General features: G+C 31.0%; 3 protein-coding genes across 4 annotated transcripts in view; 1 reads left to right on the top strand and 2 right to left on the bottom strand.

The window, feature by feature from the left end:
* Window positions 1–1,784, bottom strand: part of LOC125069742 (basic juvenile hormone-suppressible protein 2-like) — a 3,125-nt gene extending 1,341 nt beyond the window's left edge. The window contains exons 1-4 of the mRNA XM_047679308.1: window positions 1,698–1,784; window positions 1,061–1,194; window positions 138–974; window positions 1–53 (exon numbers count right to left, since the gene is read on the bottom strand). The exon at window positions 1–53 is cut by the window's left edge and continues 120 nt beyond it. Coding sequence (XP_047535264.1) covers window positions 1–53; window positions 138–974; window positions 1,061–1,194; window positions 1,698–1,776 — 1,103 coding nt within the window. The 5' untranslated portion in view covers window positions 1,777–1,784. The remainder of the gene's footprint in view (window positions 54–137; window positions 975–1,060; window positions 1,195–1,697) is intronic.
* Window positions 1,785–8,241: 6,457 nt separating this feature from the next.
* On the bottom strand, window positions 8,242–11,068 carry LOC125069729 (basic juvenile hormone-suppressible protein 2-like). The gene is made up of 5 exons (XM_047679289.1): window positions 10,971–11,068; window positions 10,738–10,871; window positions 9,742–10,578; window positions 9,485–9,657; window positions 8,242–9,342 (listed from the first exon to the last, which is right to left on the bottom strand). The coding sequence occupies exons 1-5, from the start codon at window positions 11,050–11,052 to the stop codon at window positions 8,316–8,318; spliced, it is 2,253 nt and encodes a 750-aa protein (XP_047535245.1). The 5' UTR covers window positions 11,053–11,068; the 3' UTR covers window positions 8,242–8,315.
* A 36,925-nt stretch (window positions 11,069–47,993) lies between these two features.
* Window positions 47,994–123,789, top strand: LOC125069915 (synaptotagmin-15-like). 2 transcript variants are annotated; one of them, XM_047679531.1, is made up of 12 exons: window positions 47,994–48,054; window positions 64,722–64,877; window positions 66,703–66,897; window positions 74,059–74,221; window positions 78,769–78,905; window positions 101,686–101,774; window positions 104,718–104,842; window positions 109,128–109,221; window positions 111,917–112,084; window positions 112,693–112,800; window positions 113,115–113,331; window positions 123,447–123,789. In XM_047679531.1, the coding sequence occupies exons 2-12, from the start codon at window positions 64,742–64,744 to the stop codon at window positions 123,572–123,574; spliced, it is 1,560 nt and encodes a 519-aa protein (XP_047535487.1). In that variant the 5' UTR covers window positions 47,994–48,054; window positions 64,722–64,741; the 3' UTR covers window positions 123,575–123,789. The 2 variants fall into 2 exon arrangements, with proteins under 2 accessions (XP_047535487.1, XP_047535486.1); XM_047679530.1 differs by having other exon boundaries at window positions 48,001–48,151.
* Window positions 123,790–144,179: the final 20,390 nt, after the last annotated feature.

Below are 144,179 nucleotides of genomic sequence, written 5' to 3'. Positions count from 1 at the left end.
CCTAACATTTCTATATCTTCAGTCTTAGTTAGCTCTAATCTTAGTCCATTGATCTAAAAAAAACCACATTAAATGGAAATTAGCATAATTTGAAGCGATTTATCGAACTTAATATAAATATTGCAATTTATACGTACTTCAATATAACCTTTAATTATAGCTTCGTTTATAATCTTTTCGTAATTTTGTACAAGGTTCAATATTCCGATGTTCTTATTGTCTGTCATTACATAGTTGTTCAACCTGACTGGTAACTGAACGCCGTTATGAAGCATCAACCAGGGCCAGTAACCCTTACGAATAGTTTTGTGCCACGAAAGTGTAGGAATATCACCAAGGTCATTGGACAAACGCTCTAAGTAGTATCTAGCAAGAATTTGTTGGTACATATAAAGCGTTAATTCCCAGCGTCTGAACATAAGCTTGTTTGTCATAACATCATCTTTCATCCAGAATGGATAGTCGATGTGGAAATAGTAGTAGTATGTGTTAAGATCAATATCTTCAGTAAAGTATCTGAGCCTGTCTTCATCGTTCAAGTAGAAACGACGATCATATACGTTTTCGTCTATAATGTAGATGTCTTTGTCAGTTTTTTTGATTCCGTAAAAGTCGCACAGCTTGGTGTCAAGAAGACCTTTCTTCATCTTAAGAAGGTAAGCCTTTTGAATGACGTCAGCACGGACGAAGTAGTAAGGATAGATTTCATAAGGTGGTGGGAGAATGATACCCTTGCAGTCCTCACGATGTCTGACAGCTACAGTCAGAGCATAAACGAACATGCCTTCGTTAAGGTACAGACGCATCCAGCACGCGGTCTTAATGAAGGTAGCGAAGTCCTTGGCGTAGTACAACATGTGGAACATGGTGACGACCTCTTTAAGTTGACGGTCAACGTGAATAGTGAATATTTCACCACGAGGCAGAAAACCGAATTTCAGGTTGTTGAGGAATACTTTGACAACATCTTGTCTCTGTAAGAAATAAAAATAGAAACAGGAATAAAATATAAAATAACTCTAGCAAATATGATTATTAATATTCGGATTCGTTTGCTTACCGTGTATAGATCAACGTTAGTTTCTATTTTGAAGTCTTTACCGATGTCTTCTATTTCCTTGTATACGACTGGTTCCATAACATGGTTCAACAGCTTCAAAATGAACATTTGACGTTCCTTTATATCCAGGTTAACTGAAATGTAATAAGTCCCATATAACGATCAGTAAAAAAAAATCACTTAAAAATAACAGTCAATAAAAGCCTCATTGCGAGCCTAAAGCCTCGTCTAATATAGAGGGATTGAATCTTATTCAACCACGATGCTACATGGGTAAGTGAGAGATACAGATTATGAATTAAAGAGCAATCAGTATTGTTGTGAAGTTTGAAGGGCGAGTCAACCAGTGTAACAATACACAGGGGACATAAAATTTTAGTTGCTAAGGCCGGCGGCGCATTGGCAATGTAAGGAACGGACAATAAGAGTTACAGGGCGATCTCTATTTTTAAAAATAATATGAAAATTTAGTAGAAATTCTCTCCCCGACAAAGTGTAGGAGGTTGGATGGTGGTGGACGCGAGATGCATATTGTTAAGCACATGGAATTTAAGTATCTTTTGTTAAGATATACGAAAAAAAAAGTTCAATTGTAATTAGTACCATACTTTATATCAGAATAATTATTTTATCTTACCGATCGTCTGATCGTTGTAAACCACATGACCAGCGGCCATAGCCGCTAGGCCAAAGACTAAGCACACAATCGCCTTCATGGCTGGTATTCAGACACCAACTGACGATTGCACAGAATGCATCACTATTTATATTAAAATATTATTGATATCATTGACCTCTATGTTGCATTGTTTGCTGCAATTGTAACATTTGTTTTTAATTTTGTAATTATTATAGGTGAAAAGCTATCGCGTTTTGTAAAGAAAGTTGAGAACGCTTGGAAGATAAAATATAACGTTTATTTATAAAAAAAAATACCATTTTATGTATTCTATTCATTCTAATATTTGATCAATTCAGATGGTAAGTGGTCTTTCTAATGATAAGTGGTCATATCCACATATAGACATCGAAGCTAAGAGGGATTGCGGATCGAAACATTGGATGATCTCAGGTGTATAATTGTTTACAATGGGTCACTCAACTTTCAAACCGAAAAATATAATTATAGAATATTATTAAGCGTTGGTAAGTGGGTGGTACGATTTCTATGGTAATAAGTTGTTATGTTTCTCTTTTTTATAATAAAGCTACTCGTAATAATGCATTGTACTTCTAATGTCCTCTTCAAGCGTGGGAGTTAATCTGAATTTCAGTAACAAGTGTTTAACTTTAAAGGTTACGGTATTTGTGTGTTTTGAAGGTAATGTATATGTATGTTAAGTTAGTAGTTAAATGTGCGCGTGTATAATTTATTTTAATATAATAAATGCTGTTCTAGAATGTGTGTTGTGACAAGAATTAGTTAATTTCTTAAAAACATATTTTTTATATACATTTATGTATGCGTACTCTTAATATTTCGTCTATACATTCGTAACAATAATGTAATTATTAATTATGTTGTTGATACCAATATTTAGACGATATATTTTCTCTACTACTTCTACATTAATAGTCTTAGCCGATTAAAATATTTGTACAATGTTTATAAGATTATGGATGTCCATGAAAAAAAAAATAGTTCGTAATATTTTTTTCAGTTAGCATGACAAATCAGTTTTAATATAAAATGACCACGAACACTGCAAAGTGCTCGAAACGTCGGGATGTTAAAATAAAATAATTAATATACGCGATTAAATCCGTTAAAAACTAGTTTTATTTCAATGTGTAATAATTGCGAAAATCTAAGACAACATTATTCTTTTTTATAAGTTATTATTTTTTAAAAAAAAAAAATCAACTATATGTTTGATTTTAAATAAAGCAAATAAATATAAATAAGAGATATCTTCATTGTTTTGAAAATCATTTAAGACTAACCACTAAACTACTTTCAAATAAATTAAGACAAGATTATGTTAAAAAAAAAATGTTTCATGATGTTCTTATATTAAAACATGCCTCATAAGAAACAAAAATTTTAACAAAAAAAACCGACTTCAAAAAAACATTATTCCATAACAAATTAAATTCACTAAAAAGTAAATAAATAATTGCGTATTCTTCTACAATTTAATAATCAATTTACTTTTTACCATGCAAGAACTACCCTAGGTAACTACCCTCTTTAAATCTAACTAAACAGATACTTATAAATAACAAATAATGAACAAAATTTTTTTTGGAGGTCTCCCTAAATTAAATGAAATAAAAAATATTAGACTACTTAAAAGTCGATTTACGATTCTATAATGTAGTTACAATTATTGTTAGTTTTGGAATCGGTGTCAATGTGTATGAATATATGATACATCATTATTTATTAAGTATATGTATATGTTTGTAAAAATACAAAATACTTTTGTAGAAATTATGACGTAGACTACGTACTAATAATACGTACATACGAATGTTACCCGACTAAACAGGGATATTAAAATTATCCCAGAATACGTTCAAAATGATTCAATCATGATTAAAAAAAAATCGTTAAGTAACGATTATAAAAGGTTATTTTAATATTAATAAATTCTTAGATGGTAATACGCTTTGGGAATTAAACAATCGCTTACGGGGTGTGTCAAATAGAAACATGAATAATTGCTTTGCAAATACTATCGTTCAAAGAAAAAAATATTAAAATAAGGGAAAGTTCCGCTGAGTTTCTTTCGCTTCTCACTGAGTCTTTTTCGCTTGGTTGGAGGTATTTATTTCCAAACCAGCGTTAGTAAGTCATTGTGATATAGTTCTGAAGTCTATGTCAACGATGATTTGTCGGGAAGAAAGATTTTATACGTTCTGTAAGGTATTGAATTGCTACTTTATTTAATTCCCATATGTACCTACTTGTCGATATAATGTATGTACTTAAATTAAATACCTAATAGTGGCAACTGATAAAATATATTAAAAATTTAAACTGATGTCTAAGATCCAATATCTTTTAAAAAATAAATTAATTGAATGGAAAGCCAAGCGTCTTCCAATAAAATCTCATCTTATAGGATAATGTGGAATGTAAGCTTTCCCTATTCACGCTTAAGAAATCAGAAGCAATTTCGTCCAAAGTTGAAACTGAGCCTTGGGGCTTTATATATAAATAATGTATTTTTATTTATGCTAGAACAATGAGCGTTCGAAATTCGATTATCGATATTCGCGTGTCTGTAGCATTCTTTCTAATAAAATTTCTAATAAAATTCGCTTTGTTATTTTGATGAAATAAATATTTAAAAAAGAGTCAGTTTACGATGCTCATAAATGTACAAATTAAAGTATCGTTTAAGAATCTTTTACTCTAATTTCTTAGTGTAATTTTCTATCGCAAAGACCAAGGTATAGGAGTAAAATTTCAATTACACAGTCGAGCTAGTTTTCATTTGTAAGTTAATGAAAGTCATATTTTTCTTATCAAAGTTGTATATAATTTAACAAAGCTAAAAAAATAAATAGAAAATATTTATTTTTATTAGAATATTTTATTTCAAGCTAGTTACACTAACTGGTTGCTCAATTAATCTGCTTGTGCAGTTATTGTTATCTTATTTATTAACAAAAACAACAAACCAAAATGTATTGTAGGTAGTTCAATTTTCAATGCAATATTAAGCCTTTAACGTCAAAACGTATCTTTGGTTTTACACAAAAACTTAATTGTTTTTTATCATCAAACTATAAATTAGTTAATATCTAATAAGAAGACCAGTTACAAATACATACGTTTGAATACATAACAATACATTGTTCAGAGGATAGCTGTTGTTCTATGACACTTAGCTTAAATTTTCGCTTAATGCAATAATGTAATTTTACATAGCAATGTTACAGCTAGCTAACAAGTATTGTTGTCTAAACAATCCTTTGCATGAGTTGTCAATTTTTTTTTACTTACTGCAGCGTCTTTACTTACATATAATGATAAATGTTCTGACCTCATCCAAATTATTTATTAAATCATAATCGATGCATTGACCTCACTTTTTACATTGTATCGGTGTATATTTAAATGTTGTAGGTGGAAAAGTTATCAGAGTAAGTACATTTTTTTATCTGTTTTGATATAAATATATACACGAAATAATGTAAATATCATATTCTAACTCGGTAAAATATTATAAATAACTAAAACCACCTGGTTGTAGTTTAATTTTCTAGCTGAACCTGCGTCTTTGCCTGAGCGAAATTTATAAAACACGAACTTCCAATCCACGTTTTACCCCATTAGGGGTGGCTTTTCGTAAAATTCGTTCTTAACGGATATCTACACCCAATAAGGAACCTACCTGCCAAATTTCAAATTTGGAGGAGTTATAGTTTCTAAGTGAATCATTGAGTGGTATTTCGCTTTTATATATATATAAAAGAGGTAATGAGTATGACGATTTAAAAGTGGTTGTCTGTTAAAAAATGATTTCAAGGTTCAAAATATTTGGATTTGATTTTACATAAGAATAGATTCAAGGCTACGGTATTTCGTAGCCGTAGTAAATCTTACTAGTAGTGGTAGTAGCTTACTACTTTCTTTTTAATTATCATAAATTACGGAATTAATATTTGAAAAAACCTTAGAAATATTCTGAAGGTAAGAAGTTGATGATGACTCTTGTGCACCAGAAAGCTCGTACAGCCGCCGATTATGCTTATCGAATCATGAGCATGCGACAAAATAGAGCAGCTCTATTTACACAATACTAATGAATCAGAATCACCATAAACGAAAATACGTAATCAAATAGACAATCCTTTTGTCCTGACCCTTCAAGTATAGCTGAAACAATTCAATTGCATTTGCATTCATGAAATAAAATAGGTGGACCCGGCTATTTATTTATACAATAATAACGAGTGTGTCTACTCTGTAACCATGAATAAAAATAAATTGTCTTTGTTTGAACACGTTAATCTCAGGATAAACCTGAGGAGCAATTTTATTATAACTATTATATATATGACACCGTTATAAATTTTATCATACGTTCCCGATTCTATTCTGATCCTACTATTCCTATTCCTCACAAAAATAAATAAGCCTCAGTTTAATCGTAATTGATATGAATAAGTGAATTGATTTCTTATTCATATAGATAATGATCTAATTTCATACATATTTTTTTTTTTTTAGGTATTACATAATATACTATTTTTCATATATATATATATATATATCGTATATCGTCCGAGCTCTCGTTTAAACATTTGAAATTGTAACCGGTAGTTGGTACCCGCAAGACAGGCTTCCCTAGTGCGGGACCACAGGATGTTTTGTGACTATGTTAACTTTTTATGTCAATAAATTTATTTTTATTTTTATTTCTTTTTTATATTAATATCAAACTTCGACCGAACCGCAAATGGATTGTTGTGTTGTTAGAATAGGAAAACGGCTTTAAAAAATGCATAATCCATTTTTTAGGAAAGGTATACACTATATAAACCATGCTACGATCCAGGTGAGCTGTAACATATAATGTGAGGTGAAGTGGAGCAGCTAGTAAAATTTACTCAACACATTTTGAAATGACAGACTTTGTTGGTCTAACAAAATTAAATTTTGCAGAGGAATTCTGCATAGCGTCTAGGTAGCACTAAAAATACAACTTCTACGGGATTCAAAATAGGGGGATGAAAGATTGTAGGGAAATTCGTGATTTCTGATGTGAATATGAAATTTGTTTCGTTATTTTGGTTTCTGGTAATGATATGAAGGTAGTTGTTACACGCTTTCTGAAAAATATTTTTGATATCCATTGGTCTTATTTGAGACAGTAAAATTGTATAAAAAGTTTTTTTTTTGTGACTCACTAATGTAGTGGACTCTTTTAAATTAATATCTAACGTGAAATATAAAGGTCTGTGACCTCTATCTTTGATAACATAGAGAATTAATTAAATAGAGAATTACCATCTAATGTACGTTAGTCTAGTACTAGGACCTTATAAGCACTTTTGAATCATTTATTTTACAAGTTTAATATTTAATATTATATCAAGCTGAAACTAGTTCAGAATTTGGATTATACCGAGAATAACACAGTAGTTATTATTTTTGATTAATTGGTTATATGTTCCCCATCCTAATAAAAATAAATTAACAGTTGTTAATTTATTTTTATTAGGATGGATATTCTTTTTCTTTATTATACATTAAGCTAGATTTTATTTTTATTAGTAATTATACTAAAATAGATTACACGCATAAATTACATATAGATTTATTATATTTATGTATATTATATCAATTTATTTGAGTATAAAAAAAACTAAAATTTATTTTAGTTACGATCAATTTCCTAAAAAAAGGTTTTAAGCATTTGTAAAAAAAAAAAAGAAAATAGCCAATGTAAAAAACTTCTGCTGCTTAAAATAGAATTTGGTATTAAGGCTTACGTTAAGGAGTTTAAAAAAAAATTACACGACACAAGTGTTTTTTTGAAAATTTATCATCTTTGGAGAAACATTTATGCAGTCATTCTAAATAATTGCATTAATATGAGAATATAATCCTTGATACAGGGATCATTGATTAAGCTGCGTCTTTATACGCTATGAAACAATATACATACATTAAGATGTTTCTAATAGTTAAGTAACAACCTGTAAATATCCTACGACTGGCTACGCAAGAAAGTTTGAGCTTATTTCACACTGCTGCTAAGCTACGTGTACACTTATGGCGAAATTTCATATAGGCACATATACAGGTCTCCTCGAAATTTTTCTCTTCCTCTGGATTAGATGAATTATAAATTATGTATGCAAATTAATGCACATACTTGTCCAGATTTGAACGGTTTTTAAATTCACGTTTGCTATCTCGGCTATATGATGAAGTTGTTTCTTAAATACTTAATTCGATTTAATTACTAAAGACTGATAGTGATGGTTGCAATTTTTTTTTTGTATGATCATTTGTGTATAGTTAAATTAGGCCTTAACAACTGACATGTTTACTATAAAATAGTAGAAAAAGTAAAAGTAGAAAATATAATGATGTGAGTCGTTATGTAAGATGGAAAAGACTTCAAACGAGATTGCAATTAATATATAAATTAGAAGTTTTACTGTGTTTTTTTTTTATAAAGGCTTAATAAAATATCAAACATAATAAATAATTCATTTTATTTATAATATTACATACATTGCATTTAAATTATAAAGAGTATCGTTGTATTTTTGGCAGTTTCCTTTAGATTTACATATCGAAGACGTTGACGTCTCTGTCAACTTTAGTGTTGATATCAACATCAGTGTAGTAGTCGTTCACCAATGGAGTCATGCCAACTAAGTCGTAGTTTCTCAGTACATAACGATCCCAACGGGTCTTCATATCGCAAACCTGTGGCTTGTGGAAGATTATGACATCTAAGAATTTCATGTTTGCTGTGAAGAATTTAGTAAAATCGATCTGGCGGTCGAATGGGAAACCGAGTGGCATTTTGTCTAGAAGTACAGTGGATCTAAAGTCGACGAATAAATCTTTACGGGTGGTATCGAGGATAGACATATCGATGTTGTCAACTAACTTCAAAGGAGTTACAATGACGTATAACATCATTTTTAAACCACCAATGCGACCTTTAGGCAAAAGAAGCCTTGTGGGGAAACCGGTGTGGTAATTCCTGAGATCCTTGATCAAAAGGTCTCTCATGTCAGTAATAGTATCCATCTTCTTCCAGAGATCACGGGTCATGATGCGGTCACGGACAAGGTTGTGCATATCAATAGAGTTCCTTACAATTGTGTTCTTTCCAGTGTTGAGTTTGTACATGAAAGAGTCGAGCTCAACGAAGTTAACGCGGTTAATGTTAAGATCGATCAAACGGCCAAGGTAGTCTTCCTTAGGTCCCAAGAATAACCTTACTACACAATCGACTGTCTTGTCGGATAAGATGTCAAGGGTGACTTTGAATGGCTGGTGATTAAGGCGGCGTTTGCGCACAAAGAATACCATATCAGATGTGGTCTTTTTGAGTTCCTCGTCGTTGTAAGTAACTGCATTGGTCATGTCCATTAAGTAGTCATCGAAGTACGTAACAAGCTTGTCAACCACTACATTGTCTACTTTAACGCCAGGGAAGTACAGTTCTTCGTAGGTGTAGCTAGGTAGGCGTCTCTTGAAGAGAATCAACAAGTTGCAAAGACGTTTCTGCAGTTGGTAGAATACTGGGTCGCGGAGCGCGGTTTGGTAATTGTCTAAGACAGAAGGTACGACAAAGTATCTGAAAAAATAATGGTCAATTAAAGCAAACAAATATGTATATAATAAAGATACTTCCTATATAAACTTTAATACCTCAAGTATAATACATTACATTAACAATATTGAGAAATTCAATTCGTTTTTTACTATTTTAAACTTACTGGTCATTAGTCCAGGTGTTAAGGCCAATCACTGCCTTTATTAAGATGAGAAGGTAGCGGTAGGAATCCACCTGAAGTTTAGTTAAGTCAGTCTTCTCAATTGTACCATAAATGAGCTTGCCAAGTACTTCTACATCTTCGGGTTTAGTCAGATCAAGCCTGATGCCATTAATCTGTAATAATATTGTTTTTATATATTTGGATATATTTAATAACTATATAAAAGATATATACTATGTCCTTGAAACATAAATTACCTCAATGTATCCCTTGATGATTGCTTCGGTAATGATTCTTTCGTAATCCTCCAAAAGTTTTGTAACGCCGATATCTTTGTCACCAACAATCATTTGGTTGTTAAACCTAACAGGCATCTGCACACCATTGTGAAGAAGCATCCAAGGCCAGTATCCCTTTCTGATTGGCTTGTACCAAGACAGATTCAAGATATCACCAAGACCATTAGAAAGACGTTCCAAATAGTATCTAGCAAGAATTTGCTGGTAGACATACATAGTGAGCTCCCAACGTCTCATCATGAATTTGTTCGTGATAAAATCATCCTTCATCCAGAAAGGATAGTCAACATGGAAGTAGTAGTAGTAGGTGTTAAGATCGATATCTTCAGTGAAGTATCTGAGCCTGTCTTCGTCATTCAGATAGACGCGAGAGTCATACACATTTTCATCAATAATGTAAATATCTTTGTCAGTTTTCTTGATTCCGTAGAAATCGCAGAGTTTGTTATCGAGAAGACCCTTTTTCATTTTAAGCATATAAGCTTTCTGAATAACGTCGGCACGGACGAAGAAGTATGGGTAGATCTCGTAAGGTGGGGGAAGGATAATGCCTCTGCAGTCTTCACGATGCCTGACAGCTACAGTGAGGGCATACACAAACATGCCTTCGTTCAGGTAGAGACGCATCCAGCATGCGGTCTTAATGAAGGTGGTAAAATCTTTAGCGTAGTACAGCATGTGGAACATAGTGACCACCTCCTTGAGTTGACGGTCAACGTGGAGAGTGAAAATTTCACCACGGGGTAAGAAACCGATATTCCAGTTGTTGAGGAATGTCTTGACTACATTTTGTTTCTGAAAGTAAAAATAAAATACTCTTAATAATGTGCCAAGAAGAAGAAGAAGAAGAAAAAAACTGTATAATGTTATTAAATAGCTAAAAATTTAAAAATGTACAGATTAAACGGACTCTTAATTAAATATCATTTAAAAATTTAATCCTTTAAAACTTACAGTGTACATGTCCATGTTGTCTTCGATTTTGAAGTTCTTGCCGATGTCCTCAATGTCCTTGTACATAACGGGTCCCATAACATTGTTCAGCAGTTTCAGGATGAAGAACTGCTTTTGTTTAATGTCCATGGTAACTGCAATTAGAATATCATGGTTATTCTTTTACCGAATAACAGATATTTTATTCTGAATAGTGTTTATTTTTTATTGTTTTTATAATTAGTAAATCTTACCCAAAGTTTGGTCACCGACAACATCGGGACGGGCTGCGGCAAGCGCCGCGAGACCTAGCACGAAGCACGCTACCACCTTCATGGTTGTGCCGACTGACTGTGCTGATTGCTCGGTGTAGCACTATTTTATACTGGTGCTGTATCGTAAGTAACTGACCTATACACTATTATTTTTGATAACTTTTAAGTCGTCATTATAATTATTCCGTTGGAGTGTCGATAGCTTATCACCTAGGAGAAAATAATTTCATTCTGCAGATAAACACTATTATTGACTTTTACCGTAGAAACAAATAATGTTATGTTAAAATGTTTATATATTAATAAGAAACATGTTATAATTAATAATACAATATAAACATGATTTTTTATTTCAAAACCTCGCTTAATTACTGCAGGTAAATATTAAAAAAAAAACTTATTAAGAAAACTTGTCAACATCATGGTATTGTAATTTTTAAATGTACGAAAATAAAAAGGTTTTTGTTATACATCTAAACTTATACGTATTTACTGAAAAATAATTATTCGTTACTAACATAAGTTTAATTCTTGTAAAATAATGTTAAAGACATTTTAATAACAATATTTTAGCGATTTCTTTAAAAGGATATGCGAGGAACATACTGTAAATGTTCCACTGATGGTTGAAGTCTTCCTTACCGCTTACTCCATCACATTGCTCTAATGAGGGTTAGTGGATTAACATGTAGCAGAATCACCCGACCCGTGCATGTTTCCTGACGATGTTTTCCTTAACATTAATAATAAACACAAATTAAGATAATTAAGTTCGGGGCCGTCTGTTAAGACATTCACGCCCTGCCAGACACAGACCTCTTTGTTAGTACTTAGACTTTTGAAGCTCGATGTATTGATTCCATTAATGGAAGTTTTTAACATTAACATTTCCCTTAGATTCCTTTATTTTTTTACGACAGCCGTATAATACAATATACATAATGTATATTGTATTTTGCTGGAAACAACACTGCAATAATGAAATATTATATAATAAAATTATGTTATTGTACCAAGTTAAAGTTGGTTAATGGATGAAAGTTATACATCACAAATCAAACGTTTTAAGGAATATAGCTTTTCTTATTATGTATATAACAACTAAAATGCCACTTTTAAGTTTATATGTAGACTTAAAACGACTTAATTGAAAGAAAAAAATAAGTTAAGTTAAGAGAAAATAATGGATTTTTTTGGTTTTTTTTAGTCGGTCGGCCAAATAAGCCACCTGAAGTGAATCATTACATAGAAACGAATGTTTCGTTTCTATGTAATGATTTCTAAAATATATACAAATCGAAATTAACTATGTAGAATACTGGCATCATTTATCCGTTGTATTTTTTATAATAAAATAAATATGAAAAAAATATATATCTCAAGCAATTCAGGAAAGATTGACTCGACGAATAAAAAAATAACATTAATATTTTTATGTAAAACAATACTGATGGATATTATCTTGCAACAAAGTAAGCTATTTGTTCGTCGTATATTTTTATAACAATAATGATTTGATAACGAGAGAAAGTTTTTCTGCAAAACAAATAAATTATAATAAAATAAAAATGTAATGTCAATATAAAAGCGAGATGGCTGAGCAGTTAGAACTCGTGCATCTTGACCGATGATTGCGGGTTCAACCCCAGACACCACTGAATTTTCATGCGCTTAATATCTGTTTACAGTTTATCTCGTGCTCGGCAGTGAAGGAAAACATCGTGAGAAAACGTGCATGTGTCTAATTTCCATGAAATTCTGCCAAATAAGCATTCACAACTCCGTATTGGACCAGCGTTGTGGAATAAGCTCCAAATATTCTCTTCGAGGGGGGTTGTAGCCCAGCACATTTACAGGCTGTTATTTACTAGTATAAAAAGTATATTACATTACAATGACCTAGAAAAATGTTTTAAGATCAAAAAAATAGTAGTTAACCACACATATAGTTTCTAAATTGTTTTTTTTAATTTATAAAGCTTTATTAACAAAAAAAGAATTATAATATGAAACTTAACCCTGAATTCAATTAAAATAAATAAATATTTGTATTTTAGACATTACTGTTCTACTCTAAATGTTTACGAGACTTTTTGTTTTAAATAAAGCATTAAATACATAATGATATAAACCAACGAAATACTATAAAAAGATTTAAGTTGCTTGGTAATATACGTTCTATTTCTTAATCAATATTGTGAGAAAGAAATATTTGACACTATTTCATTTAATCTAACAATATAAATGACACGGTGGATTGATAGTAACACATTAATGTATTTTTATACAATAAAGTTTTCAATAAAGAAACTAGTTCGACTAATGAACCGTTGTATACATAAAATGATATTACTTAAATTCCAAATATTGTGTGGTATTCAATTTGTAAAAGGTGTATCTTTTGATAGTATTTCTGAATGTTCTGCAAATGAAACGTTTATTGATAGAAACCTTCTATTTAAGTATGCTATTTCAAGTAAAAAGGTATTTAAGTTAATATTTGGTCGTTTTATTGTGTAGCATTTCATGTTTGACTTTATTTACTTAAGAACTTACTTAAGAACGTAATCCCTGCTATTACCAGGGTCTGCCTTCCGACTAAGCCTACTCCACTTTGCACGGTCTTTAGCGTCATTCTGTGTAAGTTCATTGGCTCCCGTGTCATGATTCACGACATCCAGCCACCACTTCCTTTGGTGCCCAGGCCTAGTTCTAGGTACAAATATTTCAAGGCACTTTTTTCCGACATAGTCCTGCAACACCTACCAGATACAATGACGGGGCACAATGTCAAAAGCCTTCTGTAGGTCTAAGAATGCCATATGTAGAGATCTCTTTATTTCCCTGTAAGCCTCGACCAAAGTTCTAAGGGAAAAAATGGCGTCTATGATGCCCGATCCCGGCTGGAATCCATGCTGACACCCAGAGACAGTACACTCTCGGCGGAGCCTGAGGTCGATCACGCACTCGAAGAGCTTAATGGTGTGCCACATGATCTTGATCGTTCTATAACTACCGCAATCCTGTGTTATTGGGGCAACAAGTCCGAGGTTAATTGGTGGTTCGGGTGGCTGACTATATGAGTGCTAATTATTCAGAAGTTCCTTGAAGTAACCTCTCCATCTCTCCTTCACAGATGCATGGTGTCCTGGGAGTCCTTGACACAAACAAATTTTGTGATATCTTATAGATAAGATTGAAAGCCATGGTAAGTCACGTTGTATAGTGGAAAATTAATTAATTAAATTCTATATTGCCTCAGTGTTGCCAGCTCGACTAAGTATATATCACTTCTCTTTTATTCTGCCACTAAATTGCATTATCTAGTATTGTTTTGTTCCGGTTTGAAGGTTTCAGAGTGAAGCAGTGTAATTGCAGACGCAAGGGACATAACTTAGTACCAAAGCTTGGTGGCGCATTGGTGAGTACAAGAAGTTGTCGATAATTCCATTGTATAGCTATTATATTATGCATTTTAAAGCTCGCCAATGGGTGCCATTATAAATATATTTTAATAATATTTTCTATAGTTAAAGTAAATAATTAATTAAACTCATTTAAGTTATTTGGACAAAGCTACTCGGATTCACTCGACTCGGATGTTTAAAAGTACGACTGGTCCACATAGGAAATAAGTATCTCCTTTGTAATAAGCTCATTGTAATGTATTACTAATAATAATGGAATAAATAATAAATATATACCTAATTATATTTTCACTTTCTTTGTTTTATTTTTGTCCTGTAATACTCACGTAATACTTAGTAAACATTCCCAATACGAAGCTTGGATAAAATATAATATTCACATTGCTTTTACTGTTCGATCCTATGATCATATTTTATGTGTAGCGACAGAGATATTATCTTGAAGATTATCTTAAATGTTATTATATTATAAAGCATTGCTTTTATTTCGATTTAAAATACAAAAATAAGCTTTACGTTGTATTTTATTATATACCATAATAGAAAAAAAACATATACGTTGCACTAAACGCCTACAATATATTCTTAATGACAATTTTGTACAACGAAAAGAAGAAGGATCGGCAAAGTCTCTGAGAGTGCTAAAATAATGAATTCATTTGTCAAAAAATAATGAAGTTGGTAACAATCTCAATGACGATTGAAATATGTTTATCTATACTAATATCATAAATGATGAGATGATGACTGTCTGTTGCGCTTTCACGGTCAAACAGCGAAACTGAATTTGACGAAATATGCTTTAGTTTTTAACACCTAAAACCTACCCTGGCTGATTTTTTTACCGGGCGAATTTAATATGTCTATCAATTCACGACAATTTAGAATTACATTCTACACTTTGAAGTAAGGAATATATGTAGGTTCTCTAATGTATCTGTTACAAATGAAACATAAGGACATTTTATTGTCTGAGTCAATAAAACCTTTTATTGAGCAGTAATGTTTATGACATACTTAATAGAATTGAGTAGGATACATTTTTCTTACAACATTGTTTTCAAATAAAAGTAGTAAAAATTATTTCTTTTCTATTTTGGATCTGAATACACTCATTAGCATTTAGCATTTTTAGCATTAGCAGCCTGTAAAATTTCCCACTGCTGGGCCTGAGGCTGGGCTGGAGGTTTGGCGGAATACACATGTGGCAGAATTTCGTTGAAATTAGACACATGCAGGTTTCCTCACGATGTTTTCCTTCACCGCCGAGCACGAGATGAATTATAAACACAAATTAAGCACATGAAATTTCAGTGGTGCCTGCCTGGGTTTGAACCCGAAAGCATCGGTCAAGATACACGCGGTTCTAGCCACTGGGCCATCTCGGCTCTTAATTTATAGTAATTAATTTACATTTCCGATTTTCGTTGATTATTTATATTGAACACGGAAGATATTCCGTAATTACTCAAATTAAAGATTGGAAAAATAAATCTTAGAGTTTTTACCGACTCCATAAAGACCTTATATGTCAGATTTTTCTTATCGTAAGACTTTCTGTAAGTCTAGATACCTAGGGAGTACTAACCTTATTTTCCTGGCTTTTGAGCTCAGATCGCTCTAGTGTAATATGTTCGTGTCATTACAGACGTTCTAAGTAATGGTTAATACTTCATACATTTCTAGCTTCTTATCATAAATATGACCTATTCATCGTAATTAGTTTACGAAACTCAATAATTCCATATTCAAAGATACTATTAAAGTACGGCATTGAAGGTCATTGACATTTAGTCAAACTTATTACTACTACTATAGCTAGCAATAATAGTCCATATTAAATTTAATTATTGAGTATGATTTTAAGATTTAAAAATAGAATGGGAGCGTTGTACACTATGCCTCGAATAACACTATATTTTATAGCCGGCAAAAATATCCTACTAAATAATAATATATTAAAATTAATTAGAAATATACCTTTAAGTCATGTTTTGTCGATTTGATACCACGTTGTGGTTTTTTAAGCTCTAATGATATTTTTAAGCTCTTTCATATTATATATGTTACCGTTAAGAAACACATTCGCTTGATGGCTATAGCCATTAATATCCTTTAAGATTTTTTGAAATGAAATGAGTAGTTTCTCCAACTAAATTTACAGTTTGTAGCGCTGATAAATGAAGCTGAAGTCGGAATTTAATGTGCAAGGTTACTCATATAGAATATAAATTATATCTAGAACCACATTTCTGAATATTACCTCGCCGAATATGAGTTCAAGTGTAAAATATGTTGATGTCATAGACGTGTTAGTTTAGATTGTACTCTAAGAGCTTATTCGTGTAAAATTACCTGAAAACGCTACTCCCATTTGCCTTATATGACAAGTTTTACTTCGTAAATTTCACATCACAGATTGTTGCTTGTCATATATCTGTCCGAATAAATAAAATTAATGTGTCTGCGTGTGATTTAATAACTGCCTTTAAAGTTACTTTGCGATTTACCAGAACAATATTTAAATTTATTTTTGGCAGTTATTAATTATGAAGGGTAAGTAAGCCAGTGTAACTAAAGACACAAAAATACGATGATACGTTCTCGATGTTGGCGGCGCATTAGAGATGTAAGGGGTGGTTTATATTTCTTACAATGCTAATATTTATGGGCGGTGGTGACCACTTAACATCAGGTGGCCTATTAAGCACGGCCTACCTTTTATATTATGTACCTTTACAAATATAAGTTAATTAACAACAAACTCTTCAATAATATATATTCGTTCTAAAATGTATAAAAATATTATAGATTATTAAATAAACAATTTTATTAATATAGGTATAAGGAACAAACTGTATGTACATATAAATTATCGAAATTGAAATCAGTTGAACTAAAATCAAAATTATTAAGAATTCGTATTTCGCTTTCGTGACTTAGGAAATACATCCTAACGTATAATACCTACGTTAATGGTATATTGCAATTCCCGCAAATAACAGAACATAAATTGTTTTCTTGTCAGATAAAGAAAAGTCTCGAGAGTATGAAGCAATAAAAACGTGCTGGAATACAAAACATCTTGACTGATTTTTTTCTTATTCTTTATTTTGTATTGCGTCATTAAAAGAATTCGAAATTAGAAAATTAAAGAAGATCAACCATTGTTCAGGAATAGACACAAATATTTATCGATTAATTTACTTGCATTCGGATGATAATACGACAGATTTGTAGGTGATTAAGGTTACATAGTGATTCCGTTCATTACTCTCTTCACAAAGTCATCGATTCGTCCGACGGTATCAGTGCGGGTCAAAGGTCAATGCGCTACACCTTACTCCCAATTATGATTAACAAAATAACAAATGAATGTCGTATTATCAGGTAATAAATATTTTTAGAATTATCAACTTTTAAATATATAATTTTTAAGTACGTTTAAGATTAGTGTGATCTACGATATCCGAATTGTGTTTAAATGTCATATTAATTAAAAGGAGTAATTATATTTGCATTTCTTATTGGATTTGTTTCATACATTGATGCTATTACGTAATCAATGAAAAATAATTACATAGTTTATTAAATATTAAATAATAAACTATGTAATTATTTTAAAAAATCATTTCAAGTTTTTAATTTATGGTGAAGTTCGTTTGTTTATATTAACAATTATTTTGTTATTTGTGAATATGAATATTAAAACTAATGTCATCAGAATATAGCCTATTGTTTTTGGATTGGTGTCATTATCAATACAGATGCCAAAAATACAATTTTTATTAATATTTATCGTTAATAAAAAAAAAAAAGTTTATAATATACAAAAAAAACAACACGGCTTGGGCACGACGCCGACGGCATAAGAATTGATCTTACCTCCAAAGTACGGCAATAGACTTTTCTCATCAAAAACTGGATAATTCTCGTCCACAAACAAGATTACACAGTTTGTGTTTAATACTACATACTGTATTAATTCATTCATATATAATAAGAGTTCAACCCATAATATTGTAACATTTAATAATAAAGTACCAAATTACAATAATACGTACTGTTTTTATCTATGTCTGTATAGTGACTAAAATATATTAAAAAGAATGTTATTAATCCTCTAGTGGTAGAACTATGTGGAAGTCTGTCTGAGTAGGTACCATCCACATATCATATATTCTACCACCAAGTAGCAATCGTGTTTCGACGTGAGAGATGAGTGGGCCAGTGTAATCACACACACACGGGGTATATCATACGATTCAAATCGCTTCTGATTTAGTCATATGAACGCGGATTGTCTAAAAATAGCGCTCAACTGACATAAACATTGACACTATTCGGAAAACAAATATGCTAGTGACGCTGCCAAAACACATTATATAACGAATTTGTTTCGAGGAGTTATTTATAAAATTTTCTTAAAATAATTAATTACAGAGAAAGAATTAAACTATCAAATACAATTGTTTGTCCTCGTGTTTATAAAAAATCAAAAACTCTACCAGCAGAGTACAATTTTGTTAATCCCGAGATATTTTAGATTTTTTTCAAAAAAAGTACTTTGAACAAATTGGAATATTTTTATATTATTTTACAAGCTGTCACTGCTACATACATATATCTGACTTCTGTCTGTCACAGAAAATCAGCGTTCAGTTAAATCCTTAACATCGAGCTCAGTGACAAGTCAATTTGTTGCGTCACATTGCGATGCGATGTTAAGCCGTACCAATAAATAGTACTTTTTTATTTTTCATGTTTTAAGATGTTTATAATTATTTTTTATATATTTTCTTGATATAGTTTAAATTGACGGTTTTTTTTAATAGTTTCAATGTGACGTTCAACAATCATTGTGTCATTGGCTAGTTTTAATATTAATAATGATAAATTTAGTTTAAGTTACTATTTTTTATCATGACAACTAGGTATACATTGAATAAGTGTTTATAAAATTAATCTTCATGAATATCAAAAATGTCTATTGATATTCGTTGTATTTATGTCGTTATTATATCAGCAAGAGGTACTCACTAAGCTTGAAAGGTGCACTTAGTTACTTGGTTATATATATTCTTGTATTTTTTTCTTCTTAAATGTATTTTTGTTATAACCAGATATTTATAATTTACAAATTATTTTTTTATAAACTAAAACAATTTTTCTATCAATGAATTTTTATAACCACAATGTTGTAAATACTATGTAATAATAATAAACAATATTTAACTTAAAGTTTTATTTTTTTATTCTTTTGTTTGTCTCGTGTTCTGTGTTTTTTATTATAAATATTTGCAAAAACACAGACATAAATTTGCCTGTACACATTTTTTTTAACTTATCCCTCGAAAGAAAGATGCAGATATATTTAATAGTATTAGTAAAATTCATCCAAATTTAAAAGGATTAATAAAATCCATTAAATATAATATAAAAACAGTTTCTGTTCGATTTTGAATATTGGTCTAGTCATATCATGAGAGGCAAGTCCTGCAATTTATAATGTGATTAAAAATAGAGACACTATATTCAATCAAATAGGTCAGGTCACGACCAGCTCTCACTTTGAAGTACGAAACCCAATTAATCGAGAAAATGATGAACGATAGTGTATAATTTTGCGTATATACGGTACGACGAATTTTAGTTAGCGAAAATAGTCTCTATTGCCCAAATTATATTCAAAGCATGTGTTATAATTTAATCAGAAATATTCTTATTATATTAATTGATTATAAAAATGATTTATTAATAGTTATAAAAATTTAATTTATTTTAGTGTGGCGAGTGAGTACGATAAATCTAAATCGTTTAAATATGTTTAATTTTATTCATAATTGTTTTGCCTTAGTATATTTTTATTGATCGCATTAATTGCATAATGTTACCTATTTGATTTTATGTATGTTAGTCTTTTTTTTTAAATTTATTAACTGTATAATTAGTAACAGTGGAAACTTAGCTGATGTATGTAATATTGTATATTTTTTATGCCAAAAGTGTCATATCATTGCTTGCATCCCTAAAATAAAAAAAAAAATAAAAAAAAATCTTATAAGGCTAATTCGTCGCTTATCACGGAAACTCATATTTTGTATCTGTGTCCATATAAAATATGAGTATATAATTTCGCTCGCTCGCTCAACTATCAACGTTGTAATGTATCTTTACCGTTTCGCGGCAGTATAATTAATTAGCGTAGGTGCCACCCACACAAGCCGGTTTGCATAAAGCTCTATCACCAGTATAAAAAGACAATTATTTTTTATAAAACTTCCACCCTGATTCACTGGAAAAATTTAATAACTATATTTGGTCTCTTACACTCGGCCTATTATTATTATTTAAGCAAGATTTGAGCCGAGATGGCCCAGTGGTTAGAACGCGTGCATCTTAACCGATGATTTCGAGTTCAAACCCAGGCAGGCACCACTGAAATTTCATGTGCTTAATTTGTGTTTATAATTCATCTCGTGCTCGGCGGTGAAGGAAAACATCGTGAGGAAACCTGCATGTGTCTAATTTCAACGAAATTCTGCCACATGTGTATTCCGCCAACCCGCATTGGAGCAGCGTGGTGGAATATGCTCCAAAACCTTCTCCTCAAAGGGAGAGGAGGCCTTTATCCCAGCAGTGGGACATTTACGGGCTGCTAATGCTAAAGCAAGATTTATAGTCTCTTTTGCTATATTTACTTTGGAAGTTACAATTAAACAATTTTTACGATTACAAACTAATTTAATGCTATGATTTTATTTATGCGACTTTATGATTAATGATAATTTTATAACAAGTATTTATATCTTAAACTCGAAAAGTATGAAAAAAATATAATGAGATTATATATGATGTGATCAAATATTGTTAACAAGTTTAAAGTTAAAGTCCTTAATTAATCATCCATATTTTATAAAAATGGACTAAAGTAATCATACGTAAATTGGTCAAGAGTAATGCATTTTTAGATAAAGACTTTAAACTGACTTTTTTATGTATGACATGTGTTTAGCGGACGAGCAAACAAGCCACCTGATGGTGAGTGGTCAAAACCGCCAATAGGCATTGGCGCTGTACGAAATAATTAACCATTCCTTTTACTACACCAAATCGCCACCAACCTTGGTAGATCAGATGTTGATGTCACTTGAGCCTGTAGTTATACTGACTGACCAACCAGAAAACAAGTAACAAAGTTTTGTTGCTAGGCGGTAAAGTTTGTGATGCCGGATTGGTACCTACTCAGACAGACTTGCAAAAACCCCAACATGAAGCAGCTCGGTAAGTGATAGATTAATTTGCATAATATAAACTGTACGTATAACGAAAGATACCATTTATATGCTTGAGAATCCGTTTATCCGTGAAGACGTTCAAGAATTTACTAAAATTGTACACAAACCAACATTAACTCCAAAGGCTAAATCAGACATTTCCTTTTAGAATCGGTCGAGTGACTAGTAATGGTTTAACTATTCAAATAACGACTCTATCATATATTTTATTCAAGTGGATTTTCTTATAAGCACAGAATTACTTTAATAGCGGCAACCACGAATTCGCCCGCATAGCATTAATCTTGAGACGAAAATCCTCCTAAATCTACCATTGAGTTTTTTTAAAGTTTTTAATATTATTATATTAATAAAAATGCATATTTAAATTATCAAGAAGCAGCAAAGTTCTAGTGTTTAGACTGTTAGACTGGAATGCAAAAGTTCAGACCCACGCACTTTTGACTTTTAAAGTCATATCCCAATTGATTAGTGATTTTTCGATATCTGTAACTCATATTTGATGTAAAATCCGTCATTATGGCTTGGTCATTATAAGACAAGTATGTTCCGCCATTTTTATAGATCTACTAAAGACAATAAATTAAATCAAAATATACAAGCACTTTTGTGTCGTCATTTAACAAACTATATTAAGTGAAGCTACAACCGGTAAGAAACTGAGTAGTTACTCTTTTTCAACATCTAAAAATACTGACTGTATTCTGTATGTTAGTTTATACCATACCATACAATGGACCATTTAATCAGCGCATAAATCAGATCGATCTTTTTCTTCTGACTTGTGTCTCAGATACCATTATTTCAGGCTTAAATCTTAATATCACTGAAAAATAGCCGGTCTTAGTGCTGGATAAATTATCTTAATTTGGATAAAATTAATGATGGTGAAAGAATTATTAAAATATGTTCAGTTGTTTTAAACTGACCAATCACAAATAAACAAATCTTCCCATTTTATGAATCCATAGAAACTAAGCATTTTCCGTGATAAAAAGTAGCCTGTCTAATACTCTGACCTTTAAACTATCACGATGTTATAAATCATGTCCGAACCCTTGCTCTGTGAAAAAACATAAACGAATCTATCTCACGGGAATCGTAAATTTGTCGTGATAAAAGCTTACGTGCTATTCCAGACAACAAAACTCTGTACCAAATTTCATTCAGTTATGTTCAGCCACTCTGACGTAATTGAGCAACAAAACTCCATCCATACTTTCGAAATTATAATATTAGTTACATTTGGACGCAATCTAGTATGGAGACCGGAGTCTAACAATTTATTTCTAAAACTTTCTTCGTACCAAATTTTATCAAAATTGGTTTAGTGGTTGAGTCATGAAAACTTTACAGGCAAACATACGCATTTATAATATAGAAAAATAAATATATTTAAAGCAAATAACAATTAGTATGATACGAGTAGATTGAAAAACTTGCAGTACTGAGTACTACTTATCCGATAGAAAAATTAAAAAATTATGATAATTAAATACAATTAAAATGTTGCATATATGTCTTAACTGAAAATCATCAAATACTATTAAGCTACATTTTATGCAACGTAGTCTTAAAATGAGCAACGAAGCCGCAAGACAGCTTAACCTGTTAGAGTAAAACTTTAAGCTTTTAAGAAACTTTAAGATTTCTTGAGATGTTATTTTATTCAAAGTAAGTTTCTGCTTACCTAACGAATAATGAAATAAAACTGGAATTGAAAATGAAACCTACTATAATAATAATACTTGATTTATCTTTGTTATTACTCTACTAGATGATACCCCGGCTTTGCTCGGGTAAACTAAATAAATTCGGCCTTTATTTTTCATATAACACACCCGAAATATCTCGATTATACGAATTTTGCAGATATTAAAAAAACATTATTTTTTAATGATCTAGTATGTATAGGTTTTAATGGGGTATATTGTAGACCTGATCGAAATTATTAATATAGATTAAGCTATATATAGGCTTGTAAGTTCGTTTTTTAGATTAAGGAAGAGCCCATTTCATCATAAAGCTTAAACATAGAAAGATTTAAAAGTAGCAGTATTTTGGGTATAATTGTTCTTTAAATATAAAAAATTAAGCCAACGTGGAATTATAAGTAATTAATTAAGAAAGTTTAATGGTTTTTGGCCGGAATTGAACCCATAATAATCGGTGTAGATTCGTGTCATTAATCCACTCATCCATCACCGTCTCACCGGTTATTGTACTGCCTGTGTATAATTCTTTATAACTTGCTGTGTCCCTATTGTATTGTAAGCCCCTTTGGGTGGTAAACCAGAATTATTAAGCCAATATGTTTTGTTCAACTCAGATCCGTTAGATGGTGCTTAACTTTTCATGGAGTGGTTTATATGTATAGTAGACCAGTTACCATCAAGTATATGATCTGAGAAATCTGTTCACTCACGGAGGTGTACGCCTCCACGTTAAATTATCGGCTTTCATAAACAAATATGTATTCTATTCCAACCATAACAGGAAGAAAAACCAAATAAACAACATTTGACAGCAAATTGACGCGATATTATCGGTCGAGAGCTTGATTAATGTATAACATCCACTATGGATTTGCGAAAAAATGGCGATTTCGTCGATGAAACTGATATCGGAATTTTAGAAGTAAAATTAAAGTGGAAAAAACTGGTTAAATAATATTGTTGTATTATATATATATAAATATTAATCATAAACTCTTAATAGTGCAAAATATAGCTGAGTTATTAGCAAATCGTATGAAATACGGAAATCTAAAGTTTGCTAATTTTTTTTTTTCTACTTCCATTGGAATATGGTATATGTAATATCTAATTTCTTCACACCACATTTTGTAAGCATGAGTGTCACACATCTAACGTATTATTTGGTGGAGGAACTTTTTGCAAGCTCGTCGTATTCAGTATTTTTTTTTTATGTTATATGGGCAAACGATCAAGAGGCTCACCTAATGGAAAGTGATTACCATCACCCTAAGACATCTGCAACACCGGAGCGCTTGCAGGTGCGTTGCCGGCCTTTAAGTGATGAGTACGCTCTTTTATTTAAGGTTCCCAATTCGTATTGGTTCGGATAAGCCGCCGGCGAAAGCTCGTTTTATAGAGTGGTTGTACGAGGCAGAAAATGTCTTAAAAATTGCGCTGTTGTAGATTTTCGGACATCCAGGTGGTGCGGTGTGGTAATATCTGATGACTATCCTGTGTGTTTGTGTGTTTGTATAAGTACCATACCATACTCTGCAGTGAGTATGGTATTGTACTTATCCTGAAGTGAGCTGTGAGCATCAATATAACAAGTACAAGGGTTATAACATCTCAGGCTCCATGCGAGTATTGGCGATGTGAGGCATTGTTAATATTTTTTACACCGTGGTATATGGGCGGTGGAGACTACCATCAGATGGCTCATTCGCCTTCCTCATTTATGTTCCTCTGCCTACCTGTATTATAAAAAAAATATCCCACTTGTATGTTTGCCTTCCATCCAATAAAAGCAAATAGAAAATGAAGTCTTGACTGAGGTTTCTTTACAATACACTATTCGTACCTTCGCAGAGATTAATTGCTAAGTAAATTGTATCCTCGCTTATTAAGTGATACTGTACGGAACCTGCATACTTTAATTAAATTAGAGTAGTCTATTAACTAAGTCATATTAATACAACTGTATGGTACACAATTTATATTTATCGAAATTAGATTTATTATTGGTAATAATGCTATTTCTTTCTCCACATATTTTAAACAATTTTAACTTAATATGTGGGGTATCACCACCCACTAATTAGATATTCAGTGGCCAAACGGTAATACTTAGTATTGTTGTATTTCAGCTTAAAGGGTAAGTAAGCCAGTGTAACTACTGTTACAGGGGACATAAAATAATATCTCACAAGGTTGATAACGCATTGGATTTGCAAGGAATAGTTAATATTTCTTACAGGACCGATTTTCATCGCCAATATCTATGAACGGTATTGACCACTTACCATTAGGTGGCCATATTTTACTCTAGTTTTAGGTATTGTTCTTTATGTATATGTATAATGTATATATATATATATATATATTTGGACTTTGCCGAAAAAACACAAAACTTTCTTTGATCACCCTTTGTACGTAACGTACAAAGAAATACATCAGCATTCACTCGAAAAACGGAAAATGACACAGATGATACAGATGTCAAATAAATTCAATTTTTCAGTATGTTTTGTTACAGATTCACTATTTATTATTACAGGGTCTTATTTAAACTCTTTTTTTGTTAAAATATCTTTATTGTACACAACATCATTGAGAATGTAGGTTTATTTTACGTTGTTCCTCGTATACATTTTCGATAAAGCGAAACGACGCATCTTTTTGTTTGTACCACGAAATAGCAGCCACTTTAATTGTTAATTATTATTGGAGTAGTAGTCCAAAAACCTCCATTAAAACTATAACACATCTCCTTATTGCCTCCACTCTTGAGAGGAGGGCTGTTTCATTTTTTGCAAAGAGCGTCGGAATTGCGATTCAACGGGGAAAAGATGTTAATCTTGTCACTATTCCACTAGTTCATTATTTGTTCAGAAACTATTTTTAATTTTAATTTAAAAAATATGTTGAAGGCTGTAATTTTATAATTATTATGAAAATAACGGAATATTATTTTCGTATTAACAAATTATTAATAACTACACTGCTAGGAATTTGCATTCGTCTTTGAAGTCGTATGACTCTATACATACATAATTAACACCTAGTCCATGCAAACTCGAATAAAATTATTGTATGTTGTAAAATTTTTGTGTTCACTTACCCGTATATTTTTCCACGCGAAATTTCAGAATTTATTGATATAAAACCCTGCAGGGAATAATATGATTACCTTATGGAAATATAACATTTTCATGATTATTCTTATATACCAATGTTTTACTTTTTAGATAATCATTCTCTTAGAATCGGTTTATAAAGCTGTTAGCTGTAAGTGTGGTCTGTAATGTTTGGTATTTTCCACTTATTTCTATCCCTTTAATAATATGGAATACTAGCGATCATCGCTTGGGGTTCAGCCCGTGTTCGGAGTGTAAAAGTCGTACCAATGGTTTGTTGGAATAATTATTTTGCACGCAAGACAAAGTAAAAAACTACTATTCCACTGATTTATACTAATGAATATGCTTTTATCATGGGTTATCTTTTAATTTATTATTATATGCAATGAATGTTATACTAAATGTAACAACAAATATTATATGAGTAAAAAATATAGAATTTTATTAATTACCATTGACCATACTATTTCATAGACTGACAACATTCAAGTTTGTCCAAATGTCAAAAATCTAGCTAAAATCAAATGATTACCTTTTACGTACAATATTTATGCACACATGGATTTTTTGAAATAATTATACGGTAACTTTTTAATATTATTAACCTTTTGATCATTGTTGCCGCAATATACATTTAACCCGTAGAGATTGAACAGCTTATTGGAAGTCTATTTAAAATTTAAATTTTAAAATCGATACGATTATGTGAAAAAAGACATTTCTAATATAAATAACTCTGTTCGGAATTTTGTTAGCGATTATAATATAAATAAAATTATTCATTTATATGAGCCGAGATGGCCCAGTGGTTAGAACGCGTAAATCTTAGCCGATGATGGCGGGTTCAAACCCAGACAAGCACCACTGAATTTTCAGGTGCTTAATTTGACTTTATAATTCATCTCGTACTCGGCGAAAAACCTGCATGTACCTAATTTCAACGAAATTCTGCCATATGTGAATTTATCAAACCGCATTGGAGCAGCGTGGTGGAATACGCCCTAACCCTCTCCTCAAAGGTAGAGGAGTCCTTAGTCCAGCAATGTGGGAAATTTAGAGGCTGCACATGTTTATTCATTTATAGTTTCAGTAAAGTACCTCTGTCAATTTAAAATTTAAATTCAATTTATTTATAAAAAACAACCGAAACTTTTTAGTTAAAATATTATACTAATAATCTCTCAACAGTACACGCTTATCATGTTAGTGTTCAAAATATTAAAACTAATTTTAAGTTAGCCTCTTGGGTTTTGGCCTTACCTTGAATTTATAAACTTCACACCTTGAAGTAGCTTATTACATTAGTTTATATACAGAGTTACTAGAAGTAATATATTATTTGCTGTAGTATTATTATGTCTGTTTTATTTTACTTTGAATTTAATTCTAATTCCTACAATTTTGTTAAAACTAGTCCGTTTGAATAATACTCAGATGTTTTGCAGAAATTTTAATTGTTGTTTATTTATAATCCAAGTAAAGGTCAGAATTCAAATTATTAATAATAGTGCTCATACAAAACTATTACGAGAATTCAAATAGTGGTCGCAACTTTTGTATGCTGAATAAACGTTATAATATATAAGCGGTTTTTATACAAATTATTATTATAAAAATTGCTTCCGATATTTATCCCTTTCTTTCTTATTTACTATCGTTTCGGAAACACGATAGTAAATTGCGATTGCCGCGATTTATATGGGAAGTATAATTATTAAAAAAGTACATTTTTAATGTTAGCAATACATAACAGTTACAGACTAATAGTACAGTAGCTATGCTCAGATACAAAAACTAAACAGGAAATTATCGAGATATTATGTTAAGAGGCGCCGCATCCTTTACAATTTGTCCTTTTAGTCCCACGCAAACGCGCCTGTAAGTCCCAAAATAATACTGGAAGGATAAAAGTATAAAATGTCAAGGTTACAAGCAAAAGTAATAGTTTTAGAATGAATTTCGAAGATGGAAATAGAGGTTGACGGATATAAGAGGGAAGCTTATTCCAATCACAATCGTTTTAGTCTTTGCCATAAATATTATGAAAATGAGAAAGATAGCTACACTCGTATTTCGTTTATTATCACTTTGAGAATAGAAATTTGAAAACTTGGACACAAAGTTCTGTTATTTTTTTACGACACCAAAAGGGTTTATGGAAAAGAGTAAAGAAGTGAATAGAAAAAAAACACGACCGATGCGACGATAAGCCGATTTGGCACAACATCGTCGAAATTCCTCAGATCTATATATGATCTCACTTGATCGGCTTTCAGATCACAAAAAAATTGCAATTCCATTATCTTCACAGTTCCAGTTTTCTCAGCACTACACACAACACACAACAGAGAATTGATTTAATGAACTTTTCTGTATTAATTTTCAAAAGTTTCCAAGCCAATCGGATGTAATCACTTTTTAAATCACATTATTTTGGAAAAATAAAATATACCTAACTATATATTTATTATATTTTGATAAGTACAAATCGATTTATTTTTATTTGGAACAGGTTTGCGTACTAATGAATGAGCCAACCAATATTACACACGACGCATAGAAATTGACGCTGTGATAAATATTATACCTTATACCTATAGATATAATTACACTGGCTTACTCAGCCTTCAACCTAAAACACAACAATACTAAGTAGTGCTGTTTAGCGGTAGAATATGTAATGATTATTATTTCCTGCTCAAACAAGATTGACGTACCACGAAGTAAATTATATATGGCCTCGTTGTGCTTAAGAACAACAAACGAATATCCAGACACTACAGTTTAGTAATAGTAATTATATGTCTAATACTGAAATGTAGTACATTTAAGGTACATATATACTATAAGTACACTAATTCATGTCACCTGTCCTAATTTTATTAATTATGTAGAAGGTTTGTCTATGGGAGTTTTTTTTTAATAATATTAATGCTAGGTATAATATTTTTTTATTAACACGATGTATACGAATGAACAATTCTTGTCAAAAACAAAATTCTATTGTAATTTTATTTTATAAAAATGTGGGCATGCATACTCTTACAGATTTATGGATCTTTTTTTATAAATCTCTAAAGGACTAACATACAGTAACAATGATATAAAACTTCTGCCGCAATTGCAACATAAGACGAAGAACAAGAGCGGCTTTAAAAGTTGGTGAGATAAAGTGTACTCTTACAATGCTATTTTATTTTTGTACGTTCATTTTTAAGAGAAGTAAACATTTTGTGTAACGTTTTAAATACGGAAAAACAGGATCCCAACATGAAGATTTATTACCTAACAAAATTGCATAATATTTAAATAAATCTACATTTATATATAAAGCTGAACAATTTGTTTTATTATTAGTTTTTTTGAACGCGCTATTCTAGAAAGATTTAAAAAATAAAATAATGTCTATGATAATGTTTATTAAAAACGATTATAATAGACAAGTTAAAGAAAAAGACGGAGCAGTAACGTTTATTGTAGAACGGTGCGGAATATCTAGTATTACATATGAGTATGATATAAACATCTCACACGCGCTGTAAGAATAGAGAAATGAAATTTGTTAGGTATGTTCATAGGGATTGCTTGAGCAGTAATTTTACTAACCAAGAAATGGGCTTAATAAATTACATCCGCACCTGAAATGACTCAGAAAGTTGGAACGTATTGGGCACCATAGAATGTGATGCCATTAAATCAAACAAGAAGCTTATAAACTCTTCGTTATATTAAGCCCTATAGATTTGAAATTTGGCAGGCGTGACCAGTTTTTTGATCACTAAAAATAGATTGAAACTTTAGTAAAATTACTTTGTAGTTGATAAAATACAGGAAATGTTGATTTTCAAAACACTTTTGTGTTATATATTTCAAAACAGTAAATATTTTACTTATGGATTAACGTTGTTACAGTTAACATCATACTATGTAATTAGTTTATATATTATACAAACATAAACATATTTTCGCTCAGTGTTATAATATTTGAAAAGTTTGTAAAATATTTTTGATATCCTACTATCACTGTGCTCACGAATGTTTTTGAATCAAACTTTTCACCAAACTGGCTGAAATAAATCACGCTATAAAATAAGCACCTCGTACCACATTATTAAAAAACCTTAGCATGTTAAATAACGTATTATTTAAATACGTAACTTCTATTATTTACTTTAGCTTAAATGGTAAGATCATAACTTATTAAGATCATAATTTATAAATTCTACGTAAATATTCATTTTAATCGCTTTAGCGATATACATAGCAATTAATGACGTCAGCTCCATTCTACTTTCTACTTATAATAGTTACGTAAAGCGGCAAACGTACGATTAAATTTAACATTATTGTTTTCTCGTAATTTCAAAATAATTGTAAGTTCACTTAGTATTTTGCGGTGTACAAGATTTTTTGATGCATAACTAGACTTGACGTGCGAAGCCATGATTAGCGTCATGGCTTCGCACGGGTATAAAAACGGTCGAAATAAAACGTTTATATTAAAGAACAAACATAAAAAGTAAATGTTTTTCTCGGCAACAATCCTTCCTTTTGGGCCCGCCTACACAGAATATCTCACCAAATTTTCGCTAAAATCAGATATTTTTTTAGGTTTACGAAGGTTTACAAAGAAGAGAAAAAACAAACATTCCATTTTTATTTATATAAATAAACTCCTAGCATGCATGTTACTAAATCTTTAAAAATAACAAAAACTAGCTATTAATTTTATAAAGGTAAAGTAAATTTATTTATTACGATTTCCGATCATCATGAAATTTTTCATACACGTCGTCAGGGTTACAGAAAACGACATTGGCACACCTGCCCCCTCACCCTCCACATGCAGCCGCGAACGGAAATAGTTTTACCATAAATAACTATTTGTTACAATATAGGTATTAAAAGTTAACCTATTTTAGTAAGCGAAACGCGTATGATATTTGTTTGTAACTTTGCTAATATTTCATTATTGATAAAACGTTTATTAACAATGACATTATATGATAAAATCTTACTCCAATATTTGTCATTACAATTACTCTGGACGTTTATGATTGCTATCCGATCAGAGTATTTGAGTGAGAGTATACAGTACACCTGCTATTTGTATACGTTTGTGCTGTATAATATGTATTGTGCAAATCGCACTTGAGAATGACCAATTATAATCTAGTTATTACTCTGTAAAGGTATGTATTATTGAAATTTTAAATAGTAAACTTTCAGAATTATTTCCCCGTAAAGTTACCTTTTCTGATTATACACACAAAGCTGTTCTGTAAAAGATACAAACCAGATCCTTTCCAAATTTAATTCCGAAATGCCGTCGATTTGATGCCCCAAAAATATGGTCATAATTTATTTTTATTTCAGACTGTGTTTTTTATAGATTTCTCCGACTTCACCTTCAAGTATTCATTCAGTAATTCTAAATTAAATATAAATGAATTATAATTAAAGCTAGCTATTGCTGTAATAATATAAACAGTAAAGTTAATATATAAAATAGAAGAAGAACTATCCTGATTATTTATGTAACCACAATCTGTTATAACGTTCACTTATTCCGCTTAGCTTTTTAAAATAATATACATCAATCCTTTCTTCGACGTTTTATTTTATATATCAAGACCGTAAATGTTGAGAGTCATGAAACATTGTTATATTAGGCTAAGTTTGAAAGGGCGAAATGGGCCAACCGTGAGAACGCTTTATTATTAACTAACGATTGTAGGTTTAATACCAGGCAAGGTTCACTGAAAATGTGTTTACTTAATTTGTATTTATAATAAATCTCGTACTCAATGGTGAAGAAAACATCGTGAACTATCATGTTTATGATAAAAATCTTCCCCTTGTGTATCTACCAACAAAATTGGAGCAGCGTAAAAATAAGCTCCATATTAATTTCTCAAAATTTATTTTATCGTTTAAATTAAAGCTGTTGTATTTCAAATACCCCCTAAATGTTTCTTATTTATAAGATCAAATACCTTTTTAATATTTAAATGCAAATTCCTTGTTACGTTGCATCCAACCCATTATACTACGATATTGAAACAGGCAGTTTAATAACAGACAAATTATTTCACACGGAATAGCCTGAGGTCGAGGCAAGAGCCTACAATCTTCATTGTATGACCTGCATACTACGAGCATATTGAAGGGTAAATACGTTATAAGCTGTTCAGCTTGTGTTCAGCTTATGTCCTAGTTAAATTTCTAATCTACATAGATAGTACACCTTTTATTAATTAATTAAAGTATGAACTATATTTTATTTGTAAAAATTTAAATAATATTTGTGAAAAAAATAAATTACGTACGTATGTAGATGTTGCGCATGTGTTTGATTTTATTTCAAAATCATTAAACAAGGTTTCAGAATCAGATAATATTAGGCACTTCTCAATTTCATCTAATGCTAATGAAACTTCTCAAATGTATGTGTATGTCATAATGTGTAATTTACATTATAAAATATAAACATTAAAATGATAATTAACAATATATAATTATTATTTTATATTATTAATATTTTAAACCATTGCCGATAAATGGCGACTTGCGTACATACAAATGTATGAATATTATATATCGTCTTTTGGAAACTTACAAACGTTCTTTCTTCTTTCGTTTTTTCTTTGGTAAAAAAGAACAATAATATTTTAGTATCAAACCAGACTTTTGCATATTATATTTGTATATTATAAATAAAAAAAATATTTCTAGCATTATTTCTTATCAAATGTTACCATGTATTTTGTAACATTAAAAATATTTTTACAACTTTATTTTTTTAATAATTATTTAAAACGCCATAGAAGTGTCAATTCGCTGGAACCTATGCAGTTAACTCATTCCTTACTTCCCATATTTAATGTTTCTTCTTTTGTCCCAAGTGACCCACCCTCAGTCTCGCTTGCATGATTCCATATTTAATGTTTTTGACTGAATTCTTCGTTTGACCCAAGTAACCCACTCTGAGTCTCGCTTGCATGATTTTTGTCATAGAATAATTCAAACAACTACAACTAAATTTAAAGTAAAAATGTAAGATCTGTATTTTGTAGTAACAATTTGTAATACTAGCCCAATTCTTTGTAACTTGTTATTGAATAGTAACATAAATAAAAAACAAATAAAAAACAAGTCTTTTGACTTTTTTGTTTTGTTTTGTTAAGATAGCAATTTGTTTGATCATTGATCTTGACTAATACGAAATTGGCACCTGGCAGTTGTTTATTGAAACGCAAAAGCCTATAAAAACGGAAACTTAGCGGGTAGTCTAACTTGTTTATTAGATTATGTAGAGTATATAAAATAGCCTGAAGGCAATTGTTTTGTTTGTTGTTAAAAAATTGGCTTAACTAAATTAGACCTTTGTACAAACATCTTATTAATTCGATGATAAACTTGACTGCAAATGCTTCTTTATAAAGATAGTTTAATTTTACAAGAGCGTCCCTAATGCTTTGGATTCCCCAAGATTAAGAATTATAATATTTTGTCTGAGTTTATTACGGGGGTGTAATTTACCAAAGTACATACTCGTGTTAAAAGGCGTTGTTACTAAAATATGCGTATGGTAGGAGTCGTTTAATGTTTGAATTAAAATCATAGAAGGATTAAAGTTTGATCTTTAGATTCATCTATCATTTTTTGTTAAAGTTTTTTATAGTGTTATATTATTTATACTTGGTATTGTTGTGTTACATAATATATGTATATATATTTATGTAATAGTTTGGTGGACTGGCAAATGGGCGACCTGATGTTAAGAGGTCACCAACGCCCATAGACATTGGCATTGTTAGAAATAACTAACATTCCTTACTTCGCCAATGCGCCACCAACCTTGGGAACTAAGTTGTTATGTCCCTTGTACCTTTTACACTGGCTCACACACCCATCAAACCGGAGTACAAAAATACCAAGTATTGCTGCTTAGCGACATAATAGCTGATGAATGGGTGGTACCTGCCCAAACGGGTTTGCACAAAGTCTTACCCCTAAGAAACGAGGATAGTATTAGTGTATGATTTAATAGGGTTTTTAGTAAATTGGTTGAAATATGATGGCGAATGTTGAAGATATCAAAATTCTAGTTCTACTATCGTGCGCTGCGTAAACCGTTTTACATGTAAATAACGTAACGTAAATATAGTTATATTTATGTGATGTAAAATATATAATCTATAAGTGTAAGACTTTTTCATACCCTGAATACAAAATTAAATAATTTTATATACAATTCCAATAAAATAAAAACAATAGTATTGTCATTACAGAAGGCAAACCTTAGAATAATAAACAACTAGAATATAATAACAATTAATTTTAAGCACAAAGACTTTAAATGGTAAAATACAATACAACAGATGAAACAATAACAGTAATCTACGTTTTATTCCTTTTTAATGTTCCAAGTTCAGAATTGGATTTACTTTTACTAGTTGATATTACCTTTGTTGATAAGTGGAATTTTTGTTTAATCGGATTTATAATCCAATTAAAATCGAACCTTATACTAAAGGATATAAAGTTGAAAGTATATTTAATTATAAGATAAATAATAATAAATAATATATAAAAATCTAGGTAAAAGCGAATAGATCTGTGTTGTTATATATGTTTCAAACTTTTTGCAATTCAACGGGGAAATGCTGCTAGCATTCTTGCCATCATTCCACGCGGTCAAGATTTAAGCAGTAACTATTTTTTATTCATATTTGTATATATTTAAGCACTTAATATTATTATTTTTTTTAGGAATTTCGAAACCTATATGACAGGTTTTGTTTTGATTTCATTTCATTGTAAACTGCAAGTCAGACATCTACATTTGGCGCCAAAATTATGAAATCTTTTTTAAACGATTTTTTAGTGTCAAGTAGTATACATTAGTTCAGTTAGAATCTTAAAGTTTGTCGATGACAATTTACTTTAATTTTGTTTCTTATAAAATAAATATATAAATTGTGAATAAACTTTCACAATTTGCAACTAAAATATTGTCAGTTGAAAAATAAAGACTAAATGACCACTACTAGGACCTTGCTATTGTGACAGCATCCTGTAAAGCGGCTTTCAGTCTTTTCGCAAGTGTAATGTAGAGCCTGGAATTTGTCACATTTCCAATATTTGATGACGGCCGTAGTTTTGTGAGTTTGTTAGTGAAATCGAGTGTCACCGGGATTTGTGGACTGTTGAAACGTCTCATACTTGTTCGGTTTCTGTCGACCTTCTATCTATTCATAGTAATTTTCTTCGTCTTCGCGTCAGCAACCAAAAAAATCACGCTCACTTTTTCGAGATCAATTTGTTCACAAACTCTCTTTGTGTTAAAACGTATTCACCACGGATTATACATTATTTAGAATTATTAAATATGTTTTATTAAAACACGAAACAAAGAATAGCGAATAACTTAATACGGCAAAGAGTTCGCATGATTTTCATTTTTTTATAGAGCCGTAGCGCCTCTCACTCTAACCGACCAGTTACTTATTTCCCTAAAATTAATTCTTTGTTAATTCGTAACGATTTGTTAAATTTCAATAATAAATACTCTTTAATTTTCTGCACATCTACGACATTTTTTTTTTAAGTGCAGCGATCGTCCCATAATCACTGGGACAAATATTGGCTTACGCTATTAATATATAAGATGACTGCTTGATGTCAAAGAACTTTTATTTACTTCTTTAGAATATTTATATATTCTTACTCATGTAAGAGATATCTTTTACAACATTAGAAAACAAATTGAATGTAATATATTTAATGTATGAGAGAATAATTTACATGTCTCGGGCGAGTTAATTTCACTTAACTTGTCAGCCCTGACAGCTAGTTGAAAAGTTTATTGAAGCTTCTTTAAGATATCAATAAAAGTTTCTTGTACTATAATTTAGTTAGGTAGGTAAAATAATGTTGCCTTTTGAATACTTTAGATAACTAATTTAATATTATATGAGTCAAATACCATTGTTACAAGATTTTATTTAACTATTATTTAAGAATGTTTTTTAGTTAGTGTAGAATCTTCCAATTAGAAATATTTTTTCTTATCTTACGCAGTTACATGTTGGTTCAGTTCCGATGACATGGCAAGCATGACCTGATTCTACACCTAGTATTGAATCCAGACGAAGGAGCTTCTTCCGTGGCCTACAGCAAAGACATGCAATTTTTTATACTATAAGACCACCAATATATATTACGTACTAGATCAAGGGTTCTGAATACTCACTCTGTTCGTTTTAACTGAACTGTAGACTGTACACCTGTGATTAGTATAGTTTTACCATTGATTCAGTGTACGCGTGCGGAGCGCCGCGGCGCTTAAGGTGAACTCAAACTAATGAACCCAGACCTGACATGACTTTTTGCGATTTAACGGGGAAATGCAGCCAGCATTCTTGCAACCATTCCACGTGGCCGATTTATACAGTAATTATTTTTAATTTATATTTATATATATTTAGGGTTTTAACGTAAATATTTTTTATGTAAATAAAGTAGTGTTTGTAATTGAATGTATTCGTATAATAAATCGAATTTTATTATTTCACCAGACTTAATTTAAACTCAGTAATCAAGTAAGTAAAATTAATTTGTTGTTCAACTAGTGTAAGACAGGCTTTAGTCGTGAGGAAACTATTCTCTATAAGAGATCTAGCGCTGTATGTTTGAATAGTTTGACTAGATGACACAATGAAGATTTATCGCTGCAGCGAACTTTAGCTCTAACTCTTACCAGTATTTGAACAATGTTTTGTTTTTGTGTGTTAGGTATATCTTCGACGAAAAAGTCGGACTAAAAGTTAATTAGTTAGTAATTTTTTATTAATTTCGTTTTTAGCGTATAGCATATCACAAACTTTAGAAGAAAAAGAAATTCATTCTGTTAATCTAATTTAAAAAGATCATATCAACTTTAAAATATAGAAAAATGTAATAAAATACAAAATAATTAAGATAATTTTGAATCATAGTCACATCAGATACAATTAGTGAACATTACAATAACAAAACGATACATCATTCTTGTAACACACTCAACATAACTTGAAGATGAGTTTTCGCTCTAGTTGATAAAGTGCCTTGGAGTTCTAATGTGATGTCCCGATACACTTAGTTAGCCACAATTCTTACAAATGATTCCGTTCTTTCATTATTTTTTATTTCAATTCGTTTTCAACGTACACGTATAAATATATTTGTCACGTCAGCAAAACTCTATCTGATCGTAGTATTCTAAATATATATACGTAATATTTATTTAGTATTACAGATTGCAATCTATAAATTCAAGTTAAAGTACTAAGTAGTTTTATATAAGACTCCTAAAAGAAACAAAAAAAAGTATAAAAGAAAAAAATATACTAGAACATATTTTTATACAATTGTTTTTTTAGGAAACTTAAATTTTCATTTTCGATGATCTTGGAAGTCGGAGAAAAAGCGTGTGTATCCAATATATGTTCTTTTATCGATATCGATATTGGATGTTTCCTTTCCTCTATTGTGTCGTCTCCCAAAGTCTTAGTCTATATAAATGTGTCTTAAGATTTTCATCATATTGTGTAACTAAAAAATTTTGAATTATTATTCGCATATTTTATCTGTAACCAAATAAAAAAAAAAATGTTGAGGAACGCTTGTGTGCACCTTTGGATTAAAACGATCGCCTCCTGGCTATTTTTTTTTCATATTGAATATATGTAAATAATAAAATTGATAAAAAATACCCGCTGAGTTTCTTTCGCCGGTTCTTCTCAATTCAGGGTATTTTCTATTCCGAACCGATGGTAGTATTTAATTTGACTATCAATAAGTAAGTCTAATGCATAAGCATATTGGATAAAAGAGTTTGAGTTTGAGTCTATTATTTTTAATTAATAAAATTATTAATTGTTATATTATATTTAACAGACCTCTAATATGCACGGTTACTTATTTCTATCTTATCGCTTATAGACGTGAAACAAAGTCAATATTAAATATATTTCACATTCAATATATTTAAGTAAATAAAGAACTAAGAAATAGTCATTAAATAGATTGATGGTCAAACTGAATTAACATTCATTATGAATAGTCAAAGCACATCAAATACACAGGGAACAATATAGCCTACATTTTGATGAACTACATTTGACAACACACGTCCGACTTAAATGAGCTTGTCCGTTCATACTGCGTTGCCGGCAGCTGTCACTAGGAATTCAGTTACCAGCTCTGCAGACGTTTATACCGTCCGGTAATGAAACGTGGTAATCTCTATTGTCTGTGTTACTTTTAAGCTTAATAAACTAATTCTTACTTACTTGAACGGTTACATATTTAATATATAAATAGCGTAAGCCGATTTTTGTCAAAGTGATTATGGGACGACATTTTTAAAGAGGCGAATATATGCAGAATTTGCAATATCATGAATTGTTACAATTTAACAAATAATTAATTTTAGAGAGCGGAACTAAGTTACTGACCGCTTCAAGAGCGGTGCTAAGGCTGTATAAAAAAAAATGAAAAACGTAAACTAAATTAAAGTAAATTGTTATCGAAAAACTCCCATTTTAACTGAAGTAATGTAAGGTTTCAGCATTTTGGCGCCAAATGTAGATGTGTGACTTGCAGTTTACAATGAAATTAAATCAAAACAAAACAGTGTTGCTTTTGAAATTCTTATAAAAAACTTTTGAATAAACGCTAATTTACGTAATACGTGTGTCTAGCATATTAATGACAAATAGCTTGCTAGGTTCGATATCGATTTAATATAACCTAACCTACGTAATAACTTAACCTAACCTTATTATATAAAATATTATATATAAAATGTTTACATTTCACAATTAAAAAAATAATACTGACTAAAATCCAAATTTTAAATGTACACTCAGTTGAGGTGAAATAAGAACTTTATTAACTCTCATCGCCATAAAATTTAGGAGAAGTTCAGTTACATACACAGTACAGAAGATTTTTATATATATAAAGAATCATCAAGTTTACAATATAGATGTCTAAAAATAGAAACAAACTTAACTTTATGAGTTCTGTTGTTTTATCGAAGTTAAACTCGCAGGTTTGCTCCTGACCTTTCCAATTATTGTCATGCACTCACATGTCATTAGATTAATAAAGTAATTTTATTTTTAAATAAATGATAAAAAAATTAAAATAATAAAAAAATGTACAATTTATTCACGCTAAATCCTACTAAATAACTTCTCATACCTACAATTACACCCACGATAATTAAATAAAGTTCGCGCCGCATACAATAAGGTTTTCATGTAATCTGGATATGCAGACGATGAAATACAATACAACAATGAAAACGTTACAAATCAAATAATTAGCGTTTAATTTTATCCTTTTATAAATATTTATTTAATATAATACATTATATTCGAATTAATCAAAATAATATAACTGATGAAACCTCATTTACGCTATAAAACAGTTTAATTAATATAATTATAATTGATTTGTTTTAATCAAATAGTAAATTTGTTGCCACTGTTTCGATTTACATATTAAAAATACAAATAGCGACTGCAGCCAATACTCTACTCTACATTATATCTAACATACTTGAGCAATCTATAAATGAATTTAATGACAACCATATTTGGTGCGGAAACTGAAAAGAGTATTTATTGAAGAAACAGCATTTAGTAACTAAGTTAATGAACACATCCAAACACACACGTATAAAATCTCGATAAGTTAATAAGCAGTGACTTAGCATGGTCATAACCTAGCTTTAGTGATCGTACAATAATTTATATATATATATAAACAGCAATATTAGCGAATTCTTATTTAAATATATGAAACTGTAAAGTATTATTAATATTTAATATTCTGCCAGAGTAATAAAAAAGGTAAAAGTTTAATTTATTTTCAGCGTGGACGTGAATCCTTGATTTTTTGGTTGTAATGTTATCTAACAGGTGCGAGGAAGCTTGTTAAATAGGCCAAGGCCGCACGTATTACTTATGCAAATATTTGTCAGTTTTAGACGCCTTTTACACTTCCTAGTTTTAGTACATAGATTATTTATTATATCTTCGCCGTAAACTGTAAATTACGAATGAAAGGAAATAAAAAAAAAAACTTAAAATATAATATTGCTAATCAAATATCAATTATCTTTTTTTGTGAGAATGATTGGTAATCTAATAATAGGTAGACAAGAGATGTACTGAATTAGTAGCCCAATGATACTAAAGAGAGGATAAAAAATCGATAAACGATTAAAATTGGACGAATTCAAAGAAAGGACGATGCGAGTGCAGGTGAAAATTGGAAAATAAAAAGGCACGACTCAAACGTATGAAAAGATAAATATGGAAAGGTCTATTACTAAAGCTAAAATGTTGTTGAATATATTATGTACAGATATATACATAAGTCGAACATTAAAAACTGCATCTCAAAAATGGTAATATATGAAAAAATTGAATCAGCCTGAATTCATTTAAAAAATATTTTAAACTTAATTCAAATAACAAACGCAAAACCATAGATAAAATATATATAGGTAGAGTAGGTAAGCAAGTCGTTAAAAAGTCTACCAAGAAATGGAATTGGATGACGCAGAAACTCTTTGATGTCGTATCACCTTACAAAGTTGAGTCGTAAAAGGCTGTTTCAAAAGTAATTGCAACAGAAGTAAGACATGATAATCCTTTCTGCGTCCTACAATCGCCATGCGGATATAACGAAACGATTTATTCATCCTAATTTAATTTTCACGGCACATAAGCCCTTTATACCATTTGTTAAAATGTTAGCGTAAAGTGGGAATTGCAATGTTAGTTTTCATCGGTTTTCTGAATGATGATCAAGCTTATTTGTTCTCATATAAGTCATTCATAAATGTGGGTCATATAGAATAGTATATGATTTTTTTAACGACTAAAATAATTAAAAGCTATACCTAACATACATTAGGTATTTAGATTAGTAAGTGCACTGCCTTTTTAAAAGTGTAACTATTAAAAATTATGTACCCCTTGTATTATATTTAAGATTAAAAAGTCATTAAATATATTCAAACAAATAAAACAAATAAAAAAAAAAATACAAATTAATTATTTTCTTTCTATATTTATAATTATGATGCCGCAATTTTTTTTATCAATTCTTCCTGGTTTTACATTTCATCGGATGATATTTTACGTGCAGGAGCCACGGTCGTTTTAATTTTTCCTTTTTCCTCTAGTCCGGTATTTTGCTCGTAAAAAATTCGCTCGATTGTATCAGCTTAGCGAGGAAGGTAACTGAGCCATACGCGCCCACGGTTGGACGGCGCTATATTGAGAGTTACGTTGTTCGACTTCGAATTAAATTTTTCCTCTTATTACAGAGGACGGAATTTTCATTAATATATAAATTATTCATTTATCAAATTTCCATAATCTCTGCTATTTTAGATTGACAAAAAAAAAACGACACGCTGAGTTTCTTTCGCCGGTTCTTCTCAGGTCAGGGTGTTTCCTTTTCCGAACCGGTGGCAGTGTTTAATTTGACTATCAATAAGTAAGTGTGATGCTTCTATATTGAATAAAGGAATTCGAGATTGAGTTTTTGAGTATCTACCGGGTCTGATTGAAATCGTTATACAAACAAAAACAAAGATTATTTAGATGCTTTTATTCAACTATACCCGATATTGCTTGGGGGGAAAATCTTGCAACTATTTTTTATATAATTTCCATCCATTTAATTTACTAAATTTCATTTATTTTTGTACAGACGAAATAATTAATAAAATGTGTGAATTTCACTTTTCTCGTAAATTCCATAGTATATATACTTATAACATGTTCCAGGTTATTTTAAGTTTTTTAACGGTCAATTGTCTTTTTCGAGATTAGGTCATAGATTAGGTCACAGAATGAGTTCGCATTTTAAATCTTAGTCAGACATTTAAATGTGAGATTAACTGTTGATTTATTTTTTTGCTGCTGACGTTACTTCTAATACTTTAACGGTATCGTATGTCCAATGCAACTATTTCATTAGACACTTGGGGATATTTAGCTATCAATATTTTGATTATAACTTCTAATAGGTAAAGTCTCGAATCAAGTGTATGTTTGGTAACGTACACTAAGTTTCATCAAAAGTGTTAAGATGAAGAACTAATGAATGTAGCTTTTAGGTTCATCCAAAGTAATGTAGATTACATGCGGTAGACTCATAGTCGATCTGTGCAAAGACGCGGCGTGATGGCGCCGTAGCCTTTAATTGCCTACGTCGCAGCTACACGTTGATAGCGCTGATTAAAGTGCTCTTTGTAAAATTTATATTTATTTCTATATATAAATTATTTGTTTTGTGAAGCTACAGAGAGACATTATAAAGAGAGTAATACATTAATTATAAATGGTAATTTTGCTTTTATTGCGCAAGGACATTAAAAAAATATCAATTTACAAATTATCATAATATTTAAGAGTTTGAAATTGTCTCACTACTAGGCAAAAGTGTCCTTTTTACTTGAGGTGAAATTTGTTTCCATCACGCTGCTCCTTGCGGATAAAAATATGCACATGAAAACTCAGTGATGCCTGTCTGGGTTTGTCTTTCGAAAACGTGAGTTTTCGGTTAAGATTTATTTATTCTAGCTATTGAACCATCTTGGCTCACTGATTATCACTTTCGATAAATTGTTTTTCGAATTTTAGACAGCATATATATTTTTTTAACAAAATAACATTTGAAAATAAATATTGTTTCCAGATCCATTATTTGCGTGGGTAACACATGATTCAACCTTAGAAAGACAATTTAAAAAGGTCAGAACACTTACACTGCAATTATTCACCGCGTTTCACTACCTTTTAAAATATAATACTTGATATATTTTAACTGTTAAAGAATTGTATAAGTATATTGTAGAATAATAGGTTTAAGTCAATGCTGTTTATTAATACACAATATCACATAAATATCATTATTGTTCTAAATTTTACAAATAATAAAAAATAAAATTCTCAGGGCATTTGGTTTTTTATTTCAATTATCATTAATGAGGCTACAATGTAATGCTTCTTGTGACATGCTCGTCTTTCAACTTTTCGGTCGAAGCAAGGCTCTACAAAATCTCAGGCGTTATTTGTCTTATAAAATTCAGTTGTATTTGTCCCGGGATTTGCCCGTCGATTTAAATTAACGTGTATAGCTCGCATATCTTCACCCTACCTACCGATGTCATGCTTATTTTTGTCCGGAAAAACCAAAAAAGTTTTCGTTTATGGCTCACTAGTGATCAGATGGTTCGATTTCTTCTGAAGAAGATTAGCAGCTTATTAAACCACGATGTTCAAGTGCGGGCTATTAAATATATATATATATATATATATATACTTTTTATATACACTTTATATATACTTTTTATATTTGATTTTAATATAAATAAAATTTATTTTCTTTTTATATATATATTTTATCTTAGACTAAAAACACATTGTAATTCATCTGTCTATAACAGAAGCAAACTATTTTTATCAAATCATATTATCTTATAATATTATCATAAGAGCTATTAACTTATTCCAGAAATTAAATATATTGTAATCATTATTATTTCTGTCGGATGTTCTGAATATATAAATAAATAATTTATTTGCGCTTGTATAGACGTAAAAACAAATAACTAGTATGTTTATATTACAAATATACGTTTTGCTATTATTTATTTTAAGATGTTTTTAACCGGTGAGTATATATGTGTTTATTTACATAATATGTATCAGGTATAATTTTATTGTTCATAAGTCGACTGTGATGTTTTTTTTTGTGTTGGTAACACTACAGCAGCAAAGTGCGCCCACCTCTATTATTGTATTGTTGGATATTCTTAACATTTTATTATTCACAGAAAGTTTGAATATCCATATTTATGTCCGTTTATAAAAAAAATATATATTTAATTGTATAGTAATGTGATTTAAATTCACGTTTACGTGTTGACGTTTTCCACTTTTCGAATTATTTATTTCAAAGTAACAATTCCACATACATACACAATAATTAATAAAATAATATTAATTTTCAATTTGTTTATTGGTCTAAAAATAATAATAAAACAATTGACAGCGTATTTGTATTTAATTTAATTAACATTTTGTACTTTACTCATACTCGTACTTTCGTAAATTATTATCGTATTTATACTTTTGACGTGGAACAGAATCCTATCATTTTCCTGCAATATGTGGGAGTGACTTCGTGAAAAGGGACGGAAGCATGTAACAAGAAGTCGCAGTAGCGGGCGCTATTTGATTTGACCAATGAGCGCGTTGCTAGAGTCGAGTAGAACGTCAGAGCCATTTTCTAAGAACATATAGTTTTGATGTTGCTTATTAAAAATATATCCACTAAGTCACGTTAGAGTAGCGTGGTGGAATACGCTCCTAATCTTCTTCTCAAAAGCCTTAGCAAAGCAGTTGGACATTTACAGGCTGTTATTTTTACTAAGGTGATATGTCAAATTTTACACATTATATTCGACTACTGGAAGGGTGTTTTTTTATAAATATAAAAGAAGAAAACTAATTTATACAATAGTAACATGTAGTATGTAGTAGTATGTATTTTTTTCATAACATAGGTTGGCACTCTAGGAAATATGCCAAGGCCATGGGCTACGAGGATTTTCTTTAAATTTTTTTGCATTTTACACTGCTTAATGTGCTACCAAGCAAGGATGACTTGAGATGCTATATACTAACTTACCCTTCAAACAGGACCACAACTATACTAAGTATTACTGTTTGGCGATAGAATTTATGAAGAGGGGGTGGAACCTAATCAGACAGATGATCATAATAGGATTGTTTTCTAAGCAATTTACTCGCATCTAATTACAAATTGCAATGCCGTTTAATTTTTCACCATCATCGATATTGTAATTACACTACCTACTTAATTATAATTACTTTCTGCTTTTAATAAACCAACTTGCTTATATTGCTAAGCAACATACCGCTTGGCGTGACTTAAGATAGCTTCGTAGTACTTACAAAGATAAAACATTTTATTAAAAAAACTTATTCAGCTATTTTTCAATCTAAGAAACTTTTCGGATTCGGAGATTTTTAAGATGTTTAACTTTTTATATCTACTAAAAGAACAATAAAAGTTGTCGTTGAAATTATTTAAATATAAATTTCGAAATTATATATAAGTAGTATTTCTGTTATTGTCTGTATTAAATGTACGCACACATATTACAATTCGACGTGGATATTTTGGCGTGTGGCCCGAATCGGAATTAATGTCGACATCTTGTCATGTGTCGTATTTTGATAGCCGCAGCGACAGATAAATGATACCATATCTAATTGGAAATCGTAAATTCCCATACGTAATAACTTTTGCACTAAATTTTATGTCATATATTATTATAATATAATAGTATGTATGTTATTTTGTGTTTATTTACGTATTTACCTACGCCAAAACGGTTGAAGTATTTCTTGTGAAATTGAAAAAAATTGAAAAAAAAAAGGAAAGAAAATTATTGATATTTTGATATCGCTATATAGTATAGTCCTTTTTGTATATAAAATTATTTACGAGGAATAAATTTTGGACGATCTAGACTTCGACAGAGGTAGATAGACATTATTGCCGTAAGAAATGTTAACCATTTTTTCCATCACCAATGCGCCACCAACCATGGGAACTAAGACATTATGTCCCTTGTGGCTGTAGTTACACTGGCTCACTCACCTTTTAATCCGAAACACATCAATGCTAAGTATTTCTACTTTGCGGTAGAATATACCGCCTTTCTATCCAGATACGCTATGCATAAAACCAAACCGCCAAAAGGAAAGAATATTGGAAATTTACTTTTTAAATTTACAGGACTATGTGGGTTAAGACTTTAACTCAGAACAATTGTTTTAAGAATATTTTCAATCAAAACACAATTATAGTTACATAACCTGTAGTATTTTGTGATCCTCTTTATATGAACCCTTTTGTTATGGCATTGGAAGATGGACGGGCTAATAGGCCACCTAATAGTCAGTGGTCACCACCGCATTTAGACACTAAAACTGTAAGAGCCTACTTTGTAAACCCACATTTGACAATATTTCATTTGGAAGTTTAAAAATATAATAAGTTATTAAGTTTTTTTTAATTAAACATGGATTCTCAAAAAACTCGATATTAAGTGTCGTTATATTCCCCAAAACTAAGGAAATTTTATAAACTGGTATCCCTAAAACTACAATTACACCCTCGTGTCGAAATTGGAATTACACTCAAGACTCATCTAAATACATCACACATACACCCACTATCAATCTCACACATGCGTACATATACACAATTTATACTTATATTCATTTGTTACGTTTATAGAAGAAACTGACTTTTTATACATAGTTGATGGCTTATATTCAGAACCAAAGATACATTAAAATATATATAAAAACATAAGATAGATATATAAAATAAATTATATATTATTATTTATTTTTACATTATTTGATATGAGAGTATCACTCAACTAAGCAGAAACAGTTTATTCAATCAGTTCTTTTAAAAGCAATTTAAACCACACTTAATTTACGTTAGAGTTTGTAAAAGGGCAAAGACTAGACTTTAAGGCTCACTGAAAAAAAAGACTTAAATATATGTTTATGTATAGAAATTGTATTTTCAAATTGACAGAGGCTAGAGGCTGGTTTCAAGTCAGTGGTATAATTAAAAATTGACTATACAAAAAATCTTAATATAAAGTTATTTAAATAAAATACAATACAATACAATGCGTTTATATTAAAACACGTAGAAGGTATTTAAAAAAATCTATTTAACTGTTATTGTTGCGAAAAAACAGATATAAAAAAGAACAGATAACATATTTAAATTAAAAATGTTTAGGGATAACATGTAAGCATTCTACTCCTGAGGAAAGGCTTTCTCTCTTTTCAGGGATAAGGCTTTTGTTGTTTATCCAAAACACTGTTACAGTGTGGGATATATAACTGTCAGAATTTCGTCTGAGAGAAGTAAGTTCCGAGCATGCGATACATTATCTACATTTACAAATTAAGGTTACTAAAATTCTGTAGTGTTTTTCCAAATTTGACCCCAAACCATGAGTTAAGATATACATATTCTATCTACTCAAACATGATGTCTACAGTATCGTAAACCACATATCATGAACACACAATTCATTTAGTCCCGTGTAACGGCAACAGCGCCTTTACAACAAACAAAACTCCTACGGCAAATACACTACAGTACTTTAACAAAATAGTCTTTATTACACGGAAAGTTAAAGCTTGTACACACTAACTTAATTCAAAGGGCATGCGCAGTTCCTCTTAGAGAGTTTGGCGCTACCTTACCACAGTATCTAACTGGCACTCTTAACCTCCGTGCGTACAGTCGGGAGGAAACATTTTTCGACTTTTTCTCTTACCCACCGAGTGTTATATGTAAGCATAAAAGTAGAAAAGCATGCAGATGTGTGTTTAGAGCGATCGAATCTAATATCTTCGAAACTTAAGTGTGCGTGTTTTATATAGTTAAAGGGTAAGTAATGTGTAACCTGTAGCTTGCCTGTTATTTTTCCTTATTAATTCATGTTGGATATTGCATGGGTCTTAGACTTTGGTGTATCGTTTAATGTTAAATATAACAATGTTTTATTAAATTGTCAGGAGTTTTGTTTATAATATTAGGTCGATTAAAATATTTAGAATTTTTCACTTTTATAACTTTTGACTTGTTGCCGAATTCAAAGACTGCAAAACTGTTGCAATTAAATGATTTAAAAAAAAGATGAATCAATTATAAATATTAATCTATTATGGTTGAGTTTAATGTAAGTAAGTGTCCCTTTGTGTGTCTTCGCTAGAATACTTCAAAGGCTGTAAGCTTATCATTCTGATCTGCCGAGTTACAAGTTGCTCACAGCTATTTTCATCTGACCTCTGAAATAATTTATGTATAAGCCAACAATTTATTTTAGCACAACAGTTTCTTACCTTGAAGATAAGATTATCAGAACCATAAATATTGTTATCAACTGACAAGTAAGCCGCGCCATATAATTAATATTAACACGATCATTTTATGGGATTCGCAGGATGGGCGGTGTTTTCATTTCTTTCGTTATTTTCAAAGCATGAACGGCTTGTCTCTGGCAAAGACTCTAAGTAATTTTTCGTTGTTCCTTCTGCGAAGATGCGAAACAATATCTTCATGTATATCGTAGTTACTTAGGTAGGTTATATTATTTTTATATTTTCGTATAAAATGATATTGCAGACCCAACTACGTGTTGCTACGTCATACGATGAATTATAATGTTTGATACGATATTTAATCACAAACGTTTTTTTAAATACGCTGAAAATATGGTAAAAAATTATCATGGCAAAAAAAATGATCTTTTTATATATATAGATTTATTAGAAATACTTTATACTTTAAGTAACTCTCTAATTTAGAGTACCTTTTAGTTATTTATTCTATTTTTTTAATCATGTTTTTTACGGTTTGCTTAGTGCCTAAAATAAAAACTATAAAATTATTTTAAATTAAATAGTAGTCGTTGGCAAATCTAAGGCCGTTACTCTTTTCAACATTTGCCCAAACCAAATTAAAACTAAACCAAAGACGTCTTAATATTATGAATACCATTTTTTTATGCAAAGAAAATTACTATTTATGGTAATTTGTTTTCGGCTTAATTTATATTTTAACTTGAGCCGTACTTAATGTGTCATTTGATCAGAATTAATTTTAGCTACTTAAAAGTAAATTAAATACGGGAATATACTTTAAGAGGTCCACTTGGATAATTTCGGAACAAATGGTATGCGATTAAAAATACAAATATTGTTTATAAAAATATGAGTTCGAAAAAAAAATACAAAATTAAAGCTGGGTTAGATTTGATCCATTTAGTTGTTTTATTTTAAATTAAGATAGTTACGAATGTGTTGTCATATATTATCTTAGAAATGTACTAAATATTTTTGAAAATAATCATATATAAATATGAGACTTGGACAAATATAACTTCTATCGATTTAAACAAGTTCAAGGCCTAGCTTTATTTTTAAATGAGAACGATTCAAGAACAACCTAACTATCCTATATATTTGATCCTATAGTAAACTAATCAATCATTTAAAATTATAAAAATGTTGATAGATTTAAATAAAAAGCGGGTATTTTTGAATTCTGTTCATTCTCATTTTAAGAGTTCAGCTCATTTGCTGAACTCAGCCTTTCAGACTATTGTACAATTTCGTGTGTAGTTAAAAATGGTTTAATAAATTTTTGTAAAGCCTGAACTTCAATCTACTAGGTTCCAATACTATTAAAAATTAATTAACATAATAAATTAAATATTTGTATAATTTTAAGTTATTGTCTTGTGTTTTTCTATTTATGGGTTATCCTTTTTTTGTTAAACTTATATAAAGCTATTGAGTCTAGTTTGCTAGAAAAGACGTTGTTCAAAATTATTAGAACATACTAAGAAAGTGAATTTATGAACTTCTATAATTTTTCCAGTAATAATGTCTTAAGAATTTATTTTATTTACCGTAAAAATTAACGCATTGAAGACATTATTACAAATTTTAGAATGAGAAAATTTCTTTTCTTTCTTATAAAGCAATTGTTTATTTATCCCTGTTCTAAGGAGGAAAATCCAATAAGATTTATCTTCAATATAACTCAAAACTTTTTTTTAATATGAAAGAAATACTTTTCATTAAAAATCACGCTAAGTTCAATCATAGTAGATCCTTCTTTATCCTTGACCTGAATGATAGTTAATTAATGAATTGTAATACAAACGGTTTTCTAAGGTCACCTAGTAATTACTTCGCGAACTAGTAAATCGTTTTAAAATTAAGTTGATTGTATTTAATTACATAAAGAAATTGATAAGACTTTACAAAGTCTTTTAAAAGGCTTTTATGTATACGCTTAGTAAATTTATATTAAAAAAAAAGACGAATGGAGTCGATTGCATCAAATCATATCATGAATCAATATGTTCTTTACAATCTACAATAAATCTTTTACAAAATTATTTAATATTAGTTCAAAAATAATGACGTCATTAGTCTACTAAATTATAAGGCAGATTATTTTGATAATAGATTATAAGTGCATATGTAATTTTATCTAGTACATTTTTTTTATCTATGCTCGTAGTTACATACTATGAAAATAAGGGTGCGTTCAATTTATTTTTGGTTTTATTTTAAGCGTTCCATTTAGACGAACGTTACATATAATCGCTGTTCTCACGATCTTGATATTATTGTTAATTTGTCTGTGGAAGATTAACTTTGAAATTCGAGTGCTTTTGATACTAGGTTACAATTTTCGATAAAATACTCGAGAGATTTTAATGAAAGTTCATCGTTTAATCAAAAGTTTGTATTGCCTTCGTTAGCTGTAAATTTGTGTGAGTATAAATCGCGTGAAATGATTTAAAATATTTGCTTTGCCGGTGGAAGCTACAAAGCGCTAAATGTAACACATTTCTACGCCGAGTTGACATGATTTATATATGACATTAAATATGAGGGCTTGTCGACTGTTTTGTTTTCTATGAACTACTTAATTTTTTTATTTTCGCATTTTCCTTTGTTACCCAGGGTATTGTTTTTAACGGAATGTAATAACATTTTTGAAATTTTTATGTAGTCCATCTTACAGGTACAGTCCGCTTATCAGATATTTTATCTTATAGTTTGTCGTTGGTCGTATTTGCTCATTCACCTTCTTTTCAAATCAATCTTTTTCATAAAAAAGGTATTCTTTAGCGCGTATTCTTTATGAAGTAATGCTATAATAAACTACTTGATAAAGTTGCTCGGTAAACCAACGTTTACATGTCAATCGAAATATACAAATTCACACCTTAACTCATTTTACAGTTTTTATTTTATTACTAATTTAAATTGTGAATGTTAATATTTTTAAATGTTATAATAATGGTGAAAAAAGAATAAATTACGTATATCATAACAATAAATAATATTAATAAATATATTATTATATCTATTTTTCAAATATGCCGAAGAACAAGAAGTAGAACTTCTCACATGCGTACATAAGTACACGCACATTTCTTTAAATTATAAGTGGAGAGATATTTTGAAAATTCGGTTAGGTACATTTGCCACTAACTAGTACTTGTAAATATGTTTTTGTTAATTGTTATCATTTATGTGTTTAAGTAAAGTAAAGTAGTAATCTGATATTGTCTTTTCCTGTAAACGCTAAGAATTCGACGCTTATTTAATAAGGGTCGGTATACATTTCGATTCGGAATAATACAAATTTCCTCGCGACGTTAGCTCCACTAAGCAAGGGATGACGTGAGAAAACAAATGAATCCTTTGAAAATGTTATCGGTACTGGCTTTGAATTAAACCCTTTGCTTCGAATTAGTATGTCTTTTAGTGAAAGTGGTTTATGTATTTATGTAACCAATTCCTTATATTGTCAATACGTCGGATAGTATCTATAATATAATTATGTTTGTGTCTGTAATTAATCTAGTTCACTAATTCCTTCACATAGTAACACGATTAATACAAAATATTGCCGAAATATACGATTACGTATTACTGTACAAATTGTTTAGATAGGTCTGTGTTTATGTTTATAATTAATAAAAAGTTTTAGTAGACTTGTTGAACTATGTATATGTTGTACATTTCGCAACTGTTTTTTTTTGTATTTTGTCTACGTCCTGTATCCGAATGATTTAGATTTTTTTTACATTAAATATCTATATATATACTTCTATAAGTAACTCAGTTTATTTTTCTATTTTATGGTATTTATTCACGATATAACATGCCTATACGTTTCTGTTGTTAGAACGCGTAAATCTTAACCAAAGGTTGTTCAAACCTGGGCAAGTGCCTTTGAATAATCATTTCCTTAATTAGTGTTTATGGTTGTGTATGGTATCGTGAAGGAATCTCCATTTATAGGGTGATAATCCACCACATGTGTCCATATCAACCAAAGCGAGACGAGATCTTAGTCATATATTGAATTTGATTGACATTGACTGCTGCTTACAATATACGTCATTAAAAAAATAAAATGATATTAAACTCAGATTGAAATATAACTACTTGTAACAAAAATAATGGTAATAAAATGTTTGATATATTTGAAAGATATTTCATGAAAGTTAATTAAGTAATTAAAAAAACTTTTATACTTTTTTCAGACTTGGAAATTGAATTAATTATATTTTAGCATACGAAAATACTCTCATATAAAATGTTAAAACAAAAGCGTAGAGAATAAATTACTAAATATTCGCGTGATAGCGGTCAGTCAGAGATGTGGAGAAGAAAATGAATTGCGAGAAAATATTAGGAATATTGGAGCTCAGCTCGGCCAGACCTGTCGATTTAATATGCATCTTATTCGTAATGATTACTGTGTCCTTACATCCTTCTTTTATTATGACAGCTTTGCGCTTCATTTGAGTGTATTTGTTAATAATCCCGCAAAACAAGATAATATCTGAAATTAATTAAAAAAAGTCTGTTATTTATCAATAGCATTAAATTTTTAAAGATTTGTATATGTCATGTTTGTAGTTATACTTTTTTGATCGAAGTTTGAAAGACCGGGTTTGTAACTTAAGACCTTTTTTTCTCGTTGGAAAAACGCATTACTCGCTGGTGCCCAGAACGACTAGTACACCGGAATACCGACTAAAAAACTAGCGGTACCCTCTCCGACGGCTTCGTCGCTTCGGCGGGCGCTAAGGAAACGCTTAGGTTGTTAATAATTGTAATCGTTGTCACACGGCTTGTTTCTCACTTAAGAATATTCCATATTTTACATTTCCATATTTTATACTTGGAAAACATGCATTGATTGTTTATTAGAGGCGCTAATTGTTCTAAAAATAATTTAAGTATATTTTGAAATATTGACTTCAACCTTAGACCAATATCAAAAGAGGCATGAATAGTTATTATTGGCATATTTAATAAAAACAAAGTGTATTTTTCTTTAAAAATATTCAAAACTTTTAAACAACGTCGAGCGTTATGATTTATTACGAATAAAAATTTACGTAAATTTATTATTCTTCCATTCAAGGTTTAATAAATGTGTTTAAAGCGCACCTTTTTCAACACACCCTTTTGAAATACTTTAATAATTTAGCTTGTTATCAATGTGAAAATAGACTTTTGAATAATTGTTTTAAAATAATCGGACAATTGCGTTCAATAAAAATGAGATTTAAATTTACGTCCCATTTGTTATTTTACTTTTTTTATAGAATCCGTTTTATGCAATTGTTAAAACAGTTTAATTATAATTGCTACACGATTATGGTAAATGGTTTTATTAAAAAAATATAGTATATAATTGTCTGGTAAAGAAATTTGTTATTGTTTTTTTTTTTTTAAATCTAACAAGTATCATTTATTATATATTTATAAAGCAATCCACCCCTTTTATTATTATAGCCATAATAAGGCTCTATATACAACTTGTGGATTGAAGAAAAATATTAAAGTAAATTTATAGATCTAAGCGTACAGAGGGTGGGAAGCGACTTTGTTTTATACTATGTAGAGATTCCTTAGGACATCTCAACTGTAATGATTTTCAAAAGCTTTTATTTAGCTTCACTTTCCTTGGTTTCTGTAATTAAATCTTGTAAGTTAATTTACCCTACTTCAGTATTAATTTGACTGGTGGTCTATTGGGCTGAAATTTTGTACACACGTTTGATTTTTACGACAATGCATGATTGATTAAATATCGCTTTGTTCAATATGGCGGACGCTAACTCATTTCATCATAGATCGGATCAAAGATTACTATCATATCAAAAAAGGTTTAGATATGCTGGAAGCGACAAGTAAAGTAATGTCACATTATGACTCGTTCATAATTTCACTGTTCTGAGATAAAATAAAAAAAACCTAAGCCTTATAAACAAAAATGAATGTTACTCATTATTATTAATTAATACTAGATAGGTTAAAGTGCTATAATACCATAAGAAAAACTAAAAAATATATAAGCGTAAAAATCACAATCACAAAACAAAACAATTATTTGTATGATTAAGAAATAACTAAAACGCTTTTATTTAATCGAAATATATTCATTTTTAATAATATCTTAGGATGATTATTTTGAAAATAAATTATTTATGATTAGTTAGATGTTATATAAATTTATTGGAGCACTTAATAGTAGGGCTTCGTGCAAGCTCATCTAGTTACAGCATTAACTAGAATGAAATGAATCCCAGTTTAGAAGGTGAGTGAGCTAATGTAACTATAGGTACTAGGGGCATAAGATCTTAGTTCCTAACGATAATGGTACATTGGCTTTGTTGGTAATGGTTAATATTTTTTACAGAAAACTGTGTACGTGTGCGTGTGCGCGCGTGCTTGAGTGTGTGTGTATGTGTGCGTGCGTGTGCATGTGTGCGGGAGTGCGGGCATGTCTATGTGTGTGTGCGTGCGTGTGTGTGTGCGTTAGCATATAATATACCTTATATATTATAAGAATATAACATAATTTTTTTTTCTGTAAAATTATTATGTTTTATTTTGTAACAACATGCTGCCCCTGACACAAGCTTTTCGCTAAACAGGAAGATAAAAACTTTGTTTAAAACAGACGTTGCCAGTATTTAATTTAAAATAATTATGTATTCAACGTTAGTACATTAGTAACAATTAATGCTTAAACTTTCCGTTCTAGGTGGCATCTAAAATTTTAAACAACTACAAAGTTAAAACGCCACTATTGTCGAGGACTTTTATGAGTTAACGATTTTGTACAATGACAATCGATCTCATATAATCTGTTTTGAAAAAAGTATATTTTTAGGATTTTGTTTTATTTTTACAAAAAACTAGACACTCCTCGGTAACTTTGTATATAGTAAACTGATTTCGATGAAGTATTTTTAAAGGATAGGTAATGCTTAAAAAGTGTCCCTTTATTTTAAAGTGGAATGGAGTGTAGGTCTTTTTACTCACTTAAAATTTATTTATTTTATATACGTATTGTATGTATATTTAACGATTTCTGCGATGGTACTGAACCGATTTGAAAATGGACTCCTTAGGATGATATAGAGGTATAAACTAGGCAATTTGTTACTTGATATGTAATATTGTATAAAGTAACTTGAAATGTATACATAATTATACTCGATATTTTATTCTATTCAAAATACAAAAAATCGAAAAAGTCAATTAAAGCAAAAACACTTTACCTATATTATTTTAATTTAATTGAATAGGCCTATAATTTATTCCAAGAAGTAATGTATAAACTTGTGATATTTAAAAAGAATAATTTTATATATTAAAATATAACTTCATTTTAAAAATTCGTAATTTCTTAGAGCTACAATTTATATAAATTTATATAAATATTAATATAAAACACATATAATTGATATATTTTACAATTAACATATTGTTTTTATTTTTCGCTAAGATGAAGATCAGTACAGAAGGAAGATCTCTGAATAGTAGGTAATGAGTTTTAGGCAACTTTTCTTGAGACTCAATTTTTTGAAACATTTTCTTTTTATTACGTTTTTATAAAGGCCTTGTAAAGGGTCGACTTATAATTGGTTCCATTCTTATCTGTATCCACCGGCTCCAAGCGTATTATTTCTTATCTAAAAAATGTATTTCATTTTTAACCATACCTATTAATTGCAACAAACGACGTTTATTGTTTAAATTTTTTTATATTTACGCCTCGGCTTAGGCGCCCACTAAATCAAACCTGTTTTTTGCTGTCGCTGGGTAATTTATTCATTACGGGGACGTTAAGTGGGAAAGTGTACTTGGGATCGCTAGATGGGAGGCAGTACAAGCTGATAAAGTACAAGCCGATTCCCATCCTATCTGGTGGAGGCACTCACTATATAAATCATGTTATCATGTTAGGGAAATCCCTGTACATCGTACTCAATCATGAGTGTAGCATTTCAAATAAGACTCAGTGACTAAGAAAGTAGCCGATGGCGTCCACTCCTGCCAAGTTTTTGAAAATTATCAGTGCTCGTCTCATGAAGTATGCACTACTCTACTTCTACGGTCTACTTTTTTCGGTAACAGACTTATATGCTTAAAACGTGTCATTATGTCATACATTAATCCGAGATGATCTAGTCTAGTCATTAGAACGCATCTTAAATGATAAGTGCGGGTTCAACTCCAGACAAGCACCACTGTGGTAGAATGGTAAAATGAGCTCTGATACTTCTCCTCACATGTTATTGTAATTCTATTTAATGATTGTTACGTTACTAATATGACATGGAAGCTTTTTTGTTTCAATATTATTTAATTTAAAGGTGGATGTAATATAAACACATTAATTGAAAGCATTTTTTCGGATTCGTTGACATAAAAAAAAAATCCTGTATTTTACATTAGCTTGGTATTCCCTCGACGCCAGTTTATTCTCATCAAGACAATTTGTTCAGTGAGTGGCATCGTGACACGTGACCTATCTTTATTGAGGCTATAACAAGGATTTAATCACCAAGATAATATCATGCAATCTGCTCTTATTTTTTATAATCGATTAATGTATTTATTTACCTAATTCGTGTAACAATATTATTTTGCTTTCAATAAATTGTCAACATTAATATAAAACAAAACGTATACGCTTATAATAATTAACTTTTTCACTGTAGTTTTTATATTTTTGTTACAAATATTAATAAATTAGCCATGACTCAAAAGTCCCCACTGTTCCCAGTATTTATCTTAACCATTTTTTACACATAATTAGGTCGACCAAAGAGTACGTTCTATAGAGGACGTTTTTTTATACATATTTCTCTTATAAAAGTAAACAGTAATACCGCGAATAATAGGAAAATGTTCTGAACAAACGACATCAATTTAAATATAGGCAAGTAATTGGTAATTTCAAATTGAATAAAGATTTTAAATAAAACGAAAATAATTCAAGCATTTTAGAATAAATGTGTTACCGTAGCCTTTGACAAAATGCGATCATTAAAATGCAATACACGAATTTTCTGCTGCAATTTAAATGTCATTTTCCCAAAAAGCTATCTTCGCTCAAGCGAAACTATCTCCGGTCTGAGTGGTAGAATCGGATCGACTTCCTTTTATATGCTTCGAATAATTTAAAGCAGGATTGTAATGAATGATAATTATAAAGCGTTATGTAATGATAAATTTTATTTTAAAATACATGTATTTGTTTTACAAAACAAACACACACACTATAAGATTTGATATGCCATTTCAATTATTATTTCGGTTCGAAATTTACACAATAATAATACGATTATTCTGATAATTCATGATTCGAAATTTAAGAAATCGAATAAAAATTAGCCGATAAATTAAAATCAATATTATTTTTTAATTAAGCAGGTTATTATATCTTATTAATGTATAATAACTGATTACTGAACGAACTTCAGCCACAGTAATCAACCTCAAAGAAAACTCACGCAGGAGATGCTTTATTATAAGAGTCACGTGCACTCATTATTTTCACAATATCATAATCTGATCAGCTGGTAAAGATAAGCCTATTACTATGATATCTCCTAACCCATTACAGCCACAAATTCGTTCTCAGGAACGGAACTGTAAACACCTTTCTACGCCAAGGCAGCAATTGTGAATTTATCTATACAAAACTTAATAACTTTTAGTGGTCCACCCTGGAATTCTAACGTCGGATATTTGGATTTGCAGCCTTAAGGCTCGCTATTACACCGACGGCAGATAGTCCCAAATATAATATAACTTATTAAACAAGTCATTGTTTTAACATTTAGACACATACTTGAATGTTTTAGTGTATAGAAAAAATATTGAACACATAATATCAGTGAAAAATACGAGATAGTTTTCATCTAATTCAAGTGGTTAATTTAGGCTTTGCTCGCATTTTAGGGTGTTGGTCGTCAGTTCCGTCGTTTAGTTGTAAAAAAGTAACAGACAGACAAACAAAGTTTTGTTATATTAGTATACATTAATTATTTACACAGAAATCTATTACGTAATATTAAATATCTATTATAAAATATTTTCATTTTTTTTTAAATCATGCACCAATCATTACATGATTGAATATTACCATTTCGTAGTTAAAGGAATGAAATATTCGATTCCAACAAGATTATTATCAGGACTCAATGTTTGGTATGTTTTTACTGTTTGAATAGCAATGGTTACGAAGTTACACCGTTACGAAGTCTCTTATTAGAACAGATCAGGTGTCCGAGCGTGAAAGAGTCTCATATCGCATACACAAGGGAGTGTTGAAAATAACTATGAGATTGCATATTAACTTAACTTAAGAAAATACAGTTAGTGCATGTGTGAATATGTACAAAGCTATTATTACTTCTAACGAAAATTCTCCTGTTGCAACGAAGTTCTCTTACGCGACTCAGCAGAGTGAACTAGCAGAAATCATCACGTAAGAAAAAACCGTAATGACCTATCTAGGGGACCTTTTCCTCTCTTTATCTTTATCTCTGTCTTTTTCCTTTGCATACAATTTTACATAATATCATTTAAACTTATTGATTATTCTCAAACTTTATTAATTTATTTTCTTGTGTCTGTTAGTTAATATATAATATAAAGCGAAAGCCACTTCAGTCAGTGTATATATATATGTATATATATGTATGTATATGGAGTATATATCATCGTTGCGCCTGCAAAAGTAGCTATGTGTTTTTTTTCTTATTTTTAGATTTTTATGCCGTTTTAATCGTTATTTCAATACGCACGTACTGTAAAAACAATTTTGTGATAACTTCAATAATTTATAAGTTTTAAAATTTAGCTATGTGACTTTCATACATCAAAAGCTACATAAATTGAAATAACGGCATAAAAATCTAAAAATAAGAAAAAAAACACATAGCTACTAATATATATACACCGTAGGACTCATATACTGCTTCAATGTTCAAGACGCCTTTGAAATAAACATTTTCACCAAGTATTCGAAATTTTTGTACAAATATAAATTGAAACCTAGTAGTTCGGTTCGTTAACTTCATAGCAGCGTAGTATCGCATTCTTAAGTGTTTGTATACTGGAAAGGACCATTTAAATTTTTCGAACAAAAACTATAAATGAAACAAAAAAAATTGTTGGTTGTTTTATTGAAAAATTGCCATTTACAATATAAAAACCACGAACGAAAACGAATCCCAACCTCTTCGCAATATTTTCGAACTAATGCAGCCACGTGGGTTCGGGTATTATCATGCATTACAGTAAAATTATTGCCTATTAATTCCACTAAGGTACCACGTGAGCTTCTGAAACCTCTGTTATACAGTCGTGACGTTAAACCACCTCGTCTATCGTTTTGACGAAGTATCTCGCTATATACTCGTACAAGTTCCTTTCGCCCAATCATCGAAAAAAGCTTGTCTGAGAGCTGCAGACAGCTTTGATCATTTGCTGATCTAAAAGGACTGATTTTCGCTTCCTTCGGCCTCCTTTATTGTTCGTGCACTCACGTTTATTCCACGCACTACATTCAGCTCTGTTTTGATGTTTACTGACGTGAGCTAACGATTTCGTAGAGAAGTTGAAAAAATTAATCAGTCGTCACGTCTGGTGGTTGCTCGTGTTCTGCCGGTACCGGGTCTCATTTTGTAAGAACCTATCTCAACAAACCTTCGGTATACTCGATAAACCATAGACTGGTTTAAATTTAAATTTCTAGCAATTGGTTTTTAATCAATGTTTTCAGCACCGATGTCACGATTTGAGCGGTTTGTGTGTACGAATGAATTTAAAAGACATCGCTGTTAGTAACGTTAATTTTAATCACAAATAAAAGAAAAACCAAAAATAATTATTTATAATTATTTTCAAACTTTATTCCAAAAACACACGATTTAAGTCTATGCATAATTTTTTTTCCCGGCTATATTTTTATCTGTTACTGAAGTTCTATTTTTAATTATTTTTTTTTATGTTTTATAGACAGTCATGAATTTTTATTTATCTCATTTTTTATATAAAAAAATACAAATATAAATGTTTTAAGCTTTACTATAATAAAACACGATTTGAGACATGAACTCGAAATATATATATACTAAGGCATACTCGATATATCATTTAGAGGATACACATAAGAAAATAGCGTATTATCTTAAATTTCGATACTTCACTTCACAGTATTATGTATTCTATTCATATTTTATATTCGAATACCGAATATTTAAAATTAGAATTAAATAATTGTGTATTTATCGCATTCGATAATAATTAATCCTTGCACGCTACAATAGAATTGAAGCTACTTATTTATATAAAACAGTTAACATTCGTTTTAATTAAGCCTCTAAGAGGCAGCAATTTGCTAACTATTAAAATATATTTTAGTTCAGATATGTAATGTTTTAGTAAATTACTTTGTAGATGCAGTAATTTCAGATAAAAAAGCGATGTGAAAGACGGATATTTATGTTCTTTTATTTGTGTATAATGTGATATATATTCTGCGATTTTCGTATTTGTAGTTGTATTTGTATTTATATTCCCTTGCTGTATTTGAACACGTCTGGTGTGTTTAAAATGAATAAATATTTATTTTATAAAATGATCTGTCGTATCATATCTAAAACTATCACTTTAATTAATCAGACCGAATAGTTTGTCAAAATGCTCGGCTATTCTGTCACGTACTGACTGAATATTGCGTATCTCACCCGAGGCCGAATGTACAATTCGTTATAACGCCATTATAGGCTTCAAAAATTAATACCCAAACATTATTTCGTTAATATTACATTTCTAAATTTTATTTTTGATTAAATTAATGTAGTATTTAAAATAGGATACGCTTAGGATACAATATAATTCGAGATAAAAAGCTCTATTTTTATAATTATCTAATAGATTGAAATAAGTCCTTGATAGTTTTATTAAAATAAAAAAATAGTTTACCAAAAGATTTCACTGTTATTGTATGCAGTTTTAAATACTGTGTTTTTTTTAAACAGAACAATTTTTGTTTTCTTTTTAACACAATAGCGATTGCTCATCACTCATGTACCTATTAATATATAAGAGTGAGTTAGTGTAACTACAAAGATAGGGGAGATAACATGTTAATTCCCAAAGCAGTTGGCGCTGTATTTAGTGATCTAAGTCAAGTCTATAGACAGTAATAGCCATTAGCCATCATAAACCACTTGTCAGCCAGCCTGTCTATTTGAATAAAACCGCTTATTAATCACAAAATATAATGTATAACTTGCTGTAGATACGGTGTTTTAAATAGTTGATTGATGTGATTTCCAAAGGTAATTTTAAAAAAATGTGTTTGTATGATATAATTGGAAAATGATAAAAAAAAAACTGGAAAAAGAGATTATTTATCGCTTGAACAGTGACGTCTGTGAAATTGATGGACTGATGAGTTAAGCAAATTGCTTCGAGGACCTGGAAATAGAAATATTTTTTTACTTTGATAAATTGTAGCAACGATTCGTTTGATTAAATGCTAACATTAGAATATGTCATATTTAAACAAGCTTTTACGTATCCCTTAATTATCTACCTTCTTAAAGATATAGTCTGGAATCTATGCAAACAGGTACTTATATTGACAGAAATTTATATTTCAAATATCCTCAAACTTAAATTATGATGCCTGGTGATAAGATCAGGAACAAAAAAAAAAAAAAAAATTAAAGATAAGATCAAAGAGACGTATGTCTCTGGAGCTACAACTATAACAATAAAAAAAATGTGTGAGTACAAAATGTGTGAGACGTCGCTAATAAATAATTCTCGCAAAAAATTACGTCAATTGGAATTTTGAATAAAATGGTTTATTTCTTTAAGATAAACAAACAAATATATCTTAAGGTACTATATTAAAGTAGGGTTTAAAAGCACTTTAGAAGCATTTGTGACTCAATTGTTACTCTTTTTCTTTTATTAAATAAAATAGATATTGTAAACGATATGCAATTAAGTAATTATTTGTTTATTTAACGAACGCTAATTCCACGCTTTTTATCATCTATATCTTTATTAATAATTTCGTACAGGTATACGATAGACTTGACCGCAACCTATCCACATTAATCGATCGTTAAAAAATAATTATTTTAAGTCGACGACATATATCCGTAACATTTGAGTTATTTCAATTTAATATTCATTGATATCAAGTTCAACGGGCGGCCATGTTCGACGTTTACGGGTGGATTCAGAAAGTGTGTTTCAAATAATAACTTCGTGCAGGGTTACGGTAAACTCAATGGTAACTTATTCAAAATAAATTATTAATAAATGAAAAACCGTATTTGGTTAGTTTTACTTGTTTTACCCGGGAGAAACCGGGTATTCACCTAGTAATTATATATTTTTTATAGCATTGGTTGGCGGACGAGCACATGGCCACCTGGTGGTAAGTGGTCACCACCGCCCATAGACAAAGGCGCTGTAAGTAATATTAACCATTCCTTACATCACCTATGCGCCACCAACCTCGGGAACTAAGATGTTATGTCCCTTGTGTCTGTGATTATACTGGCTCACTCACCCTTCAGATACAGAGTACTGTTATTTGGCGGTAGAATATCTGATGAATGGGTGGTACCTACTCAGACGGGCTTGCACAAAACCCTACCACCAAGTAATATATGTTTTATGGAGTAAAATTATAAGCCTTATTCATAATTATCACAGTCGATACAGCATATCACTTTCGTATAGAAATTTCACGACCGTGTTTGTAGTTTTAAATTTGGTAAATATCAAATCTTTTATATAAATATATTTAATTTCTCCTTGTAACTATATAATGTAATACTAAAAATCACAAGTTAGATAAATGTTAAGTTTTTTAACACGATTGCATAATGGATTTGTCTCCGTGGTGAAAGTTTTAGAAGTAAATTCAGTTAAGACGCGCCTTGAGACACATAATAGACCTTCTCTGTACTATTACAGTTAGAATTTTCCGGGGAAAAAGTAAAAATTAACTAACTAGAATGAATAAACTTTAGCCAACAGTTCATTCATTCTAATTTTTATATAAAGTAACTTTTTGACATTACTAGCTGGTACTAGTGACTTGGTACTAGTGTCGTAAAAAAAATGCATAAATTCTTATTTTAAACTTCTCGGAATCGCATAATAAAAAATTTTTCTAGTAACACACTTTTCATTTCTTCAGAATCGATTTTTTGTCGAAATGTGTTCTTATTTTAAATCAATTTACTGTATTTAAAATTACGAAGTTGAATTCGTCATTACAAAAAATCCTCATAAGAATCCCAAAAATATATAAGGAATAAAACAACTAAATATCGAAGTAATGCGTTTTTGGGTAATTTTGTTTTTAATTAATTTTTGGACGGGCAAACGCCTCCGAAAGGTGAGTGTGGAACGCTTTAATTTATTTTACGTGTCTCTAGTGCATGTAATGGTACTGACTCAAGCACCCTTCAAACTAGAACATATAGCTTTACTTACTCGTATTCCTAATAAGATGGAAAAAGCTAATAAAGTTAGTAAAGTAAGTGATACCTACCCAAATGGTAAATGTGTATTCATTCATTCATAAACAGCCTGTAAATTTCCCACAGCTGGGCTAAGGCCTCCTCTCCCTTTGAGGACAAGGTTTTGGATCATATTCCACCACGCTGCTCCAATTCGGGTTGGTGGAATACACATGTGGCAGAATTTCGTTGAAATTAGACACATTCAGGTTTTCACATGATGTTTTCCTTCAACGCCGAGCACGAGATGAAATATAAACACAAATTAAGCACATAAAAATTCAGTCGTGCTTGCCTGAGTTTGAACCCGAAATCATCGATTAAGATAAACGGTTTCTAACCACTGGGCCATCTGGGCTCAATGTGTGTATTATTTTCAAAGAAATATATTTTCATTCAACATCTAAAGAGGTTTTTTTATTTATTTCTTCTTAGCCTTCTTAAACGTCGTACACACACTTACCTGAAGATATAACTCAGCCTACAATATGTTGAACGTATTGTTGAAATAATTACTTACATTTATTAATATTTTCCTTGTTACAGGATTCATCAGATGTTTAGAGATGTTAAATTTGTCACCATCAGTTTATCGGAACGCTGATGACGGAGAGCGGACGGTCACCAGTAAGAAGGTATACTCGAGAAGACCCTGGTATGCTCCACCAATCGACCCTATAGACCCGATTGATCCTTATACAAGTGAGTAATACAGTTGTATTATTGATTTTTCAAGTAAATCATATTGTATACAAGTTAAGAAAGGTACAAAATACCTTCATTGCCTATAAAACCGATACATTGCCTGTTTATGCCGCTTGTGTGCTAGTTGCGCGGAACACAACAATAATAAATACTCCTGTTTGGCGGCGAAATATATGATGAGTGGGTGGTACTTATCCGAACGGGATTGCACAAAGCCCTACCACCAAGTATATATCATTTGAATAAATACTAAGTTCCTAAATTGAACGATAGAACGCTGTTAAGCGAGAGATCAAAACAATTAGGACGAGCTTGATTCGAATTCATACGAGATAATTAATTAAAGACGAAGTAAGATGTTGTAAAGGTTAAGTACCCGCCAGTGCCAGAACTTTGAGTGGGAATGAGCATAAGTAATTAGTCTTAGGAAACCTTCGTACCTTAGGATATCAGTATTATACGAAATTATTCTGTTCTTCTGCAATTTTAGCTATAGTTTTTGGCGGGTACGGGGTTTTATATATTAGAAAGTAGCAGAGGTTCATACCAAGTCTCTTAAAATTCGGTTGTGTGGTTCAGCTTCCCATTTCTGATATTAGTATATATCTAAAAGATTTGAAATAGTAGGCATGTAATGTCAGTTGTAGATCGAGCTAAAAACAATTGAATATCATGTAGAACAAATAGGTAATTCAACTATTGAAATTAAATACAAATTCCTTTATTGAATTTATTATTTTATAATAAATATACGTAAATAAAATTTATAATATTTAAATTTGAAAGCATTGACGCATTACACTTGGTTAACCATAGTCAAAGTACACATCCATCGGTTCGGAAAACAAAATAACTGAAAAGAATCGGTAAAAGAAACTCAACTTCTTTTTTGTTTCATTTTATAAATGTAATTGTTGATGTATGCTAATATTATAAATGCTAGAGTAACTCTGTCTGTCTGTCTGTCTGTTGATTTCTACGGCCACACCACGGAACCGAATTTGACAAAATTTGGTATGAACTGAGCTGCAACCCCAAGGAAGGACATACGCTTTTTTATACCGAAACTAGACAACCAAACCTTACAATGTGAGTGAAGCCACTGGTGACAACTAGTTTTAGAAAAATACCTAGTAAACTAACTTTTTATACCCCAAAACAAATTGTGCTATCTATGAACTCATTTTTCGTATATATTACTTTTTGCTTAAAAACGGATAATTTTTCCTCATCATGTTGAAAGTCAGCTTAAAGTACAGGTTAAAGAATGACAGAGATATAACATTTCAAAAACAATTTACAACAGATGAATCAAAAATAAACAGCGGTTTATGTCATCTTCCATTTTCAAATCACTGATCACATGATTATATGAATACTAAAATAAGTTATTTCCATAAATTTTAATTCTTCAACAAAATTTGTCTAGACACTGAGACATATTATAATTTTTTTTCATAAGAGTTTATAAGGCAAATTAATAGAAAAATAAGTTTACATTAAACATTATTTAATTTAAAAAAAAATCGGGATATGTACATTGTTATTTTTACTTTAGTTCACAATAGTTGGCAGTAACTATTCATCAGATTTTTTCCGCCAAACAGAAATAATTAGTATTATTGTGTTCCAGTTTGAAGGGTTAGTGAGCCAAGCATACGGGCCATAACATCTCAGTTCCCAAGGTCGGTGGGTATTGTTGAAGTAAGGAGTGGTTAATACTTCCTAGAGCGTCAGTGTCTTTAAGGGGTGGTGAACTATTAACATAATTTGTTCTTCCACCTACCTATTTTATAAACAACATTTTTCTTTTAATATTTAGATTACGAACAAGATTACAAATCAGAGCAGAGTGGAGACTACTATGGAGTTCTGGAAAATGATGACCCAGTAACGGTTATCAACGTCGAACCTCTTGGACGATTGGAGTCGTCTTCTCCCAGTCCGAAGTTAGAACAAACGCCAACAGCGAGGACGGTTCCCGAATTCTCGATCGCGAATGGTATCAACCTAAGAGGTAGGTTTAGTTCATATATCAATGGCAAATTTATTTATTATTTGTGAATTATAGACTTGCTATACGTTGATGGGTTTCTATACATATAAGGTACAGCGACAAATATAATAATGCAGCATTTATATTCTGCCCACGCAATTAGCGACCCAATTTACATACATCAATAAACTTACTGAAATCTCATGTGTCGATATTCTTATACTATTTATAATGTTTAAAATTGGATTTACAATCCTTTTTACTAAGAAATTAATGAGATTTGATACGTATATATACAAGTAGGTGATTTTAAAGAAAGTATTTGAAAGCTCTCCACGATATATCTATTTGTTGAAAGACAACCCTTTGTAAAATCAAACTAAGAAAACCCAGACCAAATTAGGTAGAACATTCTGTAACGAGTTATTATACCGCCAAATAGAAATGCTTATTGTTTTATCGCTTGGTCTGTGAGCCAGTGTAATAACAGACACAAGGGACATTACATCTTGCATTCTATGGTTGCTGCATTTATCATGTATGAAGAAGTTCTTGAAAGTCAATTTTAATCCCGAAGCTTGTGGTACTTGTGGCCCATAAGTAAGGCATTTTAATTACAGATACATAATACAATACAATATTTTAGTTTAGTGGTGCATTGACGATATCAGGCTAATTAATATTTCCTACAGTGCCAATCGATAGTTGCGACAATTAGGTGGTAAATTTGCTCTTTTTTTCCCTTAAATAATTTTAAAAATAATCTGTAATCAACCTAACTTAGCGTAACACACAACGCTAAGCTTTATAGGTGAACTGTTATTATAAAAGAGGATCACAATATATTTCGTTAATTAATTACAATCTCTAACTTTATTAATTAAAACCATAATCGTCACAATTTAGCACTATTTACAATTTACCCACAGTACGGTATTTGTTGTTAGCATACCTATATCCATATAGGTATGTCACTCGCAGAGTCTATCACTCCTAGTGTAATTCAAACAATCAGACGACCCTCGACCCTTTCTGTACCTGTGTATTGTATTTTGACTAAGCTGCATAAATCTACATCGAACGATTGCAAATATAAGAGAGATATAAAATATTTTTTAAATTAGCTAATAATTAATATGAAGAAAGCCGGATAGAACAGGTGAATCTTAATTAAATATCAAGGTTTTTAAATTGATAAAACGGAAATTGATATTTTGATGAAAGAAAAACATCCCGCATTAGGGCAGACTAATGGACATAAAATAAACAAGGCGTTCTATCATAATGATTTTACCGGCTAGTAATTATACTTATCTTAAAAATTGTGAACATATAACGACTACAATAAAAACTTAAAATGAAATGAAATGAAATAGCCCTAAAACGAGACGTAATCTTATATAATATTAATATCGTAAGCCGATTTTTGTCACAGTGATTATGAGACGATAGCTTAAAGATCGATTATCGTTCTCATCGAGCTTTTCAAAATGAGACCACCCCTACTCAACAATTAATCGCAATATCTTTTTATTTGCTGCACGTCTATGGATGTGCAGAAAATAAAAGAGGATTCTTGATTGCAATTTACTAAATTGTTACGATACGATTTAACAAAGAATTAATGTTAAAAGTTACTGGCCGGTTAGAGAGCGGTGCTGTGGCTGTATAAAAAAGAAAAAAAACGTAAAACGCTCGAACAGACGAGGTCAGTTTACAATGAAATTAAATCAAAACAAACCCGTTATAGGTTTCGAAATTTGTAAAAATCTGTTATGTGCGATAAATATCAATATATAACGATTGAAAGAAATTTAATAAACTTTACATTGTAAATTATTAACACGTGTTTTATCCAATCCAATGAAGATAAGATGTTAAAAACTTATATCAATACACTCACGTACAAACTACAAATTTTATTTCGATTTTTTTGTAATAAGTTATAAAGGGACTTAAGTTAAAAGCTTTTGATCAAGTAAGACGTTAATTGTGAAAAAGTGCCTGTCTTGTTAACTTCGCTTTTACTGTAAATAAATATACCTAAACATTTGATATAGTTCTAGTTTAATGAATGAAATAATTTCACTTTGTGGTTTAGTTGAAAGAGCTACTTTAAGAGTATCACCCACTCATCAATTAATCGGGATTACTTTTAAATGAGTGCATATTTTAGCGTCTACCAGCAATATATATTGTGTTACTATGAGCCAGGAATAATTACAGGCAAATAGACATGACGGATTCCAAGCTTGACGACGCTATACTCGAAAATGGTGTGACTAATATTTCTTATACAGCTAATATCAATAGTGACCACATACCATCAGGTGATCCATATACTAATCAATAAATTATATTAAAAGCAATAATTAGTATAAACGATAATATTTAATCACAGTAAATTATTAAATGTCACGCGGTCATGATTTAAACCGAGAACGTTACGATCTGCAGACTCATAAGCTAGCCACTAAAACAACGAAGCGGTCGACAACTAAAAATAACATAACTATTAATAACTAATAACAATTGCGGTACATAATTTTAAAACATAAATATAATTTGTTATTTATTATTTACGAATTGATTGAATTATTAATAATATTATATAGTTTAATAGAATTTCGAAACTATATGTTTGAATATGTAACTCTTAGTCAACACATTGGCGAGCTGTAAACATGAATATGCAATTTATTTTGATGAAGCATTGTTCACGCTGACGTTTCACAATATGTCATCGTTATAATTATATAAGTATTAATATGCATGTAATAATAAAATACTTTGAATATTATTAAACTTGAGTACATGTGCTTTGGCTTGAAGAAAAAAAGATTATATCAATAATTGGCAATATTTACATTACATTACATTAACAGCCTGTAAATTTCCCACTGCTGGACTAAGGCCTCCTCTCCTTTTGAGAAGAAGGTTTGTGCATATTCCACCATGCTGCTCCAATGCGGGTTGGTGGATACCCATGTGGTAGAATTTCGTTGGAATTAGACACATGCAGGTTGTTTTCCTCATGATGTTTTCCTTCACCGCCGAGCACGACATAAATTATAAACACAAATTAAGCACATTAAAATTCAGTCGTGCTTGCCTGGGTTTGAACCTGCAATCATCGGTTAAGATGCACGCATTCTAACTACTGGACCATCTCGGCTCTAACCACTGGGCTATTGGCAATATATAATATTAATATTATAAATTAGAAGGAAGATCTGCCTGTTCACCTGGTTTTTTTCAGATCAATGACATTAAGCAAATGATCTATTAGTTATGGATTCTGGTAGGCAGCGGCTACAATTCTTGCTGACTTTAACGCCACCAAGCTGGCTTTCATTACGTACCACCGATCATGCGGGTAAATTAGTATTTAGTTTCCCCAATACCGGCTCTTCTCATTTAAGCTTCCGCATTCAACGTTGAATTGTCGACGACCAAGCTCTTTCCAACTGGCTCGGTCCTTTAGCATTGAGAAGATATATTAGTTCACTCTGCAACCTCTACCAAATTTTTAACGGGGAATGATTCGAGGATTTTTTTGTATTTATCGTGGATGCTGATTGGATCGGATCGCGTGTGGATTCTAAATTCCGTCCACATTACCTCGACGTCTGAAAATCCACAGCAACGTGATTTTTAAGAAAAGAGCCTACTCATTTATAAAGGCTGGCAACGCACCTGCAAGCCCTCCGTCTCAAATTTATATGGCGGTAATCACTTTCCATCAGGTGAAACTCCTGCTTTTTTTTATGATATCGGTAGGCGGACGCGCAAATAGGTCACCTGATGGTAAGTGGTCACTACTGCCCATAGATAATGGCGCTGTAAGAAATATTATCCATTCCTTATATCACCAATGCGCCAACAACCTTGGGAACTAAGATGTTATGTCCCTTGTGCCTGTAGTTACACTGGCTCACTAACCGTTAAAACCGGAACACAACAATACTGAGTACTGCTGTTTGGCGGTCGAATATCTAATGAGTGGGTGGTACTTACCCAGACGGGCTTGCACAAAGCCATATATGCTATGCCATAATAAAACCTTAAATAATCAATTTATGCTTAAAATGTACATACATATTCTATATTTTTAATACATTAGTATTTTTAAAGGCTATGCTATTACAATGTCAGTGGCTATGTTCATAAAGGTACCTACTTCAGGGCATCGTGTAATGAGGCTCGTAAAATGTTGATGGTTTCATGTCATGCTCTTATTTTGTGAGCACGTTCAAGATACGAAAATGATTGAAAATGGCATCCTGAGAAAAATACGCTCGGGAAAAATATGAAATTTATAATTTGCCATATTTTTAATATTAGACGATTAGATTTATTTTTTAAAAGATAAAAAATAAAAAATAAAAAATATCTTTGTACTGAAAACTATAAAAAATCAACTAGTTTCTGAATCACATTAACGTTTGATTCAAGATTGATTGATTTGATTGAACATAAAGGTTTTACTTATCTATAGAACAGATAAAAATACAAGATTCTTGCATATTTTCATCAAAAGTACTTAAATTCCTTATTATAACAAATAATAAATACAATATTGATACTTTATGTTATATCAGCCTGTTGGTCCTGTTATCGGTTTAAAAGAGGTAAGGGCATAGTCCATCACGCTGCCCTTTAAGGTAGAAGTTTATTTGAGGACTACAATTTTTAGAGACATGCAAGGCATCGAAGCCGTGGATACAGGTACTACTATAGAAGTCTATATTTAGAGGTAGACCTTTAAGAAAGCCCGTCTGGCTAGGTGGAACTCATTCACCGTATATTCCAATGCCAAACAGCAAAATTGTAGGGCTGTTGTATTCCGGTTTGAATGATGTGTGACTCAGTTTAACAGACTCAAAAGATTTGACATCTCAGTTGTCGAGATTGGTAAAGCGTTTGGAATGTAAGGAATGGTAAAATTGTATTATGACACCAATTTTTATGGGCAATTGTGACCACTAACCATTAGGAGGCCCATTTTCCAGTCCACCTACAGACTGATAACTTAAACTAATCTAAGTTAAACTAATTAATATTTAAATTGTTCAACTTGAGAAAAGCTTATGCTATTAATATGATAATGTAAGGAAAGTTTATTTATTAATAAAATATTTTATTGTTTATAAAATATATTTTATTCTTAGTTACAATTCTTGAATACATATATTAAAAGTTTGGGTATGTAGTATCATTATTGCCTGCCTACCGCTTCCGTATGTGTAAAAGAAAAGGAAGCCAGACTGACTGGCGCCGTAACGCGTTACGTTACGCGGCTTAACCTCCCGTCACTCGATGGTAAACACGAAAAACCTTTGTCTATTGACACTGGCATAAGAAGTAGAAACAACAATATTACCAATGTTACGCCAGCCTTTAATATATTAGACCGTAATATTTGCTTTAGCATTTACTTACGCTGGCTCTCTCGCCCTCCAAATAGAAACACAGTAATACAAAGTATTGCAATAAATGATTTATGTTAAGTGGGTATGATGGACCAATACAGTGCTCGGGATATCGGGATTACGATTAAGCCCTGAATGAGCGAATATTTTGAAAGAAAACGTTACATATTGAAATGACATGTGTTTTAACGGTATTATTTTTACACTTGAGCTTCTTTTAGGTATACATAATATACCTACTAAAATTATTACACCGCAATTGTATTTAGTAGAAGTGGATATGACATTAATTTTAAGGAGTTTTAAATATTAGAATTTAATAGTTTGAAAATGAAAAGTTTGTGAAACTAAAACTAATTTAACTCCACTTGATAAGACCTAATGGGAAACATATATTGACAAACATAAAAGAAATTTAATTGTCATTCGTTTCTTTTTTTTGTTTATGGCATAGTTTGGCTCATAGATAATGGTGCTGTAAGAAATATTAACCATTCCTTACATCCCAATGCGCCACCAACTTTAGGAACTAAGATGTTATGTCCATTGTACCTGTAGTTACACTGACTGACTCACGCTTCTAACCGGAACACAACAATACTGACTACTGTTGTTTTGCGGTAGAATAACTGATGTGTGGGTGGTACCTATCCAGACGAGCTTGGACAAAGCCTTACAACCAAGTGGGTTAATAAATGCGTAAAGTAAATGATTGTATACAACTACTGTTATATAGAGTATTATCTTATTTTACTTAAAAAAAAAAACATTTTATAATACATTGTTTTAAGGCAGCTTCATTAGTAAAAGGTAATCAGTTAGTGCTCCCACAGATAGCTGTCAACGCAACGTACCCTATATTACATATAAATTTAAAGCTAAAATCCATTAAACCGTATTACACGAATATGAGAGTGACAACCTTAAGGACATAAATAATTTTAGTAGTGTCGTATACAATTTGAAAGCATGATTTATTTTTCACAATTGTTCTTGAATATTAACACCCTGTAAATTTCCCATTGCTGGGCTAAGGCCTCCTCTCCCTTTGTAGAGAAGGCTTGGAGCATATTCCATCACGCTGCTCCAATGCGGTTTGGTGGATACACATATGGCTTAATTTCGTTGACATTAGACACATGCAGGTTTCCTCACGATGTTTTCCTTCACCGATGACCACGAGATGAATTATAAACATAAATTAAGCACATGAAAATTCAGTGGTGCTTGTCTGAGTTCGAACCCGCAATTCATCGATTAAGATGCACGCATTTTAACCACTGGGCCATCTCGGCTGCACTCGACTGCAATTGCACTTTAGAAATCTATTTATACTAATATTGAACAATAAATGAAATATACCAATAAAATATGTCAGATATGTCCTACTACACTTCCCGCGGACTGTCCTTTATTCAGAGCTCTTGCCCAGCCAGGCTGCGGCACATCATCTTCAACGTAGTCGTCTTTGTTGTCGTTGTAATCGGACAATTTGTGAAATCGGATCGTTAAAAGCGGCCAGTCGTTGAAAGAGTAATTTTAATAAACGGATGTACTTCCATACTGGATCATATTCAACACCAAACATATGCCTTTACTTATGTCGTTAAAAACCGTTGGTTGTTATATCCAAAGTCGTATTAAACTGACTACACTGATATATTTTTTCAAATATACACAACGTTGATAGTTACTAATACATATATATACTTTATAGCCTCTAAATGTATTAATATAAATTGTCCAACAGAAGCAGCACTCGTAGCACTTGGCGGAGCAAGCGCAGCTTTAGTACTGCTCATTGTGATGGCGGGAGTATTCTGCGCGCGCAGACGCAAGAACAGCCCCAGCCCTGTACCATCACCACCAATACTTGTCTATCCCCCACATGACATCGCTGCTTCATGCTATTTGTAAGTAATACTTTTCTTTTATTACTTTGTGTTCGTATACATAAAAAAGTGCTTAACATCTTGTATAAAATTTATCTAGTCTTTGTCAGTTGAAGTTCAGTTCAAGGTAATGAACTTGCAGACGTACTTGAAGTACCGTTTTAAACAATACGTGCTGTCATTGTTAGAGTCATTAGTATGTTGTAGTTAGCGATATGTGAGAATTTTCTTACATCGCATAATTAGAAATTAGAATTTGTAAGCAAAGAGAAGCTTTGACATATACTTTCAGTATTTTATATTTTATTATTTTTAAAAAGTATTCATTCACATGTTGTATACATATTTAGTCTATTTTTAAAAAAAAAAAAAAATACTAAAAGAAATATTCAAATGCAGAAAAAGTTCATGTTAACAATTCGACCTTCGTTGAACTTTAATAAAATATAAGCTCACCAATTATTTTAGTACCACGGTTTGGGAATCTAAGCGCGAGTTAACAAACGCATTAAAGCTACAAAGACATCTTCAGTATTTGGCATATCATTACTGGTTACAATTAACGTTTTAGTCAAGTGAGCAGTTAGCATCATAGCTCATCTATTATTACGTTATACAGTAGAATAAAAATAAATTTAAAACTCTAATAAACATCCATCTACTCACACATTTTCTTCTTACAAATCCTATTCCTAGAAATGTCTTTGGCATTGTATTAAATGTAATTGTATTTTAGCTTCTTTCTGTAAATGAAAAAAGAAGTCCTTGTTATATTATTTATAATTTGTAACCAAGTTACAGTAACTTTTATCTCGTTGCTGTAATGAGTATTCTTCTCGACAGAGTACATATTTCTAAAGAGCTTTTTTATAAAATGAACGCTGGTTAAGTTCATGGGTTGTAATATCTTATGTAGTAAATTTTCTTAAGAATTTTCTATACTAAGATTATGATTTTGTTCTAAAAATTGTTGGAGTTTTACTTCGCCTTTCAGTTCACCTCGTATCTAACGTGAAATATTGACAACCGACTTACACTGATACGCCATTTTGATACTTATATCCTAAAAATATTATAATATTTACGGTCAATGTTGGATATCACGTTCTGACACTTCATACTCATATTCTACAGTGAGTTTCGAGTTTTTTTGCAGAGTAATAGATGTTTTATTATTTCAAGCCGATAGAATAAGGAGTTTTGCTCCAATAGTGAATATTTTTTTTTTAATAATACATCAGAATACAAAAATAAAGTAGCACCAAAGAAATACTTTGAGACATAATTACAATTTTTGTTTCTCCTTATCACTAATAAGGACGGACGGTTTTCTCAATCGGTATTGGCGCCTCGCTCGCTTTGTGAATTTTCCACTGACCTTATTTTACTTTTTTCTTTAATAGTGACTGCAATGAAATCAAATACAATTTATAATTATTGGACGATAAGTTAGCAACGATTAAAGCTTAAAATGTCGTGATGGTGATTGTATAGTAAAAAACTTTTTTTAGTTCGTATAACACAATAAACTAATTATACAAAGGAGGAAGCATGAGTCGTTTGAAGTTAGTATAAACTCAATTGTACAAACATGGGAGGTGCGCGGCCTTTCTACTGGGTATTATTGTATTTACTAGGTATTGATGTATTTACTTGGTATTGATGTATTTACTTGGTGGTAGGGCTTTGTGCTAGTCCGTCTGGGTAGGTACCACTCACTCATCAAATATTCTACTGCCAAACAGTAGTATCCAGTTTTGTTGTGTTGCGATCTGAAGGGTGAATGAGCCAATGTAACTACAGGCACAATGGACATCTTAGTTTCCAAAGTTGGCGGTTCCCATTGGCGATGAAGGGAATGGTTAATATTTCTTACAGCGCCGTAGTCTAAGGGCGGTGGTGACCATTTACTATCAGGTGACCATTTGCTCGTTCGTCAAAATATATAACAAAAAAATAATAATATCGCAATCATTTAATTTTTCCATTTTCAACCATAAATTTTGTTTTAACAATATTACTTATGATTTTTTATCTATTAAAAGACTTCTCTGCTAGAAGTTATATTTACATACCATGTATAAAACAATATATAAATATAGAAAACCAATGTATAATTAATTTCATCTCCATTGCATATTTTTTATCATGATGTTATTGTACATAAATAAATAAACACATCTAATACTTTATTATATACATACTGCGAATTAAACATCTATGAAGCAATATTTCAAGAGGATAAATATCCTGGTATTTGGAGAAATTGGGTCGGCATTTTGTCCGTATAAAGGTCATCGGACCCTCATTAGTGAGATAAGTTTTGATGGATTAGGGACAGATCATTCAAGACATCTCCTGTGCAATTGTGTTACAAAACATTCATTGTTCCATTCCTATCAACAAGTATCGTTCCTCTATGCTTACTTTACATTAGCAGTTCGTGACACGTCCGTACTTTACGCGATATTTTATTCAGTAACTTAAATATTGATCTAAGTTTTTTTATATGACTACAACTGTCCCTCCAACAGATGGTGTGTGTATATCAGAGATTTTTCCGGAATAAGCAAATACCCATGCAAATTTTTCTTTCAACGACAAGTGTGACAGGAATACTTAATACATATGTAAATGATATTCAAATTTGAATTAAGAATTTATTTAAGGAGTCTGAACTTACGACTTTCTAACGTATTTAATTGTTACGTAACATGACGGAAATATATTATGTGAATATAATAATTTTTTTTTTTTTTTTTTAAATCTTTATTTGAAAAGAGGCTTTAGTCGCTGAATATAATAATATACATATATATTGAATGAAAAAAAAACAAATTTGTAAATGTGACTCTGATACACAACAAAAAAACAATAATTTATTAATTTTAAGGTCAGCTGCTATTTATGCCTTTGCTGTCATTGTAATTTAACCTCCAACATTAAAAACTCGGTCGCAGGTAAGGCACACAAACAGTGTGCTTTGTCTTGTAGTAGTCTTGTCATAGGAATGATAGGCGTGGTGTTAAGTTACATGCTTTCGTTTTATACGACCTAATTGTTTTTAAATACAGAGGTATTATTGGTGACTGGTTCAAATTGGATCCACCAATTAGATTAAAGTAGTGAATCTTTTTTTTTTTTAACACACCTTTACCGTGTGTATTTAAGATCATTTTTCTAAGCCCATTATTTATTTTTATATTCGCTAAGTAGAGCTCTCTGTAGTAACAATCTTTTTTTTATCAAAGAATAAGATCATGATAAATCAAAAATATATGTGTGACACTGATTTCAGTTCCCAACAGTTAATGAGTGGGGTGAGTATCGAGTTCTTAAATAATAGCTTTGACTGTCACACCCTGATGAGACACTGTTAAAATACATGTATAACAATAAAATCTTCCTCCTTAAATATCCAATATTCACGAATGTTATTTCATGGTACAAATTATGGTTTCCTGAAATTAAGGTTAATTTAATAAAAACTTTTTTTATTTAGGCTATTAGACGCGTAATTATGAAATAACACGCAATAGCAAGCTTGACATATTTCAGACATAAAACGATGCGTTCGAAGTTTAAAATAGACACTTTTGAACACTGAAAGAAATATTGGCTGCCCTCGCATTGCAATTGCGTGAGCAAATATTGGAACTAAGATGATATCTCTTGTGCTTGTTATAACACTGGTTTACTCGCCAGCATAATTAAGTTCTACGAGATTCGGAATAAGACTCCCATTTCGTGTGTTAAAAATTAAGTTTCGAAAATGTAAATTTTCATAGAATATTATTATATTAAAGGTTATTTCTGACGTAAAAATCTGTTGACGCATCTCTGAAGTAATAACGAGTCGTATTTCGTGATAGAAAACGGCACGATGTTCTGTCTTACCCTTACCCTATGTCCCTTCGTACAAATATCCGCCGCCGCTTTCTATTACTCTGTCTGTACGCGTAGATTATATATAATATACATTTTTTTTTTAATCACGAAAATATATTTACTTAAATTATTTTATATATTTAGTGGAATGCCTTTAACTACATAATCTTTAATGACGTCAAACTTTCTAAATTGTTTTGTGATGATTGATGTTTCCAACCTGCTAGTGTTAATTTTATAAGATAAATTGGATTCAAATCTCAATAATTAATGATCTACATTACACCGAATAGAACAGGAAACTTTGTCACCTAGTCAACTGAAACCTTTTTTAAGTGTCGCTGAACTGACTAAACCTTTTTTTATTGAACATTTAATAATAATAATCTTACTCACACCCATTTCAATTTAATTTAAATCTAATATATTCTTGTAAGAAATAATATTATTCGTTTTTTTTTATATATAAAATATAATAAGAAGTAATTGTGTTACTTGACATTGAATGGTTTAAAATTTACGTATATGTAAATGTTAATGCAATTATATAGTAATTTAGTACAAAAGCTATTAAATACTTCGTCATTTTATTAACGAATTAAGTGTGATTTCCTAAATGAACTTTGTTGTATGATAGAAAGCAATTCTGGTAATAATTATATTATTAACTTTCCATTTAGAACGAAGGAGGTAAACTTTTCGCTGCCGACGCTGCGATCGTCCTCCCTCGGCGAGTTGCGTGACGTCAGCGTTTCGAGTCTCAACAGTGACGTGCTCTGCCCGCCCACCAATTCGCAGTACCGTTCGAATTCTTTCAGTAAGTCATTATGTTTTTACTTTGAAACTCTGTACATAAGAACTTTTAAATGAGACAATCCAATGGATAGAATACTTGGAATGGGATTGCAGGTTCAAATTTGCGAGCACTAATGACATGTCACGTGTGTCACGTGTTTCAATTTTTGTTTAGAATTTATCTTGTGTTTAATATACATCGATTATTAAATTTTCGTAGCTATAGAATTAAATCTAACCATTAGGTACCTAGTTTTTATAAGCTATATATTAAAGCTAAAGAGTCCAAAGAGATAATTGACACGTAGAAGACCAGATACTATGCTCGGATGAAAGGCTCTTAAAAGATCGTTAAGTTGTAATACGTAGGTATCGAATATTAATGAGATGACTCGGAGCTCACAGCGCGTTTTTTCGTTGAAGCGTTCTATATAAAATATATAGAATCTATATAAAATATATAGAACCGATTTATTAAATTCTTTTTTTTTGTCTATGTTCGATTGCATCTGCGCTGTTCTATTAGCCGACTTCGATGATTCTTTTTTAGAAATGATTAAATTTATGAGAATGATGTATTCTGTCATACAATTAAAATCACACAGAAAGTATTTTTGATACTTATTTAATCGTAAGAGAAATAGCGAAAAGGCTCAAAGGTGTCGTGAGGAAAAATCTCCATCATTTGTTATTTGAAAAATCGATATTTGAAGTTTCTTGTTTAGGTAGATAATTACAACAGCTGATTTTAAATTTAAACACATATACTTAAATATGATATTATTTCATCAAAAGATTGTGCCGCTAATAAGATTAAAATGTTGGAAAGAAATTACACTCGCGCTTCAAAGAGAAGTGCTCTTTACTAAATGCCAAAGCTTCTGAATCATTAACTTTATGTTTGATGTTTGTTAAACGTTTTTATTAACATCACATATTCGACACAAATGACGTCGCATAATAATATTTGTATTCAATAAATCCTCATTTCCAATTAACCAGAGAGTTCAAGAGACTTATCATCATGTACTCTATGGGATGACATATGTTTATTTTTGTTGCTTTGAACCATAAAATATATAAACCATTGTAGTATTTGTTCTTTTAATTTCAAAAAGGGAATAATTTAATTCAATTCGATTTGCTTCTTTTTTGTAAGCATTAATACATGAATCATTTAGTGCCAACAGTCTATCCTAATAAATTCAATTAGTATTTATCCGAGTGAACATGAGATGAATTACAATTATTGTGTTTAAATAGTCCTTTAAACACAGCTTGATAAGAACGACAGTTGTAAGCAAAATTTGTAAGCAAACTTTGGAGTAACGTATAAAGAATGTTATATATTAACACGAAAATTATCCATCAGGTATATGTATCAGTAGGTTAATTTTTGTTATAAATACAGTGCTTCCCTTTTCATATGTTTATACCTATTTCTCCTGAGTTTTCCCCGCACTAGTGACACTGCTTTGACAGCTGTCATTCTAATCAAATTATATTTTTTTGAATGTAGTCACCAAAACAATCTTTAATTAAACCTTTATTTTTACATTTTTTTCACGCAAAGCATACTATCCTTCTTAGGCTCACATATAAAAAAGAAAAGGACTTTCTATAGTTTTTTTATAGTACTTTCAGATTACTTTAGAGAACAATATTGTATACAAATACAACATAATAAGTGATTTTCTGCCAAATATTTTTATTAAATTTGCACATGTGTATGTGACTTTAATAACATGTATATTTCAATAGCTGAATGCTATAAATATATTAAGTTCAATTGAAACTACAAAGACATAAATTAAATAAATTTAGTCCAAATTGATTATAGTAAAAGCCCAGATGGCCCAGTGGTTAAAACGCATTCATCTTAACTGATGGTAGCGGTTTTAAACCCAGGTAATCACTACTGAATTTTCGTGTGCTTTATTAGTTTATAATTCATCTCGTGCTCGGCGGTGAAAGACAACATCGTAAGGAAACCTGCATGTGACTAATTTCAACGAAATTCTGCCACATGTGTAGCCACCAACCCGCATGCGCAGGGGCATGGGGCAGCGTGGTGGAATATGCGCCAAACCTTCTCCTCGGAAGAAGAGGAGGCCTTAGCCCATCAGTGGGAATATAACAGGCTGTTACAGTATTGACTTTACTTATAAAAAAAAGTTCTTGTGATATTTCAGTCTTAAATAAAATATTTTTTAATTACAACTTACTTTTTATTATAGAGAAAAATAAAAAAAAAAACTTGTGAAATTTACTTTACCTGTCATGGTAACTCACGTTAGAGTATAAGTAATTGTTATACCTAAAGCATTTTAAACATGATTTAAATTAGATATAGAAAGAAGTTAACCTTGAAATTTTTTTTTTTTTAAATTCTCTTAGCGATTTTTATACAAAATGTATGTTTTGTTCTGCTCAAGTAAAAAATTTGTTCGCACAAACGCTTATATCAAGGTAGTAACAAAATGCTGAGCTGATTAGTTTTATTATGACGTCATTTACTTCAAAACAAAGGCTATAATTATTTTTCTATTGTTTAAAATAACGTGTTTATAAATTAAGTTTTGAAATATATTACGGTAATTTTCCTAAGCTGAAAGCTATAACAATACATTACATATTTCACGTAACAAATTATATATACCATAATTAACACTTTTAACTCTCATTTATACATACATAAATTGTATGGCATATGAGCTAATGGTCCACCTAATGGTAAGTGGTCATCACTGCCCATACACATTGACGCTGAAACATTAACTATTAATTACATAGCCAATGCGTCACCAACCTGCCAAGATGTTATGTCCCTTGTGCCTGCAGTTACACTGGCTAACTCACCTTTCAAATCGGTACGGAATACATACGGAACACACGTACTAAGTATCAATTTAAAATAACGATAACAGTTAACTGAATACGCTTTTTAAAAAAATCTTCAAAATACAAAACTTTTTCCATACTAATAATTATTTATATACTTAAATATAAACACATAATTGACATAATATTCTTTAATATACAATGTTTTATGTTTGTAATACAATGATAAATTCACAGTTGTAATATTTGTTCACTTTTACCTTAGTTACATATTTTTTTGTTGTTTGTTTGAGGGAAAATAATTTGTTTTTACAGATATTCTTAATATTTTCTTGTCGCCACCCTCAACTTTTGTCATATGTCTTTGTTAATGGTATCAAGATTTAATCAGGAAAATAGACGGTTTGTTTTTGGTTACAGATATTTAATGTCGAAGTTGATATTATTTAGTATTTTCGTATGTTCTTTTCTAAGATTTTATATATAAAAAGTATTGAGGTGATTTTAAAGTATTTATCTCTTTGAAATATTTTTATTTACGTTTTGGGGTCCTTAAATGTGACAGTGAAAAATATAAAGAATATAATAAATATAAAAAAAAATATAAAGAAAAATATATTTTCTATAAAGAAATCCTTTTAATACATAAGTATGTACAGAAATAATCACCTAAAGATATAGTTATGATGATGAGTATCAAAAATAAATCATCAGAACCATTAACTACACTACAAAATACGTAAATTCCTGATTTACTGTCTACTAACGCACAACTTCAGCTATACAAAATAAATACTTTTGACGAGAATTAATAAAATTTAGCTTTACAAGGGACGCGCAGCACCCCTCAATCTTCAACTGTATCCAATCGAGTTATTCAAAGAATAACACACAAAGTCAAACATAGAAAGTTTATGAATATGTATTTACATTAAATGGAAAAGTTATATTATGAGGTAGAAGGTAAAATAAAATACAAAACAATTTTTATCAATTATTTACCATTCGAATACTTTAAAATGAACTTTCTCGCTAGAATATAAAACAAATTTATATTAAAGTATTTATTTAACTTCACATGTTAGTTTGTGATCAAATGCCACTAAATTTAATACCAGTTGAGCTGGAATTTATAGCACATTTGGAATATATAGTTGACTTTACAATATCAGTTGTATCATGATGAGATTCTGAGGTACTCATAGAAACTCCTTATATATTTAACATATCTTCGTGGTGTTTGGGCGTGTTGCATATGCCTTGACAAATATCACAGTACTCATTGAAGGGTTTGATTTGAAAGGTTTCATGATGAAACCGAGAAGTTATAGATATTCATGATCTGTTCAACATAACTTTGCCGTTTAAGCTCTTTTCTTTTTTTTCAGTACAAAGGAAAAGTTGTTTTTTTTTTTATTTTACAGCCAAATGACTACTTTAAAATGAAAAATTAAAAAATATTTATTATTTTTAATTACACTGATATATTATATAAGATGTTAATTATTAAGCTCGCTATTTGAGCTGAACTTTTAAGCACGATAAAATGTTGATCTAAATATGTCAAAAATAAATTAATTACGCTGAAATTTGATCACCTTTTGAAATGATTAATATTTAATGGAGGCCGTAACGCGATATATGAAAATCTTTAACTGAATTTCAGATTCAAAATTAAGTTTGTCGTATGAAATGTAGGTTGAATTAATTTCGTAACAATATGGATTTTTTTTGTATATTTTTTCAAGTTTTTCAAATTAACATTTAAATAAGGAACTCTTCTAATTATGTCATGATATAGTGAATATTATTAAAGTGAATATTATCTCCCTTGAGACTTCGCCCGATTGGCCGAAATCGGTCATTGCGGCCAATCTCAAGGGAGACACCTAAATACGTAGGACATATTATAGTGCACAGTTGTGTGTGCAACACAGGTGCACTCTCATAATTCATTGGGACGGAAAATCCGACACTACCAGAAAGAGTTCAGGACTTTATAAGCTTTCCGAGTGGAGCACACGTTTCTAACTCCCAGGCTCCGGGCTGTTACTGAGAAATTTTCCATAGCAAAACTCAATAACTTTTTATCCGCCTGACCTGGGATTCGAACCCAGAAGCTCGGGCCTCATATCTAACCATTAGAACAATGAGACAGCTAAATATAAATTATTAAAATATCATACATCATAATTATATTACACAACAACCAAAATTTTACAAATTAATAAATTAACAAGTGTAATGTGTAGGATTCCTCGAAACAAACCAAAATATTGCGATAATTAAACACGAATCATACCATACAATACATTAATTAAATCAACGATAAAATATCAATCAATCACAATATTACACTACAAAATAACTTCACTGGTATTTTATTTACGAATAAGTAAATAAAATCAATGATATGATTTTAACCTACTCTTAGTTTTAGTTTACGCTTGTGGCTTTGCTCACGTGTTAGGTATCCTATTTTCTTTTCGTTGTCTGTAACTGTTACTGTTTCTGTAAATGTAATGTATGCAAAATTTCATCTTTGAGTAGATTAGGCGTGAAATCGTAATAAGGAAACAAATTTACTTTCGCATACGATACGATATTTTTGTGTCGCCGAGCTGTTTATTATGGAGCTGAGAAGTGATAGTTATTTTTTTTCAATATAAAGTGGCAAGCGCTATAGTTTTGGCAAATCTAATTTGTTTTGACTAGGGAGGTGTATCGGACAAAGTCAAAACTGAAAAATATTGGATTAGACACATACGATTTACGAAAAAAATAAAAAAATGTACATTTTTCTTAATATTTCTTTTACAGATTAAACAGTAGATCTGTTTTTTTTTTTCTATTAATTGTATATCAAACTATATTTACTTTAAAAAAAAAGAAAGAAACAATTTATCCGAATTCCTTCTTATACTGATGGTATAGTATGAAAGATGAATCATTAAAGTTGAATATACGATTCAATGTACGAAACATATTGATGAAATATTATTTCAACATTTGTAATAATAATGTATCGATTCGCGCGCTCGATTTGACGATAAAATGATCCGAAGGCGCAGATGAAAGCAAGTAATGGATTTTGTTTCAATGAGACGTGTTGCGTAATCTTATTTATATATTATTATTACCCACATTTTTTTTCGGTTGAATTAAAAGAACATACTTCGAAAATTTATTAATAACAGTTTATTTTTGTTATAAATGGGACTTGTATAATGTTTCTCCATTTAAAATAGTAGTGGTCGGTTGAACGTGGTCAATGTGTATTAATTCACGGTGGTCGATTAAATGATGTCAATGACTCAATTAACTTAAAATTGACATTATCTCAATACCTACAATATATTATAAAAAAAAGAAAAAATTAACTAAAATAAATGTTAAAATCGTATAAAAAAGAGAACAGATTTAACATTAATATTTATAACATTAAAAGCCAAGTGCAATAATTCATTGTTTGTTTAATCAAATAAACCAGAGCAATAATTTATATTAGTTATACATTAAAGGGTATTCTCTCGCGCCTTAATCTGAATTAATAGCACACTCGTACTTTGCAACAAAGAACCCTTTAAATCGTTTGAACGTGACCATTTAAATAAAAATAAAACTAAGTCTGTACAAACGAGAATTATTTTAAGCAAATATTAATTTAGAATTAAAATATAAAATTTATTTTAACTTTATGTGGTTTTGAAGCGTGGGTATTTTTTTTTTCGTTCTGAAACGATTTGAAGAAGTAAGTGTATAAGTATTTTGACCTAAATCGAAGCGATTCAAACTTTAAGAAGAGATTACAATAAGAATATTCTAAGTACATACACACATAAGTACCTATCATAAATAAATTTGAATCTGTAGTGTATTGGAAGTATTATGAAAATTAAAAATAAAATAATAAAAATATAATAATGAAGTATTATTAATTCAATGGGTACATGGGTGGTAAATACCATTAAGATGATAAAAGCTTTTATTGTCAACACGTTCGAGCACATTCCAGAAAAACAAGCATAAAGAAAACTAGACAGTTAAGGATCATTATTCGAGACCCAAATATTATTAACCATTTACACAGTGAAATACAATGAGTTACAATGGACATTATATGAGACCTATTAAATTGTTATTTATCTTATGACATTGCGTTTATAAAGACAGCTCTAATACAAGAGCCTGAACTAAGCCGAATTCGTCTTACAAACGCTAGTCTCATCCGATGACGTTACACAATTACAATTATATATTATAAAAACAAAAGTGACAAGCTGTAATAACTGTAAACTGTTTTTTTTTGTATTATTTACTAAACAGATATATTTCGTCAAAGTCCGTGCAGTCAATTCAAGTTTCATCATCATTATTTAATTTCAAACAGAATAATAATAACATTTAAAGTATTTCAAAATTAAAACATGTAATTAATTTTCGCCTATTGGTATTCTGGTTTTTCCAAATTTACAGTTATCATCGGTTCGGAATGTAGATTCTACCAAGAATGGACAAGAAACTCAGCACTTACTCTTTCCGACCAATCCAACAAATCTGACATAGGTACGTCACTAAAATGAAATAAAATATATTATATAGCACGAAAATTAACAAATGCTGATTGCACGCTTTTTTATCATCATTTTTTTATTATTTTAACTTATTTATTAATATATTGTAACAATTCATTTAAATTTATTGATTGTATTCCTGGTAGTTTGGTTCCCCGGTTCTATAGGAGAGGCGTTTACGCAATACAGACCATAATAATTACGATCTAATAAAATGAAACGGTTGTACTCTATTTTCCGGAACTACTACGGAAAGTGTTGCAATATTATAATAATAAATATTATAAATGATCATACACAATGTTAATAATAACGTTAATCAAATAATTACAAGCATGTACAATGAATTACTAGAAGTATTCATTCACACAAAAATACTTTTAATTGAATAAGTGGACGTGCATTGTCTTTTTACAAAGTTTATATTATTCAATATCTGTATTATTATTATTTTTATCATTCATATATCTTATCATAATTATTATTATTTACTTAATTATTACACACATATTAATAAACTATCCACAAAATCGCATTGGAGAAGCGTTGCACTGTTACCTCCAAACCTTCCTCCAAACTTCGCGATGTAGAGGAGGCCTAAGATTAATATTTCTCTCAGCGCTCATTAAAATATATATTAATATAATAAAAATTTTAAACATAATATTTTATATAAAACCGATGAAGTATAAATTATATGAAAGGTTACATTAATAAGCTACATAAATTAGTGACTTATAAGGATAATACTGTAATTTAATGTGAAAAGATAAAATTGTATTACTCACTGGTATAATTTTTAACGCAAATTAATAACTAACTAAACTAATCATATAATTCAAATACCGTTAATTAGACTGTACGGACAAAATTAGGTTGGAATATATTGCAATTATTAGCTATACGACTAATTCGTTGATTATTATCAAAATAAATTAATCTCTATTAATAATTATCTTCTCATATATTTAAAAAAATACTCGTAAAACTTCTGCACCAAGAACAACCACCAATAACGTTACATTTCTTAAGAGTATCTGTGAGTGCTTGAAGGATATATTCTTCTTGAGGGTGTAAAATATCGATGTCAGAATGCCATATTATTAGTAAATATAATTTAAGTTTAATATTCATCACTGGCTTCATAACCCGTTAAATGTAACACATTTATGACTTTATGAATAATATTCGGTGTAGTTACTAAAATGTGTCTAATATGAATAATGTAAGCGTGCGGAGGAAATCCTTAGGGGATATTCTATATTTAGTTTGACATAATTCCATGTCCGGGTCAATGTTAAGATCTCTTCTATGAAATTCAGACGCTTCCTTATTAAGGGATCATGGCATCAATCATAAGTGTCAAAAACTCTCCAAGAGGCTTTTTAATTCTAGTCGATTATAAATAATTAGGAAGGTATCCAATTTGGCGATATTTTCCGATATTTTCGTCGATTGAACGAACTTTTTTTTAAGATCTATTAATAACTAAAATAAATAAATGATTTCAAAGAATAAGTAAATATAAATATATTGGACAATATCACATTCATTACTCTGATCCCAATGTAAGTAGCTAAAGCACTTGGAAAATCAGAAGTAACGATGGTACCATAAACACCTAGACCCAAGACAACATAGAAAACTAATAAACTTTTTCTACATCGACTCGGCCGGGAATCTAACCCGGGACCTTGGAGTGGCGTAGTCATTAAAGCTGGTGTACACCCTACTCGACCACGGAGGTCGCCAAATGAATGACACTTTCAATTTGAGTCTGTAGAGAGATGTGTCTCGACCTAAGGGCTTAGTAGTCTTTCGAAGCGCAGAAGTTTAACACTACCATCTTTTCAACTCCGAGTTGCTATTACGAATAGCTTGACGGGAATTATTTAATAGCACAACTCGAGATTCCCGAACCTCGAACCCGAAAACGCGAAGTCTACATAATAGTATTTACATAATAGTTTTAATGTAAATAAATGAAATAAGTCCCTAAGGATGAACAAGCCTTCGAAATTACCGCTAGTTAAAACTACCCTATTTTGTTTTTACGAGTACGTACGCTACGAAATGTTATCTATCCTTCCATATTAGTCCTAATTGACCAACTTATTAATGTTCAGTTTATTTGTCGTATAGAAGTTCAATTTCACGGGTCAATTAAGCCTGGTAGAAATTGCGTTTTAAAATTTGAAATTCAGCATGAGAAGTTAGATTTTGTTTTTAATCGATGTATAATTCGCAAACCGGCACGCCCGGCGGCCACACCTTCATTTATGATTCATAACACCGGTGAGCTGAAACCTCAAAACTATTATTTACCTCAATAGCAAACTAAATTACTATTAAAATCAGTTTTTGCAACCGCTACTAAGTGGTACCCAAAATTGTGAATTAAATTAAGTTGTGTTTAATTATCTTATATAGTGAGCCGATTTTAGTCCCAGTGATTATGGGACGATAGCTGCACATAAAAAATTATGGTCTTATTTGAAGAACTCCAGCCGTAGATGTACAGAAAATTAAACAGGATTCATGAATGCAATTTACTAAATTGTTACAAATTAAAAAAAAATAAATAAAAAATTAGAGAGCGGAAAAAAGTTTCTGACCGGCTAGAGAGCGGCGCCACGGCTACATAAGAAAAAAATTAAATAAAAACTTAAACAAAATTAAAGTAAATTGTAAAACTCCTATTCGAACTGAATTGTTGTAATCTATTTGACATTAAAAACTTCATTTAAATATGGTTTCATCATTTTGGCACCAAATGTTCGTGAGTGATTTGATTCCTAGTTTACAATGAAATGAAATCAAAACAAAGCCTATCATAATTTTCGAAATTCCTGAATAATCTTTTGAATAAACGCGTCCTTATATGTAAATAACATTATAGACGAGATAGTGACTTTGTCTTTTTGTTACGCTCTCACAATTCAACTACTAAATCGATCATCATTATATTTTGCATACACGTTTGCACACACACACACACACACTCACCCACATCACACGCTGGGGAAACCGAGGTCAGATACTAGTGATTTATGTTTGTAATCGATTTCGAATCTATATATTTAAAATTGCAAATATGAACCGAAATTATTCGAAAGTATCATAACATGCTGCTGGATTACTCCTGTATTTAAAGGAGAAGGTTAGGTTAGGTTAGGTAATGCGGATGGTTTGATGTATATGTGGTATTTTAACTTCGGTTTTGCTGAAAGAACGAGCATAATTACAAACATATAGGTTGAAAAGTTAGTAATGCTTCATCTTCCGTTAAGATTCATGTACTATAGCTACTACGCTATCTTGGCCCTTAATTAGTCTTATCATCTCCAGCGGTGTTATGAGCTCGTTCATTTTTCACCCAGAGAATGGGAAATGCAATTAAACGGAGCGTATTGTAGGCTTTCTTATCACTATTCCCTGTGGTTTATATATTTTGTACTGTACCTGATTTTAATTATGATATGTAAATACTTATTTAAGGTAACCATATAAATACATTTAATGTAAATACATGTGTAACATTTAAATGTTTTTCATTATTATACAACCTCTGATATACACAAACTTTAAAAATAATTCAATTTTACCAAAAATACCGTTATTTGTTTATAACCAAAAATGTGACAAAAAAATTATGACATTTCATAGTAGGTTAGATTATTTAATCAGAAAACCGAAATCCTTTTTAATTTATTTAAATTAGTAAGCATTATATTTTTTTATTAAAGCACTGTGCTCTTTGATATGTCCGACATTATCAATTCAACCTTGTGTTAACAGAGTTTTGTCCATTCAGGATTGAATACACCTTCGGCCAATCTAAATCTGTCTGTGGCCTAAATGTCATGATCACTCCACTCGTGTTGACGCTTCGTTAAAGCTTCTATTTGACATATTTACGCGGGACAGAAATGAAATACTGAACTGTGAATACGGTCATGACAACTTAACTGGCGAAATATTATCCTTACAAATATCGTATATCTATGTCTATTAAATTAATCATTTAAAAAACATATGTAATTACGTTTTTACGTTTTAAGTCTGATTAAATATGATACGAACACGTATTATACGTATAGTATAGTCACGTCTAATGGACGCTCTAAAATTTTATGTAATTTATTTCTCGTTGACTTAAAACGAAAATTTAACCAATTTGCGACATAGTAAAGACGCATCTTAGTGTAGTACCAATTGATCTTCCCTTTATATTCCGTAAATAATTGTAATGAAATTAACTATCAGACTTTGATTTATCCGTCTTAAAATTATCCTTTCTCAATCTGTAAACATTCTAAGATCTTCAACCATTAATAACGTCTATCTATCGAGCATTTAAGTGCCTCAAATAAATCTATCAAAAGCATTTCCAAGGAGGTTTGATATCAGACAGGCCATAAAAATCTAGCAAATCTTATTAATGTAGCCTACCTACGGCGCCATTGAAATCCGCATGCAATAGATAAAAGGTAACGATTATGAATCATTTCGTTCAATACTTTGTGAAAAATGAATAATATAATTATTAAAATAATGTAAGTCTTTCTCATCATATTTTGTAAATCTGCCAATTTATTTTCAATAAAAATACGTATTGTTTCTCGCGTTTATCTGTAATCTGTATCTAGGTAATTTCAAGATTCCAAGGATTATATGCTCCGACCGGCAGCATATAACGTTAACATCGGACGTAATTACAGTTAACGTGTGTGTACCGCGTTAATACGGTATTCTATTACAATCCCTAGACAAAGGATTGGTCGGTGACGCTATTACGTTCTGCATAAGACATAAAATTGCACTAAACACATACAATAAAGCTGCTTACCCTTTACGGCTTAACCGTCCAGTAAAAATGTGACCAAATATTCGGTTCGCCTCTCGGGATCGGCTAAATAAATAATTAGGAGTTTGGTGCTGAAATAGTAAATAGTATGAACGCTTATCTTCATGTTTTTTTTTTAATTAGTGTCTGTCTGTATTTTCAGTGTTAGTTGATATTATGTTTAAACATTATATCAACGATATTAATTTATATTTATTACGCTAGTCTTGATTGTACTTTGTTTGTAATCATTGTATTTTGGAAATAACTTTACACGAGTAATATTGATATAGCATTATTATAATTTATTTAAACCAGGTAATGTCAACCGTTAATAGTATGATTTCGATCTTTTTCTTTTGCATTATATGTTTGTCATTTTCTAGTCCTTTAATGAAAAAGGTTCAAAATTAATTTTAGTTCATGTTCAGAAACTGCAAAATATTCACAAATTATGTACTATCAAACAAATTTTTATTATCTTTAACGCCGACGAAACCACGGGAAACGGCTAGTACCTAAATAGCTATTGAATCATGGTATAGTATGAGTTGCTATACCAAGTCTATGTAACTTTAATTTAACCGATGTGTCTCTTCGATACTGAGGACTCATATAAAATGTATTCTTTATCTCGTCGACCTTTCTTTGAGCACCATTATTTCCCAGCAGAAAAGGCAGGCAAAATTTGGGTTCAATAAACTCAATAGTGATGTGAATTCCCTTTTAAATATTGTATTTTTTATATCAAAGGTAGGCGGACACTATAATGTACTATATGATGATAAATGCTTTCATGCCACTAACTTGAGAACTAAGAGGCTTAGTCCATGGCGTCTGTTGTTCAACAGTATTTCTGTTTGTTGGAAGAATATGACAAGTGGGTGGTACTAACACCGGCTTGCACAAAGCCATACCACCAAGTATGTGTATTTGTACTGTTCAATTCCTTATTGTCAAATACCATTCCATGAGAAATTTTCGAAAAAAACCTAATAGGTATTACTTAGTTCAAAGAGTAACCTTTGTCATTTAGAGAGTCGGCCCGAATAGTGCCATTCGATCCCTTATTATGGGCATTCGGTCTGTTGGAGTGACCTTATTATATTTCGTTTTAATCTTAGTCTGAAAACTGCGTATACATTTTTGGAACGAAATGCTTTTACGTGTCTTATAGTAGAGTGAACTGGGAGAAATCGTTACGAAAGAAAAAGGGTGTTATTTTATCTCTCCCTCTCTGACTCTTTTTGATTATATTTAATTCGCAAACCATTTAATAAGAATTTTTTTTTCTTGTCATTTATGTACTCCCAAACGTTTTTGATTTATTTCATTGTGTCTGTTATTTAATGTTGAATGTATATATTTATTATTAGAACAACAAGTTTCAGCTATTCTAGAAAAACTAAGAAAGTTATATACTGTGACAATATCAAAACTATAACCAATTTTATAAATAGTTTCATGTGAAGCACAAAACAAAAAACAAAAAATATTATTATTATTTAGATAACGTTAGACAAATAAAAACAATAAAAATATTGTTATTATTTAGATAACATCAGATAGAATGAAAATATTTACTTTATTGTTAATTAATACTCGTTACGTGTCCGTATTAGAACGTCTCTACATAATATTAAACAAATACGCTTAGATCTTTTAATATTGGATTTGAATGTGGCTTACATCAATAAACAGAGTGATTCGTGAGCTCCTCACGCTTTATTTATATGTGTAATAGTATATAATGGTATAGTTTATATGTATAATACTTGCATTTTATGTATACGTTTTCGATTACCTATTAATAATCAAAACAATCTCTATCCTTAGATCTGTAAAAAAAATCATCATAAATTATTTGATTAAAAATTCTTGCATTAAAGCCTTCATAAACGAAGCCACTTAAACAAAGGAAAAATGATTGTTTATGTTAAATATTTATTAGTGAAGCCTAGAATTGTGTTAATAATACATTAAATAAACAATACCTCAGCGCGAAGATTGAACAAAGTTGAATTATATACAAAGTTGTATACAAAGTTGAATTTGTACTGTGCCTGGTTTGTTCCTCGTCTAATGTCAAATTCAACAGTTGTTTAACTCGCTAATAATGTTTCACGAAACATTAGCACGTGAGGTTACACAACAGCCAGTTTTATTGACAACTTAATCGTATGCCGTCACTGCGATTGTGGCACCAAAGCTAAACTCAATTACCAATTCAATCACAATATATTTTATTTTTCTTTAATAAAACAGCCTTTCAAAAACATCATGTTCAGGAAGCATAAGCAAGCATTTAATTTATAGATTTATAATAAGCGAATCCAAGGAGGCTTTAGCTTTTTGTGCTTCTTTATTGTTAGTTTTATTTCTCCTATAATTTTTAAAATAATTAATAAAATTTAAAAAAAAAAACAGAAATAGACAAAATTCATATGATATTTGACGTCTACAAAACAAAATCCTCTGATTATTTACTTTACGTTGTTTGTTTTCTATTTTAAATTTTTAATAGTTTTTTATGATAATTATAATGGCTGGTATATTTTATTGTGTGTATAAATGATATATTATCGTATAACTATAAACCTTAGTTTAATATAAACGGCGTACGAGACCGCCTCGCTTTAGTTTGTACAAGCTAAATATTTGATTTCTAATTTTAAAACTCTTTTAAAAACATTGTAGTTAAAAATTATTTACAAGAGTCTTAGTTAAGGGTACTTAATTTGAAAACATAATACCCTTGATAATCATTTTATAATATGTATTAACATTCTTAGCATGAAAATGTTTTAATCGAGAAAAAATACACAAGCGCTACATCTTTCCTTTGCGAAACGAGATTTTTCACAATGGAAATTTAACGCTGTAGAGCTTATTCGAAATTCATGCTGTATGTTGCAGTGTAGACCTTTATGAATTTATAGTGTTCCACGACAGAGTTAACGTCGCACAGTAATGTTTGTTATATTGCAGTATCGAGCATTTTAAGAAAATAAAGATACGTGTACTTATTATACACACGTTAAATGTTTCTTCGAAATTAAAAAAAAAAGTAGTTTTTAATTGCATGATAATTAATTACAATATAAAAATATTATTATTAGTTTACTATAGTAATACTTACGAATTTTAATATTCACAGTTTAAATTAGTAATAAAATAAACATTATAAATCCTATTATGAAGTTTAATTTTCTATTTCCAGCGATTTGACACTTAATGTTTGTTTTGGAAATACTAAGTACTGATTTCATTTCACCCATGTAATTTTTTTTTTTCATAACTCGCCCATAGTAATATAAACTTCCATTTCAACCAATTAAAAATATTTAAAATGTATCATAAATTTTTCAAAGGGAAATTATGTATATCAGATTATGCTTGATCCTATATCTGTCATTTAAATTCAACGACTAATTTATTTAAATATGTATTATAAGCACTTTTAAAAGAAACAAATCTTTCAAACGACTCGTAGTTGAAATCTAGCGAGTAGAACTACGGAGTACGTTTTACTGATTTGAATTAATTTTTCATATATACATAATACATATTTAAAATTATGGATACATAAAGTTAATCTATTTATTTACATCAGATTAGAACGGCGATGTCATTTATATAAGCATTTTAGCATTAGCAGTCTGTAAATTTCTCACTGCTGGGCTAAGGCCTCCTCTCCCTTTGAGGAGAAGGTTTGGAGCATATTCCACCACGCTGCTCCAATGCGGGTTGGTGGAATACACATGTGGCAGAATTTCGTTGAAATTAGTCACATGCAGGTTTCCTCACGATGTTTTCCTTCACCGCCGAGCACGACATGAATTATAAACACAAATTAAGCACATGAAAATTCAGTGGTGCCTGCCTGGGTTGGAACCCGAAATCATCGGTTAAGATGCACGCGTTCTAACCACTGGGCCATCTCGGCTCTATAAATCATTTCATTTATATAAACTAGATGATTAACATAGTATAACAATAATTTGTGCAATTAAATCTATACTAATATTATAAATGTGACAATAACTCTGTCTGTCTGTCTGTTTGCTCTTTCATTACCAAACCAATGAACCGAACTTGATGAAATTTGGTATGAGCAAACTTGAACTCCAAGGAAGGACATAGTCTACCAACAAAACCAACCCCCTAAAACGCGAGCGAAGCCGTAGGCGACAACTAGTGTTCATAATATATCCAATTAATATAATCATTAGGATTACTGTATCCTAATGAATGAATGACTAATGAACACAAATCTGTCAAGTTGTCATTAAATAATTGATGCCCTTAATATTCTGCAAGAAATTAACAGTGATTTATCTAAGCAATAAAATAAAATTGACTCGTATTTCTGTGATGTTTAAAATAATTAATCGATACAAATACAAACGCTATATAATTTTTTGATGTCTGTCTATTTATCCCGCGTATCTTTAAAGCGGTTGATAATGACAAATGTACATTATTTGCTTATTATAATAATTAAATTAGTAACCTTAATTAAAAGTATAACACCTCGTTTTATTGCCTCCATTACAGGAGGTCATAATTTGTACTACCATTACTAGCGGCCATTTTAAGCAATATATCATTAATCCTTTTCCAATTAAGTACCTGAAATACATTGTGCATTTAATATAGATCTATATTGCCCTGAACTGACTGAAATAAGCTGTGAACGTTGTATATAAAGCATTCTGTAGCATTCCTCGCGGTCGTGATTAAAATACGGTAACTGCTATACAGTTACCGTATTTTTAAAATATTTTTCCAATCAGTTATTTATTATAAAAACATACAACGTGAATTAAAGCAGATAAGAAAAATTTAAACATAAAATTCAATTTCAAGGTCTATCAAAGGTAAGCTTAAAGTTTAGGTTTGTTTAATTTCATTTTATATTTCCAATTATGTAATTATAATTACTAATAACTATTTTAACGATTTATTCCTCTTAAATTTTACACATTTCAGGATAAAAAGCGTTGTTTTACTTTTACCAGTATTGTTAATATGTAATTTTTTTACTGTTCCACGTTAAATAAAAATTTTACGCTAGCAAATCCGCAGGACACGTTTAGTCTTTAATATAGACATGTGCAGACTAATTAGTTCTATTTATTTATGATCAGTCTTAGTTATTTTCAATTTTATGAATTGTTTAATTTAGAAATATTTTAATATTGATGCGAATACATTGCTTTAAAAACTAGCTTTGACTTTGTGAATTCGGAGACATGGTTATATATATATATCGTGTCCATTATATAATATTATATAATATTTGTCACGATTCACATTAAGGATTATTCATGTAAATTTCCAAAAATGATTTCCAATAATTTATATGCATAATCAATTGTAAATAATTTTTTGTGTTGTTGTTTAATAAATGTTTATATATTGATAATGACTCGTATTAGCCAATTTTGGCCACAGTATCCAATATAGGCCATAGGCCAATATCAAGGGAGATCAGGCATGTACGCGGGTCATATTATAGTGTACAAGTGTTAGCAAACCCGGATGCACTCTCTATTTCCTCATTATTTTAAGCTAATAGGACGTCTAAACTAATGCAACCAGAAATAGTTCAGGCGTAGCACTAACGCTTTCCGAGGCTCCAGAGTGAATCTTTCCACAGAAAAACTCAATTTTTTATCGGCTTGAATCGGGATTTTAACATCGGGATCTGCGGCCTTATATCTGGCTATTAGCTGAGGTGACTCAGTGACTAGATCCTTAGGCAAAGATTCCAGGTTCAAAACCGCAAGCATTACTGAATTTCCATGACCTTAATTGATGTTTATATTAATTCATATCATGCTCATCGAGGAAGGAAAACATCGCAAAGTAACTTTCATGTGTTAGATGAAATTCTGTAGCACCTACATCCGTATATATAACAGCGTGTTATAATAAACTCTAAATCTTTCCCGTAAAAGAAGAAGATATTTTAGCCCAGCAGTGGAAAATATAGTCGCAGCTACTTTTTAAAGTATATAACCATCAAAATAAATAAAATATACTTTGCACGTTTCGTTATTCTAAGTTATTGCTCAATTTAAAATTAAATATAATAAGGACAAGCGAATATTGCAAAATAATAATTCGTCGAATAAAAATATAACGTGAAATATGATCGAGTATTCTAAGGAGGAAAAAATCACACATACATAAATTTGGTATTTAAATAAATATTAAGATATTTAAATAAATATTTTTTTTATGTGAGCTCTGAAGTTGATGCTTTTAATTTGAATTTAGTAAAAATTAAGGAAGGTTTGCAGTTTATTCCACAACTCGCATGTACCACTGCTTTTGAATATACATTTAAATGTATTTTATTAATGATGACAAGCGATTAAATAGTATATAAAAATAAGATCGAAGCCACAGAAAATTTCATGTTTGGTTATCATACTACAAGAGACAGATATTATGCAGATGGCTTTCATAAAAAGAAACCCAATAGAGGGATAAAAAAGGTTGCTGATTTTGATGATCGATCTCGCTGCGCCCGTCGAAGAGACGTAGGGATACCCATGGTTTTTAAGTGGGTATTCTGGTATACTAGAGCGCACTAAGCGTCCTTGGTACCAGCGAGTCCCCGCATATTCCTCACTTCACGTGGGAGAAACACGTTTAGTTTAGAGCAAGATAAAAGAACAGACTGCTGATGATGGTGATAATGTGAAGCGCCTTCCCCCAAAATGGCGAGGAATGTAACCATCTGATGTTGAATTTTCACAGAAATGTTACAATTATCTTTTAGCTTCTAATTATTATCGAAGTTACAAGTAACGATGATCTTACTTAAGCGTTTCATTTTCCCGAACCCGAAAATTCAATTATGAATAAATTGAGTTTTAAAATAATAAGCATCACTTTTGCTTTTCGACTAGGATGAAGGGTTTCAATTTCAGTTTAAAAGATTAATTTAATCTATTAAAATTTAGCACTTAGGTATATAATTTACTTATTATTTGGAAATATATATTTGGACTAATTTCAATTTTAAAAAACGCCCTAATCATGAAAAAGTATTTCTAAGTATAAAAATGTCTAATTTTAATATATTTTATTCTAATTAGCTGTAATAAGTACTTTTGAATCGTCGTTGGATTAATTTAAACATAGATCTAATACTCATGAAATGCGCGATTTACACAGCATCTTACGATTCTATAGAATTGGTAAGCATATTTGAAGTTACTCTTTTCCACGAATTGAATTACAAATACTGTCTTTTTATCGTCTATATAGTCTTTTGGATAGTAAATGTAATCCAACGTTATGTATAAATAAATTGGTATAAAATTTTCGATGCATAGTGAAATTTGGTAAAAATCTCATACTTCGGATGACTGTGTTTTAGATTACGACCTACGAACCCGAGACGTCTACACGGCTGGAGATAATCTTGGGGACCTTACTTGATCTAAAGGCATATGTTATTTAAATATAGAAGTTTTGAATGTGGTATTGGTCTGTACTCAGTTTGATTAAATATTTATTATATATTGTCTTACTAGTCAATCACATACAATCAACCGGGATGACCCAGTGGTTAGAACGCATGCACGACTGAATTTTCATTTGTGTTTGTAATTCATCTCGTGCTCGGCGGGGATAATATCGTGAGGAAACCTCAATGTGTCTAATTTTAACAAAATTCTGTCACATTTGTATCCACCAACCCGCATTGGAGCAGCGTGCTGGAATATGCTCCAAGCTTTCTCCTCAAAGAGTGAGGAGGCCTTAGCCCAGCAGTGGGAAATTTACAGGCGGTTATTATAGTTAATCACTTGATCATAAAAGGCAATTACGAAGCACTCCATTGTAAAAAAGTATTCTATAAAATGTATAGGCAAGAAAAAAAAAGAAGCAAAATGTCACATAAGGAGGCTAAAAGAAACAAAAAAGAACATTGTTTTTTTTATTCATAATATGAGAGGTTAAGGTAGAGATCTTGAATTCAAATTTTATTTTCTACTAGACTAAAATTTACATAATAAAATAAGAACGAGTAAAGATTTTATAAATAAAAGAAACCTAAGATTTTTTCGTATTCTAATCCTAAATTTCTTAGAATAAATATTCTTGATTAGTGTAAAAAAAACCACAACGGATGACGTCATATAATTTTATTTTGTAAAAAATCGTATTTATACTTTGTAAGTTTTAATCGATATAACTTGATATAATATTTCCTCCGCGTCTAAAGTATATTGAAGCATCTACGTGAAGAGTTGAGTAAATATTAGGTAATTTGTCCGCAAATACGCTGTTGGAGCATTCCTTTACTCGCAGGTCGTAAAAGTGGAAAGCTTTTTACTTAGTTATGTACATCCTAACCTTTTTTAAGGACAGTTGACGTAAAATGTATATTATAAAGATTTTATAAATCAATTATAAACTTTGATGAGTACGCGTAGTATCATCATCATCAACGCTCAGTTTTACGAAGAAAAAATAAAAATACTAAAAAGAAACTTTAAAGGGTGCTGAAAAAGAAAGACATATTCGAACTGTAATAATAATAATAATTATTATTATTACCTTGTGTTTTGAAAATGAAAAATATTTATATAAATTAATTGAAAATGAAACTTTAATGGACAAGAAACAAATAACAATTTTCACTTACGTAAATAAAAAATATTATTGATATAGCCATCTTAAATGAAGTATTGAAATAATGTTAAACCAATATTTCATGAATAAGAAACTCTATTTTAAAATATCGACCTGAAATATATTGAGACGCTCAAACTAGACAAACTCCACTGTTTAATTATTTATCGTTACCGTAAAATGTACTGGCTAGACAGTGTTAATTGCTTTTAAGCAATAGCATTCTCGAGTAACACAGTCTTATCAAAGTACCTTCATACTGTGTACATAAAGGGACAATTAGTGACATACAATAATAGCGCAAGATATAATAGAGTATCGTCTCCAGGCTCGTCTGAATTGCATACAGTTATCAGTTATTCAAATCTCCATCAGGATTTATATCGCTTGCCTTTTGATTTGAACATCTGCGCGACATTCTAAAATTAAATATGTATACGGAATACTATATAATGCAGACATATTCTACTGTTTACCAAAAGGAAAAAAAATAAAGAAAGAAAATGAAAAATTCTCTTTACGACCTTTAGATATAACATAATAAAACTATATTTGATGTGAGGTGGTCGAGTTATCAAATTAATTAAAAGAAAATTAATAAAAACTTTTTAATTTTTTTTTTTAATATTAGTATAAGTAGTAGTAAATTGAATGCAATATTTAAACTTACTACCAAAACGAAATTAAAAATATCCACGTATGTTCTATCGACGATATAAAAATAGTCTAATCAACCGTAGGAAATGTCTAGCGCATCGGAATATAAATCAAATGATTCTGCAGTGTGATTATCGTTATTTCAATCTGAAACTACGTAAAATCGATTGAAAATATCTGGATAAAATCACCGGAATGAAAGCGATATTACGAAAGATACTAAATTTAGCTTCCAATCAGTGTCTTATTCAATCAAACGTAATAATGTTGTCTTTTATATTAATATTATTATTTGCTCTGATTAGGTCATATGTAACTTTATCACTAATTTGATATCAGATAGGCTGACAAATTATTTTCATAGCTTATTTTGATAAGATAATAATAACAATATAAAAAAAGATATTTTTTTAATTTGCGTTTGAAATTCTTTTTTAAAATATTTCATAAAAAGAACACGTAAATATAATTGCCATATACATTTATATGTTTTTAAATTCAAACTAAAAAGTTCGAATAGGCGCTCACCGAGGTACTGGCTATTGGTTTTGTTTCAATCGCTTAATTGCTTTGTATAAGGCTTTACATAGAAATCCCACTGGTATTAATAACTACAACGACCTAAGAGTTTCTATAAGTCGACTTAAATGAACTGTTTGAAATAACTCAAATTGTTCTTTAGAAACATTGAGTTTCCCCAAGGGATGTATCGTCATTGATTTAACTTACCGAGATTGGTACTTGTACCTTATAATGCATTAAAACGTTCTTGATAATTTAGATGCATAAATCTCAATATATAAAACGGTTTTGTTTAACTAAGATAAAAATAAATTTTATGTACAAAATTTATGCCTAAGATAAGCATTTTATAGCATTCAATAGCTCAGAATAAAAACGACAGATCGCTTTCTTGGAATTTTAATAGATTTAGATTACTTTCAAGGTTTTTGATAGTTTATGTATAAATAAATATATTGATAATTAAGAATTTGTCGTGATTATAACTTTTTTATTTTGGACGAGTATTCGATGAGGCATTGAGACATTCGACTTCAAGACATTGCGATAGCTTAAAATATATTATAATAAAGTAATTAGTAATTAAATAATGAATGGTTCAAACAAGTATATCGAAAACCGATTATTAACAATTATATCATCATAAAATTGTAAGTAAATAAACGGAGATATGGAACTTGCATATTAATTTATTTTTTTATTTTCAGCTAATACAACCGATTTGGGAGTTTTGGATCCATCGCTTTACAAAGCAGACCTTCTAGTTGAAGATCAACTGTGGCCTGAAGGACACGTTGTGAGTAATAAAACAAAATACTTTAATTTAATTTATTGTATTTAATTATGATGTGAATGAACTGTTAACCTTTTTGTTTTTAATTAGTGTAATAAACTATAAAAATGATTATTTTATATGATATTGGTTGAATAATATTTGTTTTAAAATAATATTTAAATTAATGTTATGGAATACTACTAATGTACGCTACACCTGCGTGTGAGGAAGGGAGGTGTTAGGTAAATTTTGTGTTGAGTATCCTATAAGGTATCTCTAAATTCAATTCAAAAATGAGCCGCCTACGCGTGATTGAGTATTACATTAATTAGTTGGATTGCATTTAAGCCACGTTTTTAAAAGAGGTTATCGTATTATGAGTTATTTATATTATTTATAGTTTACACTGAATATATAATTGAAAGATCACAGATAACATAGAAAACGACTACAATAATTAAGAAGACATTTTAATTGTATTTCTAAAATTAACAAATTAACAACCCTTAAGTTTTAATAACTAAATACGCGGGAATGAACTTAAATTTTGTAACTACTTTGTTGGTCTAGTAGTGTCTAGCTTATTGGCCTGTAGGTGTTGAGTTAGTGGGATAAAATCCACGGTTGAGCCATTGATCTTTATTGGGTTTTTCTAGCAAGAACTTATCAATACAAATAGTTAGTCAGTGCTTACACTTGATACGTGATACTGTTGCTGGGTCTACTGGTATTATTTCACTGTTAAAGCTCCGGCGCAGTTGGCTATTGTCTAAAGAATACATGAATAAATACAAACATTTCTTAGTATTTTAAAAAATCATATAGTTTTCCTTTCATATTGTACCAAAAATTTAAAATCTATACTAATATATGAGGATACGTTTCTTTGTAATACCTAACAAAAAATACTTAATCAATATACATTAAACTTATATTAAGCATCGCATTTGAAGAGGATTTTTGTATTTGATACTATAATATAACTAGCCGCGCTTTATAGTTTCAACAGTTAAAAATTTAGTCTATTGACGTGACAAGCGGGAATTTCCCGTTTTCGTTATTTGTAAAAACTAAACCGAAAAAAGTAAGCTATATTAAAATTTTATATAACATTTTGTTTCTGACATGCAATCGGTAAACTGTTAATAAATTCCATAACTGTGAGAATCCATTAGACTCTGACAGCCTGTTTCACCGATCCAATTCAATTTTAAATTAAATTCGTTTACAATATTACTTATGTGTTGACGGGAATAAGTCAGCTTATACAAGAAGCGTTAAATTTATTTCACATACGAAGCTTAGGATATAATTAAACTCACTAAAAGCATTTCGGCTGTTTAACTTTCGAGGATATTTGAGAATCAGATTTATCCATTTAGTCTTACATACTTAAAACGTTTCGTAACAAAATTATAAATTACATTCAAAACTCGTCCAACTTTAGGGACGTTTATTGGTCTTCGTAATAGAATTAATATTCTAAATTTAAAATATTTTTAAATTAAAAAAATAATTGCCAGTACTTTACTTTTTTTTGTATCGTTAATTATTTTTCACGAAACTAAATAGTTATGCATTAAGTTAGTATTTTTTAACAAAAATCTTCTTTTTGATATTGATTTATGTATTATCTTAAAGAGGCTTAAGGTATTATCTTCTAATCAGCTACAGTTTACTATTAAGGAAAATCCTTATATTATCAATCAAGGGAATGTAATTTATTTGAACGAAAGCTAGATCCGTCGGCTTTCTGCTCGAACGAAGTTTTAATGAATATTTATGCTAGTACTTTATTACCGCAACTTGGGATTTTACTTTTTATATAAAAAAAAAATAAGAATGTACCTGTAAATATTAACGAGAAAGAAGGTTTATATTTTTAATAAAGTTACCTCGTTCTTAACAACATAATTGATTGAGATCTTTGCTTACAAATATAATTAGACTAAAATGTTTTGATTTGTTTTTTTTTTTTTAATAATTCTCAAATGTATAGTTACATACATTTATAAAATTACGATAATGCCTTCCAAGCCGGTTTAGACCACAGATATTATTCTTAAGTAAGATAAACAATTGCTAACTAGAGAAGCATTAAGAAGAAAATCTATCACAAACAGAAAGAGTTCAGGTGCAAGACTAACGACGTTACGAGGTTTCTGAGTCATGGGACTGGTTGCACATCCGACATACGTCAGAAAAACACATAGCTATGATACGATACTATAATATTATACGTTCCCACATACATATCTATATATTGAACAGTTCGTTACATTATTGTCCTTTGTTTGTCAATTGAATTCCTTAAAAAAAACCTTGCAAATGAATCGTGATTTCTACGTTTCAACCACCCTTTCGTACCACCGTGTTTGGTAAAGGATCGCCGATACCTTGCATGTGTAGCACATTTAATACATAGCTCACAAACGAACCTAGAGATATTTTCTCCCTTGGACTCAGCCAGTTTCGTGCACTTTTGATGGAAAAGATTCCTAATTAGATGTGTAAAATAAGTGTTTTCCCCTATTGTCTGTTATATAACATTTTGTATAATCCACACTAGGTTAAAATTAAAAATATAGATCTGTATACAACATAGATTTTTTGCATGTTGTACACCCCTGTAAGTGGCATACATATTAGTATTTAAGACTTAGATGTTTAAGATTTTATTGTGAATGCTGTATATGTTATGCTGTTGGTGTGTCTAAATAAATAAATAAATCGAATTTCGATCAAAGTACGAACACTATTAATATTTTAACTGCAGTAGTATTATGAAATAATAATTCTTAATTTAAATTTCACAAAGTAAACGTTAGCAGAACCAACAATATTAAAATAAAAATTAATAAACTCAAACAGAACATAGCTTTAAAACACATAGAATATTAAACGCTAAAGCGACATAATTTCAAGTATGCAACCAAGAACCAACTCTCATTTTTATTTCCCTAGGGGCGGGTGTGGTTCACGTTGAAGTACGAATCGGGGACTGAGCGTCTTCAGGTGCATATTATAAAGGCTAAGCATCTACCTTCCCGTACACCCGCTCTTGCTAATGCCTGCGACCCTTATATGAGGTGAGTTGAATAATTTTTCTTTATTTAATTTAATACATACATTTTAAAATTTTCAATATCTTGCATGAGCTAAGTGCCTTAAATTTACAGATATACAAATGTTTTTCTTCAAAATTTACTTATCATTTATAAATTAAGGGTCGGATCATTTAAATATTTGAAGTATAGGGTATACTGATCACGTCTCGTCAATAAGTGGAATGCATATTATTTTTGTCTACGCGCGTGTATTGAATTATTATTAACGTACAAAAAGAGAGTGGGAACTAGTGCAGAACAAATTTTGTAAATGAATTGTTTGGAAATCATTATTCTACTCTACGCTGCACCAGACATGGCCTTTAAGCCCCCAATTTTATACAAATCTCCGTTTTAAGATCAACTTTGGCTGTGTTTATGAGAAAAATTTATATATATGTGCGTATGCATCTAGAGAAAAAATAGTAGTTTCGAATACAAACTAATTTCAGCGTAATGTATACCTATAATCTCAAAAGTTATTACGTACTAGTTATTGCCAGCTGTTTAGGGGTTGTTCGTCAGGTGGTAGACATATAGCTTGATTCATACCAAATGTTAAGTTGTATGTTAAGATGTCAGTGGTTAGGCCGTGAAAGAGCAACATAGAGATAGGCAGGAAGAGTTACTTTCGCCTTTATAACATTAGTATAGACAGCAAAATTTTACAAACGTTAAAGCATTTGCTTACGTAACTCAACTGTACAATAAAATTAAATGAGTTTTATAGAAAACTTCAGTAATGTATGCACCTACAATCTACATATAATATAGTACACTGAGAAACATTCCCTCTACTTCCTGTTACTTACTTCCGTCACATACGCGAAAAACTTGATTGAATACTTCGTATGGCTATACGATTTAAATCATAGCGTTATTTTAAATTGAAAAAGGATTTTTTTGAAAAACGAATTTTAATCCATAGCCATATTTTCATCCAACGTTTTTAAAAATGTAACGTTAAAACATTTTACTTACTTTAATTCAAGATTAGTCTTAAGACTAATCGTAATTTAAAATAATGTTTTTTATTAATTTAAATTAATAAAAAACATTATTTTAAATTAAGTACAATATTTTTTAATGAACGTAGCTATTGTATTTTATTCCATAAGAGTGATGTCCGTTTCTTCTGCAACGGTAATCTATTGTGAATCTTCCTACATTTCTTTCTTTTTTTTTTTTTTTATTTATTTCTTAGTAATAATACAATATTGTTAGCAATTTTGTTTGTTCTCACCAAGCTATTAGGCTTGACGGTGAGACGCGCTCATTTTGTTTAGAATACAAAAATAATGTTTCATAATAAAATTAAAAAAATAAATAAAATAAAACATAACATCTTCTTCTTAAAAACTTAAAAGTAAATCAACACTATAACGTATTTTTAATATTATAAAGTTCACTGCGGTCTTGTTTCACGATGACGACAGGTTTTCGTCATTGAGAAACAAGTCCCTAAGTTTTCTTTTTAACACATGCCTACTTATTTTATCGTTTTTCCTTAACATATCAATTTTATTAAATACTTTAGGTACAATATATGCTGACAATCTCTCTCCATAATAATTTCTTAATTTTGGTTGTACTAATTTATTCTTTTCCACATTCCGGGTATTGTATACATTTTTTATCGGTATTTTATATTCTTTATTGTAATAATACTCTAATCCTATTAAATATTCAATTTTTTTTTCAATCGGTAAAATTTTACAAACACTAAAGAGTTTTTCATAATCCTTATTACAATTATCCTTATCTTTTTTACTTACTAGGAACTTGATCAGTCTTATTTGTAAATTCTTAACGTCCTTTATATACGTCATAAACGTTCGCCCGTATACAATTAATCCGTAACTTATCAACGAGTCAGCAAGCGCAAAGTATACGATCCTTAAAGTATGTTTATTTAATACCGAATTTAATTGATAAAGTTTGCATAATACTGATCTTAACCTGCTACAAACATCATTTACATGTATCCTCCAGTTGAAATTACTATCGATGTTTAGGCCTAAATACTTAAATCTATCTACATATTGTAGTTTTATACAGTTGCAGTTTAATTTGTTGTTATGTAAACAATCATACGTGTGACCTACTACAGTAAGATATTGTGACTCAACGTACTTAGCTCTCAGATTATATGGCGAGTATATATGCATACATTTAGTTTTTTCGTTATTTAATATGATTCCATTGTCATGTGCCCATTTGCAGATATTGTCGAAGTCCTGCCCTTAACATATAAATTTTCACAATTCTTCTTCCTTGTGAAAATTTATATGTTAAGGGTTATTTTATTGAAGTTCTAAGAAGATTACGGGTTAATTGATATTGTCGAAGTCTTGCTATTCTTTGTTTAGAGACATAAGAAAATTATGTACATTATATTATAATATGTTGGTAATTTTTTCTACATATAATTTTATAATTAAAATAATTGTTAATACCCGGATCTACCGTATGGTTTTTTGGGCTTGGAGTGGGACCCCCGCTAAGCCAAGTCAAGATCAAAAATATATAATAACGCGAAAGAATCCATCATTTTATTAAATTAAACAGATCGTATCTTTTGTAGCCCTGCGAATCCTGCAATTAATCAAACCCATTCAATTAATTTAATTCAAGTCTACGTTCAGGTGTGTCTTAAGTGGGGCCCCTAAGTAGTATTAGCCCAGGGCCCTAAACTCACGGTGTTGCTCTTGGTAAATAATATCCTCTATTAATTAGGAAATATTTGGGCCTTATTTCTTACATTCCTAGTGTTCAATATGCTTTTACTTTATTGTTTTTTTATTTCGCTTATGTATGAAAATAGTTGTCTCTCTCCCACCAAAATTTTTGACACTTCACACACGCACAGACCCCAGAGAGTATACAGCGGTACATGATGGAACAATTTTTACTATTAAAATTAAAGTTATTTCCAGAGCTAGAAATGATAGAAGAATCTCTGAAAACTTTTAAGAAATGTAATTTTCGAGAAAGGGATGTTATATTTTACAATTTTTTAACGTTTGAAGCAAAAAGGTGGCTATATTTTTTCGAAGTTAACATAATACGCACACACATGAAATATCTTCATGAAATTACTTCGTGTTTATCTCGTGCTCAGCCCTGTATTGTCCAAATGCATTATATTTTAGTGATTTAAAAATGCATATTTATATTTCATAATGAAACAGTTTTTAAAAATAATTATACATTATACGTATTTGATGATACGGCCAGTTGAAAGGTACTTAAGTGCATGCTTTGATAGTGATTGCGTTTTCGAATTCACTCGTGATAAATACTTATATGAGCAAAGCGGGTGTTGGTTGTGGCGGGCGCTTGTGTTTCCAGACCTCGACAGCGATCCTTGTGAAAATTTATATGTTAAGGGTTATTTTATTGAAGTTCTAAGAAGATTACGGGTTAATTAATATCTATAATTCATCTCGTCTTTAGTGGGGAAGAATTAGAAAAAAAAAAAATAATGCATGTGTATCCACCAAACCACATTGAAGCAGTGGAATACTCCAAACATTCTCCTCAAACTAAGGAAGGACGTAAAGCAGTGGGCAATTTCAAACTAATGCTGTTTTTTTAGTTCTATATGTGAGTGTTTATGGTACAAGCATACAAAAACCTTCGAAACAAATAACATTGAGAATAAATTTTAGGTCGGATTTGAGTTTTAGGCGTAGTGTCGCGTTTCCGGATGTTCCGGGACATTACACAAAATAATATATTTCTATCATAAAGATTTTTTAATTTATTCATCAATTATATTCATTGCGACAACCTATATAGAATAGATTCATTTTTCATCCTTACGTAATTTTTCAAAAGATAAAATGAAAAGAATATTCTCCTTTGAAAATTTAATCTTTATCCCGACCAGCCAAGGTTACTTCAATCTGTTTCATTTTATCCGATGAACGGGTAACAGTAGGGTTTTACAATTATAAATAAAGCGTAATTTAACAATATTATAACAAAATATTTTAATAACTCAGCTACTAACTTCGTTTTTAATAAATACTCCTGTAAATTAATAAGTTATAATTAAAAAATGCATACGTAAGCTAACTTGTTTAAAATATAATAACAGAGAACGGAATAAAACGGAAGCAACTGGAAGAAACAATAAAATTCGTTTATATTGACAAAGAGCGGGAAACTACGCGATTGTACTCTCGTTAACACAAAGCCGTACAGCGTTTTATTGCAATACTACTTTGTAACTATTTTTTAAGATTTACTTTTGACTTAACAGGATTCAACTTATGCCCGATGAAAGGCGAGTTCTGCAAACGAAACAAAAGAAGAAAACTTGCAATCCGTTCTACGATGAAACTTTCGTTTACCAAGTGAGTTAAAAAGAACAGAGTCACTCTTTATTTGTTGTTAAATGCATATTCAATTATAATTTTTCATAAGCTTTGATTCAACTTTGTATGTCAGTATTTGTGGACCAAATCTTACGACATTTCATTGAAAACAGTTATACCCAGCCGAATATGCTGAAATTCGTTTCAAATTTAGTGGTAGGGCTTTGTGCAGCCCGTTGGGGTCACCCACTCATTAAATGTTCTACCGCCAAAACAGTAATAACCACTATTATTGTGTTCCGATTTAAAGGGTGAGTGAGCCAGTGTAAATACAGGCATAGGGGGCATATCATATTGTTCCCATGGTTGTGGTGCACATTGGGTGATGTAAGGAATGATTAATATTTCTTAAATATATATATATATATATATTATCTTTGCCCGTCCGCCAACATATATAAACAAAAAACATATGATGGTTTTCACAATACTGTCTAGTAACTAAAATACTTAAATATCGTACTTAAGTACTATTATATTCATGTGATGAAAAAGATTAACTACTGAGTTCCACTTTCATAGTTCATTCTAAACCGGTTTTATAATTTAAAAAACAAAATACATTTTGCTTTCTGTAAATTTACGACTCAAAAGTATATTTTGTGTGTATGTTACTTAATGTTATTTGTTCAACATTGCTTTTTAGGTTCTTCTTTTGTATAAGCTTCTATTACATTCTCTTAAATTGTAATATTCTGTTGATGACGTTTTATTATTTTAAGCTTGTGTTTTACCTATAAATTGCGTTTAACAATGTATTTCATACACGGTCTACGTATCAAACGTAAAGAAAAAAAATCAACATTAACATAAAAATAAATAATAATTGGATTTAATGTGTTTGCCGATTCATTTATATATTTTATTATTTGTATACCAATCTTGTTCAATAAATGTGTTATAAACGAAATTGAACCAAAGAATGAATTTATCTCTGTAAGAACTTGCTTCCTTCCCTAGAGAGAGTAATAATGTATGTATATATTATGTTTGTAATTATATCGATGTAAGTACAATGAAAATAATGTACTATTCAAAATATGTTCATATAAGTATGATTATTTAAAGTAAAGTCATGTTACATAAGTTTACTATTGGCCACTTAACATATAATATATGAATATAAACAAAAATAACACATTTTATTTGATTACAATATTTTATAAGTAAAAGCAAGTAATATTTGTTTGGTTTGGTTAATTATAGTTGGTAATTATAATAAATTCGTTGCGGTATAGGCGTATTATCGGAAATATTTTGGTTGCTTACAAAGTATAAATTATTATTTACATAATATAAAAACATTCAAATTTTAACCTTACAATTAATATCGATTCCATTTAATATATTATTATTAATTTCTATATAAAATATCGTTTTAAATCTAAATATCGAAAAATCATTGCCTCTTTTTATAAAAAAGTATATTTAATTTTGTTAAACATAAACTATTTATAGATATTATAACTTATAGGAGGGTTATATCGATTTAAGATCGACTGTGACTAGCAAGAACTATTGCTGTCCAGTTGACGCCGTGTTTTAATTAAAAATGATGAATGATTTCATATAAAGTTATATGAAATTCACTTAAGTATATAATATTCACGTCCACTAATAGAAGCGACACTCAAACCAATCAGCTGCGTATGGCTCAATTTTGAGCATCACCTAAATGGAGTTCGTGAATATTCCTTATATTACATGCAAGTAAATTAAATTCGCTTGCCACGTCGATAATCTACATTTAGAGTAAAACTACGAAAACTGATGAAGCTGAGGTACTAATAATATTACACTCAAAAAATGTTGTAGTTTTTTTTTTAATAAGACATTACAACAACTCCCTTCTTCAAGTATAAACAGGATTTTATTGGAATTCACAATATTGTTGTGTAAATTATATAAATATATCATAAACTAACTGAAACTGCGGCCTTGCCCACGCGAAATTTATAAAACTTTACATATAGCACAGAAACCGTCACCTCCCATGTTAGCCCGAGGTATTAATGAGGTTTAAATTAAATAAAGTAACTTATGTTTTTCCCGGGTCTAAACATCGGTTAAGGTTAAGCGTGTAGAGATAACAGACAGAGCTATTTTCGCATTTATAAAGATATTATTGATATCATTGATAACAAACGGCTTTGCCGTTGTAAATGTTGCTCAAGGGATGATAAATTAAAAAACGTAACAATTAATAAAAAAAAAAACGAGATCAATGAAAATAAATAAAAATACAAAATTTTTGTAGTATTAAATAATTCTGTTTATTTATTTTCTTTCCTAAAAAGATTCAAACTAAATAAGTATTGCCTAAAACTTTTAAGCCTTATATTATTGTTATGGCATCGGTTTATAGAAAGTGGATACGTAATTACATCATTTAGTCATACTCGGTAGGTATATAAAGACATTGGTGCTATAAATATTACATCGCTATATTTGTAACAGTTCGACATCTCTTATGAGTTTAAATCTAACGTGAATTGTTTATTATGTCCACTATGTAAAAGCCATTAATTACTTTAAAGTTCAGGGGTTCATATGTTGCCTCAATATTAAAGACTCATGTGGAAGTTTCTACAAACAAAGTAGTTGTATCGAAACAAACAAATACAACATTTAAAAACAAAATATTATCATTTAACATCAAAAAAATTATCAACAGATCCCACCGGGTAAATTAGAAACTTTGACGCTGAAGCTTTCGGTCCATGATACGGGGAGAGTTGGTAGGAACAAGCAACTGATAGGACATATAATACTACCACTCAGCGAACTGGAAGGAGTTGCTCCTGATGAAGAGCCCCAACTTTACAAATTGGATATTGAAAAGGTACTTTTTTTCTAATTTTTAATCTCATTTATAACTTATGCAAATTATGTTGAGTAGTGAGAGAATTTATCTGTAAATAACTAAAATAATTTCATTTTCATTTTCAAATTAATCGGTTTACAAAATTAAATATTGAATTTCGCATGAGTTTTTATCGTTTGAATCTTCTAAACCGGAAATAACTTATACAGTTAAATAATTTAAACTATGACGATTCAAAAATTCCAGTCACGTAATGTTTATTGAATTTTTGTTTTTAAATTTTCAGTCAAATATTTTTGTTATGGATGATTTTGAGAAAATATGACATTTATGTTAAATTTTTAGTGAAAAGCAAATAATGCAAAAAAGGAGAATCTCTAGATAAATTTGATCATACGTTGTCGAGGCAATCAAGAACACCGTTGAGATAGAATCGTTTGATGCGTAAAATAAATATTTAAATTGCCTCGGCTTTTGTTTTCGCTTGCTGACCCTCAAAACTCAAGGGAATGTTTGCAAATATATTGAACAACTTTCTTTACGGTTATATTATTTTACAAGCATTTTTTATATTATATTAGTCTAGTTTGGTTTTAGGGATATCATTTTATATTTATTTTTGACAGGAAATTCAGGATCCGACATCAGATTTGGGAGAAGTGCAAGTGTCATTGCTCTATAATGAAAATCTGAATCGACTCACTGTTACAGTAATAGAAGCACGAAACCTAAAGGTCAGTTCATCCATTTCCGTCTTATCTATTTTCCAGCCCAAATACTATATGTTAGTACTATACGTCAACCCATGTAATTTTTCGAATGCAGCAATTTAAATAAAGCATATAATAAAAATTATAAATTAAAATAAAGTATTATTTCAATCATAGATTTTTATGAGTTTTTAATGTATTTCATATTTAATTCGAAACAATGATTTGAAGTGCAACTCGATCCCAAAGAGGTTCGAACATTCATGTCATAATGTATTCATAGATTTTGGCTCCAGTTATAATTATTATAATAAACAAGTTTGCGAACTTATTATTAGCTGGATCCATCATCAAGCAAGCGCGAAGTTGTGGCACGTGTCACACAAGAGCGAGCGTGCCGCGGTGTTAGAGCACGTCGCACCGCTGCCGTAGAAGTTTCCGAAGATGGCACAGCCCTCATTTCGGAGTGCTTTCACTTCCGACTGCGGGCGGATGAACTACATACCACCAGCGTCACCGTACAGGCTCTGCAACCACACTCCGTTTATGCCAAAGGTAACTTTTTAAATCAAATTGAATCAATAAATTTATATAATTTATATTGAACAACAAACTTACTCTTGAAACCTAACAATAAGACAGTAAACACAAAATCAAAAGGTAACTGAGCTTATGATACAAGAGTATTCAGTTCTCTCTCAAGGTTACCAATATTGTAGTTGAAACATGATTCTATAGAAATTATAAATGTACCGAGAATATTAATTCGGAGTAGTATACTATGACCATTTGAAACGGAATCGTCCGTCGTTGAAATCCGTTGATTTATTTTGTTTAATGCCTAAAGTACGGGTCTCTTGTTTTGTGTAAGATTGAAATAAAAATTAATAAATTTTTACTTCTCAAATATAAAATGAATTCTAGAGTTAGGTTGTATTTAAAATAATGAAGTTTATCAAATATAATTTGTAAAAAAATAATTATGAATCAAGCACGCTTAAAATTATTACATAATAATATGGTATACAGTTTGTATATTTATTACAAGGTTGTTTTAAAATTCAAATACATAACTCTGATATGTTTGACTTTTACCGGTTAAGATTAAAATCTATTTAACATATATTTCATTGTTGCATGTTTATTGTGAGCGGATAGAGAACGCCTTAAGAATTAAGTTCGTATTTGAATGCATTTAAATAAATTAATAATTTTTATTCTATTACATTCTTAATTTTCCGAGAAAATGTTCTATATTTAAAAAAAAACATTGAATAAAACAATTAAATGTTGTTATTATGTGTTAATGTTACGGATATATTTATAAAGAAAAGTTTTTTATTTATTATTCTTTATTTGCTTATTCTTTTACTGCTCGTTAGCAGTGTATTGTATATTCGAAGTGGAAGGTGCTTGGAAATTTTATTAAATTAACGTCACACAGTAGGAAGGAGAATTACAAAGTGAACAAGGTGAGAGGGATGAAGCTAGAATATGTGACGTCAAACTTAAAAGTTCATACTCACACGATCGATTTATTGATTTTTTTATGTCTGCAAATATAAATTGCTTCATAAATAGTGTAGATTCACATATACATGCTACCTATTATGTAAGTGAATACAGTTATATACATTAGTACGTGACCAATTTCCACGTTTAACCCCCCCTTATATCCTTACATTGTGTCTCATTTCTAAAGGTGTGAGGTAATAATAATCCAAACTTACAACATACATTATCTACCTACAAGGGGACCCTAGCGAGATAACGACCATTGCGAATTTGCCAAAGCGATGACTTTGCAACTTAAAATAAAGTTTAGGAACTGACAAGTTGTAAATAACATAGTAATTCACTTTCAGACATCAATTTTAGCAGAACTTTAGTAATTCAGTCCGTCTAGGCTTTAAACTACAAAAGGTAATTTTAGAAATGTTATTACCTAACCTTTAGGTTAACTCACAACTTGTCCTTAACCTTCAAATTCATAAATGAAAAGTAATAATAATAACAAAAGAAAGTTTCACTTAATATCGGCTAACATAACGCTACGCTTCTGTAGCAGTTCTACGAAATCTAACACAACATGTGCTACACAAGACTTGAAGCAGCTTATTTAGTTTATATTTTTAATTCTGTTTAACACAGTATTACTAGAAATCCTTTACGAACTCATCTTTTACGTCATCGTCATAGAAAAATATCATGCACTGCAATTAATAATGTTAAATTAATTAAGCCATATCATTCATTCAATGTATCTTGTACCAGTGTTTATTGTTAAATACACACATACAAATTATAACTGGGATACAAATGTGGTTTTACGAATTCAGATATAAATGTCAGTACAATTGATAGATGAATTAAGCATGACATGTCGGTATCATCAAATCGAATGGAAATTTCAGTCACAATTATATTGTTAATGGAATACTAATTGCTATAACAAAAATATATAATACCAGATGAAAACCCGGCTTCGCTCGGGTAACATAAATAAATCTAAACAAATACAGTTTATCCTTTATTTTTCATATAACATATAACTTTTTCATAAACGTTGATATATAATTTATTGAGGATAAGTTTTTATCGAGTCTACCGGTCCCCTGTACAAAATTATTACTTGGAACACACTTTCTGAATGCACCCGTAAACGTCAAATATGGCCGCCCGTTGATCTGTCACGTCCTTGAATTTTATGGACTTAATATCGTAATATCTTCGAATTTTGCGGATATACATATTATGCTGTCGGCTAAAAAAATTTTAGTATTTAACGATCTATAATTGTGGTAGTTTAGATCGGGTATGGTAGCGTAGACCTGCACGAAATTATTAATATAGATTATTTAATCAGCTAAAATAAAGTTTTATATAATATTTTCATTTCGGTTGTAAATCGGAGTTGAACAATTTTTATTATAATAATTATAACACAAAATTTTACAAGCAAACAATGTAATTTTAGCTTCTAGTAAGCGGCAAAAATAACTTCATTAATCAGCTTGTAAATATTGGACAACCTTAAAATTGATTTTATAGAAAATTAAATTTTAGTGAACTATCAGCGGTTAATCAAAATGTTTAATTTTGTTCTTTAAATAAAAACCTAATCTAATTTAACAAACTTAGAGATTATAGCTTATAAATAGTATTTTTATGCCAAACGTTTGTATAATTCTTCTGATTTAATCTTTATTTATTTTCTGATAATCTTTGATTTTTTTTACCAGGAATTACTAGTGGACTTTTATACGACTTTTAAACAGTTTTTTCATCCTATGCATCTGTTCGAGATTATGGCGGTAGTGGCAGACTCCCGTACACATACCACTGTGATGTTCTAATGGCAGGTCAACATCCACAGACTTATTTTGTTTTGTGAAAGTCTAAAAATAATAATTACAAGACCAAACTGCACTTTTGTGGCGAATAACACTGTCTCCTGCTTTTTAATCATCAATAGGTCTACAAATACTATTTTCATAACATTTATACGCGATCTTTTTATGAGTTAGTTTTTTTTTACTTGTTGAAGGAGTGTAAGCGGGATTTTTTTAACCGATTCCTAAACAATAGGATCTCAGTTCGACTTAATTGAATTTTTGAAAATCATTGTTTTGAAATTAATAAGAATAATTCCAAATAATTGAAAATGAGCCGAGATGACCCAGTGATTAGAACACGTGCATCTTAATAGATGTTTTCGGTTCAATGCCAGACAACCAGACAAGCACCACTGAATTTTCATTTGTGTTAATAATTCATTTCGTGCTCGGCAGTGAAGCAAAAACTTGTGAGGAAACCTGCTCCAAACCTTCTCCTTGAAGGGAGAGGAGGAAATTTAAGGGCTGATAATGTAGGAATAATTTGTGTACATAGTACTACATAAACTTAATGGAAAATCTTGTTCATGGATTATTTTAAGAGTTTACGCAATCTAGTTTTAGCCTAATCTAAATACGTTGATTAGAAGACATTAATCTAGTTAGTAACTTAATAGAAATTCGCTCGTCTCTGCTGTAACCCCACCTCTGTGGATCCGAATATCCTAAATTTGAACAGAATTTCAATCTCTCGATGAACTTGGTTAAATGATTTGACTCAGTGTCAAGCAAAGCAAATTAATTTTATATATATATTATAAGTAATTCGAAAGATATATTTCAATTATTGTTATTAAACCAAATATCCCTATTATTATTGTACCTATTTGCTTTTTTTTATTAAATTAAATATAAAATTTATAAACGTACTTTATAAATGCAATAGATACAATGAGACGAAAAGAGAACTGCGAATAAGAGGCACTTTTATCGCAATAAGGAAAGAACAATTTAGACAAATCAGACGTAGACAAATTTAATCTAAATTACAATGTACGTTAAAAAACAACTTAATAATAAAACATTTCAGTACATTTGTTAATTTCTGTTTCGTATTTTAATTTGACGCAGTACGAAAAACAAGATATAAAGGACAGATAGAAAATATTTTACTTCATAATATCCCGTAAATTAAAAACTTTTTTATTAAAATGTATACCGTTTTTTTTTTTAATATTCATATCATCGTCAGTGTATTTATTAACTTTTCCCTTTATCGCAGTTGAACGGTTAATTTCATTATTATTAACGTCGTTCACGTCATCAACTCAAGTTTATCTTCTGAAAGGAAAATAGCTAGGACGATATAGGTCACCTGAGTTAATGATCTATTTCACAGATTAGGTATTGCAAATGGTTTCTGTGTAACGGACCTCAGTGTACTCGTGGTATTTTTTTTAGTAGTCTCATCGCTTCTATGTGTGAGTAATGTTTAATAGGATTACATTTTTAATGTGTCGCTACTTCAAAGTAAATTGAAGTAAATATCTGCTGGATAAATGCCTTGCCAGTCCTAAGGATTTTTTGGATACAGGTATATCACTGATTATTATCCAATATTTCCGATTTCGTAACGTTGTCTTCGTACGTAACGTAAGCCATCTCAGTTTTACTTGATTTTTCACAATGTATGATCTCTATTTGTTATACAAAGATATTCACAATATAAATAAATGTATAATGATGGTATTTAATTTTTTTATCGTTAGCCTCTGTTTTAATACTTATATGTACACCTTTTTTATTCATTAATATTTATGATTATATATAAAAGTACACTAAATAAATAAAAAGAATTAAAACAAATTATAAATACATTATAGGTCAATAAATAAGTTTTATGGAGAGATGTATTTTTCCGTACATCACAATTATACAACAAAGAAACGATAAGAACTTAAAAACTATATGTAATATATAAAACTAAGAAAAAAGAAAGCTTTAAAAATGGAACATTAATATGCTTAGCAAAAGCTCTCATGTTTGAGAAAAAAAGGGTAAAGGTAGAGCGTAATCCAAGACGCAGCTTAGTAGTAGATTTATGTATACATAGAATCGTACAGCAAGTCTTCTAAGTCAAACAAATTTCATATTTTAAAACATCATCTATCTTCCATGAAGTTTACATAACGTCCATCGAGAATGAAGATAGTTAAAAAAAAAATTGCTTAACTATTGATTTTTGTCAAAATTAGTGTTTTTTTTTTAATTCATATATTTAGGTAGACTGGCAAAACCCGTAGAGATTGGCACTGTAAGAAATATTAGCCATTCCTGACTTTGCCAAGGCTACCAACTATAGGAACAAATATATTACTCATATATTCCTCGTTCCTGTATTTACACTTACTCACTCACCAAGCGAACCGGAACACGGCAAATATTACTATTTATATGAGATATGTACCCAAGCGGGCATGTAGGTACAAAGCCTTACCACAAAGTTTTTCCATCGGGTTTTTAATATAAGACCGTACTTAAATAATATCGTAAAAAATGACCTCATAAAAAGACCTTATCTATTAACAAACCTTACGAGAAAAGTCTCAAGTATGCACGTCACGTGGGACGTAAATAACTCACTTAGTTCCCCCTATTTTAACTTTGTCCCATGTGAATAGGATCTTTTTATGGGAAATAACATTATCAATCTATTTAACAGCCCAAGACATGTTATAAATATTCGTTTAAATACAAAAATATAACAATGAATTTGTGATCATAACGTACTATTATATCATATATGTCAGCATAGTGAAAACCCGAAGTTTTCACCGTTAAAATTCATAGGACTTAAAAATAAAGTTAATTATTGCAGAGGTTTAATGTCAGCGTGTCGATAAAATTTCATCAATATGAACATTACAAATAAATCACGTTAAACACATATCGTTAGATACATAGAACTTTCTAGTATATATATTTAATGATTATATAAAAATGGCCTTAGCACATATACAGAAATGAAGATTCACGAAAGATTTTTATTACAACAGATACACCGACATCAGTAGGAACTAATATGCTTTATCCCTTGTGACTGTAATTACCCTAGCACACTCATCTTTCACTAGCACACTCAATACAAATTAGCTCTATTTGACTGCAGAATAATTGATGAGTAAGTGGTACATACCACCCACCCACGTGGGTTACACAACGCTATACTATCCAACCAAGTTAAAATCAGGTATGCGTAATAACTTGTAAAATTATATTTTTAAAATATTTTTTTATAAATCTCCAAAATTATATTAATAAATTATATATAATAATAAAAGAGAAGACTTTTACTTGTTTATCAAAAGGGTTTTATTATCATATGTAAACAAAATTACTATTACGTTTCGCGTTATATGTACATCTATTCACTCGATAAGCCCCCCCTCCCCCTACGCTAAATTGTGCATTAGTAGAAGTGATGCTCATACTTACGAGATATCTTAGTGGGCGTGAAATGAATAATATAATAAAGACGGCATCACACATATTAGATTATATTTGTTAAGGCACGCCGATAATTTAATATACAGGGTGCTCTTTAATGAACAGATCTATACCGGTAATTTGTAATTCGCTTTTGTTGCTTCACTATAATGTTCGCCCAGACCATCTGCCTTTTTTATCCGAGGCGTCCTTTGGAAAATATACTAAATCTAAGCTTACACCAGAAGATGTAGCGAATTTTGGAGGAGATATTTGTATCATCATCCTCCTGCCCTTATCCCAATTTTACTTGGGGTCGGCGCAGCATGTCTTCTTCTTCCATACTTCTCTGTCAGACGTCATCTCACAAGTAACATTCTTTCTAACCATATCGTCTTTCACACAATCCATCCATCGTTTCTTGGGTCGTCCCCTACCTCTATATCCATCCACATCCATACTCAAAACCTTTCTCACAACATTGTCCTCATTCCTCCGCATAACATGCCCATACCAAGACAGCCGGTTTCCAGATAGCTTCTCGGTTACCGGTGCCACTTTCAAACTTCCTCTTATGTACTCATTCCTTACTCTATCCATTCGCGTAACACCACACATTGCTCTCAGCATTCTCATCTCTGCCACATGCAATTGTCTTTCAGTCATCCCTTTTATAGCCCAACACTCTGATCCATATAGAATAGCAGGTCTGATCATGGTCTTATAGATCTTCCCCTTAAGTCTAAGGGGAATACGGGGGTCACAAATTGTTCCCGTAACCTGCCGCCATTTCATCCACCCTGTGTTAATCCTGTGCTTTACCGTTCGATCTATTTCGCCATCGCCTTGAATGAGTGAACCGAGATACCGGAAGTCGGAGCAGACTGGAAGGGCTACGCCATCAAGCGCTATGGCTTCAGGACCGGAGAGACCGCCGAAATCGCAGAATATGTATTCAGTCTTCGTTCTACTGATTTTCAAGCCAACATTCTCCAGTTTCTGTTGCCAATCTTCCAATCTATTCTGGATCTCAGGTCCATCTTCACCAACCAGTACAATGTCGTCGGCAAAAAGCATGCACCAGGGTGCCTCCTCCTGTATGTTCGCCGTTAGAGCGTCCATAATCAGCAGGAAGAGGTAAGGACTTAGAGCCGACCCTTGGTGCAACCCTACAGCCACACTGAACTGGTCAGTGTTGCCGGCAGACGATCGGACGTAGGTACACGATCCCCTGTACATAGCACGGACTAACTCCACATACTTCCCAGGCAAACCTTTCTCTTTCAATGCCCACCATAACACTTCACGAGGCACCCTATCATAGGCTTTCTCGAGATCAATGAATACCATGTGCAGGTTCTTGTGAGCACGTCTGTACTTCTCGCACAATTGGCGGAGTGCAAAAATAGCGTCCATTGTCCCTCGACCTGACATAAACCCAAACTGATTTTGGGCAATTTCACTCTCTTCTCGCAATCTTCTCTCTATTACCTTCTCCCATATTTTCATAGTATGTGACATGAGCTTTATCCCTCTATAGTTGTTGCAATCCTGTATATCCCCTTTATTTTTGAAGATGGGCACTAGCGAACTACTGCACCATTCTTGAGGGATGGTTTCTTCATGCAACAACTTATTGAAGAATAAAGTCAACCACATACATCCGTCAGTCTTTAACACCTTCCATACTTCAACTGGTATGTCATCTGGACCCAAAGCCTTCCCATTTTTCATACTTTTGACTGCTGTCATTATCTCATCCATGCTTATTTCTCTTACTAATCCCTTATTTACTTGTGCCTCTTGGAGAATACCATTCCAGTCATTCTCTTCATTCATAAGCTTTTCAAAATAAATCTTCCATCGCTCTTTTATTTCCTCATCTCTACATAACACCTTACCAGCCTCATCTTTCATGCGTTTGATATGTGTTATATCTCTCGATCGTCTTTCTCTCTCTTTCGTAATTCGGTAGAGTTCCTTCTGGCCTCTAGGGCTGTCCAGTGAGTTGTACAACTATTCTTGTGCCTTAGCTCTGGCCACTGCTACCGCCTTCTTTGCTCTCCTCTTAAATTCCTTGTAAACTTCCTTTTTTTCATCTTTTAAACTTGTATTCACATTTTTTACAACCTGCCATTCTTTAAATGCCACTTTCTTCTCTCTCAGTATATTTTGCACTTCCAAATTCCACCACCATGTATCCCTATCTATCAGACCTTTTCCTTTCGACTCTCCAAACACATCCTTTGCGACCTTCCTTATGTGCCTGGCCATCTCATTCCAACAATCATCTACCAATTTCTCTTCCATCTCATTCATTTCTATAATTTTCTCCACTATATGGTTCCTAAATCTACTAGCACATTCATCATTCTCTAACATACGCCATCTTGTCTTTGGAGGGGGCCGTATTTGGCTGTTTCTGGGGGAGACACTTAATTTAACATCCATCACCACAAGCCTATGTTGGGCGACTAATGCTTCGCCTGGCAGCACTTTACAGTTTTTGACACAGCATAGACTCCTCCGCCTCACTAGGAAGTAGTCTATCTGTGTCGCGTGGTGGCCACTCTTGTAGGTTATTAGGTGTTCCTCTTTTTTCTTAAACCACGTGTTTGTTATAGCCAGGTCGAAGGCACAGGCAGCTTGTAAAAGTGTCTCACCGTCAGCGTTCCGGTTTCCCAATCCCCACCCACCATGCACTCTCTCATATCCATCATTCTCTCTTCCTACATGGCCATTAAAATCACCACCCACGTAGACTTCCTCGCTATCCTGTATATTCATCAGCAGGCAATCAAAGTCCTCCCAAAACTTTTCTTTCACGCTCTCCTCACAGCCTGACTGCGGCGCATACACACTTACTAGATTCAGTGTCATGCCGTCCACAATCAGTTTAATCGCTATTAGTCTATCATTCGCTCTTTTTATATCCACCACACATTCTTTTAACCTACTATCTAAAACTATACCCACACCATTTCTCTTGCCATCACTTCCACAATAAAATAATTTATATCCTTCTCCGATTTCCCTAGCCCTTGCACCCTTCCACTTTGTCTCTTGCAGACACGCTGCATTTATCCGTCGCCTTTTTAAAACATCTGCTAGCTCTCTTCCTCTTCCAGACATCGTTCCTACATTCCAACTTGCACACCTCAATTTTAACTCTCTCACACTTCGAGCTCGCTTCTTACGTCGCACCCGCCCGTTCCGGTGCGACAACCCTTGTCCATTTCCCACAGGAGCCGGGTGCTGCCCCTGCGCGTCGCCTGTGGGGTACGCCCTAGCCCTATCACTCGAATGGTTTTTAGTATCCAGGAGGAGATATTTGTATATTGGTATATTATATTTAAAAGGATCTAAGTTTATTTCTCCAATTAAAGTCGATTATATTCATATATTTTATTGTCAACAATTATATTCCACCATAATGTCAAATCCTTCCAGCTTATTCTCCCGTTGCCATAGTTACGTAATTAAAGTAATTATGTGACTATGGCCAGTTATAACTTATGAATTAGAAACTTATTAGTGTATATTTTACATAGTATAAAATAAATACATCATAATATAATATCTTGGCTAATTAACCTTACATATTGTTATATACAAGTATGTAGTCGTAGTTTCTACTGGTTTAGTCTGATGAGATGACAAGCTCGAATTGTGTATTCTTGGAAATCAATATATGCATAAAACGTATACGTCACAGAAAAACATTTTATTAGATTCTAGATCTAAATTGTAGGCAAAACATTGTTCATAAATCGGGTACCTTATTAAATTAATTTAAAAAAGGTTAAAACATGCACATTTCAATATATTAAAAAACATTAATATTTTCAGATCGCCTTTTAGGGAAGTTCGTGCTGGGCTCGTATATGTTCGCACGAGGACGCGCCTTGCAGCACTGGAATTCAGCGATATCAAGTCCAATGGAACAAGTGAAACAATGGCATCCACTCACAAACTAGATAACAACCACGCCCAATGACAACCGATCTTTTAGATGTAAGTTACAAGTACCTAACCTCACGTAGGTGCCGATAGACGTTGGAAGATTTTCATTTGTGAGTTTGTAAACTTTTAAATTATATCAAGATCAACTCTCAATTTTTAACCTTTGTCGAACGTTTTTTTTTTTTAATAACTTAATCGTTACGATTTGTATTGTAATATTATGAAACTCACAAACGTATTTATATGAATGTATTTTTTACGATGCGTACAGACATCCAAGTAATTAAAAAATAATAATTGTTCGATGATTTTAATCAATGACAATTTTCTTTTCCTAAAGCAACAAAATTTTAATTTCTCAAAAATTAGAAGCCTATGAAGGACGTTTGTCAAACGTATTATCAAAAAACCCATTCCATGCATGCTGAGTTATCTCATCGTATAAATGTCAAGGATAAATGTCAGGGCATCGACGTGTGGTTCAATTTTCTAGTCGACTACGTCACGAACAGCTACGAATTCCTAATTGCTAGCCCGATTTCACTTCTGGGCATGTCTCGGAGCGCGAACTGTGCCAACGCAATTCATGCATTTTGTTTATAGTTCATGTTGTTTGTTATAATTAATTATGTTACATAGTAATTATTGTATTAGAATTAGTAAATTACGTTTTAAATGTTGAATGCGTATATTTAAATAAATCTATTTCCACATTTATGTTATATTGCGCACAATTTTAAAACTATATTGATTATATCACAATAATCATAATTTTTTTATTGAAGATAATTTTAATACTATTTACACATATTAACCATATTTATTTTTGTCAAATTTTAACTTTCTTTTCATGAACCACTATTCCAAAGTAACTAAAGCATTTATCTTAGTAGCTTAAATAATATTTTACGTATCCATAAAACGAATGCATCAGATTTTATATGCCAGTTTAATTTATTACCAATAAATCATTTAAACATTAGGTGGAAATTTCCGTCTGAGTTTCGCTGACTATCAGATCCAGCAGAATAGATACGGATGAGAAGTCGTCCAGGCAAATAATCGATCTTTTTACTTGACTACATATACCGAGAACACGAATGTGCGAATTCAGAATGAATTCATCGTGCTAGGCTGCAATTATCTGATCCAATAACCTATAATACGATTTTAACGTAGGTTTAACTCAACTTTCAAAGGATTTAATAGTAGAATGAAGGGAAATCAAGCATTATTCTAGTTTCCAAAACGAATTTAAACTTAAACACAAGAAACTTTAGAACTAAAATATCTTTTACAACCACCATGACATAATTAATGTGTAAATATTTTCGACTGAAACTTCCAATAGCTGTTCGTCGTAGTTGATCATATTTATTTATAATTTAATAAAATTACAATATCAGATTATTACATATTAAAATATAATAGATATATAAGTTTTATTTATTAATACATTTTTCGAAAATATCGCTATTTAACGGTTAAATAAACATTTTGTGCATCTACTTTGAAATAATTGTTATTTGTGTTATCAAACTCAAATTATACTATAATATAGGTACAAATATCTTATAATAATCAAAATTTTATCATATCTACTTAAAACATATGATGTAACAGATAATATATTACAGAATAAAATATTAATATATACAGGTATCAAAGGAGTTTATCAATTTTATTGTGAAACAAATACTTCTTGTATAGAAAGTCATCATTATATTTACAATATATATTTTTAAGTTATCTCTATTTTTATATCTACAATATCTCATGTATATATTTGTTGTATAAAAAACCTTTATGAGACACTACAAGTATTAATTGGGATTAATCTGTCAAATGTCACAAGCAACAAGACACCGCGATCAGGGGAGATATTTTTATACAGTTCCTAGCTAGCATAACCTTTTTATTTTATAAAACAGTTTTATTTTTGATTTCGCACGAAGAGTAAGCTCTCTTTTTATTCTCTCTCTTCGCTCTTTTTTTATTTACAACATCTAATGTAATAAACAATTTTACTGACAATTTTGTCGTCGAAAAATTTGGTGGTTACCAAATTTTTGGTGTCATTCTTTGAGGTTTCCCAATAGATATTTAAATATATATATTTGACCTTAGCTTCCTCTACAGTTGTTCTTCCGTAATTTTCCTTTCAAAACAACTTGAGATAATAATTATTATTTTATTTTTATTATAAATTTCTATTTATTTGCTATAAATTTTAGTTAAAATAAGTCTTTTATAAACCTTAATAAATACACTATTTAAGTAAATACAGTGATTATCGTGGCAAAGCTTACTAATGTATGTAGTGTCGATATGATTTATTTTTAAATATTGAATATACATATATTCACCCTTATATATTATATTAATTAATTTAAATTAACAAAGTTGTCTTGTGATATTTTTTTGTCATTCTTCGTTGTTGTGACCACAACATAATATAACATATAATCATTAAATAGGATATTGTGATAAACACCAATCATTCTAAATATTTACTTACATTTTAAATATATTAAATATTCGATAATTAAATATAATATTATATCAGATTATATTATAATATTGTATGTAGTAGTTATACATTCAATATTGTGCAAACGAAGAAATAAATGGTGTAACGCCAAATTGGCTGCAAATTCGTCTTTTATTTATCATCCTACCTCAAGAATAAAACTACCCTAAAATTAAAAAGATATTTTTTTATGATAGAGGTTAGCGCATGGAACAAATGGGACACCTGATTGTAAGTGGTCACCACCGTCCATAGAAAATGGTGCGGTCAGAAATATTAATCATTCCTTACATCACACAATTCGCCACCAACCTTGGAAGCTAAGATGTTGTGCTACATCATGTGCCTATTGTTGCAGTCACACTGGCTCACTTACCCTTCAAACCGGAACACAATAATATCTACTATGCATTGCTTGACGATAGAATATATGATGAGTGGGTGGTAACTTCTCAGACGGGTTTGCACAATGCGTACGTTAGAATATACGTTATAGGTATATTTGTATACTCTATGAGATCCAGTTGTAGCATTATAATTTATTATTATCTCCACAATAAATTGTTGTAATATAATAATTTATTGTTTAGGATTAATTTTAAAAACCTTAACCAATATTCGTACTAAAAAGGGCTTATTTTGATTTCTAAAACAATGTAAGTACGTCAATTAATTAGCAACACCACCTACTCTGGCGTTTCGATTTTCAAATTACTACACCGACGAAGGTTCGCCGTCAGAATATTGAATAGCCAATCATTGTACAGTCGCAACCAGCTGTTCGTTAAACATATGTGTGACGCAGTAAAATTATCATTTTCATAGGGTAATTTTCCAAGTTTTCCATTATAGTTATCGGATGTACGTGTTGCAAAATTTCTGACGTATTAGCGTATATATTACGTGTTAGCGCTTTCCTTCGCATACAAGAATAGAAATCTAAATATTATTTTTGTATGACGTCATAATTATTAACATCCAAACCAATGGAATAATATTTGAGTATCGTTGTATTTGGTCAAGAAAAGAAACGGCAACTTCGAGTTAATCAATTGTATAGATATTTAGGGTTTCGTACCTCAAAATGAAACACGAAATTTTTGTAGGAATACTTCGTAGTCTATCAAGAACCTTTTTCTTAATAACACGTGGAAGTATCATGTTGAAATTATCGAATACTCAAGTCTGTAATCCCTTGAAAAATCAAATTTTTTATGCTTCATTTAATTTGAACACTCACAAGGGAATCAAATTTTGGGTACTTCCCATTAACCTAGAATCATGAAATTTGTCAAGTATGTCATATAGCAAAAGAAACTTAAAAAAATTCTGAGGGTTTCCAATATTTAGTCACTTCCTGCTAGGAAATTTGTAGTGTTAGCTTAGTTTTATTATATACTTTTGAATTCGTAGAAGTATTCTCTTATAAATAAAATAATTTCGAACATTAATTCACGTCTTTTGAAATTGTTTTGTTTATCTTACCTTCTCAATATTGTCGCCGTAAAAAATCGTTTAATCTTTTCTTTATCATATTTACTGACTCAAGCTGAAGTTAACTAGGATGACAAATATGAAAGTGCATTTATTAAAAATAGACTAAGCCGAGTCACGTGTATAAAGAAATCTGAAGGAGGCAATCTAATATAGTACACTTAGTGAAAGTTCTTAGAAGATGAGCTAAAGAGTCTAATTAATAAACGAGAGGTGTCGTGGGACCCGAGTGGAACGAAGATGCTTTATCTATATATTTTGGATTTAATTACAAACACGATAAAATAATTTAACAACGTTTGAGAATAATGAAATGACAATGACGAATTGTTATTAAAAATCTCGATTTAATTAAAACAATACCAATAAATAAATTACATACATACATACATACATTAACCGCCTGTAAATTTCCCACCGTTGGGCTAAGGCCTCATCTCCGTTTGAGGAGAAGGTTTAGAGCATATTCCACCACACTGCTCCAATGCGGGTTGGTGGATACACATGTGGCAGAATTTCGTTGAAATTAGACACATGCAGGTTTCCTCACGATGTTTTCCTTCACCGCCGAGCACGAGATGAATTATAAACACAAATTAAGTACATGAAAATTCAATGGTACTTGCCTGGGTTTGAACCAGCAATCATCGGTTAAGATGAACGCGATCTAACTACTGGGCCATCTCGGCTCAAAAAATAAATTTAAATAAAATTATTAAAAAATACATATATTATAGAAAGAGACAGAGAGAAAGGGAAAGAAAGGGGCATAACGTTTTTTCCTAACGTAGCGATTTCTGCCAGTTCACTCAACTGTAAGACGGGTAAAAGTTATTCGTTCCAAAAAAAATATGGAATTACTTTATATAGAACTGGACGCGATATGTCTACATCGATAAATGGTATAAAGCTAAGTTGTTATCTGTGTCGGTTCGTCAGCTTGGTTATTCTAAACTACGTACTCGAATTTGATATAGTTTTCACTTTCATTCGATAACTTAATTGCTTACGTGTATGGTACATTCTAATTTGAATATCAAAATACTAATTTACGGGTCTACTTTATAAGATTAAGTCATACATCAAACGAGTATACTACTGAATTATTGATTGTAAAAATAAGGAACAAAATGTGCCAAATATATTCTTATGCTTACCCATACAGTAAGTAACTCTTATTAAAATAAATAACGAATAGATGTTAAGTGTTTCCTGTAAAAAAAATTATAACGCACGCTTAGCAATTTAGATCAATACTAACATTTACACATATTTGAATAAGTGTGGAAAACCTTCACGTCTGGATCAAGAGGTGTATTGATACTGTACAGGCGGGGATCGCTTGGCTCGATACACCTTATTAAATGTACAAAACCCTAATTATTGCCATGCGAAGCTGCCACCATACGTAATACAGACGAGATTATTTTAATATACTTTTTTTTTTATAATATAGGTAGACGTACGGGAAAATGAATCATGTATATTGTAAGCGATAAAGTAATATCTACTGAAAGAAATTTTAACCATGGGAATTGATATACTGGAATACAACTATACTAAGTATTGCTGCTTAACGGTAGAATATATGATAGGTACCCAAATGGGCGTGCAAAAAGTCATACCTCAAAGTAAAATACACTTAAAAAAACAAAAAAAAATATTTCGATAAATATATTTATATAATTTGTACAATAACGCGGTTGGGTCGGTAACGGTTACATATTTATGAAGCTGACTGGAAGTTTTGGCATACATATACTTTGGACATTCTATATATTATAAATAATATTTCTTTTTCATTTTAAGTTTTTGATGTCAATATTTTAGTTTTTTTTTTGTAATAATTTTAAAGTATTGCTATTTATCTTAAGCCGTTTTAATATTTATTTTAACCCGATTACACGATTTTTTTACATAAAAATATAGAGGTATACAGTTATATAAATTTATAACTTAAAAGCATGCAGGCGACGTAATCCTTGTGTATCTTTGATCCTACGCGATGATCTTTCCAGAGTTGCTGTATATTGTTATCTAGCCAGTAAAAAATAATAATATAAGAACGAAAAAACAAAACATGGGAAATGACAGCACTTTTAAAAAACTTTAATAGCTCACTATTCTGGTTCTCGGGAAAACTAAGATTTTTTCCTTTTTTATTGTATTCCATTCCATCCAAACAGTACTCTCTTTTTCTAGCGCTGTTTTGAATTCCAAAGTATCGCTTATATTTCTTCTCATACAACATCTTTGTTCGTGCGAGTAGTTTACTAATGAAACTCTTTGCTTTCATTTTAGATGTCACGCTCAATCACTCGGTTTTATTTTAAAATGCTGGCATAGTATTTATTAGTCGTCTTAACAAAACTTTAAATTTTTCACTTACGTATAATTCTCTCGTTTCCCTCGTTTCATGACATTTGAAGCCGAATGGTGTATTTTCGTTCGGATCTCGGTATATTGGCTATATTTTACCGTTGTGGATGGATCATGAAAATCGTGTCCGATTGGTGTTGGGTCGATAACTTTATTATAAGAAATTATCAATATTTGTCAAGTTTAGTAAGATAGTGTTTCCGTGTCTACGTGAGCGTACAATCGTGCGTCTTGTACTCGATCGACTCGAACCGTGTGGTGGATTGAGGAAATGGAGAATATAATATGTTTGCGAAAAATCACACTTCAATATTCCTATGGTCATTGGATAGTCTATTTACTTTTGCGGGTTTATGAAATATAAATTACAATATATATAATAACAATATAAGAGGTATTGTTAGGCAATAATAAACACGAATTACGATACCAAAAGAAACGATAAGATACAAATTTCGATAATTTAATTTTATAATACTATATAATATAATACTATATATTTGTTTTTATATTATTTATAATATATGAATTGAATATCAAAGAAAGTTATTGCTTAAGAATTACTTTAAAAACTGACTACAAGTAAAGATTTTAATTACTGTAACTTTATGTAAAAATATGCTAAACAAAATAAACTTAACTTGAATTCAATCAACCACCACTTTAGTAGTATAAAAACTCGTTCATTATATTTAATTAGATATAAAAATTATGCTAAACTTTTAATTTACTTAAGTGGATACAATTAATCTTTGTCAATAATGTTGTTAGCTTAATGTATTAATATTAACACTTAATTATAGTTTTATTAAAAAAACTACAATTTACTAGTTTTTATTAAATGCTAATAAACGAAGTTATAGTTTATTTTAAGAAACCTGCTTACATATTTTATTCAAATTAAATCGCAGTATTCTTTGCAAAATCGAACTTAGGAACGTATATTTTTGAATATAAAACTTAGACAATTGTATAAAACATAAATTAATACTTTTTTCCTTAAACTTAAAGTAAACTCTCTCAATAACGATAAAGTAAACTCTCTAAATAACGATAAAGTAAAAATAAGCAATTATTTTTATTAAAATCTGACATTTACTAAATTTATTTTATAATAAATGATTATGAATAATCTTTCATCTTCTGCAGATTCATAATACATAGATTGACAATCTTTTTTTCTATTACCAGGCAGTAAAAATAAGCATCATTTGAGCATATTCCTGTTTGTTTCTACAGTTTGGTTTTATTAAGATTTAGGAATTAAAGACCAAGTTAAAATATTTACTTAATATATATGTCGAAAAAAAGTTGAATTAAGATTTTTTTTATTTTTTTCGTACGTGCTGGCAACGTCAGTATGACGTAGAGAAAACGTGATAAAAAAAGTGTCATAGTTGATGGAATATCGAAGAGAAATATATTACGAACGTGAACGAACAGACTTAAATATTGGATATTATTATGTGTGATAACAGCCTAAACCCTTCGATATATATATATTAATTATTGACTGTCAAAAAATCTGCCACCGCTTCAGAAAGAAATACACTTCAAGAACCGGCGAAAGAACACTGTTTTTTTTTTCAAAGTAAATCCTTTACTTTGAAAAAAATAACAGTGTTCTTGATTTAAGAATTTTATGATTATGAGAAACTGAAACAAAACCCAAAAACAAATATTGTTAAACAAACAATATCAAAAACATATATCATATATCATGGGTCTACTGAGCTCATATAAACGGTATGGTCACTGTCACGTCGATATAGTTTCTGAGGCTCCACACTATATTTTTTATTTATTTATAATTTGCTGGATTTTTCTTTCAAGATTTTCTCAACACAGAGTTTAGTCCTTAGATTAATTCAAAAGTCAATATTATTTGATAATTAGTCAAAGATTAAATTTCCAATAATATTGACTTAATTAATATATTAATCAAGTTATAATAACAAAACTTTTAGCTTTTGTTTTCGCTAAACTTGTAACGATGTATTATAATTATTTTATAGGTCAGAAAATATTAGAATATTTTGTAACAACAAATAACTACGTAACACGATAGGAATTAAGTTTGGTCAGCTGTTGACCAGGACTAACAGTTTTCGTACTTACCGAAGAACGAGAGCGCATAAACTTATATTGCCTTGATTCGACGCTTCAAACCTGGGCTACGAGATCTGCTAAGTGCTACGCTACTAGACCAACGAGGCAGGCATCGAGAATCAACTTACAACAGGCGTAATAAAACGTTTCCTGTTAACACTGAAATATCTAGAGGATAAATGACATCACTCATAGATATTGGAATCCAGATGACAGATCCCAAATCTGTAATTACAGAATGGCCCAAACAGTCCCTCAAACTTTAGTAATAAATCTCAATTAATACAATATTATATAAGAGAACTTTTTTATTTTGTGTATTTTACATTCGTGTACTTTAACCTATAATATTTTCAGTCGAATAATATTCAAATACATTCGTTATTATTGTTATTCAAATATTTTTGGTATTAATATATACTTATTCAAATGTTATTTGAATAAATAAAATGGATTCAAATTATATAATTAGTAGAATATGGTGCTTCAAGTTACTTTTATCGTTTAGTAAAAAGTATATAGAAACATTCTTTCTCTTTTTATTTAGTAAGCAAGTATCATTCTGTAATATATACTTAGGTTTCCATACGGTGTTTTCCTTCACCGTCGAATACATCATGGATAATAGAAACAAACTAACCATGAACTTTCAGTTGTACTTACCCCTGATGAATTCGTAATCTTGGTAAAGGTATTTGGTATCATGGGACCATCTCGAATATATATATAGATAAACATTATGATGACCTGTCTGTCTGTCTGAACGATTTCGATCAAGCAATCAAGAAGGCAGACCAGCCAACTACGCAGGACACATTATAGTGTACAAGTGTTTACGAACACGCAGGTCACACTCTATCCCCTTACCATCATAATCCGATGGGAAAGGTAGTGTCGTCTATTAAAACCAACGAACCTATTTTACACATTGTTCTGCTTAACGATAAATCAAGATTTTATAAATAACTCAAACCTCATTGATGATCTTTGTAATAACATTCGTAGAAGAAAATCAAGTAAAATCGGAGTTCTCTCTCATTGTTAGATTTGTACTCGGATTTTACTTTTGTTTCCTTATTATAATATAGAAACAACTTGAATACAATAGATCAATGTAAAGCGTTATATATTTATATTGTAAAGATTTATATCAAACCACCGCCTACATATATTGGATTTGTAAGAAACCGTTCTTTACATCCCCATCAATCTTAGGAACTATGATATTTTATGTTATCTTCCTTGAGCTTTGTGTGCTAGTGTGACTTTAGTTGAAGATTGAGTCAGCTAATGTAACTACAGTTATTCTAGGTCACTCGCTCAAATCTGAACACAGTACTATACATAGCTCTCCGATGGTAGAATGTGTGATGGGTGGACGGAATTGCACAATGTAACACCACCAAATAGGTTTAGTTTAGGTTTAAAGAATTTATTATCTACAAAGACATACATTGTCACTTATGTGATAACAATAAATTACAGTAATGTTCACTTACAGATCATCGTCGTAGCCATTATATGTAATATTATAAAGTATTGTCTAATTAAAATTATTTATTCATTAAAGATAGATATGCCATCGGATTTGTATATAGATTTTACGTGGAACTACAAATACGATTCCCTACTGACTCCCTTATGCAAAGAATATTTAGTGCCGTTGTCGTACATACATCGTATAATCATAGATAAAATTTGCCGTCTTGTTATTATTTGTTAAATCGTTTGACTTCAAAGAGCTGCATATTGAAAGGACCTTTGAACGTTTCTATACCAATACAGTTAAATTACTTTTAATGAAAAGGGGGAAACAATGAGACAACTAACCGTTTAAGTGTTTAATTAGTAAATAATTCTTTGGATTAAATTAAAACTTAGAGATATAAATATACATATATATATAACAGTAACAGGAAATCTTAAAACTTTATCCGTTGCACGGCAACGATCTTATATACTTGTTACCTAAGTTATTTTTATATTATTATTAACTGTTAATAAACAGTTTATGCGATGGATATAACGTCCTTTATAAGGTCTCATTAAATGTCTTTCATTGGGCAATAAAACATTAACATATAATCAACGTAAAATCATGTTCAATTTCTAAATTGATATTTATTGAGTTTCATTGTAATGAAGTAGTTTTAGGCCAAGGCGTCTCAAAGGCTAACAATGTGTGCAGAAGACATTACAGCTCTCTAGTATGTGCGAAACGCTTTTAGCTTATCATCTTTTAAAATACGTTGACGTCTTTAGATCTGAAGCGATATATTATTAAAAATAATATAATCATTTACATTAAATGTAATGATACAGCATATAGAGGCTTATTATATATACGTAGGCACTGTGTATTATATACATATATTCATGTCAGACACATTAAGTAGTATTAATAGAAACGTAGATTTATAAATTCAGTTTGAATTCAGAGACAGTGTTTTTTTTACATAAAAACTGTGTTTTGTTTACTAAATTTTCACGTGCTAAAGAGAAAGTGAGTGCTAAGATGAAAGAAGACGTCGTGAGAAAATCCTCATTTATCTAATAAAATAGGGTCAGGTGGATTAATTAAAATATTCACATACATTTTTGTTAATTATATTGAATGAAAACAAAATATTTGTGATTTTATGTTTGAAATATTTGAATAAATGTTCATTAAGAAATTATATTTTATGTAGAATCGCGGTAACTCAGTGGACAGTGAGAATCTAAATCGAATATCGCTGGGTAACCAGCACAAAGCTTTCAATTGACCAATTTGTGTTCATGATTCACCTCCTTAACCTTCTTAAGCGTATGATGAAATTTTCTTTCATGATTATGTAGAATAAACTCTTAAATTTCTCCATAACAGATGTTGGATTATTGACTAGTTAATTTTTTTATTTATCATGTTTTGTTAAAGTAATTTTTTTTTTACATTTTGATATGGACATTCTATAATAGTATAAAAAAAATTAAATCCTTTCGCAAACTATCTAACTAACTAATAAGCCGAAATTAAACCGTGTTAGGTTTCCGTGTTTAACGAGACAAAGAAGATTAGCGAGTCCAATTTAGTATTACTAATAAAACAATTCTGAAATTTTCTACTTTCCCTGGTATGAGAATGTATTTTACAAATATAAGGTATAATGAGAGATATTTTTTATTGGTATTATGCTTAAGAGAAATTGAAAATTGAAAGCTATAATTATTGTATCTGCTTTTGTGAATACAAAGGCAAAGTTAATGATATCGTTACTACTTAAACTTCAAGCGACAAACACAATAGCACAGTAGAATCGTCCATTAATGTGCCACTCGCATGTGACACTACACGTTCGATTGATCCAGAGCTTATGTATGTGGGTGCGAGGCTTTATAATAGTACCGTATGTCATAAAATCGGTAACGATAGTTTTTAAATATTCGGCTTAAAATGATTTATTATTGTTACTCTAATTTATAGAATCGATTTTTTATTCTTTGATGGATTATCACGTCGTATTAAATTCATGGCGGTTTGTTGCACTTTGCATTCTTTTTAAATAATCCTTTTGACGTTAAATGTTAACTTGATAGATAGCGGGATCATTTTCATACAAAGTGGTTTTATCTTTAATCTTTTGACAGAGCTGTGTTTATCTTGAGAGTAGAACTAACGTAATTACACGCTTCTTAAGACGCCGAAAGCGATTCGATTACAACAGTGTGCTTGTATGCCATTTTTAATTTAAAAAGCACTTTAATCAAGCTAGTTATACATGTGAAGCTTGTGAATTTTAAAAATGCACCACCGGATAGTAAGTGATCCGTTTACAGACATTGGCACTTTAAGAACACCAACCTTGGAAACTAAACTATCGTGTCATTGTAACTACAGGCACAAGCCTATAGTTACAGTGACTTTTTCAATTTGATACACAACAATACTAGATATTACTGTTTGGCGGCAGAATATTATTATGATGAATTAATCCAGGCGGAGTGCACAAAGTCCTACCACCAAGTTTTACTCTAAGAATATTCTAATATATCTAAGAAATGTCGCAAACTTTTTGACTTTCTAAAATTGTGTTCAGCGGTCGAGTTTAATCTTACAGAATAGCTCACACATGTTGAAACTTAATTAAGACTATACCCTTGATATTATATTTTACATACTCCGCTTACAGAAATATTTTATGTCACAGTGGGTGGTGAATGAAACATCGTATAAATCATAGCTTAAGATATGAATGAACAAACGAAACATACATAACTAAAAGTATAAATTGCAAAGAGATAAGAATGATAGAGGTTAGCTGGAGGCGGAAGAATGAAGGAAAGGAGGATTTTGAAAAAACGAACAAATCAACATCACGCTAGTCACTCCTCGACTAAATTAATTGAGTTCGGAATACGTGCCATGAAATCATCTTACCATAATATATGATTATCGATTTTTTTTTATTGATATCTGATTATATATAAATATATCGTATAAATATTCATATATTCTTAACGTGTGCATGTAACTGAACTCCTTCAAAGAGGTTCAGATGTGACCCGGTACATAGCGCTGCGATTAAGATGAACATTAAATTCTTATTTCATCTGGAGGAAGACCGATGACGGCTGATGTACTATCATCTATACATATAATAGTAGATAAAAACCTTTACGTTGAAATTATATAAAAATATTCATCTTTAATAAAAAGGAAAAAATATAAATGTCTTGAAGACAAATCGTATCATCCTTTAGGCATTTCTTTGAATATATAATTATTTTTTAACAGTATTCTGTGTTCCCAAAAGCCTTAACTCAATATCTGCAGTCGTGCAATATCATCACCATTACTAACACGTAATATTATATACGGATATACGGAACAGCTCTCTGCAATTTCCACAACATTATAAGTGCTAGAATAAAAATATAACTTAAAAATGAGTTATCTTAGAACTCTGCTCATAACCTTTATTTATTCGAAGACAATTCATGGCTGCAAAATATATGCTTAAAATCAAATCTCTTCAATGCAACAAAATAAATAAAGTATTAAATTTACTTTAGTTGAATTTTTAGCAATTCATGAGTGTAGTATAATGTGTTTGTTTAATCGATTTACTTTAAGAACATTAGTTTCATTTAACACAATTTATAAATATATTTATTTAAAAGAACTAGGATGGCGATGTGTATTGAATATGTACAGTGAATCTGAATCTGCTATGGTGGTATAACGCCTCTTTTCCTTTTGAAAAGAAAGAATTGGAGCTTATATCACCATCCTAAACCACCATTAACGAAGTCATATTAAAATACGTCATGAAGAGATGTGCTTGCCTTGGTTTTGTTTTAGCAAATGTCGATGTAGATTTGCGTATTGTAATCACTGGTCCATTTCGTCTCACTAAACGTAACATTGAAGTCATACAGTTAAAACGTGCATCAGAATTTCATTGAAAACAGTCATATGCATGTGTTTTCACGCTACTCCAGGCTCCAGCTCCTTTGCTATAAAATATATACAGATAAATAATTGAGAACCCCCTTGCTTATTAAAATTAGTCCACATCTGTTGGAAAGCAATAGCGTGGGTACTAATGCTTCGTAAAACAACAATCGTAGAGATATTAATATGATTGTAAAATAATTATAGTAACTAATATAATTGACGATGATTTGTAGTGTGTAGTAGACGTTATCTACAAATTAATTGAATTAACATTAATTTCAGATAATTTGATCATTCATTAATATAATAACTCAATAATAATTAATTATAAAATGACTGATTCAACGGGGAAATATTACTAGCATTCTTGCCACAATTCCACGCAGTCAATATTTGTATAGTAACCATTTTTTTTTTATTTGTACATAGTTAATGCTTGTTCAATACGTAATGTTCTAATTTACTACCAAAATATTGAAATTAAATCTCCTTGTACAATTCAACAATACAGTACAATACGCACAACTAATATGATATTTATAGCATATATATGTGATATTATATAGCTTGCTGGTCATACTATTAAATTTTTATAGTTCACAGAAACATCACTATTTTTGACAATGCATTATATTGTAAAAGATTTCCAATTCTGACTGTAGCAGCCAGCAAAAGTGACATTTAGCGGTCAACGTGCAAACTTGAGTCATTGGTGTTAAATTGGACGGCTTAGTAGGCCCCAGTCCGATACTTTGCTTAACAAAGACACGATTTCAGACACAAGGCTAGTTTTGAAAAGTTAAATAAATTAATAATTAAATTCTCGAAGAAGTCTTGATATCTTAGTGGTTTATATTTATTACAGATATTGTCTATCCGAAGCTAACTGCGGAACTAGACCACAAATTCAAAGTCACTCAGCATGTTATGGACCGAGCTATGCTCAAAGTCTCTTGAAAAGATAAAATGAGGTTATCCGGAGAAAAACCGGAGTTACCTTGACAGCTTATAAAATTAGCTACCTGAAGTGGTCTGATAGGATGGTCACGTAGTCGAAGGATCAACGGCTGTTTGAGTGGAGATCGTGGATTAATAAACCGATGACCAGGTGGGCAAAGAAGCGGGAACTCTGGTGCACCTTTGAAGAGACCAGTGGTGCAGTAAGTCCAGCAGTAGATTACGATTGACTGATGATGAAACAAGACACTTTTCTTCTATATTTTTGTAAGCTATTAAAAGTTGTTATTAAAAACTATAATACACTTAATGTAGTTTCTAAGTTAGTTTCTCGAACAAAATTACCGAACTATTTTAGCTATTAACTAATGGATGATAAGCCCCTACACTGTTCAATTAAAGGACTTAGTGTTAACATCAAACACTGATCGAGCTATATTACCTAAATTACCAAACAAAATTACCTAATTTATTTACCTAATGTTATACCTATTTTCTTTAACTAGGCAACGGTGCGTTAAAATAATAAACGCATTACGAAATATTTACTAAGCCATCGGCACATTCAAATTGACCTATTTTAGCTCATGCATATTTATAGACCAGATGAACGATAATTTACAGTTAGAAATTTAGCTAATTCAAAAACAATTGCTTTCGTCCATTTGGATTTGTTTATTAAAAAATACAAATTAATATTAAAAAAAAAACTAAAGTGGGTGTAACTGTGAAGCTCAGCTACTTATTAATATATTTAAACTTTCTCCGAAGCGCGCTCCGTTTTTTAAGTATAAGTTTTATGGATATTGGGTTTAGTGGTTTTTTCATTTTGGGAAACGTCTCCTCATGATTTTATTAATATTAATAGATTGCGTAGCATCATCACCATCATCATCAGCAGCCCATACTCGTCCACTGCTGGGCATAGGCTCTCCAATTGCACGCCACTGTGATCTATCTTCGGCTACTCGCATCCAGCTCCTGCCAGCCGTCTTGCGCAAATCGTCACTCCATCGTGCCCGAGGACGTCCTACACTATGCCGAGATGCGGTCTCCACTCTGAACTCGTTTTCCCCAACGGTTATCGGTTCTATGACAAATATGGCCGGTCCACTGACATTAGCTTACTAATCCTATAGTGGGCTATGTCGATGACTTAACATACACGTGTATAAATATATAGTTCAATCCACCCACGTGGAAGTGGGGTGTATGAGGGACTCGCCGGTGCCCAAGATGTTGGCGGTACACCGGAATACCCACTAAAAAACCAACGGTATTCTTTCCGTCTCATAGGCGGTTGCCACGGGAGCGCTTTCGCATGCTACCGTGACGCCCTAACCGTCGGTCCGCCTATGCGGGCCTCCAAGGGGATTCCCGGGGTACTGACATGCGCATCTCCGACCAGCACGTCTTACCGAAATATCCGTGTCCGGTAAGTACCTGTCATCCTGAAAATGAGCGTGCCATTTTTCCTCTTGACCCAGCGACTCAAGTGGACGTATCGCCTCCACTATGACCAGGCCCGCCGTGGATAATCCCAGATTCTCCTCCCATCGAACGATCAGGGCTTGCTGGGCTAGAGCCCTGATTCGCCCGATTACTGCTGACCCTGTATGGTCGCCGCGGTTCCTCGCCTCGACCCGGAACCAGTACACATCCGCGAGCACCTCCGCCTGGAGCTCCAAAGACGGATCGCCCGTGAGAAGTGTAGCCGCAGTCCACGAAACTGTACGGTACCCTCTGATGCCTCTCACCGCTATGACCCTCTGCGGCTTTCGCAGGAAGGCCCGGTTGTTAGCGGTGAGGGCGTCCACTCAGATCGGGGCACCATAAAACGCTATCGATCTCACTACGCCGGCGTAAAGGCGCCGGCACTGCGATCTAAGCCCTCCTACGTTCGGTAGGAAGCGGTCGAGGGTGGCAGCGGCGTTGATGAGCCTCGGGCCGAGTTGGACAAAGTGCTGCTGGACGGTGATACTCGCCCCTCGTGGGGTCCTCTCCGTGGACCGTGTAAAAGGAGTGCCTTCGTTTTGGATATGGAGAGTCAGGCCCAGCATTAGCAGTGAGGGCGTCGTCAGCATAGCACAAAACCCCCATCCCGGAAGGACCTGAGCCCGCAGGAGCCAGTCGAAACCGAAGTTTCGCAAAATTGGGCCGAGACCCCTGATCCCAGCGGGCCCTGCATAGAGTATATTTATTTGAATTATATGTACCTTTTTTCATATAAAATAAAATATTTTTTTTAAAAATAGTTGTGTATATATTTCATATAAATCACACTTATTCAGAACCCGATGAATTACCATTTATATTAAAGACCATATGGTGGATTGAACTGACTGTAACTGTAGTTCAATTTGTCTTCGATATAAAACAATATGTGTATTAACTGGTTTTATTCCGAAACTCTTGTAGTTCTAACAAATATTTTCTAAGATTTCTGGTAAATGATATTTTATGCTTATTAATCGTATATTTGGGTTTTGTGCCAAAGGGATGGAAGACGCTCAGTTGAACGCAAACAAAGGTCGACGCGTTTATATTACGTAGGCTGACCTACATAATCTTCTTCTTAATTACAGGTACAGGACTTGGGTATATTACAGGTACAGGACTTGGGTATTATGTCGAGTTCATTAATATTAATCTTTTTATATCTGTTTAATATGCGACAAATCTGTGTTTATAAAGAATATATTTCCAAAATAAATGTTATTATATGTACGCGCGAGAGAAAAGTGGACTGTATTTTAGGTATAAAAGGGTGTTACCTCAAAACTCTGGGCTCGGTGAAGACACGTTCTTCTTGGGAGCGCTCCCTTGGTCTTCATACACTCGAAGAACACAGCCAAAGGGATGGGTGATATTATAGGAGAAGGATAAGTCCGTTACACAAGCTAATTTAAAAGGCGCGGCGCACTCACATAACACACGTTACCGCGGCTCACACCAGAAGGGAAGAGAGAAAAAAAGTACGTCATACGTCAAAATCATTCCATAGACAAAACATAGACGTTTCAACGTACGCATACACCTAAATACGCTACATACCGCCCGCCTTAGAGTCACTCACTCTAATATAAACACTCGGACGGCTTCTACACTACACTATAACTAAACTATACTATTATTTGATTATTGATTAAAATACAAAAATATATTATTCACTGTCCGGGAGCGGACACACTTTAACAACTGCACGCTTGCAAAGACCTTGTGCTGTGCGCACAGAAACCACTCGAACCACACCATCCTTGCCGGGATGCGTATTCTCAATAACACCGAGACGCCATTGCAAGGGTGGTAAATTGTCCTCTTTGAGGACCACTAATGAGCCTATTTTAACATTGTTCCGTGACTCTGTCCACTTGGACCTTTGTTGTAACGTATGGAGATACTCTTGACTCCATCGTTGCCAATAATGCTGCACGATATTACTTAGAAGTTGCCATCGAGTCAAACGATTTAATTTTTCATTTGTTACGTTTGGTTCAGGTATAGCTACAAGCGGTTGACCTATTAAAAAATGACCAGGTGTTAACGCTTGTGGGTCACTAGGGTCAGAACTTAACGGACAAATTGGACGAGAATTCAACACGGCCTCTATTTGACATACGATAGTATAGAATTCCTCATATGTAAGCGTCTGCTGACCTATCACGCGCTTCAGGTGATGTTTGAAACTACGTACTTGTATCTCCCACATACCACCCATATGTGGTGAATATGGTGGATTAAAATGAAAATTAATATTTTGTTTTAGGCATTCCTTCGAAACTTTGTCTTTAAAATCACTAGAATTATGCAAGACACAATATTCACACAACATTTTACTCGCTTTCACAAAGTTTCGACCACAATCACAGTACACATCCGTACACACACCTCGACGGCTACAAAATCGTTTTAAAGCAGCAATAAAGGCTTCAGCTGTTAATTCTGACACTAACTCTAAGTGGATTGCACGAGTCACCATACACACAAACAAACACACATAGGCCTTATAAAGTTTGGCATTTCTATGAATTCCTAGTTTTATCATAAAAGGCCCACAATAATCAATACCAACACGTAAAAAAGCACGACACCTATCCACTCGAAAAGAAGGCAAATCGCCCATAAGCGGTTGCACAGCTTTCGGCTTATTCCTAAAACAAGTAATACACTGAAATACTCTTTGTCGAACAATACTACGAGCTGACAGTATCCAATACTTTGCAATAAATATTGTAATGTTTGTACACCAACATGTAAATAGATTTTATGGTAATAATCAATAATTAATTTTGTAAGATGATTTCTTTTAGGTAAGATAATTTGATTTTTTATATCATTATTCAACGAATAATTAGACAACCGCCCGCCAACACGCAGTATGCCAGACCTATCTATAAAGGGTTTTAGCCTTTGTATACCAGTTGCACACGGTCTATTTTTTGATAAACAATTAAACACATCGCTAAACTCATTTCTTTGAACTAACTTAATCAAATTCAATAACGCTAAATTGTACTCCGACCCTGTAATATAATTACACTTAGTTTTTTCAACATTTAAACAATTAACTTTAAACCGATAACACCACGCCGTAACACACACTAGCTTAGAAAGATCTGAGTACTTATGTAGCAAATCAAAATCAATGTCATTCACACAAACAAAAGCTTTAATAACACGCCTTTCACTATTTATAATATTAACTTCACTATCCCCTATGTCATTAGTCATAGACACAGGCCACTGATCCCGTGACAAACGTAACCAAGGAGGCCCTTGCCACCAAAGGTTGTATGAAAGTAACTCTGAGGGTAACATTCCTCGCGAAGCACCGTCCGCGGGGTTATGAACCGAAGCAATATGAAACCAATTTTCAGGACTAACATTACACTGACACTCACTGGCTCGATTAGCCACAAAAGTTTTATATTGATGAGATGAACTCTTTATCCAGGACAAAGCGATAGTAGAATCAGTCCACGCAAAAACTCTATCGATTTTTATTCTATCTTCGAACACGTTCATAACATATTTTATCAAACGAGATAGAATTACTGCAGCACACAACTCCAACCGTGGTATACTAATCCTTTTAAGAGGTGCAACACGAGATTTCGACATAAGTAAATACGTCTCACTGCGTCCATTAGCAGCAGTAACCCGAAAGTAGACAACAGCAGCGTAACCACGCTCAGAACTATCTGAGAACCCATGAAGCTCAATCGAAGCTGCAGTCGTCGATACAAATCGATTTATTCTCACACTCGACAAGACTGAAAACTGATTAGTATATTGTAACCACACTTTTTTAAGATCAACTGGTAAAGGTTCATCCCACGATAAACCACGCACCCACAATTGTTGCATCACACACTTAGCAAACAATGTGTCTGGGCTTAACCACCCTAAGGGATCGTAACACTTAGCAATTTGAGATAACACTGCTCGTTTGGTACACTCACACGAATCGAGTCTAACATTATAGTGGAACACATCACTTTGTGGATTCCATTGCACACCCAACACCTTGATGACACTTTCATCTTCTGCTGCAATAAAATTCACACTAAGTTCCTTATCACATTCAGGAATATTAATCAACACAGAAGGAATGAATGAATGTGGAATGTAGTTAGGCCTAAAACGAACACTCAAATTAATTTTAACCAATTCCATGTGACCCGAATCCAAATAATCCTTCATAAAATCACTA

This window comes from Vanessa atalanta, chromosome 16 (genome assembly GCF_905147765.1).
Source record: "Vanessa atalanta chromosome 16, ilVanAtal1.2, whole genome shotgun sequence".
Lineage (NCBI taxonomy): Eukaryota > Metazoa > Arthropoda > Insecta > Lepidoptera > Nymphalidae > Vanessa > Vanessa atalanta.
This window is presented reverse-complemented; position numbering and strand designations above follow the sequence as displayed.

Coding starts and splice junctions, on each gene's coding strand:
- LOC125069729 (XM_047679289.1), bottom strand. CDS start 11,052: ATGAAGGTGGTAGCGTGCTTCGTGCTAGGTCTCGCGGCGCTTGCCGCA. Junction 10,579..10,737: donor ACAACATGGACATGTACACT/GTAAGTTTTAAA, acceptor TTTTACTTTCAG/AAACAAAATGTAGTCAAGAC. Junction 9,343..9,484: donor AACACCTGGACTAATGACCA/GTAAGTTTAAAA, acceptor TTATTTTTTCAG/ATACTTTGTCGTACCTTCTG.
- LOC125069915 (XM_047679531.1), top strand. CDS start 64,742: ATGTTAAATTTGTCACCATCAGTTTATCGGAACGCTGATGACGGAGAG. Junction 64,878..66,702: donor CCCGATTGATCCTTATACAA/GTGAGTAATACA, acceptor TTTAATATTTAG/ATTACGAACAAGATTACAAA. Junction 66,898..74,058: donor GAATGGTATCAACCTAAGAG/GTAGGTTTAGTT, acceptor ATTGTCCAACAG/AAGCAGCACTCGTAGCACTT.